The 144,179-nt window shown below is 38.5% G+C and overlaps 8 protein-coding genes and 1 non-coding gene across 12 annotated transcripts in view; 5 read left to right on the forward strand and 4 right to left on the reverse strand.

Moving 5' to 3' along the window:
- Positions 1-8,962, forward strand: part of LOC145770198 (coiled-coil domain-containing protein 66-like) — a 26,788-nt gene extending 17,826 nt beyond the window's left edge. Inside the window, exons 12-20 of the mRNA XM_082581786.1 lie at positions 1,810-1,974; positions 4,008-4,140; positions 4,912-5,079; positions 5,509-5,622; positions 6,611-6,691; positions 7,422-7,568; positions 7,778-7,944; positions 8,134-8,201; positions 8,619-8,962. Coding sequence (XP_082437912.1) covers positions 1,810-1,974; positions 4,008-4,140; positions 4,912-5,079; positions 5,509-5,622; positions 6,611-6,691; positions 7,422-7,568; positions 7,778-7,944; positions 8,134-8,201; positions 8,619-8,807 — 1,232 coding nt within the window. The 3' untranslated portion in view covers positions 8,808-8,962. The remainder of the gene's footprint in view (positions 1-1,809; positions 1,975-4,007; positions 4,141-4,911; positions 5,080-5,508; positions 5,623-6,610; positions 6,692-7,421; positions 7,569-7,777; positions 7,945-8,133; positions 8,202-8,618) is intronic.
- Positions 8,963-11,192: 2,230 nt separating this feature from the next.
- On the forward strand, positions 11,193-31,943 carry LOC145770844 (suppressor of tumorigenicity 7 protein homolog). Its single transcript, XM_082582579.1, has 15 exons — positions 11,193-11,479; positions 11,924-12,006; positions 13,054-13,186; positions 13,654-13,708; positions 15,799-15,914; positions 17,588-17,666; positions 18,000-18,054; positions 18,578-18,677; positions 19,665-19,762; positions 21,252-21,366; positions 21,853-22,028; positions 22,157-22,307; positions 23,346-23,438; positions 30,440-30,588; positions 31,355-31,943. Exons 1-15 carry the CDS (start codon positions 11,284-11,286, stop codon positions 31,445-31,447), a joined length of 1,692 nt encoding a protein of 563 aa, XP_082438705.1. The 5' UTR covers positions 11,193-11,283; the 3' UTR covers positions 31,448-31,943.
- A 3,104-nt stretch (positions 31,944-35,047) lies between these two features.
- Positions 35,048-35,154, forward strand: LOC145771423 (U6 spliceosomal RNA). Its single transcript, XR_014289214.1, has one exon. It is a non-coding gene; the product is annotated as a U6 spliceosomal RNA (small nuclear RNA).
- A 1,726-nt stretch (positions 35,155-36,880) lies between these two features.
- LOC145770468 (uncharacterized) lies at positions 36,881-55,437 on the forward strand. 3 transcript variants are annotated; one of them, XM_082582129.1, is made up of 9 exons: positions 36,881-37,138; positions 44,389-44,505; positions 45,778-46,006; positions 46,468-46,557; positions 47,087-47,196; positions 48,569-48,748; positions 49,224-49,345; positions 53,591-53,683; positions 54,552-55,437. In XM_082582129.1, exons 2-9 carry the CDS (start codon positions 44,477-44,479, stop codon positions 54,950-54,952), a joined length of 1,254 nt encoding a protein of 417 aa, XP_082438255.1. In that variant the 5' UTR covers positions 36,881-37,138; positions 44,389-44,476; the 3' UTR covers positions 54,953-55,437. The 3 variants fall into 3 exon arrangements, with proteins under 3 accessions (XP_082438255.1, XP_082438253.1, XP_082438254.1); XM_082582128.1 differs by lacking the exon at positions 36,881-37,138 and adding an exon at positions 42,063-44,151; XM_082582127.1 differs by lacking the exon at positions 36,881-37,138 and having other exon boundaries at positions 41,136-44,505.
- Positions 55,438-55,543: 106 nt separating this feature from the next.
- Positions 55,544-62,537, reverse strand: LOC145770467 (uncharacterized). 2 transcript variants are annotated; one of them, XM_082582126.1, is made up of 11 exons: positions 61,853-62,537; positions 60,858-60,956; positions 60,140-60,217; positions 59,902-60,008; positions 59,419-59,601; positions 58,661-58,810; positions 58,082-58,240; positions 57,336-57,579; positions 57,033-57,051; positions 56,635-56,741; positions 55,544-56,226 (listed from the first exon to the last, which is right to left on the reverse strand). In XM_082582126.1, exons 1-11 carry the CDS (start codon positions 62,484-62,486, stop codon positions 56,123-56,125), a joined length of 1,884 nt encoding a protein of 627 aa, XP_082438252.1. In that variant the 5' UTR covers positions 62,487-62,537; the 3' UTR covers positions 55,544-56,122. The 2 variants fall into 2 exon arrangements, with proteins under 2 accessions (XP_082438252.1, XP_082438251.1); XM_082582125.1 differs by lacking the exon at positions 57,033-57,051 and having other exon boundaries at positions 56,635-56,766; positions 57,330-57,579.
- A 23-nt stretch (positions 62,538-62,560) lies between these two features.
- Positions 62,561-65,584, reverse strand: LOC145770470 (p21-activated protein kinase-interacting protein 1-like). Its single transcript, XM_082582130.1, has one exon. The coding sequence runs from the start codon at positions 65,460-65,462 to the stop codon at positions 64,236-64,238; it is 1,227 nt and encodes a 408-aa protein (XP_082438256.1). The 5' UTR covers positions 65,463-65,584; the 3' UTR covers positions 62,561-64,235.
- Positions 65,585-78,565: 12,981 nt separating this feature from the next.
- LOC145770149 (chloride channel protein 2-like) lies at positions 78,566-81,941 on the forward strand. The gene has a single exon (XM_082581736.1). The coding sequence runs from the start codon at positions 78,584-78,586 to the stop codon at positions 80,933-80,935; it is 2,352 nt and encodes a 783-aa protein (XP_082437862.1). The 5' UTR covers positions 78,566-78,583; the 3' UTR covers positions 80,936-81,941.
- Positions 81,942-83,336: 1,395 nt separating this feature from the next.
- On the reverse strand, positions 83,337-97,061 carry LOC145770353 (tetraspanin-33-like). Its single transcript, XM_082581971.1, has 6 exons — positions 96,978-97,061; positions 89,846-90,034; positions 89,325-89,495; positions 88,208-88,336; positions 87,932-87,976; positions 83,337-87,457 (listed from the first exon to the last, which is right to left on the reverse strand). Exons 1-6 carry the CDS (start codon positions 97,059-97,061, stop codon positions 87,245-87,247), a joined length of 831 nt encoding a protein of 276 aa, XP_082438097.1. The 3' UTR covers positions 83,337-87,244.
- Positions 97,062-130,398: 33,337 nt separating this feature from the next.
- On the reverse strand, positions 130,399-134,676 carry LOC145770122 (3-oxoacyl-[acyl-carrier-protein] reductase FabG-like). Its single transcript, XM_082581707.1, has 2 exons — positions 134,284-134,676; positions 130,399-131,733 (listed from the first exon to the last, which is right to left on the reverse strand). The coding sequence occupies exons 1-2, from the start codon at positions 134,674-134,676 to the stop codon at positions 130,951-130,953; spliced, it is 1,176 nt and encodes a 391-aa protein (XP_082437833.1). The 3' UTR covers positions 130,399-130,950.
- Between the last annotated feature and the right edge of the window lie 9,503 nt (positions 134,677-144,179).

Genomic DNA, 144,179 nt, shown 5'->3' on the forward strand with positions numbered 1-144,179 from the left:
GATTCACCTTCATACCCTTGGTTTCAAATGCTTCTTTCCATGTCTCAAACTTTCTCTCCATTCCCTCCATACTATTACTTGTCAAGACCAGGTCGTCTGCATACAAAATTTCACTCAGTAAGCCCTCCCTCACTCCTTCAGTTACAACGTCAACCACAATAGCAAATATCAGAGGTGACAAAACTGATCCCTGGTGTACACCAACCTTCACAGAAAACTCTGTTGATATGAGTGCAAACACCAGCACAGCAGTCTTAGACGATAGTGAAAGTGAAAATACATGTACCTCGTCCGAGCAAGCAAAGGCTAGCCGAAGCCAAAAAGGTAGCAGGTGCACAGGCATTTATACCTCATTATATATTACAGTCCCTAAGCTAGTACCTATTGCGACACGCATGAAAATGATCCCAGCTCAGCAGGTTGCATTTAAAGTTTTTATAGAAGAAGTTGGAGGTGACACATCGAAGGTGGTGACATCATATTCTTTAGCGGATTGCACCGGACGAATGGTGGGAAAAAATAGCAAGTTCTGTGAAAGCAAAATGGAATCCACCAAAACTGTTATCCCTCCATTGGGATTCGAAGCTGCAATGCAAACTAACTTATATAAATGAGAAAGAGGAGCGAGTAGTTATAGCAGCTGGCACTATAAAGGAAATGAAAATTCTGAGCATTCCTAGTTATGAACCTCAAACAGACCGTAAAACGGGTGAAATAGTTGCAAAAGTTTCAGCTGATTTGATTAAACAATGGAACTGTTCGAAGTGCGTTGTAAATTTAGTGTTTGATACCACTTCAAGTAACACTGGACATGTATTGGCAGCATGTATCAGCCTGCAGCAGCAGTTGGATTGACCGATTTTATGGTGTGGATGCAGGCACCACATAGGTGAAGTGGTGATCACTCATGTTTTCAATGAGCTAAAAATAGAGACATCAAAATCCCCTCATGTGATGTTGTTTGTAAGACTACGCAAAAACTGGGGAATGATTCCACATTGCTCGGCTGAAAAACTAGCTAGATTGGACCTATGATCTAATTTTAATGAACAAGCGAAAGTATTAGTATTACAGCTTAAAGAAGATGTTCTCAGGTTATGCACAGCGCAGGAGAAGTTTAAACGTGATAACTATATAAAAAATTTATTCATTTATGCTTGGGCTACCTTGATCCAAATAAACCAGTCAATTTCATGAGGCCGGGTGCTTTAAAGGCACGTTGGATGGCCAAGATCATATATATTCTTAAACTAAGCTTACTGGAACACCAGATTATTCAGAGCCTAATTTAGCTACCCAAGACCGTGAATGTTTGTGCATTGCATGATTTTGCAGCCTACCCTGCTATACAGGATGGAACCCAATCATTATGATCTTCTAAATATCAATTAGTATAAAATATTGTTCCGTACACGCATACTATAGTGGCACTAAATTCAGAGTTGTTAACTAGAACGTGACTTTTTGAGTTAAAAGAGGTTAAATTGCACAAGAGTTACCGTTTAATAACATTAGGGCCATGTGGCATACCTAAATGTTCACGAAACTTTATACCATTTTCACACACTGATTTTCTCACCCAGTCTAACAGTTTAGGCAATAGAAGAAATGCGATGTTAGTATTTTTCAAAAATATGGGGCAGCTGATGCACCCTAGTATATATTGTATATTCTTTAAAAACATTTTCCTCCAAGCTTTTACTTTATTACTTCTGTATGAGCTTGAGAATAAAAAGAATTTGAACGTATTTAGTTATTTACTTTAAAAAGTTTTAGAAGCTTTCTCTTTAACAAAAATACCATTCATAGACCAGCAACAGCAACCATCCCCCAGAATGTCGGTGAACTACCAGCAAACTGACCAATCCCCAGTCTCAGTGGTCGCAAACACAGGACAAGGGCCCATCAAGTTGGAGATTTCACTGAACCAGAAGCAATCAGCTTGTGATCTGGTGGCAACAGGCATGCAAACCGGTAAGAACTGGTTACTACCGGTATTGGTGTCTTTCGTGTTGAATGTTGCATCACTGCAGGCCCCACAGAATTAATCTCAGATGCGCTCACTCATCGAGTGGTTTGAAGATTAAGTGGACAGGAAGGCAAGGAAGCCATTATATTGTGTACATGCCATTTATTGTCCTGCTGAAAACACAGCACATGCTCTTGAACGGTGTCGAACTGGCGTTCTTTAGAGCTTCGTACCAAGATCGTGATGTTGTTGTGATAGTTCATGCAGACCTGTAAGACTTATGCTTGCTATTGATGATGTTTATAAAACTGGCAAGAAATTGACGTCGATGTTGTTGCTTTAAACTGACAGATTATTTTTGGAAGGCGAAACTAAGCTCGTTTTTAAATATCTTAATATGTTGTACAATTTTTTTTCATGTGTTCACTTGACGATGATTTGCTTTTAACATTTTTATAGTAGCATCAAATATCTTAACAAGGAATTCATCTGTTTTGCTCATGATTTTATTCAGAAATGAAAAGTGTGAGATCTGTGTGTGTGTTATTTATTCGTCCATTACCTTGCAGGCCTCGAAATTCGTTTTTGTTGACGGCGGACAAACGTGTCCGGTCTGAGCAGCTATCTCGGCGGACAAATTAAGTCTCACGGCGGACACACGAGTTTTAGCGTCGATCGTCATGCTTCATCAGTTTATCTTGATAATTCTTCGCCATTTGAGAAGACCAACGACGTGCGCTTGAAGAGTCAAAGCGCCGTGTGGCTGCTTAATACGCCGCATAACTGATTAACTTCCACCGAACGAGGTCGTCTAGCTTTTTGCGTCACAATGCTCTGGGCACGAGTCGGAAAAATTCTACACTAACGCTACTATTTTCTGCTGAGCAAAGTTTCACTAGGATTTTTTCTTTAGGTTTATTTTTGCGTGTCGTGTGAGCGAAAGTGAATTATTTTCCCTTGACGCTTTCTTTCTTACTGTAATACCAAAACTTAACAAATTTTGCTGCATCTTGCTGTAATAGCCTACTCGTATGATCTAATTTTGTAACCAACCTTGCCTTATCAATATTACTCGGAGATCAAAGCCAGACATTGTGACGTAAGACTTGAACCAAGTTGCGCGTGATTGCTGTTGAAAAACCGTACTCCCAATCTCCCACCGATTCTTAGCGAAGAATTCACCTTTGTTACGCTGATTCGATGTCATCAATCGTTCAAGCAACGTAAAAATCGAAAATTTTCCTGCTTGAATGGAAGCTAAGGATATCATACAGTATTTTCATTTTGTAGATGCGCGCTAGAATGCGCTGGAAATTATATTCTCGCAACAATTGTTCGTGCTATGCAATAACGATTTGAATCGCTAGTCCCTGTGTTATTTCTCGGCGGACAAATATGACCGATCTAGATGGTACTTCTCGCGGACATCACGAGCTGTGACGGCGGACATGTCCGCCGTGTCCGCCGTGAATTTCGAGGCCTGCCTTGATTAGTTTGTTCGGTAAACCTTTAAAACTGCTTTAGCGTTTTCTAATCTTCTTCTGAGCACATCGACACAGTGTGTGGTCGAGGCTACAGCTGTGCGCTTATTTTTATGTTTCTTTGTTTTATCGAACATAAGTTTCGACTTGATTCCCTACCGCATCATTACAGAACGGAAAATTAACACTGATTAAAATACACCAAGTGTATTGTAAGTTGAATATAAAAACACATTTAATCCTCATGCAAAGCGTGTAATACGATGCGATTAAAGATTTTGCCTAAATGTTTTCTCTAAGTACAGTATGTTCCGGAATTTCAGTAGACTCTGCTTGTAGCTGGTTTTACGTATAATTTACGTACCGTATTCAATTGTTGGAAATAAATATTAGGTCCCTACATGCTCCTTACATGATAAGAGTTTCATGTTCAAATTGTCAACGACGTACAGGTTTAGGTTTTTTCATGTATTCTCAATTAGAATTTTAAAGGTCACCATATTATTGAGGCGCTTATTGTTTCAAAAGATCTTAATCCGGCCTTGTATGTTCTACAGATGAAATAGCAACTCGGAAGAAAAAAGGCGGTAACCTAAAGGATACGCTTTTGGATATATTGAGTGACAGTGATGCTGAAACCGAATACATGGCCTTGCCACATCGGAACACGAAGGACAAGACTCGAAAAAAGTAATGTTCTGAGAAAAATATTCTTACATACTTTCCGACGTTTGGTCAAAAGCATTCGGATTTATAAATCAAATAGAAATGTTAATACTAATATCAAGCAAATTACGGGAATAAAAAGTATGTCGGAAGTACTAACAAAAACAAAAGACAGAACAAAATGGAAGCAGTTCATAAGGGAGATCACAGCTGATCAAACATGATAAATCTGTTAAAGAAGAAGAATACTATTGTTAATGAAGTATAGTGACATACATTAACTAAATTCTGTAGTATATTTCTTCATTTGTAAATTAATGAACAAATATGGTAGTAAATAATTTTTCTGTTTGTGTGATAAATGATGTTTAATGTACGTAGATAGTCCAGGGTATTGTTTCAGTTTTCGATTTTTGTTGTGTCCAAGCTTACTCTTGGTGGTTGAAGATTTAGATTAAGTGAACGGGAATGCAAGGAAGCCAATTTCCGTGCTCATCCATTGGCATTCATTTAAGTGCCTTCAAGTGTTCTTCCAAAGACACAGCTATATGCTCTTGAGGTGACGGTGTCGGTGCCACGGTGTCGATCCGGCGCTCTTTCGAACGTCGTACCAGGGTTCTCCCATTGGGCTATGCACTATGCAACCTACAGTTTCCCAATGCAACCGACGTGTTTTACCTGAAAAAAAAACAAAAAAACAATCACAAAAACCTCTGCATTTGAAATTGGAATAAACAGGATCATCTACAATTTCTTGCTACTAGATAAACGCTTTTTGTCATCAATTCTCTGCAGAAAACCACGCCCCTCTGACGACAGCGCAGACAACCATTACAATCGCTACTCCAGGACCACTCGAAAACAAGCTGACAGCGAGGAAACAGACACACGTGTAACCAACGGGCCCAAGCCCAAGTGGGGAGCAGGCCAGAAGAAGAAGAAATACGTAGCAGCTTCCGACAGGTGAAATTCATGTTGCTTTTTTACACGTTACTTTTACTTGTTAATTATGTTTTTATTATAATACTGCATGTCACTTTTTGATTTGTTTTTACAAGAAAGGATTAAAACTGTTTACTTTCACCCAACAACCGGAAGCCCTACCTCGAAACCTAAATCTTAAACGTTGCATTTCACTTTTTTGAGAGATGTTGACTGTTGAGCTTGCATCATAACGTGATGTTCAAACCTTTTAAGTCACTACCAATGAGACCACGCTAAATCAGCGTCGTAATATTGCCACGCTCACTTGTCATTTATGACCGGACGCAGGAGAAATTCCTTTGAAAAGCTGACCAATTGCTCAATTTAAATACATAACCCAGGTAGTCATTTATATATAATTTTGCGTTTTTTGTCATAGAAACAACTTTAGTACAATCTTATGTCCAGATACGTAAATTCAAGACGATGGAAGCAAGATCGTGACAACAGGTTGAGGAAGAGGGAAGAGGAACTCATGACGCAACAAGTTCTCAACCAACCGGATCGTTTGCTTGCCGGAAGGTGCGCTTTGTAAACTTTTGTTGTAATTTAATTTTTTTTTATCACTAATTGCTTTCGTTATATGTTGTTTCTATGTTGGGTTATCGTATGATAAAACATGTATTCACCGACCGAAATTTGTATTTTACCTACGAACATTGTGATGATTTCGTTTTTTTTTCTATCACCGACTGTATTCATTTTATGTTGTTTTTATGTAAAATGGTCGTTTGACAAAATGTCTAATCAAGGACCGAAAAAGTATTTTGTTATTTTTGTTATTTTTCTGAAACCCAGTCTAGCGGAGAGAGAAGATTTTACCAGCACTGTAACTTCTCATCGCCTTAATGGGATAGTAAAGGAAAAACCTGACTTGGCGATTTTCCACGTTCTTTGTGTTTAACATGGCTACCATAAACCGATTTTCCATAAAATTTTTCCCCATTGCGGTCTGATCAGCATTCCGCGCCTGCTTTTGTCAGAGCTTTCAAAAGGAGAATGGGCGTGAGCAGCGAAGCGTGCGTCTGTACAGTCTACGTCACTATAGACTAGCAATCAGCTGATCGCGTAATAGTTGTTACTGCGGGCGATTTAACTGTAGGCTATGTATGTACATCAAAACAGCAGATTTCAACATCAAAACATCAGACAGTTTGCTCAAAACATCAGATCTGATGTTGAAATATCAGAGTTGAAACATCAGAAGTGGTAACGTGGCTTTTGTTATTGCTGTCGATAGTGACGTATTCTCGAGCAGTGTTTGCACTTTTTGGTCATTTTGAAAAAAATAAATAAATAAATGAAACATTGAACTTTGGGCCTTGCCAGTGCCATTGAAAACAATTTTTTTTCGGTAATTTTTTTTGAAATGTATTCTTGAATGTTGAGTTTACGCATTTTAATGCTTAATTCCCGTTTGAAAATTTCATTTACTATGCCTTTAAATCAGAATTTGCTTTGTTTTTCAACCTTTGTCACTTCAAATGAACTTGCTTTTTGTGTTTTGCAGGAAACCGAAATCAGACCCAGACGGTCCTTCATCTTCAAACCTTGAAACGTATCAGCACTACCCACACAATAGAAGAGACAGGTTTGAACAAAAAATATTTTAGTATTACAACTGTTTAAGCACTAAATAAAGTAGAAAGTCATACAAAATTGGCAAATTCAAGTTGATCATAAGTTATAGCTTTTGCCATCATAAGCTTGGCTTCATGGGTATATGATATATGTTCTTATTCAAATAGTATGCCATATTTTTCTGTACTAGGCCTACTTCCTGACTTATTTGACTTATCTTCACTGTTGACTGTTATAGTTGATCAGTAGCGTAGCCAGGAATTTTGAAAGGGGAGGGGTTTTGACCACCCAGCGGCGGGGGGTCTGGCGGGCCTCCCCCAGAAAATTTTGAAAAATTACTTTGAATTTGGTGCATTCTGAGAGCATTTTCAACAAAAATGTGGGTACGAATATTCCTGTAAAATGGTGCTGTCTGGTAGCATAGCAAAAGATAAGATCATGTTTTCTTCGACATTTTTCGGAAATAAAGCTAAGTCTCTGTGTTTTCTTGTTGCTAATTCCTGGCTGAGATGTTTGAATGTTTGGTATTGGCAAAACTCGTATCTTTTAATGCAATTTTATTTAAAACTAGGCAATTTTTTATTAGACTGAAAGCATCATTCTCAATATCGTGACGTCACACGCGTGCCAAAGGGGGGGTTGTAACCCCCAAAACCCCCCCTTGGCTACGCCACTGTAGTTGATTGTTTATTGTTACTTTTTGGTTAAAATTGACCAATTTCGCTGTAAATTTTTGTCAGATCAAAGTCACCAGTTAAAGCTGCAGAAGTGACTTCACGTAACCCAACCAAAAGAGGTCACTCTAGGTCAACCTCTCCACCGGTTCCTGCTGTGATGAATCAACTAAGAGGTGATCGCCATTACGACCGCGTCATGACCCACAACAGGTAATTAGTTGCTCGATGTAATAGCAACGTACCTGAACGTTTCGAAACATTAAATTCAGCAATAAGTCAAATGTTTAACGAATTTAGTGTTATAGGCTTATTCGAAGTGAGCATTGTCGAATAAATTTGGCAAGTTGTGTCGATTGGATAAAAATTGGTCAAACACGTCTAAGCGATGTATAATTTGGTATATTTTTACGTTGGTTTAGACCAGACACCGCCATGTCGGTGACCACGGACCATGCCAAGTACAAATCTTTCAAGCACAGTCCTGACTCCCCCGTTCCTGACACCGACGATTACGTCGAATATATTCGCAGTGACGTCGTTCTTGACCCGAACCGGCCTGAAACAAGGGATGGAGGAAAGAGAGAAGGTGAGATTACATGTCTAACAACATTCTTCAGACGTTAAATCAATGTAAAAAGAACCAGTTTTGCTAGGTACTTGAAATATTTATCAGCCGGTAACAACTAGTCAAAACTGGTTTGCAAGCTAGTCAAAACTGGTTTTGGCATGATTTGTCTTTTTACTACTCCATAAAAAGCTATGTTCGTTCTTACAGAGGTTGTCTATCCAACCGAAAAGAAAGCTCCGGATGCTGCGATAAGTTCTGCACAGGAGCAAAGCAAGGTTAGTGTTTACAATTTACATGTTGTTAATACGATAAACAGAACTTTTCAAAATGAACTAACGCAAAAGATTAGAACCACCCATGCTGCCTGATCACTGAGGAGTGAGGACATGCTGAAATTGTCAAAACGTTTTAAGTCGTTTCGATGGGCGACACGATTGCTTTGATATACTCCTGAAAGGCGCAGCAGGCAGCATCACTAATAAAGTTGGAAATTTTGCATAGATAAAGTTTGTGAAATTCTTCAATCCCTACACAGTATGTAGAGTTCCAAAGACTGTACTGGCTAATTTTAGGACCATACTGTAACCAACTCATATGGTACAGTGTGTAATTAACTTTATCTTCAATACCATCATGTTGCTTGGCCCCAAAGCAGACTGAAACAATATCATTGAACCTAACTCTTTCTACAGGACCCTCTTCTCAACAGCGACATTGTAAGACAGAAAGAGAGACAAGATAAAATCCTGAAAGAGATTTCAATTCTCCGCCAAGGCTTGCTCTTGAAACAACGTGAAGTTGCCAGCTATCCTGTTGCTGTAGCAACGGCTAACATCGGAAAGAATTTACCCGAGCGTACAAATGACATCAATCTTACGTAGCTGTGACGTTGTAATTACGTAATCATAGGTGGTTGTTTTTGTATATTCATAGAGATTATAGAGATATATTTTTGTTGAGCTGTAGGTGTGCTTCTGAAATCCACTCTTTCAAGTTTTGCATTATTTCTACGATTACACCCGCAGAATAAACGGAAAACTTTAAAAATCAATCTTTGTTACAATCTGAATTTTGTTAGGTAATTTATTGCCCACCCAGACCAGAAACCAGTCTATTTTTACACTGATTTTTGGTCTGAAAATTATAATGAAGTTAGCTTTAGTAACGCGGTAGTTTAGGCTACTAGACTAGGAAGTTTGATGGTCGTTTAAAAAAGTAAAAAAGTACCCTAGGCTCAATAAAGTAGTTAAGCTTGTTGCGTTGGTGCTTCAGCGAATTTTGTTGAATCTTCAGGTTGTTCACCAGAATCGTAGTCAAGAGGCTTTCCACCACATGTGTGACATCACGACATAATTATTTGTCTATCCGATTGTCATAACGTCACACACATTACAATAGAGGGGTTTGTGCGACGCTGCTGTAGTTTATCGATTGCCTGCGAAAATCACTTCTCAATTTTGGCAATTAAAGTGGCAAAGTGCAAAATGTTTCGAAGGAGCGATCTTCCTGGCACCAACACAAGGTTGGCTATCCACTATAGAACAGCGAGCATTGCATTTCGCTTACCATACTGGTGTAGCCTCCACGCTAGCCATCAATCTGTCATCTTTTTGCTTTGTTAGTCTAGGACTCTAGGTGGTTGACAAACTGAAGGCGATGTAAACGTTTGACTGGCAAGTAAGTAGGCTAAACGTTTCCATCCAATCTGCGTGCTTTCCGAAGTAGGCTAACGCTATGTTGGTTTTCTTTCTAGCTTGCTTATATAAAAGGTATAAAGAAAAAATAGTCAAATTGTTCGCAAGCATCATCAGCTATTATGGCCTTTTAGTCTAATTTTAGTTCTTATGTTAACTATCAGTATTGTGGCAAAGCCTACATCCAATTGAAAAGAACGGAGAAATAGTGATTTACAAGCGATTGGTAGCGCAGACGGAAGCAAAGTAATGCGGAGCAATACGGCATCACCACGTTGAAATAACCTATTTTCTATCATCATGTTGTGTTGTTGTCGGCTGCATAGCAGAGTTGCGAGAGCGCTGGAACGGCAATCGAAAGGGCGTCGGTTCGACACCGCTCAAGAGCATGTGGCTGTGTCTTTGGCAGGACGCTTAAAGGCATGCCTGAAGGTGGACATGAAGATTGGCTTCCTTGCCTTCCCGTCCACCTAATCTAAATCTTCAACCACCAGGTGCAAGCCTGGATACGACAAACAAAAAAATGTTTTTTTTTTAAATTTATGTTTTATTTAACACTGTATTTTCTGAACCTTTGTTTGCTGTTCTGCAAAGTCGGCCAAAAAAACATTTCTGGTAGTAGTTTCTTTTTCGGTACGGTAACTTAGGTATTTAAGTAGGCTAAGTTAATTTTTAGTTTAGTTTCTATAATTTGCTCTTATTGCAGAGCAATAAATGGACTAAGCGGTCGAGTCTGTTCATATAGTAGTCTAGGCTGCATAAAATCACAGCCAAACTGGCTACATTCTGAAATGAAAAAGGGAGGCAATTGTAGCATAGGCTACGAAGAATCTGGTTCAAAGACAACAGAGATGGTATAACCAAAGAAATGTAACAATTTTAGCTACCAAGAGAGCACTGGAGATTAGGAGCTAGACGCCGACTCCGTCTTCTTATAGTCCAAGACACTCACATATTGTGCTCTGGACTAGCCTACTTAGTGAATGGGGTTGGTGTAATTTTTGATACCATGGTTTGTAGCTTGTTTCTCAGCGCCACATACACAGAAAGAAAAATTTAAAAGTTATTGCCTATTTTAGACTCACAGGCAGATTTTTGTGAAGATCTTTCCCAAAAGTGTGTTGATCTTGACCAAAACATTTACTGTAGGCTACTTACCAATGTAGGCTACTTAGCATGATTGTTCTTGTTGCGATAATTACAATTGATTAATGATAAACAAAGCTCATATCTTTCTGTTGGCCTAAATGAGTTTAAAAAACTCTCTGTTAAGGTTAGATTGACCCACATTGCCGACGACATCTTCAGGTTAGGCTAAATAGTCGTATGAGTTTTCATGATCATCTTTTACTTTTGAAAAAAAATCTCCTTGTTGTTGTAATATTATGCTTATATTTGTACAATATTGTGATATCTTCAAAGTTTATGAAAATGTGACACGTGTAGGACAAATTAAAAATCTTTTCAACGTAGCCTCAACATGCTCCTTATTTTTAACATAAAAAATAATGTGTGAAAGAAAGTGGGAAATCGTACAATCTATGGTTACGATTGAACAGGCAGCAGCACCCATCATTAAGTAAACTGAGGAGAGAACGTTTATTGTAAACTTTGACTTGTTTAAACTGTGCGTAGTGCTATTTCATCATGGTATGGTCGAGGTATGGCTGTTGTTTCTGAATTTTTGGAAGGATTTTTATCAATCGTTTCTTTGCCGTGGAACAGTGTCAAAGATTTCTGTGGAAAAATATCTTTTTTGTGGTCCTGGTATTATCTTTTTGGAATTTGGCTTGTATTGGTCTCATTTTTGGTCTATCTGCTTAGAGTTCCCCTCAAGCTTGCAGAAAACGCAACCGCAAGTAAGTCGTCGTTTTTTTTTCATATTTTAAGGTGTGCTTTCAATAAAACATCTGTTCAGGTTTTTTGAATGATTAGATAGGCTATTGCAAACAAAGTTCCTGGTTCAACAACATTTTTAATTTCATGATCATTATGTTTGCAACTTTGCATACCGTATGTGAAACTTGTAATGTCTGCAATTCATTAGTTTAACGGCTTGGTTAGTGTTACACAGTAATTAAGGCACAATTAAATCGCCTAATTTAAATTGGCCAGTTTATTGAGCAGACACTTGTTTATGTGTTGATCTGTTACGTCATTAATTATCCTTCGTTTAAGTTTTGATTAATTTATGAAGGGAAGCTTGAGCTGTGTTACGTTTATCATTACATTACTTGTCTGTCAGTTTGTCACTTTATGTTTGAATTTTTACCATTATGTTACAACCCAATTATGTTTTTTAGTGAGTGTATTCATCAGCTCTTTAACTCCGAAGTTTTATGTTGCTCTCACGGGCACTTCATCTGTTTTATCTGCCATCATTTTGGTATGTACTGTATTACATTAGTAGCGTACTTTTGCTTTCAATGCACTACATAGAATGTATTCCAATCATTTCCGGTAGCATTTAATGAGCTGCATCTTACCAAAGAAGTTGATAAATTGTTAAAATTCATTTCCAGAGTTAGCCTCAACCCTCAGTTATCTTTTGTAGATTAATTTAAGATTCCTTTTTTTAAACATATTATTTCTTAGTGTACTTTTGTATGAATATTTTATCAGTTTTTTACAGATAACAGAAGGCTGACAAGTGTAAAATATATACTGTAACCTATAGTATGATTTGTAAAAACAGAGTGAAAATGTTCACCCGGCATTTGATAAATAAAGTGACTTACATTTTTCTGGTAGATTAGCTCCTGATGTTAAGGATGATGCCTAGCTTTTATTACCGACATTTCATTAGGCTATCATACTCAGTTGACAAACTCGGTATGATATAAGTTAAAAATTGTCTTCATAGAATTCCTTATCTTTTTATTTCCTACTGTACTGAATTTAAATTTCTTTTATTTTATGTTGCTTGCCAGTTGTTATCTTATTTAGGAAAGGAATTGTGTGTTTTGTGTTTGTATCTTTATAAAATTTAAAGGCTGCCTGTAGCTTTGGTTGCTCAAAAGCTTTCTTAAGGTTGCATAAAACTTCACAGCCAGTGGAGTGTAGATATATATAGTTATTGCTACAGTTTATTCATATATTGCACTGATGAAGTCTTTAAGCTGAAACGATGTGCCACTGTCTGCAGTTATGATTTGCATATTTTAATATTCATTTGTATATATATATATTTTTAGCTATTGATACTATATATATATTTTTTTTATAGTTTACATTTAATGTTAATATGTTTAGTCTTAAATGTTACTTTGTATGTTTGTTTTTACAATAATATTTTAATGTTTTATGATTGAGTTGTACTGTTGGGTGTATTCATAGCTATTTTTATTATTTGCTAAACTATTCTATTATAAGATTACATAGTGAAACAAAATACCTTACAATGCTCTACTTCTAAATCATATGTATCACTAAGGTATTTGAATGGTGGTACTTTCGAAAGTATGGGACCTCATTTATTGAGCAAATATCCGTGAACCACTTGGGCCCACTGCTTGGAGGTGAAGAAACTGAAAGTAGCCCAACCGCAAATAATGACAACAAGCAAAGTAAGCTTAAAAATTAAGTGGTTATATCCATTTTGCAGTTATTTTTCAGCCCTTTCATGGTAAACATTCAATTGTACTGTTTTTGCACACTTGTTACAAGTAAAACTGTGTAGTTGAAATGCTTATTGCTTACCTGTGACTAAAACAGTATTCAGTAAAACAGATCAAAAAAAACTGACTCTTGATTACTTTTAAAAGTTTTTTTATGGAATAGTGCACTTCCTGTATGTTTAAGTTGTTACAAGAAAAAGTGTATAATATATGCTATTTAAAATGCTTACCAAAAAACTGCAAAAAAGGTAAAAAAAAAATTAATTCTTGCTTCGACTCAGTATTAATTGCATCTCTTTTGGCTGCTTCAGTTTAAGTAGCAATTGACACAAGTATGGGAAGATGCATGTTTGCTGTTACTGACATTGAGTATTTGAGACTCAGTTTAGCTTTTGAAATCATTTTTATTTTTCTAGAATGTAAAGTTTGGCGAAATCCCTTGAACCTTCTTCGAGGGGCAGAGTATAACAGGTACTTAGTCTGTTTATAATATTATATGTGTTACTGTTTAGTGTTTACCTTACTCTACATTGGATAGTAAATATCATGATGACTGCATAAAGATCTTAGAAATACTTCTATCATATGTAGGCTATGTTCTCAGTCTTTTCACAGTTTTATTGCATACGAGGCATTCCATTATAATTCAACAAATCCAAATAACCACTAAGTCTTCAATTTTGATGAATAAAGCATATGTTATAGTATGTGAAAAATGCATCTCGGCAAAAAAAAAATTTGAAAATTGGACAAGCGGTTTTCGAGATATCGCGTTCTGAAGTTTTGTGGCTATCACTAGGTGGCGCTGTTGGTGTGCCCAATGTTTTTTGATTTTAGGGTTATATTTGAGGTAGAAAGTCGGTTGAAGTGTCTATTCCACCATTTTTCATGATGCAGAATTCAAAAAGGATGTCAATTTTAGTCTACAAGAATTAGCTAAGGAGTTGTGTGGCATTTAAAAAAAATTGGGGGACCAAATGCCAACCCCCAAATTTCCATGTGGGCAACAAGATATCCCAAAAAATTTTTTTGTTCTTTAAAGTTTCTTGCGTATACTTCATGATAATATACTGTTTATTTATGAGACTTTTGTCCTTTTTTCACAATGCAACCTTTTATCAAAGACTTGCATGAGAAGTTATATGATCTATTAATGCAATATTTGAATGATGCGTGCTTATGATGTCACAATAACAAATTACAGATTTTCCCAAAAAATTTTTTTTCGTTGTGAAAATTGCCCGGGAAAACCAGTCCTTGTTTCAAAATTGCAGTCAAATTTTGTTCTCCCGAGCAATTTTCACAATGAAAAAAAGATTTTTGGGGAAATCTGTAATTTGTTATTGTGACATCATAAGCAAGCATCATTCAAATATTGCATTAATAGATCTTTGATATAAGGTTGCATTGTGCAAAAAGGACAAAAGTCTCATAAAAAAATATTATACTATCAGGAAGTATATGCAAGAAACTTTGAAGAACAGAAATTTTTTTTGGGATATCTCGTTGCCCACATGACAATTTGAGGGTTGGCATTTGGTCCCCCAATTTTTTTAAAATGCCCCATAACTCCTTAGCTAATGCATTTAGACTAAAATTGAGACCATTTTTGAAATCTGCATCATGAAAAATGGTGGAATAGACACTTCAACCAACTTTCTACCCCAACTATAACCCTAAAATCAAAAGACATTGGGAATATCAACAGTGCCACCTAGTGACAACAGCAAAATTTCAAAACGCGATATCTCAAAAACCGCTTGTCCGATTTTCAAAATTTTTTTTTTGCCCAAGTTTGAATTTTTAAAACAACAAAATATATCAAAACCAACACCTTTTGAAACCTAGTGGTTACATTTCTTTCTAAAATTTGTTGAATTATAATGGAATACCTCATACGTAGATAAGTCAATGTTTAAAAATACAGAGTTCATTGAGAAACCTTTTTTTTCAATAAGTCTGTTATCGCAATGTTTATATTTTTCATTAGTCATATTCGTAATGTCAACCATTTATACGTTGCAAAATTACCTTACTTTTGATTCACACATTATGCCACAGTGACACATAAATATGTCCAAAACCATCATGGATGGCTTTGTGTTTACTATGTATCATAACTATTAGTGTTTAAGTAGCACAGCAACAGTTGCAGCTCAAAGCTAGGGCAGCATTCAAGACCATATATTATATGTGTTGTCCAACCAAATTCTAGCTTTCAGGTTTTTTTGCAAATGTGCATGTCGTGCCTGTATAGTACAGCAAACACCTTGTTTTTGCCGATTAATCCCTAATAAAGAAGTAATTTTACAATACACATTGCGGGAGTCTATTCTTCACGTTCTGTTTCTTTACCTCATGATATTTTGTACATATATGATATATATTTGTTGTAGAAGATACTACATATTTTAAAAGGAAATTTAAGCCATGCTATCTTTTCGAATAGGAGATGCTGGTAATATCAAGCTTTGTGTCATGTGCAGTTCGTCAAGGTATATTGATATTTGACAATGCACATTTTTCTTTCATAATATCATTGTGACCCCTCTGATCTTCAGGTATCAGTGGGTAACTGGACAAGAACCACTGACATACTACGACATGAACTTGTCCGCCCAGGACCACCAGACCTTTTTCACTTGCGAGTCTGATCACCTGAGAGCAGCTGATAGCAGTAAGTACAGCATCACATGTACTGTAGTACAGTCTACCTGTACTTGTTCGATGCTTGTAATGCTTGGACGAAGTGTGATTACTAATGAATCATGGTCTCGTCAAATGAGAAACTGATGTGTAGAAGTCGTTAGATTGTGATTTACACTTTTGTAAAGATTTCCAAAACACGTGTGGTATCAATTTAAAGTCTACAAGAATTATGAAAAGCATTGCTCAGTTTCTTAAAGTGGTACTATCTGTGTACTAGAGGTAATAGAAATAAAACTATTTGATAAAACTACCATTCAACGTTTTATAAGCAGAAAAAATTTTCTCGAACCGTTGAAAATTTCATGATCAGATCACCGCTTCAATGCGTGATGGAAATGTACAAACAAATCTTCATCAGGCATTGCAGAGTGCAAAAACAGTGTTGCAGAACGCGTTTTCGAATATTAAATTCTCATCAGTGCAACTACGTTTATGAACGCAATAACAACGGTTAAATTTAAACTTACGGTTACAACGGTTAAAATGAAACTGTTCCTTTCATTCATTGCAGTTATTTTTCACGTACATAACTACGTATATTACAGTTAGTTTTTGGGATAAAAAACCTGAGCGGTAAAAGTGGTAACTGAGTGGACAGTATTTTTGTTGTAATGTTTTTGTTGATATGAACATAATTTGAGAGCAACATTTTGCAACACAAACCACCAAATGACTACTCAAACTCGTTTAATTTAAGATTTTCTTATTAACATTTTATTACACTTACAAGATTTTCAAAACATTTTTTCTTTGTGAAACATGCCTGTTCCAGGCTAAGGCTTTTATGTATAGTTTTTTCCATTTATCGCCTTATTTACTGTAACTGTATTAAACGTTGTTGTGCTTGTAACGTGAAAACATTTACTATTTTAACCAAATATCATACCATAAAATTACTTGAATGGTTTGAAAACTACGGTGCAGATTGCCAACATTTACAATGTTAATTGTGTATCAGTTAAATCAATAATCATGTTGACTTTATTTAAAATATTTCTGTTAAAGCATCTGGAATCCTGACTCTTATGATCACTTTCGGTTTTCTAGAATTATAGCACCATAACGATTTTAAAACTATAGCACCATCACTTTTTCGATTTTCAACCGAGTTCTTATTTACCACCATAACGTGGAGGTATTAGTATAACTTAGCCAGTTCTATCGCTGAAGTTGGTGTGAAAAAGTGTGTTTTAACTTGTAAAGTTTTTGATTGCGAATGTCCACGTTTTTAGTGGAAGTTTCTGTATTTGAGCTTGCACAAGATTGTTGTGAGCCGCAGCAGGAATGCTGTTCATCATTAAACATTGCTTATCAGCGTGCGCGGACATTTTGCCGAAAGGACATTTTGCCGATACTCATTTTGCGAAAGGACAAATTGCCGAAAGGACTAATTGTTTGTGAATGATATTAGTGCGTTATTAGGTTATGATAATACATATAGTAACGCTTCTATAATTTGGGCAATTAGTCCCTTCGGCAAAATGAATTTCGGCAAAATGTCTTTCGGCAAAATGTCTTTCGGCAAAATGTCCTGGTACCGCTTATCAGGAAGCTTTTTTGACAAAACTTTTCTCCCCTTATTTGCTGAGATTTAAAGATCTATGCACCACTGCTCAATAGCTAATTTCTTTCATATTTTAGTCATGCAGCAAGCTTGGAGAGAACGGAATCCCCCAGCGCGCATCAAAGCCGCGCACGACGCGATAGCAGAAGACATAGAGTAAGTAGAAAGAAAATATTCGCTGTAGTGTAGATCCTCATGTGCAGCAGTTAGTTTTCGGGATCTGACAATAGATGGCGACATTTTATCGGGTCTTATGACTCTTATGATGACAATGTTAAAATGAACTCACCAAAGCAAAGACTTTTCGACACAAAATTAAAAAGCGTGTCAGACAAAGACCACATTTGATACTGTGCTTACATAACAGGGCGCATAAAAACGCCGCCGGTGCAAACTCGGTGATATTTTAAAACGATTTCTTTCAATTTTCATCGAATATTTGTGATCGGAATTTTCAAGTCACCCTGTCTGAAGCGCTTTACTTTGTAGTTGTGCCACCGGTTACATATTGCTGGCAGAGGAAGAAGCAACCACTGTGGAAGAGGTATCTGTCCTTTGCCATTTTTACTATCTTTGAAACATGCATTACGTTACATATCGTCTGTTAAACGATTTCCCGTCTCTATCGTCAATTTTGTTTGCGTGACGCAGACTGATATAATTTTTTCTTAAGGTTTAATATTTAAAATTTCCGTAATGACTGTTGGGCTATCTGTTTAATTGTTCATCAAAATAAGACTAACATTTCTTATTCGCCAGTTAAGTTGAGAATGGCTTACAATCGACTGGAGGGCGGAGGCGCTGCGAGCTGCACTTCATGAACCAACTAGTGATCACGTCTTTTTTGCGTTGTGATCGTGTGTTTAGAAAAATAAGACAGTAACTTCGAGATGTTGAAAAAAACGTAGCCTACCCTATTCAACTACACCAGTTACGAACTAGGAAGTGGAATACCTCAAACTAAAATCGATTGGTCACATTGCCATCAATTGATTTAACGGGTGCACACAGTAAATAAATGTAATATACGAACGTATTTACCGACGGTTTGAAAACATTTTCACCAGGCCGACCGACTGTTCAAAACTGCTTTAAAATGCGGAGAGAATCTTTATAAGAAAAGTCAGGTCTTGCAACACCATAGTGCAATGCATGACGCCGAGCATCGTGAGTACAGTGAATGTAATTTTTGCGATATTTCTACGTTTATTACCAGCAATTGAATGATATTGTACATGTTTCTTGTTTCTCAACCAGCAAATCAGTTCTTTGTTCCATTGATGCACCATGTGAAGGCATTGAATTGATTTAAAAACTGATTTGGTGGCTGGACTTCACTGAAATTGACTGCTAAGCCACGAGGATTGAGAATTAGCCGGACTCCTTTTTTCCACTTTTTTGGTGCTGCATAAGAAATAAAAGGTTCATATTTTGACGTTGATTTAACGTCTGACCGCATTGAATCAATGATAAACTGATAAACTTTATGCAAAATATGCAATTGATTACTTCCTTTGCATTATTAACCCACGTCGAGCTGTTGCCATTGATTGCAGTTTATGTTGCATCTTGATTTTGCATCGGTTTATGATTAAATAACGTTATGATTCATATATTCTTTGTGTCAGTGTCGTTCTTGATTCTTACAGCGAATCTGTGGTAAAGAGCAGGTGAAAGGTGCCTACTTGCAAACTGCTGATTTACTAAGTCTGGCGTTCTGCCTGTGTTATGCATGCACTTGATTTCAAATCAAACTAAAAATATCTTTGATTATATTCTTTGCCAATGTGAAATTTGCGCTGAAAAACGTATTGAAGTCTATTTTTAGCACGTTTGTTTTTAATTTGCTTTTTCAGTTTTGAGCAAGCTCTATTTTAATGACTTTCTGCGAGTTATCACACCTTCCTCGGCCACCTGGCATGCCCATTGCCCAGACAATACATCAGTCGCACTCGCTTTTTACATTGATTCATCGTCTACAGACGTTGAATCAATCTAAAAAACAACTGGTTTGTTGTCTGGATATGCTTTAAAAGAAAAGTATCGTATTATCGGAATACGACCATATTGACTTGGCCTAATAAAACCTTGCATCTTTGTCCGCTATGATCCAATCTTCTATTCGATGAATGAAATCCAAGATATTTTTATCAGGTCGAGATACCAATGTACTCGTGTACATCAAGAGACGGTTATCCATGTGCGCCAGAAAGCTTGGAAAAACCAAGGAAGCTGTAAAGATGATGCGAGACGTAAGTTTTTTCGAGACAAGCTGTGCAATTGTGTTACCAATTTCTTTTTCAGCGCATGTGCTAGTGATGTGCGAATTCTGTGTACAATGGCCTAACTTTTTTTCTGCTTAGTAAAAAAGAATCGAAATCTTCTTCATGCCTAGTAAATTTCACTATCTTTGCATGATTAAAGGTGTTTAATGCCGGAATGGTCCGTTTCGGCCAGTCCGATTCGGCGAGTGCCCTATTCGGCGATTTTTTGAAAATCCAACAAACGAAGAGAATTTTGTATTTTATTCCACAATATCGTTTCTTTTGCATTCCGACAAAGAAAAATAAATTAAAATAAAATTTAGCGAAAAATGTTTGAATTATTAAATAAAAATGTTTGCTTACATAAAATTGAGTACTTTTGAATAGTTAAAATGATTAGTTTGGATCAACAAAATATTTTAATTTGAAAAACCTTCGGTTTGTTCCAAGAACCCAGTTAGCCTAACAGTTCATTTTTACATTGTAGTAACAGAATGAAAAGGCTAACCAAATGTGTGGCCTACACCTTGGATTGAAAGGAAATTATCGGGTACCATAGCCTAGTTATCCCGACCAGCAGAAATTTCCGTTTTTCCGTTTTTACATCGTTTTAACGTCGCTAAACGTTGAAATCGTGTAGAGTAATTAACACTTGCAAGAGCAACAAGGGCGATTTAACACAAAAGAAATTCAAAAAGTGACAAGTTTCCCGAAGTTTTTACTTTGAGAGTCTCGCATTCAAAAACCTGGTTGTGATGTCATAAAAGACTCAGAAAAATGAAAATTGCAGGAAACCGGCTCAGTGTAACCATGCGGATTCAGAAAAAGGTAAATAACAATAGAGATATAATAAAATACAGACATACTATTTCTGTTCAAATAAACTTTGTTCAATCAATTTCACTTTCCAAACGTTTTGGAAAAGTTACAAGTGAAATAATTTTATGGCGATTTAAATGCAATTATACTGTATTTTCACCAAAAAGATAGTGATAAAACTGCAAAAAAAAATTGTAGTCAAAAGCAAATTAAGGAGAAAGATTATAGTTGCAACAATTTGTATAAAACATTAAAGCTACAGAAGTAAAGTAGTTTTGATGATACGAATTTTAGTACAAAAAATAAAAAGGTCTGGCAGCACTACTTCTAAAAATATAGTTAGGTAATTTGATGACAAAAATAACTAATATATTCTAAGTTTGCATACAGACGGTGACGTAGGATTCAAAGAACCCAGTTAGCTTAACAGTTCGTATTTACATTGATTCAATGTCTGAATATTAAATAATATTCAATCGTTAGATTTACAGAAGGCGTCGTTGGATTTTCAAAAAATCGCCGAATAGGAAACTCGCCGAAAAAGGCTGTCGCCGAATCGGACTCGTCGAATAGTAGCAGACCCGTTTAATGCAATAGCTTTGTTGTTGACTTGTTAGTTTGTGAACCTAAATTTTAATTAACTTTGGTATCACCACAGCTTATGAAAGAATTTCCTCTTCTAAACGTGTTAAATATTCATGAAAATCTTTTGGAAGCCCTGCTGGAGCTGCAAGCATACCCAGACGCACAGGCGCTGCTCAGCAAATATGACGGTTTGTGCTCCCAATTGCCATTGATAAAATGTATTTTAACGTTAATTAAGCATCACGAAACAACTTCTGTTGCCAATTTTCATTGTCATCTGACAACAATAAGCTGAATATGCTTCAGGTAGTTTATAGTGGTTTGTGACGTAAGCGAATAAGATAATTTAGCTACAGAATTTTCTTTACCTGACAAGTTTTAGTTTCATGTGTTTTCTAACCTCTATAACAGTACTTTGAAACATAAACAATTTCCATTGCGGCTTTGCAGGATCATGTCAAATTTAGAGTCACCATAGACAAGCGACAGCACACGTTTCTTTCACACGTCAATCCAACGTTTAGTAGCTCAGAATTTTCGTCATTGTTGTATGAATTTATCACGTTATTTGAAGCAACTCTGCTTTTCTGCTGGTCCGCAAGCAAAAAACAAGTCTCTTACTTTTTCTTAAATCATCATTTGCCACCTCAAGATTCACTAAACCTCCATTTCAGATATCAGTCTTCCAAAATCCGCCACGATATGCTACACAGCTGCACTGCTCAAAGCACGATTAGTCTGCGATAAGTTCTCGCTAGAGGTCGCTACGAAGCGTGGATTAACAACAGCCGAGATGAGCGCGGTGGACGCCATCCATCGGGCGGTTGAGTTCAACCCTCACGTTCCAAAGGTAATTTTTACTTCAGAAAATTCTTATAAGCACGAAACTGTGACTGTTTTAGCCCGCAATTTTCGGAAACTTTATGCTTTGATTTCCTGTCAATACATACATCAACACGATTCTTTTCACGCTTTCAGTATTTACTTGAGATGAAAAATCTGGTTTTACCTCCTGAGCACATACTAAAGAGGGGAGATTCAGAGGCGATTGCGTATGCTTTCTACCACCTACCTTTGTGGAGGAACGTTGAAGGGGCGCTTGACCTTCTTCACTGCACTTGGGAAGGGAGTGAGTGGCTCTTTGAATATCGCGATATTATTGTGCGTTGTTAGTTTAATGTTGAACTGATGAAAAGCGCTGAATTATCGAGGTAGATACCGTTTGTTTGGTTAAATTTGTTTCATTTTGCTTGTTTGATTACGTTGAATTTGTGATCACACTTTTTGATTTGTTAAAGCTTGGACATATGCTTCCAAATACTTTGATGCAGTATTACTCTATAACACGAGTACATAGAACTATAGCAGACTACGTTCTGCAAAGGCAATTAACTAACTTGAAGTAATCTTAAAATTTCTTGAAACTTGACAACTTATTTTGAGACTTATCAAACTGTATGTTTAGCATACTCTCTTTCTCAACCATTGCAGCATAGCCATGCAAGACAGCCATGTTCCTGTTCAAATATAGTTATTATCATGTTTTATCTTGCGCCCATTTCGACAACATGCAGTGTCCTACACTGCGATTACAGCTGCAACCCAACAGGAAGCAGCAAAGAGACGAATAGTCCCCAATCCAGCTGCTCAAATTATTTTGGCATGCAATTACGTGTCATGCCGAGACACAGCTGTGTGCTCTCGAGCGGTGTCGAATCGACGTCATTTCGTCGCGCAGATGCTTATATGATGTCAAACCTTGATACCTTTTCAACCGTCGTATATAACGTCAGTATGACGTTGGCTATCAACCTGTATAGCGCTTGATGAAGGTTCTGACACCTTCGTCATGTGACATTGAGTTTTGTGACACCTTCGTCATGTGACATTGATGAGTTTTGTGACACCTTCGTCGTGTGGCATTGATGAGTTTTGTCACACCTTCGTCGTGTCGCATTGATGAGTTTTGTGACACCTTCGTCATGTGACATTGATGAGTTTTGTGAAACCTTCGTCATGTGACATTGATGAGTTTTGTGACACATCTTCATGGCCAATTTTATAAAACTGTCAAAGAACTCGGTGAATTCATTGCGTCATGCTTTTCCTTGTTAATTTGTGACGATGTTTGTGTGACCTGTTTTCTCAATTCCATTCTTATCTGCAGCTTTTCGCATGATCCCGTATCCATTGGAAAAGGGGCACTTGTTCTATCCTTATCCAAACTGCACTGAGAACGCGGACAGGGAACTCCTACCAAGTAAATCACTTAATTAAACCAGGGATATCTAAAACAGAGATGCGAAGGCTGTTATTACAGTACGTCTGACAATAGAAGGGCTTCTGCAGCTCCAACTGTTTTTGCATAGGAGTGCAGAGCTTAAACGTTGATGGCCCTGGGCTACTTATTTAACAGGACAAGCTTTTCATATTCGCAGCTAATAATCATATTGACGGTCTGAAAGACCACCGTCACATTAGCTTCAAAGAGGAGCGTACTGCAAAGGCTTTGTTAAAAAAAAGCTTACTGGTAACCTTTCAACTGTGTTTCCAAAAAAGTTTTTTTAAATATACTCTACATAACATTTGCTATCTGTCTTCTGTAGCTGACTGCTCCAGCAACAGTACACAACTTTCTGCAATTTAAAAAAATAGCAGCGTGTTTAACGCGCTATCATTGTAATGTTCAACTACTACCTTCCTAGTGTTGTAAGAAATAGGCAATCGCTGCGAGCCTTCGCGTCTCGCTATTTTAGATATCCCTGCATCAAACCCAATAACTTTGCGATAGACGTATGGAGATGACTGTCTTTGGCAACACATAAATATTTTTTATTTTATTTGTTGCATCAAAAAAGACGGAGCTCTGTAAACCAGAAAATCAAGCAGCGGTTGTCTGACTTCCGGCGTGTGCAGCCTAGTAGAGCACTTTCATTGGCAGCTTTTCAAGCAGTAAAACTTGCTGGACAAAACAGTTTACTTAACCAAAATATTTAACGAATGAAGGTTGGGGTGCATCAAACCCACTTATGAAAAAATTTTCTCATGGCAGTATATTAAAGTTGTACTACCTCTAGAAAGAATCAGTTGTGTAAAATATTACAAAATTTGGATGAACTCTACCGGATCACATCTAACTTGAATAAAAAACGAAAAATGGGGTCATTCCACATCAAAACAGCCAATATGAAGATATCTTGAATATGATACCTCTCGAATTTCTAATTTTTGAATATGAATTTCATTTACAATAGAAGTTATGGGGCTCTGAAAATGGCAAAAATTGCTAAAGTCAAAAACGAAGGTAGTACTCGAAATTCAAATGGCCTGCATGGACACACCCTTGAGATATTGATTTAAAATTTTGGATTCTTTCGTTTGGTGGCCTAAGGCGTAGTATGACACTTTTTAAACAAAATCTGAGAGGTATCATATTCAAGATATCTTCATATTGGCTGTGTTCACGTGGAATGACCCCATTTTTCGCTTTTTCAGGTTCGATTTAGATCCGGCAGAGTTTATCCTAATGTAATATTTTACACAATTGATTTGTTCTAGGGGCAGTGTTTCTCAAACTTTTTTACTCCATCGCCCGCTTTTCGTTACTGAAATAAAATTTCGCCTCCTTAATTATGTCAAGTAAAATAAACATTGATAACACCATGTAACAAAATTTCGCAAAAGTTTTAGTTGCAGAAAAATTTTTATGTATTGTGTTCTGTTACTTCAAACTAATCACCAAAATAGCAAAAAAAAATCTGAAGTGTCCTTACTTTTGATAAAATGTCACTTTTTCTGATTGTTAGTTTTACTCAAAGATTTTCTGTATTAACCAGCATAGTTTTCTGTTAAACGTGTAAGCATGCAAACACAAAGAAATAATATGCAAATATAAACTATATACCGGTATGCATCATGCAAAGATGAAAACACTTCAAAAATCTTCAAAAGTGATCACATGATTTGTGTGACTTGTGTCTAAAAATTGAGAGATCTTCTCGTATTACGGACCATACGTGCCCCCCCCCCCCTCCTTCATGTTGCAAATCCACAACTCTTGATATTTTCTTTTCATATAAGATGAAACCTTTCACCACGTTTTCCGCTTCCACCACTCACCCATACAAGGATCAAAACAATCAAGATGGGAGTGCAGAAAATGCATTTTTATAGCTAAAAAACACACCATTTTTCATATTTATTCATCATGTGCATTGTTTCCAAAAGTTGATAATTATTGCTTCGTTTAGCCTATTACTAAAATTCTGAATTATGTCTTTGTCTGTATTAGGTATGTTAAATTCGTCATGAGAGACTTTTTCTATATCTTGAGACACTACCGTGTCTTATGCAGCTTTTTTACTCGAGGGTTTGAGAAGTGGCAACTCCGCTTCTGAGTGCTATGCGAAACAGGTGCAATAGAACATAATATGGAAGAATATGCAATGTCATGTCGGTTTTTTGTTTTTCTAAACCGTGAACTGTCAACCATATAGAAACAACGGTCTTCTGTATGGTTTCGGGGTTCTCTCCAAACTCTTGAAATAGCAAATACTGTACAGTAGTATCAAATGTCGTCTTCCCCTTAGCCAGCCATCTCAATTGGAGAGATGTGTTCTGCAGATCACATGGGGTGCACAGTAGGGTGGCTCTTATTTGGCAAAAAATGAAAAAAATTTGAATTTTGTGTGGGACACCCTTTGAAAAGGTGAGGTTGTCAGAAAAAATAACTCCTGCAAAAAAATTTTTGACTTTGAAATTGATTTAGAGGTGGCCCTCCCCCCCTAAAGTTTTGCGCCCTCCTCCCAAATACCAAATCTGCATATCTCAAAAACTGTTTGAGCTAAAGATACGGTTTTTGTGTCAAAAGATGCAGAAAGCATGATTTCCTATCTGCTTTCTGAACAGTGATTGCGTCTATCTTGATTAGAAAAGCAGTTATTTAGAAAAAACCTGTTTTCGGTATTCTAGCACAAAACAGTGCTAAACAAGTATTGTGGCCCAAGCTATTCAATAAACAAAGTTCATAAACTAACCTGTAAAACTGGTAAAGTAATAAACGAAATAAGTATTCCTAAACTTTTATGCATTCATGAATAGCTAAAATGCCCGTTTTTTGTCATATTCCTTGAAGAAACTCCTGAGTGTGGAATCTGCTTTCAAGCTTCAGGTGCTATGCATTGCACTTGTTGGAAGGCGAAGGCGATTTATGCAAAAGCTTGGTCTGCATTTATGGTATCTGTCTGAAGAAATGGTTGAACTAGCCTTGTTTGACTCTCGATTGTCTGTGGAAAGTAACAAGGTAATGGTGGCAACCATGTTAAATGAAACAGCAGAACGTCCACCAAGGAGACGAAGCATCAAAGTAGATGCGTTTCTTAGCAATAAGGGTCTAGAACAGTATTGCACCTCTAATTCAAAATGGCTTCAGCTGTTGGGTGAAGATGAAGCAATAATTAGACTTTCAAAGGATCCTGCTCATTGGACTGAAGATGGTGCATTTATTCAAGCTTTACACATGGCGAAGGGACTTTCAGTAGTCAATGACAGAGCAGAGAGAGGAGTTGCTCTCAGTCTAATCCCGGATTTTAACAAACTCTCAACTGAAGATGAGTACCAACTTCAGTTTCTTTTGCAAGTTGTTACTGAACACAGGAAACTGTTGAATCCAAATTCCAACAAGAACAATATTGTCGATTCTTCTTTGTTTAAACCTTCTTTGTTACTCCAGGGGTCAAGGGGCTCTATCTTTTACCACCCTTGGGCAGTGCCGATGTGGTTTAGATGCTTGAGCAGGTGTCGAGTAGCAATTGCATTGATTCGTCATCCAGTTCAAGCAGACCACGCACACCATTTGGCGCAGTTACAGATGGTGTGGTCTGTGGTTTGTTCCTCTATGCCACACTCACAGATTGCGGATGGAGCCATCCCCAATTTGTGCATGTTTGAGCGGAATAGTCTGACTCCAGTAGCCCAGCACGCAGGCGGTTGTGCCACACCCAGGCCTTCCTTGGCAAATTATGCATTCTGGTTGGATGGGGGCTGGTGTCGGAGATAAAACTTTAGAGCCTTGAGGAGTTCTTCTTCCTCTCTGAGCTCTATTTGTTGTCCTCCCAGGTAGCCGCGCTGATGGATTGGTTTTCAGCGGTTTTCATCAGGAGTTGTGCGTCACATACAAATGGGTGTCTCGATTTCAGTTGGCGAGGATGCTCGATTGCTCGCTCACAGACTTGTAGAGACTTGAGTGGAGCAAGTGGTTGGGGTTCGTAATGCCGAGAAAGAGACAGGATGGCTTCTTCGCGACAAAACTCAGCTGGTTGGTTGCCTGCAAGGACAGGGAAATTGTCCGATTGTGTACAATGTGTAGGTCGCAGACATCCTGTCACGATACGCAAGGCAATATGTAAAATATTGTCGATAATATCGCTTCTTGCAGTACTGACCAGAATTACATTTTGAAATGAATATCGTTACCAGTGTTCCCTCTAAGGTGCAAAAATTAAGAAAAAAAAAACGAAATTTTGTAGACGGTTTCGTGGTCACAAAAAAGGTTGTAAAATCAAGATTTGGTCAAATGCGTTTTTTCTAAATAACTGCTTTTCTACTCAAGATAGATGCATTCAATGTTCAGAAAGCAGATAAAAAACCATGTTTTCTGCATCTTTTAACACAAAAACCGTATCTCTAGCTCAAGTGGTTTTCGAGATACGCAGATTTGGTATTTCGAGAGAGGGCGCAGAACTTTAGGGGGGGAGGGCCACCTCTAAATCAACTTCAAATTTAAAAAAAATTTGCAAGAGTTATTTTTTCTGACAACCTCACCATTTGAAAGGGTGTCCCATGCAAAATTCAAAAACTCAATTTTAAGAGCCACCCTAGTGCACAGCTTTAACTTATTGGTCACTAATTTCCATACCAAAATACATTTCATAAGTATAAAAGCTTTGCTTCTAGCTTTGTTTTACTGCACATTTCGCTTGTTAGTCTGATATGGTTACTGATATAGATAGACCACAGACATAGCAAAAAGTTTCAAAAACAATCAGTAGAAAGTTGCATTCACGTGATGATCCAATTTCCAACTTATCTGCAATTTAGGCTAGAGCATTTTACAGAACACAGTAAGAAACAATGAATGATTGAAACATTTTAAGTTCTATATTTTCTGATTACATTGATAGTAAATAAAAACAATTTGAAATTTCTGTACTTGCTCTATTCCGCGACTATGACAAAACAAAGATCATTGTTATGATACAAGCTACAATTATGAAGCTAAAATGATAGCCACTATGACATCACACTTTATCATCCTTATAAGGAATTTAGAATAAGAGCTTGAGAAACAGGGTACTAAAAGTTCAAAAACTTTAAATAAATATTTTTTAAACGACACGTGTGAAAAAAAATTGGCTGAAGCATGTTTTAATCTGCAATATCTTTCAAAAAATACTAAAAACTTGACACACTAATTTTTTGTTACATGGTGTAATAGAGTGATACACAAATTTAGTTTTGGGAATTTAATCAACGAAATTGACAGTAACATGATAATGTTCAATGGGATTGAGATGGACGAACTTGGCTACTTTTACAAAGTTTTGAAATGTTTGGCGACATCTTCGTAAGATAGAGTCGAAGATCACCCCGTTTATGAACTAGCAAGTGATTTATTTGCTTTGAAAGCATCAATGCCACAGCCGAAAACCCTCTTTCAACCATATATGAAGTAGGAAACGACAAAATCCACATTCTAGCTTTTTTCCAGAGAAGCTATTATTTGTCAGCAACCTGGCACCAAAAAAAATCGTATCGATTATTTCTGAATTTCACTCTTGACTCATCATCTGTTTGCATATCAATGAACTGCTCTTGGTTCCACTTCTATGTCTGTGGGTTCTGTAAAAAATGGTTGTACCACCCAGTTTGAAACATGGAGGTCCACGAGATCTGCAAAGCGAAGTTTCATGTCTTTATGAAGCATGTCTAAATGTGAGCAGTATTTTTGCCATTGTTCTTCTGTTATAACATTCTCGCTCAAATTGGGAAACTGATTTAAGACATTTTGACCCAAACTTTGTTTGAATAAAGATAGCTTTGCAATGAATGATGTAATCACGCTTTTGCACTTGATGAGAGTTATCATATCTTCCTGAAGCCTTTTGTTTACTTCGTTTATGACATTGAAAATATCCGCCAAACATGCGATGTCATTCTTTGAGGATATCACATCTTCAGCTAATGTCGCGTCAGTGCTTGATAGGAATTCGATAACTGAAACAAAAAGGGCATAAAAGCGGCTTAAACAAGCATCTTTTGAAGCCATCTTACCGTGGTATGCAATAAAAGACGTTCAATTTGTTCATCATTTTGGCAACAAAGTGAACGAAATAATCTGTCGTTGAAAGCATGCGCTTTTATCTTGTTGACGCATTTTATCACAATATGCAGCGATTCATGCAGTTCAGGACTGAGATCACGGGCAACCAAAATGCTGACGGTGAATTATACAATGTCAGGAATTTATCTTTTCTTCGGTGCAATGAACCCTCGATGCTATCCAACCATTGCCGGAGCATCATCAGTTGCGCTTGCGCATTGTAGAATATTCTTCAGTGGAATCCCCTTCTCTTCGTAGAAGTTTTTTACTGCATTAAAGATGCTTGATGCCCGAATATGTGTAGGAAGACTGAGCGCAAAAATCATTTCATCTTGTTCTCATATTATGAACAAAACGCACATATCCAAGCAGCAGCGATACATTGTCAGTCAAGGTGGATTCATCCATTTGCAGTAAATGGTTAGCGCGTTGGACTGTTATTTGGTGGTTTGATAAATTCACCCCTTTCGAGTGTTTTCGCCCCCCCGATCGCCCCTTTTGATTTTTTCGCTCACTTTGAGAAACGCTGTTCTAGGGGAAGTATAACTTTAACATACTGCCATAAGAAAACCTTTTCATAGGCGAGTTGAAGCACCCTAATGAAGGTGTTTGTGAGTGAAGTGTAGTTAATAGTTATATACAGTAAAGACATATTTGTGCTTTTATGTACTCTACACACACACTAAGACTAAATCGTAGCCACTTGATTCTTTCGCAGTTCATGAGGCAGAATGTTGGATGAGGTGAACTTATCTGTTGTTTGACTTACTTAGCTTTTATAGTATTCACATGGTCAATGATGATACCACAGCACCATACTTCATTGCTGGTGTATTTGGTATGATCATTATCATTAGTCATTGAATACATTTCATTCTTAGGTTTTCACCAATTGTCTGTGTACCCAAAGAAAGAGTGGCCATTTTTTATCATCTTTGTTGCTTGTCTTTTTTCGTTCACTGCTACAATTGCCATCCTAACTCATTACCACCCAGAACTGATGGTAACGTTTGCTAAGAGTCTGTGGGAGGTGAGTCATATTCATTTTTTGGTAGTTGTTTTTGACAGGAGAGAACACATTTTCCAGACAGCAAATATTGATATTTTACACAGTTTTGATACCAGAGACCTTGGACGTCCTGGGACATTTGGGCGTCTAGAGACTTGAAACGATGTAACCTACAAGTTCCAACTTTTTCTCCGAACTACTGTTATTTTCTTGGCTCTAATAGAAAAGGACTTGTATTAGTATTAAGGGGTGTGGGGATTTGTAAAGTCATTAAGGCTCCGATCAAACGAAAATGGTAGATACACAATAGACATGGATATTGGATATGCACCAGTGATGATCTCAAACAAGGGTGAAACTGGAGTGTGGCGTCATCCATTTTCGTTCAATTTGGGGCCTTAATGACTTCTTTTGGTACAAAAATAATGGTTGATAACAGGACAAATTATTCCAATAAGATGATGTTTGTTGGCCCACCTGTTTTCCTTTTATAAAATATGCCTCTTCGAAATGGCCGTTCAGTCTTGGTTTTCTACAATTGTCATGCTTCGACATGATGTATGATGTCACGTTTCTTATTGGCTCTTTTCTGCTTACAAAATCTGATCATTTGTGTCGATTTAACATATGCTAATGTTGATTTAATGAAAAAGGTCGGTTAGTGCTATCGGAGATGTTGCAACTGGTAGTGTCAACTGAAAGCACTTCTCCGTTTTTACTCCAGTCTTTATTCAGCTCGACCAAGAAAGCAAATTTAATGCATAAGATTAAACTACTGTATTTGCAGCTGCTTTGTTGGCTTTTCTCGCCGATGAAATATTTATTGGAGAAGTTCGATTCGATTCTACCGACTTCAATTTGGCACGTCATCACAAGATGAAACACGACGATTTTAGCCCTTGCCTTTCTCAGCTACCACTTTCAAGCATAATTTTTTTGGCACTAATACACAGCCCTAAGTTTCCTTATACTAAGTTAAATTTCTTTAGTTTTATGTTGATTTACCATCCAAAAACGTTAAGTTAATAAAGCAAAATTACTTGCTGTCCTTTTATGTTGTCTCAAGCAATCGTATAAAAAGTAATTTTATTGGTACGGTAGTGGTGGCAAATTTTCTTAAAATATAAAAAAAAAGCATATTTTTCTCTGGTAGGCTTCTATTTTTTAGAGTTAAACTCGAAAAGTTCTTGGATTGACATAAAATTAACCTAATTGATACTACATGCAATCTTTGGTCAGGTTATTTTTTCTTGTGTATACTTGCTGTGTTTCCTGCTCAAAATGTTTTTGATAATGTTTTATTAAATGGAAAACGATATTTTAACTTCCGCTGAGTAGTGGCCAATGCTCCGTAATAAAAGTCAAGTGTTGCTGAGGCTGGTGTAATCTGTGTAACTACGTTCTGATTTAGGAACTTGAAAGAGGACTAATCCTCACATCCGTTGCGATTGACTTTGCCTGTGAGCAATGATAAAACTTACGCTGTTTAATGTTTATACAAGTAGTTGAACAGTTCAGTTTGTTTTTATTTCTGGCCATTAGGCCTACAACGAAAAACAATTGATGCCGAACATAGCAGAAGCCTAGATAAAGGTAGAAGCGACAACACGTGGACATTATAATGTGCTTTATACCAAAACAGGACGATCAGCTTAAAATATGGCACTGTTGCCACATCTAGAATTTTAAAATTTAGAAACAAAGAGCCAGTAAATTTTTTAAAGTATATATGAGTACGGTAGTCTAAGAAGATAAAAACAAGATAAATAAACTTTTGCAATGTTGATCGGCCTTGGGTCGTTATCAAAATTGCTGATGGCCTTGAAAGGAACACTCTTGGCCTGCGTTTAGCTTTTCATAAAGAAAGACATTTCAAAACGCAAGACAAGGTTTGCTTGCAAGACTAACGTCAAAACAAGAACAATTGTTTGTTCAGCAATTTCCTACAAGCTTGGATACGACAAAAAAGTAACAGGTTATCGTACATTCAGGTGTTCTTTCATCAATAACTGCGGCGTTTTTGTCATTTTTATTGTTTGAACATAACTCTGTGCTCATCCGACAATTTCGGCCCTTCTAATCAAAAACGGTGTTTAAATTTTGTTGACAGAGGTAGCCAACAGCTGTCCACGCCTGTTAATCTTAGGTAAACCTAATAGTTCACAATATGAATTTTATTTCCCGTTTTGAGTTTGGTGAAATCGAAAGCACGTCCTGGAATTGGGAAATTTTCGGAAAAAGTGTTATGGTGCACAGCCAATAAACCTTTCAAAAAAACACCATCTAAATTAGGTAAAAAATGTTGTGGTTGTAAAAACATGTTTCAACAGAAAACCACCATGTTTACATGTTGAAGACTCTTCAGAGACAAACCTTATTGTGGTTGGCGAAAGTCTCTAGTAGTCTAGAACAGGGGTCACCAACCTTTTTTGCATGCGGGCCACTTTGGCACTAAGGAAAGCTGTGGCGGGCCGCACTAATAAAATTTTAGGTACCTAGGTTGACTCTTATGCTAGAAAAGAACGCATTTCGTACCCAGTATCCAGCGTTAGGGGAGACTCGGGTAAGTTGGCCCAGCAAAATGAAAAATTGAATTTGTGAGCTAATAACAAAACATATGTTAAAGCGAATGCTATTGAAGAGTAGAGAATTCATCACTCTAGAAGTGGACATATTCTTGCATCAAACAAACATTCTTAGGTATATAATTTTTCAAGTTTTCCAAAAAAAATAAAATGGACCATCTTGCCTTCCTATGCTGGTAATTTGGCCCACCATGGAAGGTAAGTTGGCCACGTGGGCAACATGTCCATCTACGGTATATTAAACAGTGGAAAAGTTCTCTTTCTCCCCAATTTTATTTTCTTTCTAATTATTTCTTAGTTTTATAGAGGCATACATACCGTACATAATTTATTCTATGTAGCCTATGCATTCATGTATGGTTTATAATATACCAGTATAATCTACTATTGGGCTATAATGCTGTATTTTACCTCAGTAAACTTTTTTTTACATGAGTAGCCAACATCAACTAAGCTTTCGAAAATAACAAAGGTTGTAGCAAACATTATGTAGTTGGAACGGCATGCCTTTATTCCTAACTATCTGGTCACCTTAACGATAGGCCTACTGATAGGTAGGACCTTGTTTGCAATAGGCTACAAACTCCATTTTTGCATGGGTACCAATATCGGAACATTTTTTAATGTACCTATCTCCGAAACGAGGTACGTTTTAGACCGTCGCTTGAGAAGCGGTTGATAGGCTACATATTTCCGCGATTGGTTTTCTTGATTACTTACCATTATTCTATTATTACCATATGGGTTAGGAATAAGTTGTCGCAATTTGTGGCATAAAAACGATATTAGGAAGTGTATTATTGTTATTGATTGTTTAAAAGCCGATGTAAAGCCGTGATTTACTTACTTTGGATACTTGATACTTCAATCTTGCAAAAATAAGTCATCGTATTAATTAGTCTATTATTATCATTCTATATAATACCTCATGAAGGCAAGTTGGCCATGGTGGCCAATGTACCCACCCACGAAATGGCCAACTTCCCTGCGTGGCAACCATATTGTAAAAACTAAAATTTATGTCAAACTATCGAGCTTCTAACAATGGTGTTACCGTCAAAGTGAGCCTTAATAACCACTCTAGCGCTGCACTCACTAAATAATAACCTTTCTTATATAGTAAGAAAAAACTCACTCGACATCTAAAAAATTCTAAAATCCAAAAATTTTAAAAATCATAATTTTTCATACAAAAATCGTGCTCACATTGTTTATGCTGCTTGCTAGAGCCTCCCAACCTAGTGATAAGGTAGTTTCAACAGCACTTTCTCAGTATGCGTACGATACGTAACAATAACTATTGCAGTTAAAAAATTATTTAGAGTGGGCCAACTTGCCTATTGGGCCAACTTACCTGAGTCTCCCCTACATGTTGTTCATATTTATGTTAGAATACCGCAGCAACAAAATTAATCGAACAACGCTACTGCCAGGCCAAGCTCCTTTTACAACACTTTTGACTTTTTTAACAATGCCTAATAAACGAGGCCACTTGTTTTGCGCACTTATAGCGAGGCGAGCGGTTTCATCAGAATATTTATCGCCAAGCAAGAGTGGTGTTGTCACTTCGCTTCACAAAAGATATCTTGCAATTAACAATTTCAGTAGGCTAAACAAGGAAATGTTTGACACATCGCAATACAGGCAACAATAGTGACCTGCAAACATATCAGCAAAAAATAGGCTCCAATAACAAGGAAAAAGGCACCATGAAACAAACGCTGTGGAAATCAACGAAAAATCGTAATTCATGAACAGTGTTCCCTCTAAAAAAGCAATGAGTTGGTTTTTCATCCTTTTTGTGAGAGTCTATAAAACCGTCTTTTTTTTATTACAACTGTCACTTGCGGTGCTTATCAGCGTGGCAAGAATTTGTTGATTAACAACATTTTGCTGTACTTGCTTCGGCAGTACATATACTAAAATTGGAACAATACAGAGAAGATTAGCATGGTCCCTGCGCAAGGATGACACGCAAAATCGTGAAGCGTTCTATATTTCTTAAAAAAACAAAACATTTTGCAGTAGGCTACTAAGCTAAATATTTTCATAATGCAATCAGAAAAAGGCTTTAAATTTATATATAATATTTTTCCAATTTATTATAAATTGAGTTGGCACACAGACCTATTTTGCCAACAAAAACTTGCATAAAGAGAACACTGCTCGTGAAACACAATAACGGTGAAACGCACACTAGTGTTTACATGACATTTGCAAACTTAAAATAAGCAAACCTATGCTTACAGACAATTTCGAAAACAGACGTTTTAATCAACCACTGGGACAGTTTGGCTGGACATCGCATTGAAATAACTTTAAGCAACCCCCTCCTAGAACCATAATCTGATTGGTCGGTCGGTGGAATCGTATGCAAAGCGAAAATATGCTTCCCGGAAAGTATTTTTTGCCTTCCTGCTCTTTAACTCCTCAAAAAAAAATTTTTGGTTATACTTGTATGCTGATTAGGGTGGAGTGAAAAAAGTTTTTTGTTTAAATCGAAAAAAACGGGGTTCTTAAATCCCGACAAATGACCTAAAACTTCATTAAAAATTGACTTTAGGGGGTTGCCCCCATTTTCCAGCCGGCAACCCCCCAATTTATGCGGGCGAGGGGGTAAAATTGTCTATCTCGGTAACCACTGGTCGTAGAGTCATGATATATAGCTCAAAAGCTGCCAAAACATCATGTTTCTATCTGTCCTAAGAAGAAAGTTTGCTCTATTTACAATACAAAACGAGTTATAGCCAAAAAACTAAAATATACACACATTTTTGTTAAAATTCAGCATTTTTTCTGACAAATTGTGATCTGTCATAAGTTGTTTGAAAAAAAAATCTGATATGTTGCACAAGATATAGTAACACACTGATAATACCGAAGATTGGGCCCATAATCCAAAAATATTCACAACACAGTCCTTTTAACATCAGTCCAAAACATCATAATGAAGCACTCACATTAAGCATAATGTTAATTGCAGCAGTGCAAAAATATCACAAGTGTTTGGTGATGAACTTGAAAGAACTCATATTCATTTTGCAAAAACAAGTTGCTTTGCCTGGTGTGACATGTTAGCGACATGGCCGAGCGGAACTGCTCGTGGTTTTCAATACTGCAGCGGCAAAGCACGAGTTTGATTACGGCTGAAGGCAGATCGTGTTTGACATATATTTGGGGGGCTGGAGACTCGAAGAGTGGTAAACTCATTTCCCAGTCGCCTCCAAACTTAACGTTTTTTCATAATTTTGTTGATTTGTAATTCCTCAGTTGAAATATTTCAAGTGTGAGCTTTGCTAATCCTAAAAGGCTCTGTTTTTAAAATGACAATTCAGGCTTTCTGATGGCATGATAATCACAAAAAAAAATTGAATAGGTATGTCAATTGGATTAAAACGGCTTATTTAAAATGCATTTTTGTGTCAAATTTTTTCATCAGTTTACGAGACTTAACTTTTTGGCGAATGAGTCCATCTCGTCTTTCAAATCCTTAAACTTGTGCTGATGCTTCTGTTACGAGCTTCACATGTCGTTCCACTGTTTGATTGTGGCATGGATAAAACAAAATCAGAGGCTTCTCGCGGCATTCTTCCAACTCTGCATCGGTTAAGTGCTCAATTGCTGGAGAAAGTTGTTGATAAGGTTCAATATCAACTAACTCGTGGTACCGTAAACCGGGGCTACTTTGAACGCCAGGGTAACTTTGAACATTTTTTTTTATTTTGTTTGTTCATTGTATGTTTACCTAAAAACGTATCTTCGCTTATTTTATTTTTCTGTTTAGCAGTCAATTTGTAAATAGTGTATGGTAAACTATTTATGGAAACCCTTTCTGTTCGAAAAAAAAGAAGATTGCTGCTTTGAGACTAGTTTGCTTTCAACCTCGATTTTGAGGGAAATAATCAGTTTTGGCAAGGTAAGAATACTTCACTGTGTGTTTGAGTGGTTTTAACGCTTTTGGCCAAGACCTTTTTATCAATTGAAGGGTAAGTCATAAGCAAGTTATATCAATATGCACATCGAGTTTTTTTGTAGTAGTTTTGAAAAGCTTGAGTCATATGCTAGATGGGGTTACTTTGAACAGTATTCTGGGGTTACTTTGAACGTCAAAAGTGGATTTCGAAAATGCGGTATTCATCCTTTCGATCCGCAAAAAGTGTTGGAACGGCTTCCAGACTATGATTTGAATGAAAATGGCGATGCCAGTACCGGTACCGACACAGCTCGCAGAGTGTCAGATGCAGTTCTTGGAGTGCTCAGAATGATGTGGATGAGGACAGACCAAAGAAGAGAAGAAAGAAGATCAATACCATTCCAGGGAAAAGCATCACATGTGATGAGATAGCAGAAGCAGGTGAGCACCAGAGCACATACCGGTAACCATTCTTTTATTTCTAGAATCCTCTGTTTTGTTAGTTTTATTGCAAAGGTTAAATAACTTAATTTTATGTACCAGTACTGGTATTGGTGTCTAATATATTTCTGCTATGAAAGCACATCATTAACTTCATTCGATTTCATTGCACTGCTGTTCTGGATAAATATTTTTGCAGGCACATCTAAAAGTGCAACTGCAGTTACCGGTACGGACGGTGAAGATGAATCGGAAGGCGATGAGTCGTATGAGGACGAAAGCATAGAAGATGGTGCTTCAGAGGATGATACGGTTTCTGATGATGATATTGAAGAAAATGAAGCAGAAGAATCTAACAAAAAATATATTGCAATTGGAGAGTACATAATTGTTGAATACGAAGAGCAACAGTTTCCCGGTAAAGTGACAAGTGTTGAGAGCGAAGGAGCGGTGGTATCGACATTGACAAAGTGCAATCGAAATGGATGGAGATGGCCCCAAACCGAAGATGAGATGCTCTATGAGTGGGATGATATTGTCAAAGTACAGCCCAAAGCCATTCCTCTGAATAACAGAAATATTCTTCGATTTCCTGACTTCGAATACATGTGGGGAAAGTAGTTGCAAAACCTACGTTAATATGAACTGTTTTGAGCCATATTCCTTGTCTTCCTGTAGCATAATAATTGCTATTGCCAATTCGTGTACCAGTTTGTGTAAATATGTTCTCTTCAGTGAAATATGTTGTTTATTGTCAATATACTACGGTACCGATATCAAAAAGGCTTTTTAAAAACTTTCAATGTGTTTAAAGTAACCTCATATACAGCCAAATTTGAACAAACGTAAACAATTCACGTCTGTTCAAAGTAACCCCGTGATCGGGGTTACTTTGAACACCGACAATTTTCTAAAAAAAGCGGTTAAGATAGAGATTAAAACTGAATGTTGTTTGTGCTATTTAGAGACCTAGTTGGTCCCCCTAACATATTGCAATTTAGTGCGGATAGGTTAAGAAACCGCTGATGCACTTCATTTTGAAGTCAAAAAGCGTTCAATGTAGCCCCGGTTTACGGTATGCCTTTGCTTCCAAGTCCAACTTTGGAACACAGAACAAACGAATTGGACTGCAGTTCAATGGGTTGGAACTGCTATGACTTTCAATGTCCATAAGTGAATTTGTTTCAGCGGCATGTTTGCGAATTGCAAGCACCTTGGTCACACCCTTATTTCGTATGTCTTCATTATCATCTCCCAGCATTGCAATCAGAATATTTTCGGGCTGTGCGAAATAACCGTTTCTTGTCACCACATTCCAAGCAATTTCCCGAACGTTTTGGTCAGAAAAATTCAAAACTCGTTGAATCAAGTTGAAAAAGTTTATGGATTCATTTGTTATATGGTTGTTTAGCTTGATTTCAAACCAAGTCGGAAAATATACTTCAAGGCAAAAACGAACCAGAATCTCTAGGTTCAAAGGCGGTTCATCCACTGTCACATAATAACGTAAAGTTCTGCATCCCAAAGTTAGCCATCTTGAATGCACAACTGGTCCAACCTCCAAATAAGCCAGATCATCATCAACGTTTCCTTCAATAATTGCCCAGCAAATTTTATAAGCATAGAACTGGTCCGTACTTAAGTCATTCACAACTTCGGGTGGGAGCTTTGGAAAGGCCAAAAGTGGTGGCGAGAGCTCTTTGAATTGAGTAATTGGCCAACAGGATACAGTTCCATGTAGTTTTTTCCAATTGGACCTGCAAATGTGTCTGGGCCACTTGTAGCACCATCGAGACCTGCAAACACATGTCCCAAAGGCAACTCATTAGCTGTAGCCTATGTAGCAGACATACTGTCCATTGAAATGGCTTATTCAGCAACTCTTCCAGGCCTCGAATGCATCCGTTGTGTTTTCCTGTCATTGATACAGTGCCATCAGTACCAACAACTGCCAGTTTATTTTGCAATTCTGTACCTTGTAATGAATTGAATAGATGTTGAGCTATGGTTCTGCCCTTGCCATCTTCAGGTGAAAAGTGGGTGAGGTAATAACTCCCCGGCTCGCCAACTGCAGTATAGTGTTCTTCCAATTGAACAGATCTGTTGTGCTTTTCGTTTGGACCTTGCACAACCGTTTGTGTTGTATCTTTACGTCCATCAAAGTATAGACCATTCACTATACTGAAATTTTGTTGCTCTTCTTGCCGTAGTTCCTCCCTGCATCTTTCACATTCGGTATTATCAGTGTGTTACTATATCTTGTGCAACATATCAGGTTTTTTTTTCAAAAAACTTATGACAGATCACAATTTGTCAGAAAAAATGCTGAATTTTAACAAAAATGTGTGTATATTTTGGTTTTTTGGCTATAACTCGTTTTGTATCGTAAATAGAGCAAACTTTCTTCTTAGGACAGATAGAAACATGATGTTTTGGCAGCTTTTGAGCTATATATCATGACTCTACGACCAGTGGTTACCGAGATAGACAATTTTACCCCCTTGCGCACATAAATTGGGGGGTTGCCGGCTGGAAAATGGGGGCAACCCCTTAAAGTCAATTTTTAATGAAGTTTTAGGTCATTTGTCGGGATTTAAGAACCCCGTTTTTTTCGATTTAAACAAAAAACTTTTTTCACTCCACCCTAATGCTGATACCTTCCGCGGGCCGCAGCGATACAGCGTGGCGGCCGCCAGTTGGTGACCCCTGGTCTAGAACAGGGCTTCTCAAACTTTTTTGTTCTGCGACCCCATTTTGAAAAATATATTTCTATGCGACCCCATTTATGTATTTATTTATTTACATCAGACTCAACATGGTCCATTTTACAATCAAACATAAAATGTAGAAACAAAGCAGATACTCAACTCCGAAGAGCTGAGTTGCATTGTACCACATACAAAGATTGATAGTAACAGTCTGTTGGCATTATTTCATAAATTTATTGATTGGAAAACAAGTTACATCGTGTTACAAACTGGTATAATTTTTTTACGAATGAGAGCTTGAAAAGTTGTGGTATTGTTATCAACGAATGCAGAGGCAGGGCCCACAAAAGGGGGGGACAACCGGTGCATTGCACCGGGGCCCGGTGAGCTCAGGGGGGCCCGACAACATGTCTAAATTCACGCGCTAAAAATTTCAACAACTTTGCATAAAATATTGTTTTTATATTTGTTCCGTGTTTCGATTGGGCCCCCTCATGGGAGTGCCCTTATTTAAAACTACAGAATTTTCAATTATTTCAGTTTAGGGGGGCCCGACAAAATGTTTAAATTTGCATCGGTTCAAATTGTGCAAAGGTTGATTTATCATAAAATATTGTTTTTTATATTACAGTAGTTCCGTGTTTCAATTGGGCCCCCTCTGGAGTAGCCTATGCCCTTTTTTAAAAATACATAATTTTCAATTTTTTTAGTTCAAGGGGGCTCGTCAAAATGTTTAAATTTGCGTGCTGAAGTCGATTTTGTATAAAATATTGTTTTTTATATTAGTTTTGTATTTCGATTGGCCCATCATGGGCATTCTTTTTTAAAAAACTACAGAATTTTCAATTTTTTTAGTTCAGGGGGGCCCGACAAAATGTTTATATTTTAGCGCTAAGGTCTTGTTGATTTGGCCAGGCTAACCATCGAATCAAAACTAGCCAAAACAATTGACTTTGACACATCAGAAATTTTTCCGGTAGAAAGGCTAGAAAAGCTCCTCTAAAAAATATAGGCTTTATGTGAATAGGCTTGTTTCAGAGAGTAGATTTTATGTTATATTTCAGTGTGTGCAGGCCTTGAATTTGCAGTTTTTGTGGAGGTCCAACTGAACTGCCTCCTTTGGCTTGTTAAAAATGCAACACCAAGTCAAATTAAATCATTTGCAGATTTTCATTGTCTATTGTAAACACTTCAAGGCTACTACTGGTAAACAAGCAGTGCTAATGAGCAGGTCAGCACCATCTGCCAGAGAGATACCCTGAGACAACTTCCAAAATGTATAACTGTACATTCTTACTCTACAATTAACAATAGTTAGATCAGATGTGCATTCACTGCTTTGTAATCCTGTTGGAAGTCTAGGTGTAATCATGACAGAGACTAGCGAACATGTCCACCGGCAAGGCCTGCAATCCCTGCATAGTTGAATGTGGTGGATATGTCTGTCAAGGATTTGGAGGGCTGGATGTGTGTTTTATTGTGAATATTTCAGTGTTTATGTTTAATGCAAATATTGCAGTGTGAGTGAATATTTCAGTTTATTTCAATGTTTTAATTTCAGTGTTTGTCTGGGTGCTTTAATGTGAATATTTGGGTGTGTATGTTTTAATCAGCAGTTGATTGATCAGGGTAGGTCACAGTAATTACACAGAAGGTATTCCATGCATGTTTCTGACAAATTGTCAATTTATGACACTTAAGCAAGCAGTGACAGTTATGTGTATTGAAATATTGTTAGAGTTGCTGAGCAAGATGTTCTTACTGTCACTTTTTCAGTACGGTACAAAACTGTTCAAGTGTTTTTTTTTTGGTTACAAATTATCGAAGTAGCTATTTTTACCCACTTGTTGCCATGGTTACAATCCGGTGTTACCAGAGTTAAGATTAAAGTCAGTTAAGATAAAAACGAACTTCTCTGATCTCTGATATACAGTACAATATTTTTGAGTTTTTAGGGTTTGTTGAATCATTTTGCTATATTAATGCAAGCAAGTTTCATAAAAGCAGTGCTGGAAAATAATTTTTGTCCTTGTAGCAGGGCCAAATGGCATAACAGTCTAACAGAAATTGAAAAAAATGTTAGAAGATGAGTGAAAGATTGATATTTGAGTAAAAAATCATAGGTCTTCACTTCTGTTGAAGTACAAGTACTTTTAACTCTAGACAGAATTAGAAGTGTCCTAGTTGCAGTGCAACCTACTTTTTCCAGCACTGCAGAAAGGTGCTGATTTTCAAAAATATGTTTAGTATATCAACAAATATATATAAATTTTTGTTTTTCTTAAGTTTTTCTTTTAGTTTGTTTTCACTATTTATTTCTTAGCAGTCTTTTTTGGCCAGGCCATTCCAATCTTATTCTTGAATTTCAGGAACAGTGTCGATGTTGACTCAAACAGGCATTCTGTAGTTATGCAAGGTGTCTGTAAAGTCTCGATACATAGTATAGTGATAGATGTAGATGTACATTTACATCATTGGTAGATTGAAAATAGAAATATATTCAACTTTGTTTTCTACTGAGTACTGACCACTTGCTGTGGAAATGAAGAGAAAGTGACCTCCAATCCTGCTTAAATGCAATTTTACTTAAACAAGCAAAGAAAACCAAAGGAGTGAAAATAAAAAGCAACAGCCTATTGAGTATTGATCCAGAAATGAACTTGGTATTTCTTAATGTCATGAACCAATAGCAATGCATTCTTCATGTATTTATGAATTTAATGTTGTAAACACCACTACAATACTGCATTCTTTGTGAAATATTGGAGTGTTAAACCTAATGTATTCTTTGTATTATATTTTAAACAGATCTGATATTAAAATAGAAACACTGTTCAGAACACCATGTGTGCATTGGCCTTGTGGATTAACCCGCACCACAAATTTTGCTTGTGATTTGTGAGATCCCGCACCACAAATTTTGCTTGTGATTTGTGAGATCATGCGACATGTCGCGCTGAGGGGGCCCGGCAGCAACATCTGCACCGGGGCCCGGCAGGGCTCTTGGAGGCCCTGTGCAGAGGTGATGCTGCGTCGTCTCTGCAGATTAAACAACATTCTGCAACAATTATTGTATCCAACACGTAAGCGATTATTACTGGATGAAAGATAGTTGCACCATAGTTGACAGGCATAAAAAGGCATACAATAGGAACGAAACAACACATTTTTAACAGCAATCGAACATTTGGAAAACCTTGCTTTTAACATGTTTCCAGCACAATACAACGACCGTAATTGCCGTTTCGTGTCTTCATCATCGGATAGCAAGTCGTTAATTATTACTCCTAAATATTTCACTAGGTCTCAAAGCAGATACGTTTTTCATTTAAATATATGATCGGATTAAAGTCAAGTTTCAACATCTTGGATTTAAATAAAACACCAACAGTTTTGTTGCAATTAAAGTTTTGTTGCATTATGGTGACGTATGTGTTAAAACAAAATAAATTGACTTGACTTGACTATGGGGACATCCACGTTAATGACATTAAAACGGATCATTTTGATCATTATATTTTCTTTTTCTTTCTGACTTATCAATTGTTTTCTTTGTGCTTGCAATTGTTACCGCATGAATCTACGGAACCTAACTACTGATCCATAGTCAATTAATCTTGTAACTGCTTTAAACTTTAGTCTACATTCCTTCAGAAACTAGTTGATAAGCTACTCTGAAATCATAATGCGAGCGGTAAGGTTACTTTTGGTCAGCACATTACAGCAATGATAGCGTAACAATGCATCAATTGTTGCGATTGATTATATTTTATCGTTCGACAGTTCGCACCGACGGTTGCGGTCAATTGACATCATGGCAAGACTACAACCCACCGGCACTAGAATTTCATTACGACCCCAAAATTTCATTACGCGACCCCATTTGGGGTCGCGACCCATAGTTTGAGAAGCCCTGGTCTAGAAGAAAGAAATTTGGGTAAGCATCTGGCAACATTGGAGAGATCAGCTGTATTTTGTTATGGTGTGGCTGTGGTAAAAATACAGAGATACGCAGTTTATGCACCACAGTATACCTACTCGTTAAGACATTGTATGCTGCTTGGTCTTTTGGCATGTTTTCCGTGAATTATGTTTGATATGGAAGAAACGTTATGATATTTTTATGGTAGTGCTTGAGAAAAATGTCATCGTTTTATGAGCAGTCTTCATCCAGGAGGCCTTCCACTTTTCTCCAAAGTAATGGATTTTCTAACAAGTCAAAGTCCAGTCCCCCACTGAAAGATCAAGATCATCAAAAAACAATGAAAGTTAATTCATTCAAGTTTGATCTGTAAGTTTATGTGTTTTTTCTTTTGTATTAAAACCCTTTCTCAGTGGCATCTATGAAAAAGTCTACAAATTTAAAAGGTGCCTGTATAAAGTTTCCAGTGCCTTAAATGTGCTGACACAAGTATGACTCTAAATAGTTGATGATAGCAGCACATTTTTTAGGCACTGCTGTTAAATGTTAGCCTACGCATTATTATAAAGCAATGTCATAATCTCTGGCGCAGTGTATCTAATTTGCTTTTTGAGTCATTTACAAACTCATCATCCAAATCATCTTCTTTTAGAATATTCAGAAACCTCTCTTTCATTTTATACACTAACAATAAACGCTTAGTAAAGTAAAAATATAGCCTGCTTGTCAAACTCAAGATTTTTTTGCTCAAAGTTTACAAACAAAGTAAAACCAAATTATATGTTACAACGATGCAAGTAGCAAAAGGCATAAAAAACGTTACATAGTATGATTAGGACAAGTAGTTACTCAATTGGTGAATTTTAAAACTTATCCATTATCATGAGGTAACAAAAATTCTAAACTGGAGTCTAAGTATAGTCCCATCACTAATGCATCAATCAATGGTTTAGCCTAAACGTAGTCTATTGCTGGAAAAGGGTTAAAATAGTGAAGGTAGTGGAAGGCTTCACATCTTAAAACATGTTTATGCAGAGTGAAAGACATAGGCTACTTCAATAAGCTAGCTAATACAAGGCTGACGGTATAGTTTTTTTGCACTTATTTTAATAATAAAATAGAAGGATTAGGGCTATGCCAATGATAGTTAGTCTTTAGCAAGCATAGTTTATGTGTCAGCTGCATGATCATGTGGTGAGAGCAACTGTGTGACACTCGAAAGATGTCACTTTAACACTGCTTCATAGCACACAGCTGTGTCTTGGCAAGATCCTAAATGACATGCTGAAATATTTGGAAGCAGCCGAATGAAGACGGCATGCCCTTTTCTGGTTCCAGATATTTGCTGTCTTGCATATAATATATATGATTTACTGTATAGTAGTAGCCTATAGTATATTGTTCATATAAACACAAAATATAACAAGATTTTTATTTTATGGTACAATATATATTATTATGTGACAAATTTAGGCTTTTGGAACCTGATCTGATAAAATAAATTGTTATGTTTTATTAATGTGTGCAACTCAACATGATAATTTAACAGTTGTAGAGCCAGATGTCTTATCTACTGAGGTAATATGGCAGACATTCTATCTCACATCATCTTTTGAAATACTAAACTTGTAAATATTTCAGGCAGCTAGAGAAAGCAGCGTCATATCTTCGATATGTTGTGCTGTTTGGAGCCCCACTTGTGATCATAGCACTTTTGTTTCTTGTGGTTGTGTCAATCTATCAGACTCGCCCTTATGTCAATGCCAAGTCTTTTACTCAAACTACATGTTTGGTCGAACATTCAGAAATACATACAGACGTCAGTGCAAGCTGCAGTGCAGGAACAGATGTTTTTAAACCATGTGTAAAGGTATATTAGGATATATTTTCATTTGTGTGGAAAACTGTGATTATTTCAGTATGTCCATGGTTTTACCATTTTATGAAATCTGTTTTAATAGTCTATCATATAGAAAAAAGTTTTTGCATTGAATGTATATATAGTACTGCTATTGCTAATAGCAACAAGATTTTTCCTCAAACTGCCATTGAAAACTATTATGCTAGGATGGATTTGGTTTCACAGAAATATTAAAGTTATTTTTACTGTTTACTTGAATGCTAATTACTTATAGGCGTACTTTCTTTTTCAAAATGCCTCGATGTTTGACTACAATTTTTATTTTACTACAACAATTATTACTAAAGTGATGTTAGCTTTTCCTTTTATAATAAGATTGCTTTAATGTTTTGAAGATGTTTTTACACAACCCAGTTTTTCTTGCCTACATTTGGGATGTTTTGCGTATTAAATTTAGTTATGTATTTCAGGTGTTTGTATCATATGCAACAGGTGGTACTGAAACCTTTAAACGGTCTTTGATCATGGAAAATGAACAGACTTTGATAAATTGCAACCAGGTACTACACAAGAGTCATTGCATTAAAATAATAAGATTTTCTTATTCGAATAATATGGGGTTAAAGATACAATTGCTAAGTTTCTTCAATGAATCGCATCATTGGAAGGTGTTGTTATACTACAGTAATGATAAACACATTGTTGCAAATAGTTTAATGTACCATTTAATGTTGTTGTAGTATTTGAACAACAACATGCATGCGTTAACATTATCTTGTCCATCAAAACATGAATCAAACCCTAGCAATCAATTCCCATTTTTTTCAAATATATACTTACTTTCTTGAACCATTCTGACGGGCTCCAAATCCTCATTCGATCAATGGCTATTGCTTTTATAATCGGTATTGGTTAAGTAAGAGGGTTTGCATTTAATCAGTTGGTGGTGAGAAATTGAACGTGAAACAATTGCTAACTCAGATCACATGATTTTCTGTCACAGTAACTTGTTTTTGCTGCATTTTGTTGTTGTTGTTTTTTGATTTGGTGTCTTTGTGCAGAGCGTAAACTTTTGTTTTTAAATTACAGTGTTCATATACTTTTGGACGGCAAAATTTATTTCGCTCTGATGAAACTCCTTGTAAGAATTGGAGAGAAGATTTAAATATAAGTGAATGTGTAAATGGTTTTTTAAATAGGTGGGTACATACATACAGTAGGTAAGTAGGCTAGGAAACTAGGGATCCACTTCTTTTAGGTGCAGATAGCTAGGTGCTTGCCAAATAGGTGTGTGCGCTGTGGCGTCAGGATATTTAGGTGGGGCGCCTGGTCATTTAGGTGCTTTTTGGTGTGTTGCACCACAGACATACAAGAACGGTACTTTTACTTTAACAGATATTTAAACTTTCACAGAGAAATTCAATTCATGCTTTAATTAAGCTAATGACATTTCCCTATCTTGCTTTTCATATTGACATATTTAATAATTCAATGCGTAAATACAGTGACATACGCAAAGAGCGCGAGAGTTATATTTCACCAACAGATAGCCTAGGCTACTTTAAACCTTCGTCAGACTATAAAATGGTATTAGGCTATTCTTGATCAAAAATGTTTATTTGTATCGAATATCCCCTACCCCAGTAACAAAATCCTGCGTACGTCACTGAACGTAACCTCAATACGCGTGGTTCACTGGGCTGAGTAAGCCAATTACGTCGTCTACGTAAATCGTTATATACGAAACGTCAAGCGTGTTGTATCATATTGTTAGTTTTAAATACAAAATTTATCCAAAAGAGTTGTTGCCTAGCTGTCGCAAACGTTCGCTTTTTGTTTTTATATTGTTAAATGTAGTGTTGTTGCTGAGTTATGTCTGTTTATGGTTTAAAAGAGTTACCTCTCTACCCAAATTGGGTTATACAGTAATTAGGAAATGGGCATTTTTATAATTCGTTTTCGATTCGAAAAGCATTTCGAATACCCTCCCCTTGAGAAAATCCTATGTACGCCACTGTCTGCAGTATTGCCATCAAGCACCTAATGAAATATACTTTACTGGGAAAGCACCAAAATGAATGGGCGCCGCACCAAAATATTCTGACGCCACACTGTGCACACCTATTTGGCAGGCACCTAACTGTCTTCACATAAAAACATGCTCTGGAAACTGGAGAGTCATTTAACAATTGATCTTAGGGTGTACTAAACTCTTTCCGAATTTTTGGTTCTTTATGCATCAACAGTAATTTTTAATTTGGCAATCTTTTAAATTTTAACAGCATGATCTAAATTTGGTCCGGTCCGGAATTATTGAATGCATAGGAGTGGCAGAGAATCGTCCCCCGTTTAATGGGCACACCCACTTTATGAGCCAAAATCGTCCGGTCCCGAGGTGGGCTTAGCGGGGACTACTGTGCTCATTTGCTGAAGAAGTGATTTGTTTTAAAGTCTCTATGTGAATTAACCTTAGGATTTTTTGCTCATATTGACTTGCTTGACATATGCTCATATCAATTGACTTGACTTATATCATCAGCGTCTCCATTCATAACAAGCTTTCTTTTTCAGTTATGGCAAACAGAATGCTTCCTACAATTGCTACTTCAATCCTTTGAACCATAGTCAAGTGATTAGAAATCTTGAACTCGATCTGAATGCAATTTTGCACAGCTATGCTTGGCCTATATCGAGTTGCTTGTTGTATCTTCTCGTCTGTGCTTTCGTCTCATACAGCGACAAGCAAAAGAAGTTAGTCGATATTTTCGTTTTAATGAAACAACTGACCAATTGACCCCGTATAGTCTTTAACATAGTTGAAGGTTCTTCTTGACAACAGAATTACTCTAGTTAACTACGTCAGAGAAGTTGTGAACGTGGTGTGAGGAAACATTCTCGAGAGCAATTCACCATATATTTGACAAGGAAATATAATGCCCACTTTCCTGAAAAGTTGAACAATGAACATGCATTACCAATTGCTATACCTGCGATAATAAAGAATGGGCACATGGCGTGACATCATTCTATAAAAACCTGGTTCTGGAAAGGGTAGAAATATGTACTGTATTTTTTTTAAAACCCTCATAGATTTTCTTTACCCATTGTTTGTAATAAACTCACAAAACAGCAAATAATCTTAAGACTTTCGCTGTAAATTTTCAATTTCAAATTATTATCCTTTGCTTTCCTATCATGTTCGATATCAGAGCTTCTATCTTTGTAGGTTTCGAAGGAAGATTATTTTGAGCAAAATGCGTCGTGAAGTTCGCCTGACTGCGGAGAGAAGAAAGACACAACTCGGCCAAAGTCTGGGCGTGGTGCCAACGAGTGAATGGAAGAACAAAAGTAAGTTAAATGGTTTTTACCGTGACTGAAACAGCCATCCCCCACTTAAACTAGTTGATTTTTTTCCATTGCACTGATATGTATGTTATTGAAAGATAAAAGACGGTCCCATAGTCCGTCAGTTACGAATCCTCTGGAAATCTCATAAGCTCTCATTGTACTGAGAGAAGCAGGGGCGTTGACAGGGGGGTCTAGGTGGTACTTTTGGACCCGGGCCCGGAATATTTAAGGGGCCCGGATTTAAAAGATTTGCCGCGACTTCAAACATTATTAAGATCTTAATATAATCAGATCTAAAGGAATTGCAATCAGAGGTTAAAACAGCCCCTTCAGCCGTCATATAGTAAAGTACCGGCCCTCTTCTGGGCATAGGCGCCGGGTTTGAAAATCGTCGGGGGGGCAAACTTTCTAGCCAACTGATTGCTTACATTCAAAATGCTGATGTTTGTTTGTCAGCATTGATGTTTTTTGCGTCTATATGCCATTGTATATCGCCAAGCTTTATAATGTAGGCTCAGGCCTCGAAATTCACGGCGAATATCGGACATGGCCGCCGTCACAGTATGTGATGTCCGCGGGAAGTACCATCTAGATCGGTCATATTTGTCCGCCGAGAAATAACACAGGAACTAGCGATACAAATCGTCATTGCATAGCACGAACAATTGTTGCTATGATATAATTTCCAGCGCATTCTAGCGCGCATCTAGAAAATGTGAATATTGTATCCCTTAACTTCCATTCAAGGAGGAAAACTTTCGATTTTTACATTGCTTCAACGATTGATGACATTGAATCAGCGTAACAAAGGTGAATCCTTCGCTAAGAATCGATAGGAGTACAGGTACTTCTCTACACTAATCACGCGCAATTTAGTTCAAGTTTACGTCACAATGTCTGGCTTTGATCTCCGAGTAATAGTGATACGGCAAGGTTGGTTACTAAATTAGATTATACGAGTAGGCTATTACAGCAAGATGCAACAAAATTTGGTAAGTTTTGGTATTACAGTAAGAAAGAAAAGACCCAAGAAAAATTCACTTTCGCTCACATGACACGCAAAAATACACCAGCTCGGTGGCTTAGTGGTTAGTGCGCCCGCCTCTGAAGCGGTAGGCATGGGTTCGATACCTTGTCGGGTCATACCAATAACTTTTTAAAAATGGTACTGAATCTAATTTCTGCTTGGCACTGAGCCATGGAGTGGATTCGGGTAATAATGTACTCAGTTGCGCCTCTATACGGCTGCATTGACACTGTCTGCTTTGTAAAGCGCTGTGGAGCAACGCATTCTGCGATGGATACAGCGCTATATAAAAACTAACATTATTATTATTAAAGAAAAAAGCCTGTGAAACTTTGCACAGCAGAAAACAGTAGCGTTAGTGTAGAAATTTTCCGACTCCTGCCCAGAGCATTGTGACGCAATAAACCACACGACCTCGTTCGGTGGAAGTTAATCAGTGTTGTGACGTATTGACCAGCTATACACGGCGCTTTGAATCTTCAAGCGCAAGTCGTTGGTCTGATGAAAGCCTTTCAGAGTGACTTTACTGAATTTTTAAAAAGCCTTCTAAAACCGTATGATAGTTATAGTTCTGAAATGGCGAAGAATTGTCATCAAGATAAAGTGATTAAGCATGACGATCGACGGCTAAAACTGGTGTGTCAGCCGTGAGACTTAATTTGTCCGCCGAGATAGCTGCTCAGACCGGACACGTTTGTCCGCCGTCAAAAAAACGAATTTCGAGGCCTGTAGGCTACTTCGAATTATATGCTGGTCACTTTGAATTTTAGCTCTTAATACGCTTAGATACTAAACTGAGCAAACAGCAACCCATACCTCGTTATTGACACTCCCAAGAAAAAACAAAGCAAAAGAAATCAAGAAAAACGTTTCTCAATCATTGTTACTATGCTTCAACCGCACCATGCTGGCGTTTATCAGCTACCGTACTTTTGTTTCTTTTGTTATCTTAGGAGCAGCGCTCTTGTTGCAACAAGTAGATCTTTTAATTGAGATCGATCCGCAATGAAGGTCAAACTAACGCAAATCTGAACTTAGAAACATTTCATTTAGGATTTTTTTAAATAATTTGCGGGGGGGCAGCCACCCCGAGCTAAATTCACGGGGGGGTGCCGCCCCCCCGAAGTCGGCGCCTATGCTTCTGGGTACCGGGTCCACTTCAGCTCTGTGGTGCTAATATAGCCACTTCAGCCACCAAACAGTAAAATAAGAATTTAGTTTAGTCTAGTACTGTATAGTGATTTCCCTAACCACGAATATTTCTCTAACCACGAATAATATTAACCCAAAACACGAATTTCAAAATATACAAGCTAATGTTTGTTCAAACTCAAAAACTGAAATGGCACAGGTAAGAAGATTGCTATCCCTATTTCTGGACTAAAAATTAGACCAAAACCGCTTTTCAGATTGCATCAATCACCGAGGCCCAAAAACCTTTCCCAAATCAAATTGAAAACTTTCTGACCATCTGCAATAACTTTGCTGTAAATTCTCTTCTGGTGAGCCTAAAATGACCAGTGAAACATCAATGAAATCGGGAAGTAATAATCTAGCGCCATGTGACAAATAAAAGTTCAAAAAAACAATCGCTAAATAGAGATAGTAAGTTTTGCGGTTAGGGTAATTTTAAGTTTGCTCAAGATCTATTAAACAACCATGATTTTGGCATATCAGGTTTGATCTATTCCTCTTAATTTTTTACTTTGAACGGCATGTGTCATACCCATTTTAAGAGCAACATTTATATTCATAACATTGTCGATGAAAGGGGCCCGAAAATAGATTGGTACCGGGCCCGAGAAATCCTGTCAACGGCCCTGGAGAGAAGACAAGCCTTCCGCACTAACGAGAGTGGGGTGACTAGTCCTTTCTCTCGGCCGCCTTTCCTTCAGCAAATACACCCACCCGACTTATTTATTATACTGTAAATTATATATTATCGCGAAGGTGGGAATTACGTTTAACTTAATTATAAACAGATAAAACCAAGCAACCACACGGCATTCAACATAATATATTAAACTGAACATAAACTATAAACTACGAACGTTTTCGGCCATACACATGTTAGCCCTTTTCAAGTAACGAAAACATAACTGATTTTACATCTACATTGAAATAAACAACTGATCTACACAATAAATTGAAAACGAAATGCATAAGAATGAAACGGCAAAGCAAAGGAGAAGGCACATCACATGGCGGTTAATTCCGCGAGGCAAACACGCATCATAATATGATGAATTAAGAAAAGACGTTAAGCAAATAAGAAGCACCTGCGAGTTATTTGTTCGTTACTTGAAAAGGGCTAACATGTGTTTGGCCCAAAACGTTCGTAGTTGATAGTTTATGTTCACTTTAATGTATTATGTTAAACGCCGTGTGGTTGCTTGGTTTTATCTGTTTATGGTTAAAGAAAGTCACCTCTTTACCAAAATTGTATTTAACTTAATTCTAATGCAACTATCTCTTTGTCAACAGTCGTTCAAGTGATTACCATCCAAGTAGTAATGACATGTCAACTGATGTACTTGGCAACAAACTGTCATATTAGCCTACTTCATTCAACATAGTTGTTACTTTTCGCCATGTTGCATCTTTGTGAGAGTCTTCATCTTATCTTGGTTGTCGCAACAGATAACTTTCATCTTGTTTAATAAATATATACAGATTAGCGCTATAACTTTTTGCGTTTGTTCCGTTCAGTCGGGTATATTGTGCGACGTGCGTGCACCAGAACCTTTTAGGAGTGTAGGCTGCACTTGCATATTATCAGAACTTTGTTCTCCAAATTTTGTATGGGCGGCATGGATTGATGAAAATGTAAAACTAACGTTGTTTTTTTATGTTGTTGTAGCCAAATTCGATGGATTGAGTCACTTCACTTTCTTAAGAAATCTGTTTTAAATGCGTTGTAATTGTTTCAAATCTGAATTTTATTCTCAAAAACAAACTAAAAAGACCTGGTTGTAAATTGTTGATTGCTTAACTTGTAGTCACAGCGAATCCTTGGAGCATAATGCAAAGTATCGAATCAACATGTTTTGACTGGCTGTCGGCTGCATAGCCGAGTGGTGAGAGCCACGGAACGGCAATCGAAAGAGAGAGACTGGCACGACTTGCTTGTGTTTCTAAAAATAAGATGTTGTTTTATAGCCTACAATCTTATGATTTGAATATTTCTATGTAAGATTCCATTAGCAACTTTTGTAAAGGTACGGCGAAGAAGAACAGTTTAAGAAGATTCAGTCTAACGATTGAAACCACCGACCACACCATAATGAGCTCTCCTACGATGGCAATAACAGGTTTGTTGCAGATTTTTGCGTTCACGAATGACTTTAGCTATGAATTTATGGAAGATTTTCTGAAAGTTAAAAATCTAACCAGCCTGAATTATTTTCCCATGGCTAGGCCTAATGTGTGCAGCAGAATTTCTGCAAGTAGTCTATATCTGGAATTGTAAAGTTTGGTTTTGAGTCTTTATGCTCGGACTGACAAAGCCTTGTAGATTGGTTATTCCTGGTAGTTTCGCATACATGTAGAGGCTGTTGACGCAGGGCCGGTTACCGAGATTGACAGAGTGAAGTTTTCCAATTGTTGCCAGGGAATTATTCCATCCATACTCCATAGGTGCCGCTGAATTGAGAGCAGTCTTTAGAATGCGTTGCTCAAGCGCACACCTCGAGAGTCGAATTAACGCCGCTTGATCTTGAATCTTCTTTATTCACGAAGTCACGCGCTAACCAACTGGGCAACTTTAATTTGGATAAAATAATTTTGTGCTTACAACTTAAGTATAACCAAAATTTGACAGCTTGCCTAGACTGTGTAGTTGTTTACCTTTGTTTTATATCGTACGGCCAGATTTATTACAATGGTTGCATTTTGTATCAGCAATTTTAAACTAGCCTATTGCTTGCCAAATGATGGGATAGTGCCATTGAGTTATGATAATTTGAGATACTAGGTTTGTAATGTTACGACAGGAGTTCTGCTTATCATGGTTATTTTGAGCATAATACTACTGTGATCTACATTCTACAATATATTGGTCACAGACCACAACAATAGAAACCGTTTTTGTTCCCTATGATTTTCCTGTATCAAAAATATCCCTAATTCACTCGAAGTGCTGATATAAATTTTCAACTGCTTTGCGGTTTTTGATCATAGAAGAAACGGAGGATGAACCGTACGTCGACATGCGCCATCTTGATTTGGCGGTCACCGAGCAAAATATCGACGATCTCGCCACCACGTTCGCTTATTACGCTTCTGCCAGTCCCGGCTTGGACGCGACGCGAAAAAGTTCCCGAAAACGGAGCGAAAACTTGTACTCGACTCTCCCGGTGTCTATGCGGTCTCGTAAGTCGGCTCGATCGGTCAGGGCATGCACCCTGTCCGCCGGGGATTACTTGAATGACGTTTTCGAAAGCGGATATTCCCCAACTACGCCAATCGATGCGGTTTCCATAACGACGAGCACGATGCTCTCAGAACAAGACATCGATGTCCTCTATACTGCGGTTCATAAACGACGTTATGAAACAGCGAAATCGGAAACGACTGTTTGAGCCATCAAATAAGTTGTTTCTTTGTGGTCAATGACTTTTGCTGCATTTTCGTATTTTTCATTTAATGCTGGTGTTTGTATGTGTGCTAGTAGACGTAGAGAACTGTCGTACTTACCTTATGTACAGTACAGTGTAAGGCGCTTATATAATATAATAGCCTACTGCTGTCATCATTTTCATTCATATTGCTGAGCTCACTCGCGGTGGCAAGATATGGTTTACTCAAGTGTTCTCACCACATGATTGTAGAAGAGCTTCACTCGTGAAAACTGTTTTTATGTTGCGATATTTTTCAATGAAATTGTGTATCTATTTTACTGTGATTTCATTCTTCCTATCTGACGCGGTGAAAAAGCTGCCTTTGCTATGTGGAGAGGTGCCGTCTTAAACACATTGTTGTACTGTATTACACTGTCGTTGTGGTACGATGTCGGAGTGTCGCAATAATTGTTTATTGAATGCACATTAAATAGTTGGTACTGTTGTGCTGGCTATTGGCTCAAGTCGCTGGTGAAGTGCGCAGGTATAACTAAGGCTTGCCCTTACTCGAAGCTGCGTGACGAACCTCGTAGAATTGTAGTACAAAACATGGCGAATTCGAAATATAAATTTTGTTCACACAAGTTTTCGTAAGTTTCAAAGCAGACATTTTTGAGTCCATCATATCTGAACCTGAAACCATTAAAAAAAATAGAATAAAACACTTCAAATTTTTGTTGGTAACTGGTAATGATTGCGTAAAATTATTTTTACATCTTCTCCTTTTACAAAAAATGTTATTTTCTATGCTTTGAGACACTTGTTCCAAGCCCATTCAAAGATTGATTGAACAAGTCGCGGCCGCCAAAGAAAGATATTCTAAACCAGTTTATACGACAATTTAGAATTATATCGCCGGGAGTCTGCATAGCATCGATATTTGAAACTTCGCTAGCAAAACCGGGAGCCTTCCGACGCGTCGAGTCTATAATAAAAGTAACAAAAAATAAATTTAGTATGTCAAGTTGTCAACGGCTAAAAAACTCTTCAGTTCTTCTGCAAAGTCTGTATCACTTTCATCGCTTGCCACATTCTGATTGGCTACCATTGTCACGTGACTTTCCTGATTTGGCGGAGCGTCAAAAGAGCGGAGACGTAAATCTTCCTCTTCAACTGATCCATCAGTTGTTATCAGACTGCAATTTCTTCCGCTTCGTCGGCTTCCTCATCTTCATCACTTACAACGTACGTTTTCTTCCTTGTCTCTCCTTCGTCTTCACGCCTCCTTTTGGCTCCTGCGAGCAAGAACAGTGTCGTCATGAGCAAGCAGCTACATCAAGACACAGACGCCAGGCGTTCCAAAGTAAATTTAAATCAGTTGAAAAAAAATCCCTCCGACTCCACAGCTCTGATAAGTACGGAAGTTCTGAGTCTGACACGAAATCAGCGAACTATTTACTACTGGGAGCTACTCAATGATCATACGACGCCGTTTCTACTTTTCTTCACCCCCAACAAGTTATGACTTTGAGTGCTCTCGTTAACATACTTAATGCGACATGATAGTTTTGACACCGACCTGAGAATATCACATGATGATTTGAATAGCTTCTTCGAAGGTTAAAGGAAGTAAACGAGTAGAAACTTCGGCAAACGTGATTTTGTTAAAATGTCACATGATCGCTACGTATGGGGCTACTTACCCATGGTGACGTCATCGTCGTCATCATCATCGTCGGAACTGAGGCGTTTGGCGTTGATGAGCCTTTTCTCGCCTTCGGACTCGGAGTCTGTCGAGTAAATGTGGTTCCTGTCGCGTTTATGACCCGATGAACCTGATAGAACACAATTATTGAAAAAAACATTGCCAACATTGACTTAATATCAACTTGTACCACTAGCTTCGAACTACATGGTGTCAAACAGTTCACTTTGTGCTGGAACAAGGTGCATTATGCAAGAAATAACACAGTCGCAATTTACTTTGAGACCTTTCAGTTCCTCAAATGCAGTAAAGTTGTATTTTACAATATAAAGTTATGAATTGATGATGCTACAGAGTGAAAAAATGTAAGTGTCAATGCAGAAAAACTAGACAAACTCATGATTGGAAAGATGTCCTTGAAGTATGCCCTTGCTGGCAAATAAACAAAATTTATAAAGAATACGAAGTTTGACAAGTGCAGACTGCAGAGTAAAGGTGGTAAACCGATAGAACAGGTTTTGTTTAATTTTGAAACGACTTGAAAAACACAGTACAGCAGAAGTTAGATAACTGAAACAAAAAATTCAATTGCTGGTGCATTTCGTCTTCCAACTTCGCACCCAACGCTCACTGAACGAAATCTTGAACTTACTCTACGCAATACTTCAAAACACATAGCGACGGCTTGCAAACCTGAACCAGTCTTGAAACGATTTTTGATCAAGGACACGCTGACGCCCTCATCATCGTCATCATTGGTCGTCCCGTCGTCATAGCGACTCTCCAAGTAATTCGCCGTCAGTCCTCTCGCGTGGGACTTCTCTCGGATGCGACGCTTTTGGGCCTCCCGACGGACGTGGGCCTTCAGCTCTTCTTCCTCCTCTTTCATGAGAGCCGCCTTTCGCGACTCCGGATCTCTACTGGCAATTGGGAGCACGCGGACCTATAGAAATTGAATAAAATACGTTTATTTTTTTTTTTTTCAGGAAAAGTCTCGTAATGCCACTAACAGGTTTCAACATGTCGTTATATCCTGAGATTCGGTGTCAACTGGCAAGATTCTGTGGAACGATCCCAGAAATGACAAAAGCTTTTCCACCCAGACAGTTTAAACGTTGTACAATCCACGTAACATTATCATAAGTTAGACTTCCGTTTCAACGGCTGCAACAGATCAGCATTATATGGGTTTGGATCGTTTCGTTTATTCTGGGTTACTATTTTTACAGTTTTCAAAGCAAATGTGGACAAACAATTTCAAGAATCCTCTCAACATGACCAAAAAATTTTAGGCCAATGCAGCAGGTCTAAAAATGTTATTCGTGGCTTTAGTTATCACACAAGCACGTAAAATAACGTTTAACACTGAAAAAATACGTTACAATCAAGATGAACTAAGAAGCGCACAAATTGAATAAAACCAAACAACGTTATAAGCGAACAACCTTCTGTTGATTCTGGTTGTGTCGCATAGCCAGCCTGTTAGTCATCTTCTTATGAGTTGCTGACTTTGTGCTGTGAGGTCTGAAGGTTAGTTTAGTTTTAAAAATGGCCTGTCCTTGCAGCCCAGTGCCTTGGCGGATGAATAAATGGTTGTGATCCCCCTGAAAAAATGAGGGTGCATTCACGATTTCTCGTTGGAGAACGATAAGACGAAATCGTAACTGTCAACCACTGTTTTTTAAAGCATAATATTGTTTCATAACAGCTTTGTTTCTAACTGCAGTACTGAGTGCACTAGGTCTCATGTTGTTTACTGAAGACATCGGCACCACCACATTGTTACTTTGTGACTTTCCAGAGAACTTTTCACTCAAAAGAAACAAAAATTTGGCATGTAGGCTGCTCTCAGGACCTGCCCGAATGAAGTGGTGCCTCACACGGACACAATCTTACGTTTTAGACGCAGTTAAAACACAAAGAATACCAATGATATCTCCGCAACGTCTGCTGGCTCTGATTAAGTTTGTTGATGAAAATTGTTGAGTTGCAATAACAGCGATACGTTAAATGAAGTGCAATACCTGCAAAGACATCTGATGGACGTCAAAAATTTCCGATCCGAGGAAGAGCGAGATGCTGCCATCGGACCACTTTACGACTCTCGCGTTTGATTCGGTTAACTCAATGCCATTTTCATCGACGTATTTCTTCCAGCGAATCGTGTTTTCAACCTGGAAAAGAAACAACAAATTATATTTTTGGTTGATTCAAGACTAGAGCGACTTCATCGCCTATGAAAAGCCACAGATAGACCTAGAAAATTGAATTATTCAGCTAAGCTGGCCGGAGATTTTGGATCACATACGAAATCTTTTTTACATGTGCTAGCTGAAGATGCTATTGCTATAGCGAAATCGATTCTAAATAAATTACACTAACAGGTTAGATTGTTGTGCAAATGCCAGCGTTTGATGAATGCAAAATAGCAGAAATCTAAAGCTTTAACTACTCTGCAGACTAAAAATACAAAACTACTATTAATGTAATACTGTAGTCTAAGTCACCTTCCATTGTTTCTACCAGGTTATGCGTATGAAAGCTAGCAAGAACGCAAAGTTTGTTCTTGGGTTCTCACTTCTCAGACTTACTTTTTTACAATTATCGTTTTTGTTTTTAAATAAATGATTTTAATTCTGGGTTGTTTTTAACTTTTAAGCGAGTTTGATACAGCAGAGCAACTCTTTGTTTCTATCCAGGGTTCTCCACGTGGTAAGCAACAACAAAATTGTTCAAGATGGTCAAGACGGCATTGAAAAACCTCATCCAGTCAAACACTCACTTTTAGCTTCAGTCTTGTTCTTCCCTCTTCATCCAATAGCTCATCTTCTTCAATTTCATCTTCATAGACGGCAGGATCAAAGGGTCTTGTCTCTGCACTGATGAAGTTAGGAAACCTCACAAAGTGAATGGATGATCCAAGATCAGTCGTGATCTTTGGGATCTCAACTTCAATCCTGGTCTCCTGTATAGCAAAGAAAGTGCAATATGTTAACTTCTTCCCATCCCACAGTAAATCAGGAGTCAAAAGATACAGGAAGCATTTACTAAAAGCGCTTCAAAACCTTGATGAGCATGAACTCTGGTGTGCTTTATGTTAAATTAGCGAAGTGTTAAAAAGCCAGAATTTGCAACACTTCACCAGAATATGTCTGAAGGCTGTCGAAAACCATACGTTTGATAATAAGAACAGCCAGGTAATCTTAAAGCTTCGTACAACTTGGCAGTTAGGTACCTTTTTTACGCAATCAATACCATATCATACCATTGTCTCTTTTTCGGGTTCTTCTGGAGGAGCTTGATTGCTTTCGTCCTCTTCCTCATCATCAGTGACTAAATGTCGTACAACCTTCTCTTCATCATCGGCTGAATCTTATAATGAATTTGCAAAGTAACAATGTTAAACTTCATTACATAACCTGTCGCATAAAAGGGATATTGCAAAGATAACAGAATTAGAGTTTTTCTTTTTCGTAAAGTTAGGTTTCGGTCAATTCACTCACCAGCAACTGCAGGTTCTTTCTCATCATCTGAAGAAGATATGTCATCTGCATCCCCAAAGAGATTGTCCACCTTGCCCTCTGCAACAGCAAAGGATTCTGTTGTACTGTATGTCACAAAGAGTGATTCTGGTATTTTGCAGCAGCCTCACAAAGGGCTTAAGGTAAATTTATTTAGTTTTATAAGTTTATAATGATAACTGTTCGCATTGGAAGCCATAAGTACAAGCCAACTGTGTACAGTGATAAAAAATAAGTGATGTTTTAACATCAGAGAAGTTAACAAGAGATGATAGTTCATCAGGCAGCAATGCGCAATTGCACATTGTACAATAGTGTTATGCTTTTGCTGCAGGAGTGGTGTGAAAACATAATAACATCACTTTTGCATATAAAAAAATAGAGCTTTAACAAAACTTTCTGGTATTTAACCAAAATTGCCCAGCTCTGCCAATGTAAAAATGGCAATTATTATACAAAAATGGTTCAACTAGCGGCAAGTGTAATTGAATTGAGCACATGGACTTCAAGAACAGCCCTCGATTCAGCGAGACTTGGTTATTGAAATAATTCATATAGTAATCTACAGATTGAATCTTTATAGTCAACCTCAGAGACTACACCTGCACCAGCGGCTTGTAAACTTGCACAGCCATGCAAAATTGTCAACCCTGGTCTTCAAAAGTTCTACGACTGAAAGAATAAATGTTTTTTTACAAACCTTGTCCTTCTTCATCGGAAGATGAAAGATGGAGAGCATTGGGCTGATTCTTCCTTCCGATTTCGCTTTCATCACTGTCGCTTGCTTCACTGTGCTTTGCTGGAGAAAAATTTGGTTCATTAGGCTATGTTCTTGATTTTGTAGTCGCACACATATTTATTGATTTCATTAAAAGGGAAAGGAAATAAATTAGAATTTTATGATGTTGTTATCAAAAATATGTGATAAACCAATTAATTGTAAACCATAAAATCGTGAAGTTAAGCAGACTTAGGGAATGAATGCCACAAACTAACTTGAAAACAGGCAGCTAACAACAACATCAACAAAAGTAGCTGACAATGTTATCAGAGAGCATTAAAAAATTGTAACTTGATTATCCCATTGCAAATAGCGGAATGGCCCGTTTCAGTGAGTCCGATTCGGTGAGTCTGATCCCTTAACGGAGGATTTTTTCAATTTTTTTTCTTAATTATTGGGTACCGTAGCCTAATTATCATTGCCGTTTTAGGGTTAGGGGTTAGAGGTTAGGAACTCACCGAATCGGGCTCACCGAATAGTAGCAGACCCTGCAAATAGTACGGAATGGCCCGATTCGGTGAGTCCGATTTGGTGAGTTCCCTATTCGGTGAGTTTTTTTTTTAAATTATTGCGCGCCGTAGCCTAATTATCATTGCCGTTATAGGGTTAGGGGATAGGGGGTTGGGGGTTTTGGGTTTTTTGGGGAGTTTTGGTTTTTTTTGGGGGTTTGGGTTTTGGGGTTTTAATTAGGCTACGGTACCCGATAATTTTCAAAAAAAATTCAAAAAAATCACCGAATAGGGCTCTCACCGAAAAAGGCTCTCACCGAATTGGACTCACCGAATCGGACTCACCGAATAGTAGCAGACCCCAAATAGTATCACTAAATAAAGCACTAATGTTCAAAAAAAGTTGGTTAAATACTCTACTGCAGCAGTTTTAAATATAGTTGCAAAATTAGAATACAAGATTACCTTCATTCATGTGATCATCATTATCATCAGGGCTTTCATGAACTTCATTTTCGTTTTCTTCACCACTTTCAGCTTCTTGAAGGTCACTTCTAGCTATGTCCGAATCATCATCATCTTCCTGCATCTGTTGAGATTGATCATGATCTTCATCAGATTCTTCAATTTGATGAGAGTCTTCCTGGTCTGAATCTTCTGGAGCGTGCGGGATATCTTCTTCATTGGAATCAGCATACTGCGGCGCATCTTCTTCTTGGTCGTCATCTGATTCCACATCGACGTGGTGGCTTTCCATTTCTGCTAGTTCGGCATCTTCATGATGATTTTCCATTTCTTCTTGTTCTGATTCTGCATCTTCATGGTGACTTTCATCCTCTTCTTCACCAGAATCTGCATATTCCTGCTGATTCTCATGATGTTCTTCACCTTCAGAATCCTCCTTTTCTTGAACATCCGCATCACCATATGAAGCTTCTTCTTCACTGCCACTAGCCCATTTTTGCTCCGACTCATTTCCATCACTATGATCTCCTACAGAGTTAGCTTCCTCATCAGAAGAGGAGGCTGGAGGAGCATCATCATGTTGCTCTTCATCTGAGCTACTGTCATCAGAACCAAACAAATTTTCTTGATTCATAGTGTTTGCTTTCTAACAAAAAAATTTGTCATCAAAACGTTTGTAACACAAATAAACTGCAAAATATGGTTTAAAATTTCACATTAATCATCGGCGTATGAGCAGATCTTCGACATTAATCAACCATAGTAAATGCGAAAACATCAGCTTTACCAGTAATTTACAGTAGGTTACATAAAATTCTACAAAATTGAATTGCAAACATTTGAAATTTTCTCAGTCATTCAACACGAGTCATGAATTGAAGCAGCAAAAGCATGGCTACAGCAGCAATGAAATGCAAGTTACAGCATGATATTTTCTTCATAGAAATTCAAAGGATTTATACAAAGTTGTATAAACATTATACATACCAATAAAAAACATTATTTACTTCACAGTGTAGATTCAAACGATCTGTTATAGCCTGATGCTGCGGGTTCTTTTTGGCAATATCAAATTACACTAGCTTTCGGAACACAGTTCCCTAGTCATGTGCTATGACGAATGGTGTTGAAGTCAGTGAGTGGTTTTTTAAAATGGCTCTTTGTTTTAGCTTGAGGCTCAAGCTAAAGCCTCAAGCCTTAGCTCTTAAGCCTTAGCTAAAAGCCTTAGCTCTAGCCTCAAGCTAAAACAAAGAGCCATTTTAATAAACCACTCGCTGACTTCAACACCATTCGTCATAGCACATGACTAGGGAACTGTGTTCCGAAAGCTAGTGTAATTTGATATTGCCAAAAAGAACCCGCAGCATCAGGCTATAACAGATCGTTTGAATCTACACTGTGAAGTAAGCAACGATCATGCTGCTAAAAGCAAAACTCATTCAACTAAAAAACATTATATCGAGGATGTCTAAATCAAACAAGGGGGACAATTATATTTATAATATATTCACAAAATTTCTTTCCTCATACAAAAATTTCAGTTATATGCACATTACACGGGTCTGCTACTATTCGGTGAGTACGATTCGGTGAGTTCCCAAATTCTAACCCTAAACCGGCAATGATAATTAGGCTACGGTACATGATAATTTAAAAATAAAAATTCAAAAAATCACCGAATAGGGATCGGACTCACCGAAACGGGCCATTCCGACATTACACATGCAAAATTTTGCCTCTGTCATGTTAGTTGAAATACTAATTTGTTAGTGCAATCAGACCAACAATTGTGTGTGGGAGAAGCCCACATACTCAGGTAGTAAACAGTGTCCAGTTTACGCTGCTTCAACAGTTGGCAACATTTGAATTTGTGCAAAACTGGAAAAAAAATTCTAATCGGATGAAAGTCACTGCATGTATGATACAAGACATTTGCAAATACTTCTGTAGCCTACCGGTAGGCTTTTCAATGCATTTACTGATAGCTAAATTACATATTAAGTTTCAAAGAGTGGGTTGGTTTTGGTAATTATAGTTTCAGTAAGCGTTTTAACACAAAAAATACTTAATCAGTGAGAAAAGTTGGATGCAGTCGAAGTTGTTGCATTTGTGGAGAGTGAAAAGAGTGAACCATAATTCTACAGAAGGTTTACATTAGTACAGTACTACAGTAGTCCTCGCTTACTTGGCCCAACTTAGGATCACACAATTTTGGGCTAATTAAGCGGGTGGACCTAATAAGTGGGGAACGATTCTTTGCCACTTCTATACATTCAGTTGTCCAACTTGTCCACGGCAATTCCAGACCAGACCAAATTGGGCTTAAGAAGCGGGGACTACTGTACTATGAAAGGAAACAACAAAGACATTGCAATCAAGTAATTTAGCGTTTTTTAGAAGGCACATTGCTTTTCGCCGATGACCTTTCACGCTTTCTTCCTCGTTTTGGTAAATTTTCTGTTGTTTCATCTGTTGATTTATTAACTATTTTTTCTGACTTTTTTATAGCTTTTTTGGCATTCAGGTTTTCGCTTATATTTCGTTCAGACTTTAATTGTTCCACTCCCTGGCAAACTTTTTCAGCATCGCCTTCCATGCTGTCTGTTTTGTCATCTTCAAGAGGTTTTTGCCACACAGTAACACATGTTAGCCTTGCAGATGCATCAATGGTTAATATACAAGTTGCAGTGTCTTGCGTTTCCTTAGCTTCCAATAATCTGCTTGTGTTAAATTTCCATAATTTAATTTTTTCATCTGAAGAAACAGATACCATCCAAACCTCATTATCACAAACTTCAATCGAGTTTGGTATGAATGGACAAATGCTTTTTACACGGTTTTCATGAGCTTTGTATTTTAAAGCACAAAAACCAGTTGGGATTGTATAGACACAAATATTTCCGATACAATCGCCAACTGCAAGTAAATTGCTTTTTAAGGAAGCTTTGCTTTGAGGAAGACATTGCATGGCTAAAATAGGATGTTTAGTTTCCAATTCTTTACAACATTTTGCTTTGTCTAGCTGATACACTTGAATAAATCTAGTCGATGCGGTGATATAATAACTACCATCTGAAGAAAATGTCACAAATTCAATTCTAGATTTTGTTGTATTTCTAACATAAGCTGATCGACCATTTATCATATTCCATGTTCTGAGAGAGCCATCTTTAAGACTAGTAGACATTCCTAATTTACCAGTAGGATGCATTGCAAATGACAGCACTGCGTCTTTGTGACCACGTAGAGTTTTCAGTACTTTTCCGCCGCCAGCTTCAATATTCCAAACAAATATATTTCCGTCATCACCGCAACTTACCAAGTGTTTTTCATCTGGCAACACTATATCATTTACCGAACCATCATGACCCTGCAAAGTTCCTAGCTGGGAATTGTTCTTCAAGTCGTACAGACAGATACTCTCATCTGAGGAGCCTGATGCCACTATTGAATTATTTGAAGCGATGCATCTAATACATCCAAGTTGGGAATGATCTGAAAAGTGTGTCTCCCACTTCAAAGAAGGTTCTTCTTTTGTACTTTGAGGGTCAGCAATAACTGTGTAACCCAGGACTAGCTGCTCATAACAACCAACAATAATTTTAAACATTTTTCAATCTAAATAACACAATTGTCATATCACAAGTATGCAAAGGTTAATCAAACATGGTATTTTTACCAAGTTTAATGTAAACAAAAAACATAGCTATAGTTACCATGTGTTGTAGTCGCCATTTATCGTATGTTCATATTATGTAACTCGTGACCAGTGGCACTGTACAAGTGTACATTGTATAATCACCTTCAGCGTTTTCTGGTACAGACATTGGAACTGATTACCACCGCACTGCCCGTGGTAATCAATTAACGTTCTGCACCACGTTCCTCAGTTGCATGCCTTGCGTTTCTTTCTTGCTATATAAGCATAGGCGCCTAAGCCGTTGGGGCCAGGCCCCCACGCATATTTCTGCGTTGGAGCAACTTTTTATGCTGCATTGGTACATAAAACAATAGATGAACTAGCAATCGGCAGCAGGAAAACACTTTTAAATGCAAACCGCAACAGCTTTGCGATAAATAATCACTAGAACGAGTAGCGATGCTACAATCCCACCCCCAGACAAAAAAATCTGTCATTTTCACATTGATTTAACGTTTGCAGACGTTAAATCAATGTAAAAATGACTGATTTTGCTGCTTGAGACATAGCAAAAATCTACCATTTTGCGTCGATTCGATGTCATCAAATGTTGAATGCACTCAAAAACAACATAATTTGCTACGTTGACGCAGCGTGCGTTTAGCTTAATGCGCTTGCAAACAGACTCGATGTCGCTTTCGAAAGTCGAAACCTCTGCAGAGAATTGTCGCGGCAGTGAATCGCTTGCTGTGAAAATGAACTTGAAGTCTCGGCCCGAGGTAACCACTAACCAACGGTCCAACGCAACAAGGGCTGGTACAAACCGCATTGCGCACACGCGGCATAATCAACACAACAACGGACTCGCGCAAACTGCATGGCGCACACACGACCGTTGTCATAGAAACCCGATCAAAGGCGGGAAATACACGCATTTTTTGTTTCATCTGCAACACGAAAACGGGCGTATTACAGCCAATTGAAACTTGAAAGCAGGTCAGCGATAAGTTGCGATATTGTAGCGAAAAAAGAGCAATGTCAAGTCGAAAACTTAGGCTAATCAAACGTCTCTCCGTAATTATTTTTCAAGGGCTGTTTACGGATGTCAGAAACTTTTAAATTTATTCAAGGTGATGTGCTGTTCGCTGTTGAATTGATGTAAACATGAATGATTTTACTTTCAACAGGTATATTTTCAAGCGTATGATCAAGTTAGTATTTTCATTCCATTTACAGTATACCTTTTAGTAAACCTTTTCGTCTCTTGTTTCATGCTAATGAATCTAGTTCGTTGCTAAACTTTATGTTGTGCTTAGCTTAAAGAGTCGCAGTCCATCAACCGCTAGCCAACGCAGACGCGTAGCATGTGTTTTGGTCGAGTTTTGTTTATAATAATTAACGGTAGGTCGAACGTAGCGATAACTCCGAGTGTGGCAATAAAAGCAATCCTAGTGTGACGACATACTGTAATTACGTTATCCATCTGCGTGACATTTCGCTGAATTTAGGTTGCTGCTGATGAAACACGCTTTCGCCCCCACGGCTAAAAAAATAGTTAGGCGCCTATGTATATAAGTATATATTGCGTTGCTTTTGTACACTCAGTTAAGTAAGTACAACATGTCAATGGATTTTCACTTACTTGTTTGACTATAATCATTATCACTACATTTTGTATGTCGACAGTGTATTTGTCACTGCGACCATACTTACTTCATTTTTATTATATATGTCTAAAAATACAATCAGACATTTAACTGGGTGCAACCTAATTCGTACCATGAACAATTCGTACAGTCAGTTCGTACCTTGAAAAGATCGAGAGAAAAAATAAAAAAAGCCGAAGTTTCCGCAAGGTTAGGGTATCGGAGTATCGGTTAGGTACCGTATCAGTAGTTAGGGTATCGGTATCCGCAAACAAACAAACAGAAAAGATCGACAGAAAAAAATAGAACATCGCTGATCGCAGTTTCCGTTTTTCCGCAGTGTCCGCAAACATTTAAAAATTTTTGGTTATGATGCTAAGAGTTTGCCGAAGTCGCTGATTGCAGTTTCCGCAAACATTTTAAAAGGGTTAGGCTTAGGGTGTTTCCGCAAACAAACAAACTGAAAAGATCGTGAGAAAAAAATAGAACAAAGTTGAAGTCGCTGATTGCAGTTTCCGCAAACATTTTATAAGGGTTAGGGTTGATCGGAGTTTCTGCAAACATTTTAATAGGGTTAGGGTAGGGATATTAGACTAGTGTCAGTGTCTAGGTATCCCTGGGTTAGGGTTGATCGGAGTTTCCACAAACATTTTAAAATTTCTGGTAATGATCCTAAGAGTTTTGTTTGTTTGCGGAAAATTTAAAAATGTTAGTGGAAACTGCAATCAGCGACTTCAGCTTTTTTAATTTTTTCTCTCGATCTTCTCTAGATACTAACTGACGGTACGAATTGTTCATGGTACGAATTAGGTAGCATCCCATTTGACTGGCATCGTCGGCAGGATCTTTACAGAATTTTTACAGGAGTTTAGAAACATAGAGAAACTGATAGAAGTCCTGCAACGACAAATTGCCAACCAATTTTTCAACACTTGCTGCCACGGTTACAAGCAGGTGTTGCCAGAGTTAGGATTGAAGTTAGGAAGGGTTAAGGTAAGGGTTAGACTTAGGAATAAGATTAGGGTTTTCATTTTGCCCAGGACTAAAAAAAAATTCCAAAATACAAGTTTTTGTTTTCAACAGCATTAAACTTTTTTCAAATTAAGGCAGAATTCCTTATCTGGCAACACCATCGAGGCTATTATTACACTATACAGTGTAAATATAGCCACAGCCTTTTTTATTTAAGAATTTCTGTCAATAAGTTCTTTCTGTCCAACTATTCTACTTTAAAGAGCATCGCATATTCTAGTATCAGTCGTTTCTGTTGGTCTGACAAAGAAACATACCGTATATACCATAATCGTTGCAACGAAGATGTTTGTGAGTCAACTATTCCATTTTGTGCCTAGCTTGCATGTTCCACATTTGATGCAAGACTCACGAAAAATTTGATGGATTCCATCTGAAATAAGAGCATTCTAGACTAAATTGCTGATCTACTTTTATCTCCCTTCCAGGGTTACCAGATGTAAATTTGGCAAGGGGCCAACTGCACGTTCAAAAAGGGCCAAAAAAGAGCCAACTTTTAAAACTAGGGGCCAAAAATAGGGCCAACTCAATTTTCAAGTATAATACTAAGAAGCAATTTCACTGAATTAGCAACACATTCTTAGCAATATAGCCACATATTTCACCTGTAAACAAAATAATTAAAGTAATACCTTAGTAAATAGTTACTGTGTACACAAAAATAAGGAAAATCGACAAACATTATTGTTTGAAATAGGAATCAATCAGCCAGTTTAACGTTATTTCCAGAAGTAGCACAGACATTGCAGCACTGAAACATAACATACCATACAGCATGTAAGATCATGCTTCTGGAGAGACACAACAATAACAAATAAATAATTTACAAAAAGGCATGCAGAGAATCAGAATGTGATCCCAATAAATTCCACCGAGCAAGTTATCTAACAGTTAAATAAATATTTCCTCATTCAATTCACCATCATCCTCCCATGTCTGTGGTAAGTTTTTCCCCAATTACCGTACTATTGTATTTCCTACCGCTCTCATATCCTGCTTTCTACTTCTTTGGCATCCTAGTCTTCCTGGATCAAGTCCAACAAACACAATAATAGTAACACTTTGAAAACGGCCAAACAAGGTCCAAAAAAAAACTAAAGGGCTAAACTAAAATGTAAGGAACCAACTGGTTTTCAAAAAGGGCCAATAAGCTAACCCAAAATTGGAGAGCTAACTGGCTTTCAAAAGGCCAAATTTCTGAAATTGGCCCCAAAAAGGCCAACCTGGCAATCCTTCAACTCACTAGAAAAAGGTCATGCTGATGTCAGACTCGGTCAGAGCCGCGTATGAAAAGAAAACAGGATGAAAAATCAGAAAGTCAAGAGTTGCCAAAACAATACGTTTTGATTTCCATATTGCTGAAGCTTTACAAAAAAATCTAGGTAAGAGTTCTCAGCGTGCTCAAAAAGAGCCAACGGGCCAACCAAAAATTTTGGGGCCAAACAGCTTCAAAAAGAGCCAGATTTCTGAAAGTTGGCCCCAAACAGGCAAACCTGGCAACCTTGCTTCCTTCCCACTGGAGTTTTCCATCAGTGTCTTTGCGACCTCAGGCCAGAGTTGCCAGATTTTTTTCACAAAAAGTAGCAAAATGGATTTGAAAGTAGCCCAATTTCTGCACGATGTTTTTCTTTCAAGGAAAATTGCATTTTGTATGTTGCATAATTTTCCAACATGTCCCATTTGTAAGATATTGCATAGTATATCAGTTCCTACTGTACAATTAAACTTTACAACCTTAAATTACCTAAACAGAAAAAAGATTATATTTACAGTCAGTTATCGGAAAGATCACAAGAACTATCAAATACAAGAGCAGAAATGTATGCAAAATAATGCTTACACCAACAATAAAGATTAACGAGAAGAGTTTAGCGCTGGGTAGTGCTAACCAGAGGAAAACTGGTCACAAAATTAGCTTTAACGTCACTCTATTAGCTTTATTGGTATACGGTACTATAGTATACTATATATACTTTATTATAAAGCTGGTACACAAGCCCTCCCCCATTGGTAACTCATGACATAAACAGGACTTGACCAAACATATAGGGTGAAACTACTTTACCTTTGCTTTACTGTTCACACACTTCAATCCACATGTTTTGGTCAATTCCTCTTTGTCAGGAGTTACCGGGGAGGGGGGACTTTTATACCAGCTCCCTTTATTGTGCTACCATTGTTGCTGACTTAAAATATTGAAAGACTGTCACAGCTAGCCTACATTAGGCTAATAAGATTTGCTAAATTACTACCCACTAGCCTACACCTCTAGCCTTTATCTAATTAAACTATATCTTGTCTAAAGTTTACTAATTCAAACCTAAACCCGACTCTTAACTACAAAAAATAAGTCTATCACAAAATTCACTCTCTAAATCTAACAATAGCAACTACAGTACTTACAAAAACCCCTGGGAAACTTCTGCATTTTAACAAACGTATGTAACCGGATAGAGACTACAATACTCGGCCAACTGGGTAACTCAGCAAGTCGCCCATTGGCTAGGAACAGTACACCTGGTCACGTAGACGTGGTCATCACGCCATTTTTACCAAAAAAAGAGAGAAGAGAAAAACGTAAAAACACTTGAAAGTGAGAGACGTAATCCAAGTCGATTATTCTGTGATTCTTTCCACTTTCATCTTTGTTAGGCATTGGGAATTAAAAAGTAGCCCAAAAAGTCGCAAATGTCAAAAAATCGCAAACCTTCAAATTCAAGTCGCGAAGCGAATTAAAAGTAGCCCAATTCGCGATAAGTAGCCCAATCTGGCAACCCTTCCTCAGGCTTATCTGGCTGGCAGTCTTGCACGCCAGTCACAGCCGAGTGACTGTGAATAATGATCCGGAATAATGATCGGGGGGGGAAGAACAGTCACCTTCACGCGGTCCCCCCTGTAAGTAGCATTATAAAAATGCGAAACGAAGACTGTCAAAACCGAACCTCGACCCGGAGCGCTCAGCACAAGACCCCACGAGAACCGCTCTTTTCAGAGCGCGGCAGTCCCACTGTCGACAAGTAGGGGAAGGTCGGGGCCTATGATCCCCCTTTTTGATTTAGTCCCATAACTCTTTTATTTCTGAATATTTTCACCTCATATTTCATGTCAGCATAACTTGTGATATAACCTGTTGAATCACCAAAGAGAAAATTCGTATCTTGTCAGATTTTTAATGTGGAGCAAAAAATGTAAATTTGTTGAAGTGGCTCATAGGATCCAACGCGTGGGGTCCTATGAGCCACCAATACAATCAAAAGAATAAACGTCTTTACATGAATACATCGATGAATACATTTACATGAATACACAACAACACATTTGCAAGCTAATGGGACGTGATAAGTTGAAAATAGAGGCTTAAGTGATCATGAAACTGGAAGATTTCCATAAATTTTAAATAAAAAGATAATAATTTCTAATAATCCCATTAGGCCTACATTTTTTTATAAGTGACAGGTCATATAGGCCTAGAAAATATGAAACAAATTAAGCATGCCACAACCATGCCATCATTTTTATGATCACAAGCTTACAAAATCGATCCATCGAATAGCCTATAGGCTACTAACAGGCTATTCACACAAGATCAAAATCAGAAAAGTCAATCAAAATTTTTCTAATTCCCTTCACTCTTTTTGTTGACCCAGTAGTGATGGGCGGAGAAAGAACTATGACTACAGAGGAAACTGGAACAGCGATTTACCACGATGAGTTTTTTTTAGCAGTTGTTAGAGGCATTATGGTCAGTTTTGTGAACTAATTTTTGAAATCGCTTATGTACAGATATAGCCTACATTTGTATCTTAAACTGTTAAACAAAAATTGAAAAGTACACATAAACAATTTACTATAATCTTAACTAGCTTAAATATAAAAAATAAATAAACAACTTTCTAACAATAAACTAATTGTGATCTGAATTTCAACCAAGTAGGATCCTATGAGCTGGCCTCATAGGATCAGCACACAAGGTGGCTCATAGGTGCCGACTCTCCATATTGACAAATTCACATGTATTGACTCTAAACTATTAACTTTAATACTGCACTTCTTTCATTATTCCTTTAAAAAGGACACTACTTGTCACCAAATTAAACCATTTGAATATCTGTTGAAAAACTAGGAAGTTATAGTAAAATTTCCGAACCCCTCAAAATTTACTTTTTCAACATAAAAATAAAGAAACCCTCCTTTCGCTTCGAATTCTCACAGGAGATTGTCCTGGCAATTGTGGGTAATGCATTCAAGCATGAAGAAAAGATCTCGACTGAAACAGAGTGGCAAAACTTTTTATTTAAAAAAATAGAGGGGTGGATCATAGGACCCAATATGCTCATAGGCCCCGACCTTCCCCTACCGTCGTCCCACCATCTTACAGCTGAACGCTGAGGGCATCACATCCAGCAAAATTGATGTGATCGAGCAGCTCGCTCATAAGAACCGAGCTCTTGTCATCCTCCTCCAGGAGACCCACTGCACTTCTGCAGACAAGCTAGTAATTCCACACTATTCACTAGCTGGGTCAACCCAAAGCAGGAAACATGGCCTCGCCACGTTCGTCCATGAGAGCTTGAACTGGACGCTTGCAAACTCCTCAGTCAATGAAGAAATAGAATGGGTTTGTGTGAGCATTGAAAATTACAACATCATCAATGTATACAAGCCACCATCCTCACGCCTGAACCCATCATCTATACCCGCATTCCCCTCACCCAGTATCTATGCTGGTGACTTTAACTGCCAGCACACCGACTGGGGTTACAAATACATCAACAGCGACGGAGAAAGCCTGGCTACTTGGGCTGCGAACAACAACCTCGCCCTCCTCTACAACCCAAAAGATCCAGCCAGCTTCTGGTCCGGACGCTGGGGAACGGGCACCAACCCTGACCTGGCCTTTGCAAGCATGGACACAGACAGCTCTCTTCCTGACAGACGTGTGCTGGAGAAGTTCCCACGTTCCCAACACCGACCTTCGCTCATCACTGCTCCTAAGCTTGTCTCTCCCATCCCAAGTGCCCCAGTGAAGCGATGGAACTTTAGAAAGGCCAATTGGAATCGCTACAGCCTCATAACCAATCAAAATGTGGCGGAACTACCATCACCTTCTACCGCCAACGTGGATGAGGCCTACCAAGACTTCTGCCGTGCTATCAAATCCGCAGCTAAACAAGCTATCCCTCGCGGCCGCCGAAAGAACTACACGCCGTGCTGGGATTCAGAGTGCGAAAATTTATACCGCTCTTATGTTCGTGCCTCACCAGGTGCTGCCTCTACCTCAGCCGCAACAAAACTGCTCGATCGGCTAGACTCAAGGAGGCTTGAGAGATGGAAAAACACCGTCAACACTATCGACTTTACACACTCTAGCCGGATAGCATGGAGTACTGTCAATAACCTTACAGGTCGTTCAGCACGCCCCTCCCGCCAATGCCCCGTTACTGCCAATAACATCGCATCAGAACTGGTGAAAAATGGGACCTACAAAATAGGCGATCGCAAGTTCTCCAAACTTGCAAAGAGAGAAACGTCTGATCTCTGGAAAATCCCAACACCAGACGAGGAAAGCATCTCTGATGAGTTTACGTCGGATGAGTTCACCGCTGCCCTACAATCTACTAAGACCCGTAAGGCCCCTGGTCCCGATAACATCTGCCCCGAACTTGTACTCCATGCTGGCACCGCCATGAAGTCTTGGCTGCGAAAATTCCTGTCTTCCTGCTTATGCCAACTCAAGATCCCCAAAATTTGGAGACGAGCCAAAGTAGTCGCGATCCCTAAGCCTCATAAGCCACAAGAGGATCCGAAGAGCTATCGACCTATATCTCTTCTCTGCATCCCTTTTAAAATCTTCGAACGTCTTATCTACACTCGAGTCGAACCAATTATAGACCCACTCTTGCCCCGGGAGCAAGCTGGTTTTCGACATGGAAGATCTACTGTGGACCAAGTCACTCTCTTGACTCAAGACATCGAAGACTGCTTTGAGGCAAAGAAGAAGGCTGGTGCTGTGTTTCTCGACCTCACAGCTGCATACGACACTGTATGGCACCAAGGCCTCACCTGCAAACTGCTCCGCCTGCTCCCGGACAGGCACATGGTCCGCATGATCATGGAGCTCGTTTACAACAGAAGCTTTACTCTCACCACCGGAAGTAGTAAACCAAGCAGGTTACGACGCCTTAAAAATGGCGTCCCTCAGGGATCTGTCCTGGCCCCCCTTCTGTTTAACATCTACACCCACGACTTGCCAATCACGGTATCCGCAAAGTATGCCTATGCCGATGATTTGGCCATTCTACACTTGTCGAATCATTGGGAAACATTAGAAGGGACTCTAAACCAGGACATGTCGACACTTTCGGCATACCTCCAGAGATGGAGACTGAAGCTCAGCGAAACCAAAACAGTGACGACAGCCTTCCACTTAAACAACCGGGAAGCAAAGCGTGAGCTCAAGATCAGCACCAATGGAAAAACCCTGCTCTTCTGCCCAAACCCTAAATATCTAGGGGTAGTCCTGGACAGGTCGCTCACTTACCGTCAACATTTGGAGTCACTACGCAAAAAGATCTCAACACGCACAGCTTTGCTAAGGCGTCTGGCCGGCTCTGGCTGGGGAGCCGGAGTTGATACCCTGCGCATTGCCACCATCGCGCTAGTTCACGCTCCAGCAGAATACTGTGCACCTGTCTGGAGCCGCAGTGCCCACTGCCATCAAATCGACACTGCCATAAACGACGCCCTGCGTATCGTGACAGGATGCCTGCGACCTACACCATCGGAAAATCTCCCTGTCCTTGCAGGCATCCAACCAGCTGAGCTTCGTCGTGAAGAAGCCATCCTGTCTCTCTCTCGTCGAGCTATGAACCCCAACCACTTACTCTACTCAAGTCTCTACGAGTCTGTGAACGAGAAACCTCGGCGACTGAAATCGAGACACCCATTTGTACGTGCCGCACAACTCCTGATGAAAAGTGCTGAAGACCAATCCATCAGTGCGGCAACCTGGGCGGACCACCAATGGAGCTCGGAGTGGAAGAAGAACTCCTCAAGACTCCAAAGTTTCATCTCCGACACCAGCCACCATCCAACCGGAATGCATTTGCCCAGGAAGGCCTGGGTGCGGCTCAACCGCCTTCGTACTGGCGTCGGACTATTTCGCTTTAACATGCACAAATGGGGGATGGCTCCATCCGCGATCTGTGAGTGTGGCATGGAGGAACAAACCGCAGACCACACCATCTGTAACTGCGCCATCTACCATGCGCCAAATGGTGTGCGTGGACTGCGTGAACTGGATGACGAATCAATTCAATGGCTGCTCGACACCTGCCCAAACATTTAAACCGCGTCGCCGCCACTGCCCAAGGGTGGTAAAAGGCAGAGCCCCTCGACCCTTGAAGTGGCGAAGAACAAGGTTCAAACGAAGAAGAAGAAGAAGATGATGCGGAACCTATAAACTAAAGTTGCCAAAATATCATTCACAAAAGTGGCCAATTTAAATACTGAAAAATATTATTATTATTTATTTGCGTCAGACAAAGTTGTTCATATCCAAAACAAAACAAAAAAATAATGCACAAACTGCAAATGCACAAAGGTCACAGAGAGCCACTTTGGATGCCGTCGGTTTAAAAGCTCACTAAATGGGCTATTTACTGTTACAATTTACATACAATGAACGTTGGAAGAATTGAAAGTATTCAGAACGTAAAAAACAATCAGATGACATCAGGTCTGACATAAAGCGATTTGAGAAGTGAATGCAACGGTTTATAAACGAAAACATGATTAACTCCTTCTTCTTGCACTTGTTACTTTGTTGCATTTCTTGATCACGAGCTTCTGAGAGGCATTGCCTAAAAATTTACTATAAAACAAATTCAAACCTAAACATCAATTTTTTTAAATCTTTTTGTTGTCAACAGTGGCGTAGCTAGGGAATGTGCCGCCCCGGGCGGAGTCAGATTTTGCCGCCCCTTCAAGAAAAAGCATGTGAAAATGAAATGCGTTTTTTATCAGATTATAATCAAAATCAAAAATCTTAGTCTGAAGATGCCGCCCCCAGACGTGCCGCCCCCCCCACCTCCCCCCTAGCTACGCCACTGGTTGTCAACAAAATTGATTTTACGTTTAGAACAAAAATATTTTGTTTTTACTTTTCTAGACATCTAGTTTTGATGATTGTGGTTAAATACAAACTGTGTGTCGTAAAAAGTATTACTGGACCACAGCATACGCAAAAAACGTCAAAAATGAAGTAAAATTTACCAAATTTTTTTTATTTTTTAGGGCCTGAGTTTTGGTTGGTCAGAACTATGGTGCTTCCCCCAATTTTTTTTTGTTATCTGCTACAATACTCAAGTCTCAAATACTGATGTTGCATTGGCATGACGCTGGTGACTGACTGGTCTGCAAAAAAAGATTGATACTGATTGTGAAAATAAGTGTTATTAGCTGAATTTTGGCAGCTGATTTCAAATTTGAAGTCACATTTTCTTTATCGCATCAAGTTTTCAAGATTAATGCTTTCAGTATGTTTTCAACAATTCATGTCACTACACTGCTCATGCTAAAAATTAAAAAAAAAGTCAATTACCGACTTTTTTATCAAACCCATGTTGCTACCAAGAGACTGACCTGTTCTTTGAAGCCATCATCAAGCAAAGGGTACCTGATTTCTCAATAAAAACAGATTAGCAATCCGTTTTTCTAGCAGCAAAGTTTTCTTTCAAATAAGCAAACCCATCTCCATCGTAACCCATAGTAGGCTATTCATAAATTTTTCATCAAGACAACCTAAATACAAATTGTATAACTTAGAATAATGGCACTTTTTTGGTAAAATAAAATTGCAAAAAAAGATAATTGACATTTACTTTGGATTGGTACATTTTAACCTCTTGCCTTACGGTACCAATTATTTTTGAGATGGTGATAAAAATACTTTTTTTTGCTGCATTTTTTTATGTAGTTTTATTGGTTATGCTATTGGCTTTCCAGCCCACCTAGCAACGGCAACAACAAAACGATAAATTGTAGATCATTTTATTTTAATTTTACATAATTTACTACATAATTTTTCATTCAGGCACGTTTTAAACCTTTCAAGGTTTTGCCACCTTTTCTCGTTTGTAAACGTGCTGGTAGGTTTATATCGATTTTTGTAGTTAGTATCTTTTTCGTCTCGGACGCGTGAATGATAAAACATAAAATGATTGATTGATTACCGGTAGATGGTATTTTGATTTAAAACTACAATTAAATAGATAAACAAATTCATTCCAACATATGCATACGTCTTTGTCCTAAAAATGACTTACATAAATTGGGAGAATCAATTTTTTATTTTACTTTTGACTGATTTTGAGTTAACTCCGGTTAGTAAGGCAAGTGGCAAATGAATGGAAAAAAATATTTTCTCTTAAGGTGTGAACTAAAAAGCTTGTACAATTGGTAGGTATTGATGTTTTCAATAAGTTAATTAGGCCTCTGTGAATTTACTCTCACAAAAATGAATATGACTGTAACCATAAAGAGAATTCTTTTTTTTTATGATAAAAATGACTGCTGCACTGACATAAAAATGACTGGTATGATTCAATATAACAACAAAATTAATTATACATTAAAACTGTGTTTGTTTTTTATTCAACAAACAAATTTAGGGTATTGTTTTTTAATTGGTTTTCCCAACTGTCAAAAAGCATCAAAGAAAAAGACAATCACTGCAAGAAAATACTGTGCACTAGGTCTAATTTTATTTTACAACCGTGAAATCAGGCATCTAGTGATGCTAATTGCCATGTAAAAATAAATCTGAGTTTATGACTGGTTAGAACTGTTTAAATATAGGAATGATGCCAGATGCATACTTGATTAGCTTTGGGGGGGAATTTTTTTTGTAATGCCACCAGTGTATTAACTACCGTACCATATTTAATCGAGTACAAGATGCAGAACTTTGTACCAAATATTACCCACAAAGACAGGGTGCGACTTATATCATATAATACACAAATATTTTTTAATTTCCTTGTACCATTTCAACAAGCCTGAGTTGGAGTGTGACTTAAATTCTCATCACGCCGTGTAAATAAGCAATAAAAGCAAAGACTGTAATTTTGGCAGTAGCTATAGTTACCATGAAAAGTAGTCATAGCCTTGGAGGCCATTTTCCTAGAACTACTTGCATGCTTCTGTTATTTGGTTTCTTGTGTATGGTTTTTTGATTTAGTTGGATTATGTTTTTCAAATGATAACATTTTACAAACACTGCAAGTTTTAGTTAAAGTACTTAGTATTTGCGTTTTCAGTGGGTTACATTAAGTCATAGGTATTTTAAAAACCTTGTTTATCATTATGGCAAGGCATTCATCCCTTTCACATCCTGAAAATCAGGCTACGCATATGGACTATGAAGCAACTGTGATGTATGGAAAGTACAGCAAAGAGCTGGGAGAATTTGCAAAAGTCCAAAGTAATCGTATTAGACTTGAAAAAGAAATATTTGAAAGAGGCAAGCCTTCTGTTAAGTATGACACTTCCATTTCCAGCCGTTGTCACCAGTATTGGTTATCATTTAAAGAGTACATTTACCAACATATTGGAGCAGAGTGGGTGTTTTTATTTTTGCTGGGAATCATTATGGCTTTATTGAGCTTTGCAATGGATTACACAATTCAGAAATGCCAAACAGCTCATTTTTGGCTTTACACTGAATTACAATCGTATGTTGTTTTTCAGTACCTGGCATGGGTTTTTTTCCCGCTTGTATTTATTGCCTTTTCTGTTGGTTTTGTTTACTTAGTTTCTCCACAAGCCATTGGCTCAGGAATACCTGAAATGAAAACAATCTTGAGAGGTGTTGTTCTACATGAATATTTGACATTTCGTGTTTTAGTAGCAAAGATGATTGGTCTCACTTCTTCTTTAGGCAGTAGATTGCCAATAGGAAAAGAAGGTCCGTTTGTTCATATTGCCAGTATAGTTGCAACACTGCTCAATAAATTCTTAATAAATTTTGCCAATACAGCAGAAAATGAATCTCGAAACTATGAAATGTTAGCTGCTGCTTGTGCAGTAGGTGTTGCTTGCAACTTTGCTGCTCCAATTGGCGGTGTGTTATTTAGCATTGAGGTCACAGCTACGTATTTTGCAGTAAGAAACTACTGGAGAGGCTTTTTCAGTGCTGTGTGTGGTGCACTTGCATTTAGATTGTTGGCTGTCTGGAATTCTGAAGAGGAAACTATCACTGCTTTATTTAAGACAAATTTTCCTGTGCAATTTCCCTATGATCTCCAAGAACTTTTAGCATTCATTGGAATTGGCGTTTCTTGTGGCTTCGCGGGAGCATTGTTTGTTTATATTCATCGTCAAATTGTTGAGTTCATACGTGGACATAAAAAAGTTTCAGCATTTCTTCAGCGTAATCGGTTCATCTATCCAACTATTGTTTCTTTAGTCATTAGTTCCTTAACTTTTCCTCCTGGACTTGGACAGTTTATGGCTGGTGAGCTTACTCTAAAAAATGCTTTGGAAACATTGTTTGACAATAAAACTTGGGCAAGTCTTGATTATAGTGATGAATCACAAGATTTTATCAGAGTTCCCTCAGCATGGGATCATCCGTCGCTAAACATATTTACTACCCTTTCTATATTTATTGTTTTTCATTTCTTTATGACAGCAATTGCGATAACTCTTCCTGTCCCTTCTGGTGTTTTTATGCCTGTATTTTTAATAGGAGCTGCTTTTGGTCGACTGGTTGGTGAGAGTGTTGCTGTTTTATACCCAGATGGTATTTACAGTGGTGACGGAGAGCAGATTTACAGAATAGTTCCCGGTGGCTATGCTGTTGTTGGTGCAGCTAGCTTGTCTGGTGCTGTAACTCATACAATATCCACATCTGTCATTGTTTTTGAGTTAACTGGGCAAATTTCGCACATTCTTCCGGTCATGATTGCAGTGTTGATCTCAAATGCTATCGCTCAGTGGCTTCAACCCTCCATCTATGACAGCATCATTTTAATTAAGGGTCTTCCTTACTTACCCGATGTCACCTCAAGCAAACGAAAGTTGTACAATGTGTTTGTGCAAGATTTTATGGTACGCAATGTGAAGTTTATCTCATACACTTCAACTTACAAAGATCTAGAAAAACTCCTGTCTGATTGCAGCCTGAAAACTTTTCCTCTTGTTGATTCTGCAGAATCCATGATACTGATTGGCTCAATACAAAGGTATGTACTGGAAAATCTACTGGAAGCCAAGTTGGTTCAAATGAGATTAGCGCAGGAAGCCCAGACATCTCAAGATACAGATGTTAAAGATGGAGTTAGGCCAACACTTCGGCGATCCCGTTCTGTTGGAGATAATCTTCAATCCACGACGAATGACCATCAGCCAGCTTTCATTTCTATGCAGCCGTCGACATCAAACAGAAGTTCTCTTTTTGATCGAATCAATTTTGATAATTGCCAGGTTGATCCGGCTCCGTTCCAACTCGTTGAACAAACTTCTTTGCACAAAGTTCATTCTATCTTCTCACTGCTTGGTCTCGGACATGCGTATGTCACTAGTGTTGGCAGGTTAGTCGGAGTCGTCTCTTTAAAAGAGCTGCGACGCGCCATTCAAGGTACAACGGTCAACAATGCGCGTACAATACCGCGACGAACAAACATGTTATACAACACTGCAACCCAAGAACTCACAGCACTGAGAGTTGATGCTGATTCACACAATGGCAGTGACATTGATTAGTTCTTCGAACAGTATTTACTTCATATATGTGTTTTTCCTATGCATTTTTATCATGCTCTACTTTTCAACGTTGCTGTTTTTGTATTATTACAGTCCGTTTGGTTATAATTTATAAAAAAAAATGGGTAGTCACCTGACTATGCGTATTCATTCAACCTTTTGAGGATTTTGCCACATTTTTTTTGCTATATGAAGCAGTAGAAAAGTTAGTGTCTCTCGGCACTCAACTTTCACAAGAATTGACAGCGATGGACACGTGTTTCGCCCATGCCCGCTGTTCTAGAGTGAGCACTCAGCCCTGTGTTGACGTTCTTTTCACATAAATCGTTTTCTTTTTACATAGACATTATAGACAAGTTAATGAAATCGTTATTGACCAGTGGTTTATACCACGTTGATATTTGTTGGGAAACTAACTCTTGTCGTGTTGCACTGTAACCTAATGAGGGTGCTTGCACTATCTTCCAGCCATTGTGTATTCAACGTTATTCAGAAAAAGGTGATGTTTTTGAATCAACTGTATTATTTTGTTGAATGTTTTTTGAGAACGCAACTGACATAATTCTGGTTATTCGAGAACAGTAGTCTGTTCTACCTTTATTCCCCGTTCAGTTTGTCCGATCTCTAGTTTTCTTTTTTTGTGCTGTATTTATTGATAAATTCTACCTTCAAGGTGGTAAATTATTACTTTACTGCTTTTGTGGTGTTTGAAAAACGCACTTTCAGGCCAGATGATCAACATCATTATTATTGTTATTTAACTTATAAGTACGATGTTGAAATTTGTTAATTTACATATAGCGTGGAAGCATCAGCTGATATTTTGTGTGTTTTTAAACCTTACTAAACTTTGTACAGTATCTTGTACGGCACCTACATTTTGTTTCCATCTTGCTTCAGTTTATCTTGTACCATGATAGCGATAGATAGATACATAACAGGTACGCACGGTGTGAAACAACAATGTTAAACACCAGGTGGTGCGAATGCGGACATGACCAAACAAATCAGCACCTGCGCAAAACTTGTTCGCGTTCAACGATAGAACAAGTGTTTGCTGTGTGATAGTTAAAGAAGATAACATAGCAATGGCTTAGAAAAAGGTAGGCTACTACTAGGCCTACTTGCCTTGTGTCTCCAATATCTCTCGTGCAAAGTATTGTTGATCAAATAGAAGTTAGCGAAATGGAAACAGTTTGGCAGGTGATTTTAATGGACATACCACTGTGACTGCAGTTTCTTTTGTAACAGTGAACGAATGCAGAGTAACGAAAAGCATTTTCATATTGATCGGAACGTCAAAAAACAAAACCATACGCAATGAGCAGTCGGAAATTAAGACCTCAATTCAAACACGTTATTTGTGAAGAGGGTTAGTGCAGGTGCCGCAACTTTCGTGGACATGGTTGGTTTTGAATCTTCATCCTTGGACTGACAAAGCATTGATACGTTATTCTTTGGTAGTTTCGCATACTTGTAGAGGCTTTTGAGAATGCCTTTTTTTCTAAAACTGCAAATACGTTAAAAAAATGTGATAATTCCAGCATTCTTTTCTGATCATAGGACCGGAATTGTTACCAGACACACAGAATAGAACAAAATGGGAAGAGGCAAAGCTGATCAACCTATAAAAAAAGTTCAAACACACTGGTGCTGTGTCGCAGGAAGATCTATCGAAGTTGCTTTTCATCATTCCCAAGACGAGTCATTTCATTACTCGGCGGTTCCTATATGTAGACTGATCGACGTTACCGTAGCTCAAGCTAGCATATCATAAACTTGGAAAATAATTGAGTGCAAGCTTTAGGGAAGGGCTTCCCAAACTTTTTTGCTCGCGACCCCTTTTAATCTCCTAAAATTTTCCGCGACCATCCACGTTTAAAATAATAAACAAAATATAACTTAAGCATTAAATTATCTTTCTAATGAGGTAGGCTACGGTATAAAAGATCAATAGACGATTTCGAATTTTTGGCCTATGGGACCTGCTGCCATTATGGAAAATTGGCCAAAACTCACTATTTCCAAAAAGGAATCATGACACATGAGGCTATCGTAAAGTTTCTTGCCCAGAGAAACAACAGCAAGTGCGGGTGGCTGGAGTCGAATATGCAGGCTCTCGACTGCGAGCCCAACGCGCTAACCACTCGACCACTGCTGCCGATACATCAATTATCTCTTGTGAATGTGGTGCTGAGGTACAGACCACACCTTCATTCATCAATGGTTACACTATCTTGAAACCACCTCACAGAGTGAAGGGTCCGAGTGTATTGGTTAATGAAACCAAATACTGACTGCTCTTTAGAAGCCTTGCAGTGCAGGATATCCGGTGGTAAACTGGACTACCACCTTCAGGCCTCTTAATTCAATATGTATCTATGTTATGACAACTGAGATAAAAACGTAACGTATTTGTTTATTGCAAGATAAACACAAAACGCAGAGAAAAACTATGCAACAACTAACAATCCATAGAAAGATCACGATATAAAACCAAGGCAATAGGAACATTATCCCTTCATTGGCTACAGAACTCAAGTGCAAGCGAATACAAAAGTGAAGATGTGATTCACACAAGCAGACATAATGTGGTTGTGATGCGGAAATCATATCATATGAATTTTGGAAATGATTGTAGATCTATGTTACATTCAGCGTATATGAATAATGAATATAGTGCAACACAAAGTAAACGGAACATAATAAAGAGCACCGTTGCTGATAATTAGGAAATCGTGCATCTTTACTTCAGGCAAAAGAAATATGTAGGGTTAACTAAATCAGCAGGCATCCTCGTTGAACAATGCACGCCGAAATCAAAGGCAAGGATGGATCCAGGGGGGGTGCGCACCCCCCAAAAAATTTCAAACTGCTATTATATTACTTTATATTTTGATAGATCATAGCATTTTATATCAGCATGTAACGAATTGATGCCGTGTAGATAATGGAATGTGTACCAATGGAAGTAATCATGTGTTTTGTACTGCTCATGTGTTTAAACTTTACAATATTTCCCAAAATTTCATCACGTTCTTGAGTTTTGTTATACCATAAGTGTTTTTTATTCATGCTTGTTTTTAAGACTTGATTTTTCATGCACACTTTTCCGTTTTCAGGTCTTTATTAATATTAAACAAAAACATCTGTAATTCTGTATTAACAACATGAATGCTTATCACTCAGTATGCTAAATACAGCCGAGACACATTTTGACAGATGACAGTGCCACACTGATGGACCTCCTTGAATGAAAATAGATTTCAGCAGCACCCCCCCAAAATTAGAGGCTGGATCCATCCCTGATCAAAGGTGACCAGCAAACCATTCCCTAACTATTTTAACCATCTTTTAACAGCGTCTTTCTGAATGTCCATATCTTTAGTGCTACACAGGCAACAAGCAGAAACGTTTGAAAAATGCTCGAACTGCCTTCAAGCAATGATTCAAATCGTTTAAAAATGAGCTAGAATTTGTGTCCAAATAGAAATGTAGTGTAGAATCAGTGCAATCAGAGGACTGTGACCTATGTCCCTTATTATTTTATGAAAGTTTCTAGTAGCAACAATTGATACATGAGAAAACGTTTGGCATCTTGGTTCCAGTTCTGGATTGTTAAATTCTACTGTTTAATTAAAATAACATTTTAGGTTACAATTTACATGTTAACAGCCCAAAGTTACTTAAAATTACGAAGACACCTCAAAGCATAATAGGCATACTGGTACTGTACAAAACAAAGTGTTGTCGCTCTTGGATGGATATTGGATAAACAAAGCGCAATAAAACACCTTATTGTTGTAGAACTGTGGATTTTCCAGCAGATGTCAGAACATCGTTTTTTGAAGACAATCATTCAACATTATTTTTAAATAAAAAGGGTAAGTCAAGAAACACAAAAATTATAGCCTGTTTTATACGGAATGGCCCGTTTCGGTGAGTCCGATTCGGAGAGTTCCCTATTCGGAGACAGCCTTTTTCGGAGAGTTCCCTATTCGGAGATTTTTTGAAAATTATCGGGAACCGTAGCCTAATTATCATTGCCGCTTTTACATCGTTTTAACGTCGCTAAACGTTCTAATCGTGCAGAAAAAATAGAAATAAAATGTTTGAACAATTAAATGAAAATTCGTCGGTACCGTAGCCTAATTATCATTGCCGCTTTTACATCGTTTTAACGTCGCTAAACGTTGAAATCGTGCAGAAAAAAATAGTCGAAGCTTTAGATGAGTGGGGTTTAGACCTAACCATTGAGATCTTAAGACTAAAAAGCGATTTAAATTTATTTTTGAACTATTAATGTTTGCTCAGATAAAATTGACATGTATCCTGCGTCGCCTTCTGCATGCAAACTTAGAATATATTAGAATCCTCAACTATTACAAAATTCTAAATCCAACGGCGCCTTCTGTTTATTTACAGTAGAGAATTTTGTATTTTATTCCACAATATCGTTTCTTTTATACTTGAAATTCTCGAAGCTTTAGATGAGTGGGGTTTAGACCTAACCACTGAGATCTTAAATCATATTTATGACACCGGAAAGACCCTAGTGATTTGGTACGTTCCATATTCATAACTTTACCAAAGAAAACCGGAGCAACAGAATGCTCACTCCACAGAGCAATTAGCCTTGTGAATCACCTCACAAACATCTTACTCCGAATCATGATGATGAGATTGAGACCAAAACTACAATCGGAAATTTCAACACAGTTTTTATTTGTTCCAGACAAAGGGACCACAAAAAGGAATTTTTACATTAAAAATGATAACAGGGAGATATATGTCCGATTCTTCTGTTTATTTAGAGAATTTTGTATTTTATTCCACAATACCTATCGTTTCTTTTGCATTCTTGCATTTTATCCAGTGTTTACCTTTGAGTGCCTTCCCAGACGGCAAAATCCGTCATTTTTACATTGATTCAACGTCTGCAGACGTTCGAATCAATGTAAAAATGACGAATTTTGTTGTCTGGGTTCGTTCAAAACATGTGTTTTACATCAAAACAACAGTTTTCATGATTAACAATAGGGGTTAAGAGATAAAGTCTCAGCGAAAACGTGTCAACTAAAAAAAGACAGTTGCCAAATTGCGTTTGGCATAAAAGATGAAGTTAAAACCTAAGTGGCAGTTTAGAGTAAACCTGGGTTTCGGCGTTACATGACCTGGAATTCCTTTGGTTAGTTCCTTCGTTAGACCCTCAGTTGATGTTACTTGATCATGGCAGAGGAATCAATTAGTACGCAACGCAAAGGTGAGGTTTTTCTACATGATGGCTACATGTTTCAACTAGAAAGATATACTGCAGACAGGCCTAAGAAATATATACTGGCGTTGTTCTCGACGTGATGAGAAATGCAAGGCTCGCATCCACACTTGGGCGGCAACAAATCAGGTAATAATGTGTGTTGTGATGTAAACGTTTTAACGTTCGCGTTTTGTCGCTTCTACCTTTGCTATGTTGACGTGTATTGTTTTTGATATGATGGTCACAAATAAAAACAATTCAACTGAACTGACATGACGAATTTTCATTTAATTGTTCAAACATTTTATTTCTATTTTGTCTGCACGATTTAAACGTTTAGCGACGTTAAAACGATGTAAAAGCGGCAATGATAATTAGGCTACGGTTCCCGATAATTTTCAAAAAAAAAATGTCAAAAAATCTCCGAATAGGGAACTCTCCGAAAAAGGCTGTCTCCGAATAGGGAACTCTCCGAATCGGTCTCACCGAATAGTAGCAGACCCGTTTTATAAGCACCAAAATTACTACAATGCCATCAAACAACTACCAACTATTCTATCAAAAACTATACTTTCGGCTAATTAATATAGCAAGTGGTGGCGCAACAAACCGAATCTAACAGGAGCTTTTATATATGGTCAAGTTGACAAAACTAGAAGTTCTCTGAAACAAGCCTAGGTATTGGTGGAGAAGGTAAATGCACTTTTGTGCAAGTTTTACAATTTAAGGACCATAGAAAATGTAAATAAACTCTAGAAATACTCTATAAGTAACAAGAGATGCATAAAAGTAATGCATATTACGTACAGCACGCAAGCTCAATCCATGGTAGGCTACATTCTCCAGGCTGCGTCGGGCATAAAATCTACCCTGGAAAGCACTCCACTGACAAACACATGTTAAAAGTGGAGTATGACAACACGCTTAGTAGCGCTAAAAGTCATTGGTTAGTACAACGACAACGTATGTGGCACAACTTTCGCAACTTTGCTAGAAAGTTTACGTCAGTTTATAGCAATATTTGCATGGTGCAGACCTGTATTGAGTGTAGCTTACGTGTCGTTAGGTATCTGTCCACTAAGTTTCATATAATGCAATTGATCTTTGATTTGAAGTGCAAGGATTCTTGAAATATAAATTCCTATGATCTGTGGTACGGCAAGGGCAACTGCCAGGCATGCCAAAACAAAAATATGGTCGTGTATCCACAGAGTCAGCGTATATATGCATCCATTGGTGTATACAACCTCTTGAGCATCCAGCACCTGGGCACAAGCATGGAAACATTTGACATACTGTTTCAACCATTCACTGAAACATTGTAAAATGATGTTACACCAAGACATGTGTTAGGTCTCAGAGTTTTGACCACAAGAATACCATTCTAGTGTTAAAGCAAGACATTTCATTGAGCATATATCGAGTTCCATCATTAATCATATTCGATATGTTTGTGAACATTTACCACCACTTTATGAGATGTACCATATTTGTATGGAGCGATCAAAAAGTATCCACCCCTCAGGAAGGCAACACAAGCAAATTATCATTACGAAATATTTGTTTCACCACATTATTTTCTGAAACAAATATACATAATTAACGAACATTGTAGGGATGTTCTTGTCGTTGATGACCTTTGAAGCGAAGAACTTAAAAACTATTGACAATCTGTGGAACAACGATGCTCTACATTCGGAATATGGAGTATATAAAGACAAACAACACAGTTTACTTACATCCAACTTTAAGACTCCGATCCCGCAAAAGGTGTTGACAACTCTCTGAAACGCAAAAACGGTGAAAAATACAAATTTTTAGAAATTTGAAATAAATTTACAGCTGAAGGCTCCGAGAAAAATAATATACAATTATCGTTACGACTAATAATAATATTACTATGAGCTCCTTCAAGCTGCCCCCAAATCCGATATTCACAGTCCATTGCAGCTGCAGATATGCCACGAGCTGGCATGGTCAAGGTTTATTAAATCATATTCAATTCAAGAACTTACACCGGATTTATCATCAACACAACAAGAGAAAGGAACAGAACACCTCTCCATGCTGGGGTTGGTTGACGAACAGTTAAAATAAATGTTGTTTGTCCAATCATGATATTCCTTTGCACCACAGCATTCAAACTGCAACGGTGAAAAACACTTGAGTCAGGATGTCATACCATACATACGAGGTTTGTTCAAAAAGTATCCGACAAGGGATATAATATGACCCTGTTAACGACCTATTTTTGAAGGGGGCATGGCCCATTTGGCCTCCCTGTGTACGCCACTGGTTGTATGCACAGAGATTAGGCCGTTGCGTTTTGAGGTCAATTTTTAAAAAATACATGTACAAGTAATAGGTTTGGCTAGGTGGGAAATCACATAAAACCACCCAAAAAAATTTTTGAGCAAAAAATATCAATGTTTAGGGGTCCCTCCGTCTCCCCGAAAATGTCCGAGCCCCATTTTTCCTTAAAATTGCATAACTTCTAAACCGCTTGAGGTAGAAACTTCGTTTTTGGCTCTAAAGACTCAGAAGTCACATGTTCCTATCTGCTCTAAGAGGAATGTGTTCTTTGTTTACTTATATATAGTATACACAACACCTTTCAACACAATTTACTCTGCAACTAAACATTTGTTTTTAAAATATGCATTGATTAGGCAGTTACTATGATTTTCAAAGTCTCAAATGCCCTGAAAATCATTTTTTGGCTCATAACTATTTTTCTCAACACTTTAAAGAACACATTCCTCTTAGAGCAGATAGGAACATGTGACTTCTGAGTCTTTTGAGCCAAAAACGAAGTTTCTACCTCAAGCGGTTTAGAAGTTATGCAACTTTAAGGAAAAATGGGGCTCGGACATTTTCGGGGAGGCGGAGGGACCCCTAAACATTGATATTTGCTGCTCAAAAATTTTTTTGGGTGGTTTTATGTGATTTCCCACCTAGCCAAACCTATTACTTGTACATGTATTTTTTAAAAATTGACCTCAAAACGCAACGGCCTAACCGAGATGCTCTTTCATTGCTCTAACGTACATAATGCAGTTGCTGTTAAGTTGGGCTAGCAGCAATACGACTGCAATGTAGAAAGCACCAATGACCATATATTTTGATGCTTACCTTTTGTTGTCCCCAATCCACAACATTTTGCCTGTCTAAATCATCTCTGTATGTTTTGATCATCACTTGAAAATAATCTTCTACAACTTTCTCCACTTTATTAGAAAGCAACAACATGAGAAAACCTGATGCAACTTGAATTAAGAGTGATATAGTAAGTATCGTGGAAAACTGTAATGAAACATTGGAGCAATAAAAGTAAAAATATCAAAAAAATATTAGAAAACACAATATACCAAAGCTGTCAAACTTTATATCAGTATTTTAAATTAAAAGAATATGCACACCTTAGTTTTATAGAATATATTATATATTGTACTCTTACTAAGCAAAATGCCATTTACAATTTGTAAATTTTAAACTATTTTAAACATGCTAGTCAAACAAGGGCATAATATATACAATCTACATAATTAATAATTATAAAACACTCTTTTCTTGCAAGTACCAAATAACATTTATCCACCTTAAAACAAAATCATGAAATATACATATATTATATGTAAAACAGAAACACTTACAAACTGCAGCATACATATATTTTCTCGTAGTGCTCCAACGCATGCGAAAAATGTCAGAAAAAATAGACCACTTCCAAAACATAAGATGATAATGGCAGGATCAGTAATCAAATTCGCAAAATCCTTGATAATTAGGTCCTTTTCCACACATGCATATGCACCAATCAATGTCAAGCCCAAGCCAACAAGCTAAAACATAACAACTGGTAACGAATATATACTGATTGTAATATGATATAATACTATTTGTTTACAAACGTTTTTTTTTTAATTTAAAACTAGGAACAACAATTTTAGTTAATCAGAAATAAAACTCAGTCTCGGCACCTCTAAATACCCATTTTCAGGCATTGTTGCCTTTTGGGCATTGTCAAGCATTTTCGGGCATTGTTAGGGTTGCCAGTTTAAATTATACCAGTTTTGCAAAATACAGTTTTGGCTACGATTTACGGTGAGGAGTAAGATTATGGTCCGACAACCATGTCAAATGCCTGTAAACAAAGCCTGGTAATTTTTAAGGGTTGCCAGATTCATAAGTTTTGTCCGCCAGCTGGGCTAGTTTGGCTTCCCAGTTAAGGGAAATTATTGGCAGCTGCAGGTTTTGATATTGATTCCTTTGTTTTTCTATTATTTTGAATCAACTTCAATAGAATATATACCGTACTATATTTAGTGAAAAACACCTTGCAACACTGACAATGAGTATTTATAGGTACAACTCAGTCTTAGACTTAGTCACTTCGTCTTGGTTGATGAAATTGTCGCAGAATTTATTTCAGATTAAAAAAATGAAGCCACTACATTCAATATCTTTCTTTATCTGCAAATGTTAAAAACAAGGTTTGTTTCACATCTTTCAGGATGGGGCATAAGTAGATACCACATTTCTTTTCCAGTTTTATTTTTAAAGCAGTTCCTGATCTAGGTGACTTTGCGGCTCAGTTGTAAAAGACTGAAACTGACCATCTGATTCACACAAGTCTGTTTAGCTTTAATAGAATATATACCAGGGGTGCAACCTATTCCGTCCCGCGAAATGATCGAGAAAAAATACACCAGAGCCGAAGTTGCTGATTGGAGTTGCCACCAACTTTTCAAAATTTTTCCTTTGAAAAGATCAAGAGAAAAAATACAGAAGCGACAAAGACGCTGATTGGAGTTGCCGAAACAGTTGACACTTTAAGTATCTTGAAATAATATAATATAGTTGATCATAGGCGCCAACTTTTATTTTTGCACGGGGTGGCGGATAACACAATATGGCAACCTAAAAACTTTCAAACTGCATGCTTTTGTTTGATTTTTACTAAGCGTGTTTCGTATATGCAATTGTCTTTTCACACCTGATTTGTAGCGCAATAATTTATAAAGCAACTTTAAAACAAAGCACAGGAGGTATGTCGTGAATTTTATTGTTACGTTGCTGCTCTGATACTTAACATTTGGCAAAAGTATTTTTGCAAACAGCAGCTCTGTCAATCCAACTGGTCAACGGTGAAGCTTCAGCTTGATAAACATTTAAAATTAGGACGTGGTTCAATCGCTGTTGCATCGCCGTCATGGTAGATCGCAAGTAGGTTTTTATGCGCCTGAGTCCACTAAACAATCACTCCGCCGCGCAGGTGGTGGAAGGCAACGATAAGTATATTTTCACAATGCAGACCACGTTTGGAAGCATTAATGAAATTGTTTCATTGCTTGCAAATAGATCAAGCAGATCATAAGATCTTAGCTTGTGACAAAAACTGTAATCATTTTCTTCGCAATACTGTATTGGTTTACCTCTTGCTTTACGTTGACTTGAAGCGAAAACCAATAATCAAAAAAAGATTTAAGTGTCCGTTGAAATTACATTTATTTGCAGTAAGTAATGTAACCTAAACGGGGTAGCTGCCACCCCGCCAACAGCGTAACCCCGTAAGTCGGCGCCAGTGTAGTTGATAAACTGAACCTCTCTTTCAGGTTAGGGTTATCGAATTAAGAATAGGGTTAGTTACACTTATTTTGTGGTGGCACATAAAAATTCAATGATTAATTCAAGGGGAAATTTTAAAATGTTTGCAGAAACTCCTATTAACGACATCGGCTTTGTTCTATTTTTCTTCTCAATTTTTTTAGGGGATGAAATCGTTGGATGAAATGTTCAGGGGACGGAAAAGGTTGCATCCGCATACCAGGCTACATAAACACATAGCTGTGTCTTGGTAAAAATTTTTAATGATACACCAGAAAGTAAATTATGCAAATATCCTGTTGACGTAATTTAAATGTACAATATCAGGTTCAAACAACAGCCTTGACAAACGCTAGCCTAGTCTTTTGATGAGGGTTGCTGTAAGTGACAGTAGAAATCCAGTTTTTATTAGCCCATGATTTTGCATTGTATTTGTGTTTGTCATAAAAACACTTGATTGTTTGGATTGGTAAGAAAAAGAGGAAAGCTTTCACTTCACAGTGAGCAGGGGCGCCGGAAGCGGGGGGGGGGGGGCGGATGCCCCCTGCCCTCAATTTTTCTGTGGATGGGGGGATATGATGCCCTTTTAAGGTCATGTAAGCTACTGCACATTTTGCAATACGATATAACAATTTCAGCTATTAGACTGTAGCCTAATTATAATCTTTCATTTTCCCCTCAAACTAATATTCACGACACGAAATTCTGTATCACACTAGGTAATTACTAATTAAATAAAATAAACTCAAACGTTTTCGACACGTACGTGTGTCCTCATCAGGAATTAAATCTGCAATACATAAAATGAAAAATCGTAAGATAAATTTGACTATGCACTGTAACTGTAACGACACTCTGGACTGAAAGCACAAACTGAACAAATGATACGAGAATGATTGCGAGTAAATTATGCGGTGGGAAACAGATCACGTGAGGTGTAGACTACAGGCATTGGACAAAACAATTAGAACACACACAAAAGGAACGATGAGCCACAGGCGAATAACTGCCGGTTGAGAGATGGATTGTTACGTTTGATTCTTAAGGCTTCCATGATCTTAGTCTGAAAATCAGATCTGCCTCGAGAGATGATTTTAAATTGGGCGATCGAGACATTGTCAGTGCACGTTTCACAAGAGCCGATGTGCTCTTTAATTGCACTTTTAGTTGTTAGGTTTGGGTTTAAGTGCTCCCCGGCCCTTGTCAACAAATGTCTGGTTGACATACCAATGTATGTCTGGTTTGCGTCACGCAAACAACTAAATTTACACACAACATTTGAAGAAAGAGCAAAGGGGGTAGGCGACTTCAATTGAAAATATTGGTGCACTTTAAATGTTTTATACACAGGATGAATGTCACATGAAAATTTCTTTTTTATAAGTTTAGCTAGGTTTTTCGCAAAAATTGTTGAATCTTTTCCTAGGTAGGGTATATTAATGAAATAACTAAAATCTACTTCTTCAGGCGTGTCTTTTGGTTCATCAGCCATGAAGGTGTTTAAGACTTTATTGAAAAAGTGAAAAGGATATCCATTTAAATAAAACATGTTTTTTAATTTCTTGATTTCTTTCTGAAACAACTGATCATCAGAACACACCAAACGAGCACGAGATAACAGACACAAGATTAAACCAGATTTCCATTTCCTAGGGCATAGAGCGTTATAATTTAAAAGCAAGCCAGTGTTGGTAGGTTTTTGCCAAATCCAGGTGTCAAAAGAATTGCCTTTAATTTCAATTTCAACATCTAAAAAAGCGATGGTATCATTGGATTTTTCAAGTGTAAATTTGATATTTTTATGTTGCGAATTTAAAAGGTTCAAAAATTTTGAGCACGCTTCATCATCATCAAAAATGGCGAAAATATCATCAACATAACGTAAATACAGTTTGGGATAAAAATCACGATAAAATTCAAATATTTTGGTTTCGGTGTGTGCCAAGAAAAAGTTTGCCAGTGTTGGGCCCAATGGGGAACCCATGGTGACGCCATCTATCTGTTGAAACAAACTATTGTTGTACAGGAACATGCCTTCTGTGGCTAAATGTAATAATTTTATGAAGTATTTTTTCGCAATGGGCGGTCGATTTGGTTGGTTTTCACTAAAAATATGGTCAGCAATTATAGTAATAGTTTCTTTCAGAGGCACGTTAGTGAACAGAGACACAACATCAAAACTCACCATGCGACTATTGGGTGGACACTTAAAATCTTTTAACTTTTCCATAAATTGATTAGTTGAATTAAGCATGTAGTTCTTGGGTATGTACGGTTTTATAATTTTGTCTAAAAATTTAGCCAATTTGTATTCCGGAGTGCCAATCATGGAAACGACTGGTCTCGCGGGATTGCCTGGCTTGTGCACTTTTATTAATCCATATAATTTGCCAGGACAGCTTCCAGTTGGAATAAGAGATTTTACCACGTCTTGATTAAATTCTTTTAAATATTTTCGAATGTAGTATTGAATTGACCTTTCTTTGGAAATAATTGGGTGCACTTTTTTATTGTCGTCAATTTTAATAAATTTTGTACTGTCATTAACGATTTTGTCCAGTTTTTCAAAATAATCTTCAGTGTTCAGTATTGCTGTGCCTTTACCTTTGTCAAACTTGCATACCTTAATGTTCTGGTTTTTTGAGAGGTCACTCAAGGTACGGTGAAGCGCTTTGTTTCTTTGTGTAGAGCACATGCGGTTGGCATCAGACATAAAGCGTCGGACGAGAAACTTGACCTGGTCTTTTGTGTCGTCATCGATTGGTGTATCTGTCTTTCGCTTTATTGATGCCACCAGCTGCTCTACATTGCATTTTACTTCGTCTTGTTTTACTTTTTTTGGCAGGATGTGGTGGTCTAAGCCGTAACGTAGGGCATCCTCTTCTTCTAGGCTTAAGGCTTTTCTGCTTAGATTGATAATGCAGTTTGGGCTTTTTTGTCTTTGTTGTCTCCATAAATTTGTGAGTTTCTTGTGATGTTTTTGAAGGGTTTGTGTCGCCATCTGCTTGTAGTGGTCAGTAAGCAAAGAGATCAGACAAGTTCTTTCCAGAAAAGAGAGAAGTGGAAGAGTTTGTTTTTTCACATCTTGGTAACGCTTTTCAGCAGTACCCAGATCTTTATTAACTTCTTTCAACTTTTTTCTGAGGACAAGGTGGAAAATGTTGACAGATTTCTTGTACACCGTTAGATTAGGTAATTTACATCTCAAAAATTCAGGGCATATGTTCAGATTGATGCAAGTTTCGAAATATCGTCTGTCCAGTCGCAGTTTTGAAACTTTCTTTCCCGATTTTTCTAGTTTTCTGAGTTGACTGACCAAAATTCCTCTCTTGTTACTGATGGAATGATAAAGCTTTGGTAGAGAGTTTGCTTTGTTGAACCATAGAGTGACAAAACTCTATGGTTCAACAAAGCAAACTCTCTACCAAAGCTTTATAATTACTAATTAGTAGGGCGATTTTTTGTTACTTAAAAAACTCAAAAAAGTAACTTTAATTTTGCAAAAAAGTAACTTTATTCAACAAAAACAAGAAAGCGAAAAAATGGCAGCAATTCAACAAAAAAAGTATCTAAATTAGTTTCAATTTGTACTCAAATCATAATTACACATTCAAATTGCACATATATATGTAATGCTTTATGTAGCGCCCTGCGTTTCACCTTAGGTCTTTTTAACTTTTCTTAAACGCCTGTTACCGCCTTGAAATTATCGTTCTGTTGCATTATGTAATGTTACCCAGTAAGTCAAGGAATTCATGTAGTTTGGCAAGTGTGCTTTGGGCTTCCTGAAGTATGATTAAGAATCTGCTTGCCTCTTAAGAAATCGTATGCCAATCAGCTAAACGCATTCTTGCAACCGGCACCTTTCAATCACATATGCGTAATTTTTCGTCTCTTTAACATTCTGGCTTACAGATGCTTCATTCCTCAGCGACTATGTATATCGCGTTTTGGCCAACCACTCGACAGAGAGAGAATTTTACTTTTGGTGTAAGGAGTACGTCAGAGTACTGTGTAATTTTTGGTGCAGCTCACTATAATATGATTTTGGTACAGTAGTGATATTAATTCTGGCTCCGTCAGTCAACGTTCAGTGTGCAGTTTCCTGGGTTGGACTTATGATTTGGATTACGTTCTGTTGTGGAAAGACGATTGCAATCTTTTAAGTTATGTGGTGACAATAAAATCATACTTGTAATAAAGTACAGACTTCGTTCTCGGATCATTTCTGCCACATTGTTGTGCCCGAAATGTCGCTGTAGACTAGTATTACAGCTAGGTATGGGCGGATAAGTTAAGTTACCCGTTGTCCGCTACACTTTACATTCTTTGGCAGGAAGTTTCTGTCAATCAAATACATTAGCTGTTGCAGGGAAAACAAGTGGTTAAATATACAGTAGTTAACACAATTTGTTTCATCGAAAAAAATTACTTCACGTTTACGAGTTTTTGGGAATAAGCTACACGCGACACGAACAAGCATGGGCTCTTGCAAACCTAAAATCTGTATCATAGTAGAAGATCTTATTAAAAGTCTTGGCATTATATAGAATGTAAATTCATCTCTCCAGTAGCAATGAAAGATAAATAAATAGGGGAATTAGGCAAAAAAGTATGCAAAATAAAGTGACGGTCTAAGAAATGAAAAGTAACCTAAAAGCACAAAAAGTGACTTTTGGTAACTTTATAACTTCTTAAATATTGACCCCACAACCATGAAATTTTGGTTCTACATTTCGTTTGTTAATACTTGGTAGCCTACAACTAAAAAACAGTAACTTTAGTGACAAAACATCGCCCTACTAATTAGCCTGCATCATTATAACATACCGGTAGCATGGTGCCCTCCCGTGCCAATGTTCTATGTTTACTGGACACTTGTATCATTAGTCGATGATGAGCTGATGGATAAGCATTATTGCTATATCTTATAACTTAAAAAAAAATTGGCCTTTCAGCAACAAAAGTGATCTTTTTCCATAATTCTGCCCCCCCCCCCCCCCTCCCAGTGAAAAACCGTTCCGGCGCCCCTGACAGTGAGTTACCGGTACCACAGGCTGGAAGCCTGAAAGTAATGATTTTTAAAATAGTTTACCAAAATAGCTTATGAAATGGAAAACCACGCAACTGCTAACATCAGCAAAGTACATAAAAACTTGCCAACTAACACAAACTTACCCAATATAATGCGCTTATGAAAAATAATATATATTGAAGAACTGGATTGACTTCAGGAAGCCGGACATTCTTACGATACCACATCTCCACCGACAGGATTAAACTGCATAAGTGATATAACTAGAATTCCACCTTGTTAAAATAGGCAAACAAAACAAACTAGCTTATCAAAACAAAACAGTGAACAAAAACAAAGTACAGTACAGACTACAGACAGTTGTTTCTTGAATTGCATTGAAACTAGAATAAAAAGAGAGGTTGCCAGATGGTCATATGGTTGGCATACTAACAGCTGACCAATGTCATGCAATCAAAGGGAGTTGTCGGCTGCATAGTGCATAGCCGAGTGGTGAGAGCCCTGGAACGGTATTCAAAAGGGTGCCGGTTCGACACCGCTCAAGAGCATGCGGCTGTGGCTTTGGCAGAACACTTAAAGGCATGCCTAAAAGTGGACATTAAGATTGGCTTCCTTGCCTTTGGTCACAGCGGTAAACCATAACTTCTTCGTGGGAAAATTGTAACTTAAAGTTCCCGGATCCTTTCGTCTGCATATAATGACCGAAGAAACACACACTTGAACTTCTTTTCAAAAAGTGTATTTCTGTAAAAATTAGCCCACGGCTACCGAAAACGAGGGGGTGCAACGCGTACACCACTGAAAACTGTCACTACAGAACAGATTACTTGGATAAAAGACGGAACTTTTGTCCAGCTAGCAAGCACTAAGCCAACAGTTAAATGTGCGGCCAACTTTCAAACAATCATTTTACGAATGACCAGAATAGATATCAATATCTCAAATTCACGTAGAAAGTAACTGTGACGCAATAATGAAAGACAATTATGAAGTCATTCAACAGGTGTTTAAGCTGATGTAATATTTCCTGTTTAAACAGGCCCAAACAGGTCCAAACAGGTCTTATGAACGATGGTGCAATTTTGGCACATGCTTTAGGAATTTCCATGACGTAATATTCAGTAGACTTGAACGGTTTTATATGACGTTTGATTTGTACAGAGATTGGCCGTAACATAGCGGCCCCTAGTTATGACAGTCTAACATGGCATAACTAAAAAAGAATTGAAGGACAATCGTGAGCCAATGAATAAAACACATGATACACAAATTGTTTGAATCATTCTCGTTTAAGTTAATACGTAACTACAAAGGGCATGCAAAGAATGAACAGCAATAAGAATAAACACGACGATACATGAAATTGGTACCATAGGTACACGCAAAAATGACGCTATATACAATGGTTGCGATAATAACCGACTGTTCTGGGCTCAGACAAGTGTCGGCCACCGCAGACAAAACCAAGCTCAAACCCTAACACTTAGGTGTTCTTTACGGGGGCGAGGCACGAAATATCCCTCAACACGTAGTCTACTTTCACTTTCCCCGTACTCTCATCATAGTTGCAGACGGCAACTTTGGCTCTACGAACCACAGGCTTCCCTTTCCTAATTTGTGGAACTACCTCATGCACCCTCCCAAGTTGATACTTCCCACGTTTACCAATGTCTTGGAGAGAACCTACCACTACAAGTTGACCAGGCTCCAAATTCTCGGCCATTTTTAGCCATTTTTTCCGGCCCTGAAGACCTGGCAAGTAAAAATCGATCCATTTATTCCAAAACTGCTGAGAAAGTGACAAATTGAACCGATAATCCCTTCTTAATTGGTCACGATCATGTGGTTGCCCAACAGCACAGTATGGGTCTAAGTATGGGGTCAAAAGTGAGGCAGGGGTGATGACAGTAAAATCCCTAGGGTCGTCACTCAAAGGTACCAAAGGGCGTTCGTTCACGATCCGAACGGCACTGCCTGTGTACGTAAGCAGTTCAATAAAATTGGGCTTACGAATTGAAGAGTCCAAAATGTGAAAAAAGTATTTGGTCACATCAGCCATGAAACCAAATCTTTCAAGCCGAAATCTAGCCAAGACATCTGCCAGAGGGTTTAACAAGTCAGACAATTCAGGACAAGAAGACATTACCTCATTTACACAAGTTCCTCGGAATTCAGATTGTTTTAAAGCCTTCTTCTTTAAATCAGCAGCTCTATCTGACGCCAACACAAAATTGTTAGGTAAATCAATAACTTCCTTCAACGGAACAGGTATCTCAAATCGACCATCTTTCAACTCAATATTCGGTTCGACAAGTTCTCTAGCCAAAATATCATTGCGAGACAATTCACAGGTTTCATTTTGCAAAGTCAAATCCTGAATGACTTTATTCAGGTCTGCTATTTCCATATCACGAGACTCAATTTTACGCTGAAAGCCAGAGATGACATCCGACTCTGAAGACGTCTGCACTCTGCACACTTTAGCAACGCTTTCAACTAAGGGTGACTTACCACCACAAGCCAACCAACCGAGAGGAGTGAGTAAAGCATGCGGTTCACTGCGATTTTCACCAACACGTTCTTCTTTTGCCCACATCAAATAAGCGTTGTCGTTTCCAATCAGTACATCTACAGTACTACAATCATTCAAATGAAACATATTCACGTCATGAAAATGACGGAAACTACTTAAATCCTGCTTATGTGATAAAGTCTTAACATCGTCAGCCCAAGCTGGGTTAACCACCGAAGTTATATCACAAAACAGTTCATTCGTCTCTAACGACTGAATGTTGAGTTTAACAAGTTCAGCACAAGTAGGTTTCTGACCAGCCAGAGTATCCATTTTAAACGACGCTTTATCATACGGTTTAAGACCAAGTTCGCACACCAAGTCACTCGAAACAAAGGTCAACTGCGAACCAGGATCATGCTGACAATACACCAACTTCGATTTGCCAGTCATTGGATTCAAAACACGAGCAGCAGTAACGCGGTTAAAGGCTGCTTTAACATTTCCAATCTTAACATTACGCACACGAACTCTGGCACCAGCCTCATCTTTACCGACCAAATCCAGAGAATCACGTGACGTCACATAAAAATCATGCAGAAGAAAATAGTGTTTCCTATCGTTGGTAGGTCCACACTTACGACAGTTATTTGCATGATTACAGTCTCTAACCATATGCTGGCGCAAACAATTCAAGCATTTGCCAGCTTTCACAATGACATCTCTCCGATCTTTAGGTGTCAAGCGCAAAAATTCTTTACAATTAGACAAAAAATGATATTCAACTTGACCACGTGACGAACAACAAAAACATGCCGGTATGTCACTACGTCTGGCCACACCGCCGCGCGGTGCGCCAACAGCAGTCGAGTACTGCGAACTCCCTGAAATCACATTATCATGGGGTTTTACCGACGTCTGCCTAACCGGACATGAAGGCAATTTTCCTTTGCCAAACTTTTTAAAATGCTGCGACTCACCAGAATCGCCCATTAGCATAATGCTAAAATCAGTCGACTTGCGCGTTTCCTCCCGTACTACAAAATCAAACAAACTCTGAAAGGTAGGTTCCTCAGTGCTACCATACTGATCACCTAAAAAGTCAAGATAACGCTGCTTAGCGTCAAACGGGAGTCGCTTAGCCAAATCCAAAACAAAACGTCCTTCTAATTTATCACGCTGACCATAAGCTTTCGCGTAAAGCAAACACTGCGACAATTCATCTTTAAACTCTTTCAAATCACTGGAAGAGATAGAAGTCAATTTGCTACCATAGCGATACTTTCTAATTTCTGGTTCTGCGAAAAGACCTCCACGAACCCCAAAACGTTGGGACAAGCGAGCTAACGACATTTCTATCCTGTCTTCCTCTGACAAGCCAGGAGTGTCAGAAACCAAATTAGCAATCGTTTGTGCAGCTGTTCTAACACAAGCTGCTTGCAACAAAGTCAAACGAGTTCCCTTAAAGGGCGAAGCTGCCATCAAGGCCATAACACGATTTTTAAAGAAGACAAATGGCATATTATTACCATCGTAACCAATCAAGGCCGCCTTATCGAAGAACGTCCTACTATTTTGGTATTCAAAAAAGCAATCCTGCTGTTGAGAACTCGATTTAGCGGGAGAAGACAAGCTATATCCCTTAATGGGCTGAGTGGGCTCAGTCACATGCACAGCCCGATCACGATCCTCACATACGTTAAAATCAGGAGACACGATACGCCTCTCACAACCACCCAAATTACGTGTAGCTGGGCGATCAAAAACTAGCGGCGCTGAAAACTGTGAAGGGGGCAAAGCATTACTGCTAATGGCGGCCCCGTGACCTGTACGCTCTGGGGGAGGAGTTCGGTTGTAATTTGCAGACCTTGGCTCTACAGCCTTCGGAAGATCCTTAGCCGCGGCCCCGAGACCTCCTGAAACAGCTGGAAAACATGTGGATTGTACAGGTCCACTTACGGATTGAACAGGCGTGTGGAAAAGGTTAGGTAAATTAAACTGCGATTGATGTTCACTTCTGGAATGCCTAGAAGAGCCCTTCCTAGAGCTACGCCGGGAGCCCAACTCAGAACGATATTCAGCTAAAACTACCTCTTTACGTTGTTCAGCCCTCAACTGAGCGTCTTTGAGTGCGAACTCAGCAGCTCTGGCTTCGGCCTGAGCTCTCGCGGCAGCCTCAGCTCGTACGGCCTCAGCTCTCGCGGCGGCCTCAACTCGTATGGCTTCAGTTCTCGCGGCGGCCTCAGCAGCTCTCGCTTCGGCCTCAGCTCTCACGGCGGCCTCAGCAGCTCTTGCTTCGGCCTCGGCTTGTATCTGGAGCTCCTCTCGTCTTAACTGTAGGTTAATTTGTGCAACTATCCGTGACGAGCTCTCAGACATCCTAGTGCTTACATTTGAGGCGCTATCCTCAGGATGTATGTCAGCATCCAACCTATCTGACAACTCACTTTCTTTTTGTTCGAAGTTATTTTTTAACGAATTAAATTCGGGATCTACCCTATCACGAAGTTCTGCCAAGATTGCAGAGTTAACAATTTTACTCAAAAGAGCATGGAAATGCCGTAATTCCTCTTCTAAAGTAGATAACTTAGATCTAAAAATTAACAGTTCCTGCTTATCACTCAAAGAACCTAGGGCTACAGAAAGTTTCCCAATTTGAGTCAAAATATCCCGTCTAAGATGCCGGGCTTCTCGAACTGATTTAGCCTCATCGTTAATGGGCCCCTCCCCAGAATGGCCTGCCCGACCGCAAAGAACATCATCAGGCTTAAACTCAGTCGAGTCGACGGCGGTCGAGTCCCTGTCGCCACCGAGTGTAGACATATTAAATGTTAGGGCTAAATTTAACAATTAAAAAATTAAGTTACACAAACACACAAATTACAGTAGTTATAAAAAACTTAACTGCAAAGACCGTAAAAAATACAAAAAAGAATTTAAATGCACGATACCGTATACCTGTACGAGTATGTGAAGTCCAAACGTCCACAAAACTTGCTTGGATTCTTCCACTTGAATCTTCAAGCACAGATGGATTGCCTTTAATCTTCTTTCTTGCCAATAAATGTCAAAGTTATTTTTCTTCTGTACCAAACTGAGAAGAAATGTCTTTACTTTTCTTTACTTCTTTAGACTACCAACCAATAAGATCTTCTTTTATTATTTCTTTGCTTCTAAGTGCTTCTTAGCCTACCAACTAACCAACTTCGTCTTTTATTTTTTTTATGCTTCTAGTGCTTCTTGGCCTACCAGCTAACAAGAACTCGTCTTTTATTTTTTTATGCTTCTAGTGCTTCTGTGCCAAACACTAGACAGAGAATCGTCTTTTATTTTTTATGCTTCTAGTGCTTCTTGGCCTACCAGATAACAAGAACTCGTCTTTTATTTTTTATGGTCACAGCGGTAAACCATAACTTCTTCGTGGGAAAATTGTAACTTAAAGTTCCCGGATCCTTTCGTCTGCATATAATGACCGAAGAAACACACACTTGAACTTCTTTTCAAAAAGTGTATTTCTGTAAAAATTAGCCCACGGCTACCGAAAACGAGGGGGTGCAACGCGTACACCACTGAAAACTGTCACTACAGAACAGATTACTTGGATAAAAGACGGAACTTTTGTCCAGCTAGCAAGCACTAAGCCAACAGTTAAATGTGCGGCCAACTTTCAAACAATCATTTTACGAATGACCAGAATAGATATCAATATCTCAAATTCACGTAGAAAGTAACTGTGACGCAATAATGAAAGACAATTATGAAGTCATTCAACAGGTGTTTAAGCTGATGTAATATTTCCTGTTTAAACAGGCCCAAACAGGTCCAAACAGGTCTTATGAACGATGGTGCAATTTTGGCACATGCTTTAGGAATTTCCATGACGTAATATTCAGTAGACTTGAACGGTTTTATATGACGTTTGATTTGTACAGAGATTGGCCGTAACAGCCTTCCCGTCCACTTAATCTAAATCTTCGACCACCAGGTGTAAGCCTGGATACGACAAAAAAAGGGGAGTTTTCAAATGTTTGCTAAAGAATACTCTGAGTCTGAGTGAAGACGGAGAGGGCGTTGTCAACTCAAACTGTGCTGTTGAGACGCGTTCGATGTCGCGATATATTAATCAGTATTATTGATATCAGATCAGTTTATAACCCGATGTTACTTGTCTTCCAATCGATGGATTTTTGAACTATGGTAATGCGAACAAATTGTTAGGCCTACTGTTATACTCGCCATTTAATTATGTCTAAAAGTACAACACCTACTATCAATCTTTGTGTTTGGTACATTACGACTCAGCTCTTTGGAGTTGAGTGTTGAATATGAATCGAGGCAGGGATGAATCGAGGTAGGTTATGAAGTGAAAATTCTATAGATGAAGGTTTGCACCTCATGCAAATTTTCAAAGTTCTAGCCTGCTGAAAAGCTACACCTCACTAGGCTATCCAAACTTTCAAGAAATAGTTTATTGAAATCCTCTGATGGTCGTGAATAATATAAGTTATATATATATTTTTTTTAAATGGTAGGTGTAGCGCCAGAGAGCTCTGTCGTCTCTGACGTCACACGTACACGTCACTAGAATTTTCCAGAAGACTCCGCCTTGAGCGCATAACTGCACGTCTCGGGAATTCAATTCAGCAATCGGAAATTCAACTTCTGTAATCAACGTCACTATGCCGAAGTCCTACCTTGGTTCATCGTTATGTAGAATTGCAGTCGTGTTGCGTTGTGTGATCATATGTAAAACTCGCAATCTCACACTAGTACCTTCTTAAAGAAGTTAAGCTCATGATTTTAAATCAATCAGTCGTTTGCTATGTGAAAATCAATCAGTCGTTTGCTATGTGAAAATCAATCAGTCGTTTGCTATGTGAAAATCAATCAGTCGTTTGCTATGTGAAAATCAATCAGTCGTTTGCTATGTAAAAATCAATCAGTCGTTTGCTATGTGAAATTTAGTCTTTTGTAGAGTCCTACAACATGTAAAAATCAGAGTGTGTTAAGTTTTTACTATGTGAAAATCAATAGTTTGTTGAGTTTTTGTTCAATATGAAAAGTCGGTTCTTTCAATATGGAAATCAGTTGAATGCAATATCAAAAGTCAGAACTTAAAACCAGTATCAAGAAATCAGTCTTGGTAATTCTAAAGCAATATATCAGTTTCGTTGTTGCTATTGTTTTCTATTTTTGGCACTGCCAGGATGACGTTTGGATCAGTTTATTGTTAATGTAGCAGCGACAACATTTCGTATCCAGTTGTTGGTGGTGGAGCTTTAATATTCCGGTGTTTTCCTTTACTTTCTGTGTTGCTGGATCGAAGATTAAAAACTATAAACAATTACGTTGTGAGCAAGCATTGATCTTCTGAGTTGAGTTAGTAAACAATACAGCAGCGTAATCGACCTCGTGTCCTATCATTCCTCGCCGACTTTGCCCAGGAATGTTGCCATCCCACTGATGGCTGTGTATGGGTGGACATGCTGAAAGCAGCGTCCGCTACATATTTCTGGTGACCCCGACGTGATTTTTGCTAACTGTGAGCTGTAACGACGCGATCTTACTGTGAATTAATTACTTGACTTAACTGTGAATTGACTGAATGTGAACTGATCGCTGGATGCGCTAGATTATTCTGGATTATATCACGGATTATAACAAGCCTGCCTTTCATCGGACGCTCCTTCAACGACGACGCCGTGGAACTCAAGTTAAGTGACACTAATTAATGATGATTGAATATGCTTTTTACATTATCGTAGTAGCCGTAAGCTTTTTAATCTCCCTCGCCGTTGTCGTCCTTGGTCGTTGCCTCACTCGTGGCTTGCGATCGGGGCGTCTTGACAGCAGCGATGACGATGTGTTTCGCCCCCGTCTGGACTGTGGTGCATGTAGGTATTTTAGGCTTTGTTACACGTTCGCTGTTTAGTTCTCCGTCCTGGGTACGACGTAAAACTGCATCCCTCCATCCCATCTTTCATCAGTTAGGTGCCGTTCTTGCATAAAGTTATCGTATTAATTACAGCAGTCTCCGTCCTGGGCATGACGTAAAACTGCATCCATCCAGCCGTCCTGGGTACGACGTAAAACTGCATCCATCTATCCATCCATCCCGTCTTTCCGTAGTTAGCGTAGCCACCGTTTTTGCATACAGTTATCGAATCATTACAGTAGCTCTTAACCACCTCTTAGTCCTGGGTAAAACTTGAAACTGCATACATTTCCTCAGTTAATCACTATCTCTCGTTTAGTAGTTCCCTGCTCTGTAGTTGTCTTTAGGAGCTGCGCTTCTCCCATCTAAGCGTGCGACGCAGCACATTTCCTGTATATGTTACTTGTTATAATCCTTGTCTGTTCACCGTTGTTTTGTTCACGTATCGCCTCGTTGTTCACCCTTGTAGCCACTGTTAGGAACTTGCTTGTTAAGGTGGTGTAATAGATATAAGTTGACATGCTGCTTGCAAATAGCTTGCCCGTTGCCTTCTGCCTTTTTGGCCTTGTCCTGCCACTGCTATCGTTGCTTAGTTATCATAGATGTAAGCCGACATGTTGCTTGCGGCTAGCTTGCCCGTCGCTTTCTGCTCTATAGGCATTGTCCTGCTCTTGTTGCCCAGCAGTCATAGATATAAGCCGACATGTTGCTTGCGACTAGCTTGCCCGTCGCTTTCTGCCCTATTGGCCTTGTTTCGTCACAGCTACTCGCATTCATCTGTCCACTGCTTCCTGCCCTGTTGGACCGGTTCTCCGCGCAGTCGCTTCGCATAGCTATTATGCTTTCAGTGTATCTATCGTTTGGTCCCTGTACCTGCAGCACTGCATACACACATTTAATGCTTCCACAGTGCTCACCTGCTGTAATCGCTGTGTTTAGATTGTACCCTTGTTGTAGTTGTAATTGTAACCTAATTGTAACCTTGTAGTTGTAATTGTAACCTCGTTGTAGTCGTAACCTTGTTGTCGTAGTTGTAACCTTGTTGTAATTGTAACCTGTATGTAATTATTGTATTCATGATTGTTATCGCCCTCACTAACCGCATTTTTGTTGCACAGAATAGTCTTGTCACAAGCCGGATGTCCGCCGCACGAGACCTCTGCTTCAACCAATCGAGAGCCGACCAGCCGCTCCCCGGAACCAGAGGAACTGTTAGCGCTCGCGCCGTGCGGAGGGGATCCGACCCCGTCTTGTTGTTCACCGTGTGTCTATGTTATAATACGCATCTTGTGCCTCGCCTGTTTCATTTCATGCTGCAAACATCTCATCAGAAGTCAAACGGCTACCCCGTTTTCCTTCTTGCGGGGGTGTCTGTAGCGCCAGAGAGCTCTGTCGTCTCTGACGTCACACGTACACGTCACTAGAATTTTCCAGAAGACTCCGCCTTGAGCGCATAACTGCACGTCTCGGGAATTCAATTCAGCAATCGGGAATTCAACTTCTGTAATCAACGTCACTATGCCGAATTCCTACCTTGGTTCATCGTTATGTAGAATTGCAGTCGTGTTGCGTTGTGTGATCATATGTAAAACTCGCAATCTCACACTAGTACCTTCTTAAAGAAGTTAAGCTCATAATTTTAAACCAATCAGTCGTTTGCTATGTGAAAATCAATCAGTCGTTTGCTATGTGAAAATCAATCAGTCGTTTGCTATGTGAAAATCAATCAGTCGTTTGCTATGTAAAAATCAATCAGTCGTTTGCTATGTGAAATTTAGTCTTTTGTAGAGTCCTACAACATGTAAAAATCAGAGTGTGTTAAGTTTTTACTATGTGAAGATCAATAGTTTGTTGAGTTTTTGTTCAATATGAAAAGTCGGTTCTTTCAATATGGAAATCAGTTGAATGCAATATCAAAAGTCAGAACTTAAAACCAGTATCAAGAAATCAGTCTTGGTAATTCTAAAGCAATATATCAGTTTCGTTGTTGCTATTGTTTTCTATTTTTGGCACTGCCAGGATGACGTTTGGATCAGTTTATTGTTAATGTAGCAGCGACAACATTTCGTATCCAGTTGTTGGTGGTGGAGCTTTAATATTCCGGTATTTTCCTTTACTTTCTGTGTTGCTGGATCGAAGATTAAAAACTATAAACAATTACGTTGTGAGCAAGCATTGATCTTCTGAGTTGAGTTAGTAAACAATACAGCAGCGTAATCGACCTCGTGTCCTATCATTCTTTGCCGACTTTGCCCAGGAATGTTGCCATCCCACTGATGGCTGTGTATGGGTGGACATGCTGAAAGCAGCGTCCGCTACAGTAGGTCAACTTGAATTTTAAGTTAAGCCAAAACTTCTATCCTGATCCAATTCTAATTAATTTGGTTACATACAAAGTGTGCAACTTGATAAAAAGAAATTAATGCTCCTAACAATGCCTAAAAAGTGACCAAAACAAATATTTTTCAAAATATTCTGTGGGGCAGTCCTAGGGCTACCATACGTCTGTTCCAGCCAATTGTTCATCAAATCAAACGTCATATAAAACCGTTATGGTCTACTTAACCTAGCTGGCATCTTACGTCATGGAAATTGCTAGATAATGTCCAAATATTGCACCATCGTTGCATTATCACCTTTAAACACCTGTTTGAATTGCTTCACAATTCCTTTCATTATTGCGTCACGTAACTGCGTACGTGAGTTTGAGATATTGAAATGTATTCTGAATTTCTGACCATTTGTAAAATTGTTACTTGGAAGTTGGTCGCAAATTTAACTGTTTTGCTTATTGCTCCCTAGCTGGACAAAGTTTCCGTCTTTTATCTAAGTAGTTTGGATTGTGGTGACAGGTTTTTAGTGGTGTACCGCGTTGCACTCCATTTTCGATAGCCGCGGGCTAATTTTACAGAAATACACTTTTTGAATAGACGTTTCTAAAGAGTGTTTCTTTCGGTCATTACATACAGACGAACGGATCCGGAAATCTTATGTTACAATTTTCCCACGAAGAGATTATGGTGTAGCCTACCGCTGTGACCAACGTCCTCTTTTAAGAGCATTTGCCCTCTTTTTTCAAGAAAAATGAACTGTCCTCCGAGGACACTAAAAAATGCTCAAATGTCTTCTTTTTTGACAGTTTGAGTTTTCTTGCTTACATTTTCAACGGGATTAATCAACGGGATTTTCAACAATTAACCCACATTTTCAACGATAGGCCTATTGCTTGACGTTTCAGCGACAGCTTGTATAAATGTATAGGCTATTTGTTTTCTAAACAGTTTGTATAGACTACCAAGGTAACATGCTGATTTATAAATTCTACAAGAAATTGGCGCATTTTTATGGAACTGTTGTTGAACGTTCATTGCCTGGTTCACTGTAAGATATTAAACGACATTTAAAGGCCAAGCTCACACTTTAACAAAAAAAATATTCTTTTACCTACCGGTACATACGTTTTACATTGATACAACGCTTATAGACATTTTTGATTACCAACTCAGTTTGGTTCGTTTGTTACTTGAAACAAATGTCTATAGGCTAAGTGCAATGTGTAGCCTATAACACCTCACCTCCAGCAGAAGAAATCGTGACATGGATAGGCCTACAGCTTTGCAAGGAAAGGAACAGCTTTTTAGTTCACGCCGTTTTTAGCATCTTATCGGTTATATGCAGCCTACTGTTTTAATCATATTTCTTGCTCGTAATTTAACAATTTCGTTAAGGCTGACCATTCCTTGATGAAAAAAGTTACGGCTTGGCTACCTGGAGATCGTGCCTGATTTGGCACATTTTTTGTGATCATGGTTGTTTGACTGAAACTGTCTAAAAATTTGGTATTTTTTCGCTTTTTGCTGACTCTTAATATAAAATAATTTGTTGTCTTTAGGCAGCACTAAAAATATGTCCGCCCCGATAGCTCAGTTGGTTAGCGCGTAACTTCTGGGATGAAGAAGCTTCAAGACCAAGCGCCGCTGGTTCAACTCTCGGGGTGTGCGTTTGAGCAACGCACGTAAAGGATTGCTCTCCATTCAGCGGCATCTAGTGGATGGAATAATTCCTCGGCAACAAGACTTCAACAATCGGAAACTTCACTCTGTCAATCTTGGTAACCGGCCTGCGTCAGTGATTCAAAGCCTCTACAGTCTGCAAGTATGCGACACTACCAGGATTAAACTCTGCAAGAAGCTTTCCCAGTCCGAAGATAAAAATTCAATCAATGAGAAAAAATAAGTTAAACGTTCAGTCAATCTGTTTTCTTGTTTTTTTACTGTAACTTTTTCTGCGTAGGCCTATGCAGTAATGATCTAAAATGATGTAAACGATTCTTCAAGCGTAAAATTCTACTTGCTGGCGAAACGTGTCCTCTTTTTAGGCGATGAAAATATGGTAGGCCTAGGCAGTCCCCACACCTCCTTTCCGTTTTTTAATTTTTCTTTTTAAAACTCTTGTCCTTCCCCAACCTTTTTCTAGATCCGCTACCGGTACTACATTGTCGGTACAGCCTATTCACTTTTGTTCTTTCAAATCTTAAAAGTTGTTTATACTCTTTGTTATGGTGAATGTGAATTTTTCCCCACATTGAAAGAGTTTACTGCTCTAAATGCTTTCTCGTCCTAGTTTTAAGAGCAACCACTAAACATAGGGGTCCACTATAGTAGATTTCGGGAGGGCAAGATGATGCTCACACGGCCCTGCTCATAGCCTATAGTTTTTGGTAGGGCCTACTACAATTTTTTTGATTATCACTAACTGTTATCAAAATTTTGTTATAATTTTCAGGTTTTGAGTAACAACAAGCTACCGTATTATAAAAGTCTGGTTGACTGCAATTCGGTATGGTAATTTATGAAAAGAACTTATTAAAGCGGAGCAAGAAAACAACTAGCTTAAAGAAGAAAAATAGTTGAGACATCCAAAAACTCTCAGCAGTTAAGTTCATTGCTAACTCAACAAGAAACATAACAACATATAAGTTAGGCCTAGCCTAAGAAAGGGTTTAGTAACAGCCGAGCAAATAGCTTAGTTTTATTGGACTGTGTTTTCTAGCGGATCCAAAGAGGGCACTTCGTCACATTGCCTTCCCAAATCTAGAGATAGCATGTAGATGTAATTCGTCTCCATTTTTTGCTCATTTGCTCATGTTGCTCGCTCAGGCTCGTTTTATTTTGTGCTTACGTTTTATTTTGTGTCTGTGTTTTATTTTGGCTCGTTTTATTTTGTGTTTCCAACATAGACTCCTGTTCCAGACGGTTGTTCGCCTGGTCAAACGTCATGTAGAAACCGTTCAAGTCTACTGAATATTACGTCATGGAAGTGGCTAGAAAATGTGACAAAATTGCACCAGCGTTCATAAGAATTGTGTCAAACCTGTTTGGGCTTGTTTGGGCCTGTTTAAACAGGAAATATTACATCAGCTTTAAACACCTGTTGGAATGACTTCATAATTGTCTTTCATTATTGCGTCACAGTACTGCATACGTGAATTTGAGATATTGCTATCTATTCTGGTCATTCGTAAAATGTTTGAAAGTTGGCCGCACATTTAACTGTTGGCTTAGTGCTTGCTAGCTGGACAAAAGTTCCGTCTTTTATCCAAGTAATTTGTATTGTAGTGACAGTTTTTAGGTGTACGGCGTTGCACCAGTCATTTCGATAGCCGCGGGCTAATTTTACTGGAATACACTTTGAATAGACGTTTCGAAAGTGTGTTTATTTTTGGGTCATTGCATGCAGACGAACGGATTTGGAAATCTTACGTTACAATTTTCCCACGAAGAGATTATGGTTTACCGCTGTGACCATAAAAAAATAAAAGACGATTCTCTGTCTAGTGTGTGGCACAGAAGCACTTAGAAGCATAAAAAATAAAAGACGAAGTTTGTTAGTTGGTAGGCTAAGAAGCACTTAGAAGCAAAGAAATAATAAAAGAAGATCTTATTGGTTGGTAGTCTAAAGAAGTAAAGAAAAGTAAAGACATTTCTTCTCAGTTTGGTACAGAAGAAAAATAACTTTGACATTTATTGGCAAGAAAGAAGATTAAAGGCAATCCATCTGTGCTTGAAGATTCAAGTGGAAGAATCCAAGCAAGTTTTGTGGACGTTTGGACTTCACATACTCGTACAGCTACGGTATCGTGCATTTAAATTCTTTTTTGTATTTTTTACGGTCTTTGCAGTTAAGTTTTTTATAACTACTGTAATTTGTGTGTTTGTGTAACTTAATTTTTTAATTGTTAAATTTAGCCCTAACATTTAATATGTCTACACTCGGTGGCGACAAGGACTCGACCGCCGTAGACTCGACTGAGTTTAAGCCTGATGATGTTCTTTGCGGTCGGGCAGGCCATTCTGGGGAGGGACCCAATAACGATGAGGCTAAGTCAGTTCGAGAGGCCCGGCATCTTAGACGGGATATTTTGACTCAAATTGGGAAACTTTCTGTAGCCCTAGGTTCTTTGAGTGATAAGCAGGAACTGTTAATTTTTCGATCTAAGTTATCTACTTTAGAAGAGGAATTACGGCATTTCCATGCTCTTTTGACTACAATCTTTAACTCTGCAATCTTGGCAGAACTTCGTGATAGGGTAGATCCCGAATTTAACTCATTAAAAAATAACTTGGCCGAGTGGTAACTTGGCCGAGTGGTAACAACGCGCTAACCACCGGCAGCCATGGCCGAGTGGTTAGCGCGTTGGGCTCGCAGTCGAGAGCCTGCATGTTCGACTCCAGCCACCCGCACTTGCTGTTGTTTCTCTGGGCAAGAAACTTTACGATAATTGCCTCTACCTAGTGATCGATTTCGAGTAATGGGTAGTACCAAATTTAAGTCATAAGTAAAGTAGACAACCGGAAACAGACATTGCTGTCGGCTGCAGCGTGGGTCAGGTGTATGTCGGAAGGCGTACACCGATGCATAGCGCTCAAGTCCGCTTTCCCGCAATGCAGGAAAAAGATAAACAAACAAACAAACAAACAAATTTCGAACAAAAAGAAAGTGAGTACTCCGAAATGTTGGATGCTGACATACATCCTGAGGATAGCGCCTCAAATGTAAGCACTAGGATGTCTAAGAGTTCGTCTCGTATAGTTGCACAAATTAACCTACAGCTAAGACGAGAAGAGCTCCAGATCCAAGCTGAGGCCGAAGCAAGAGCTGCTGAGGCCATCGCGAGAGCTGAGGCCATACGAGCTGAGGCTGCCGTGAGAGCTGCTGAGGCTGTACGAGCAGAGGCCGCCGCGAGAGCTGAGGCCGAAGCGAGAGCAGCTGAGGCCGCCGCGAAAGCTGAAGCTAGAGCTGCTGAGTTCGCACTCAAAGACGCTCAGTTGAGGGCCGAACAATGTAAAGAGGTAGTTTTAGCTGAATATCGTTCTGAGTTGGGCTCCCGGCGTAGCTCTAGGAAGGGCTCTTCTAGGCATTCCAGAAGTGAACATCAATCACAGTTTAATTTACCTAACCTTTTCCAGACGCCTGTTCGATCTGTAAGTGGACCTGTACAATCCACATGTTTTCCAGCTGTTTCAGGAGGTCTCGGGGCCGCGGCTAAGGGTCTTCCGAAGGCTGTAGAGCCAAGGTCTGCAAATTACAACCGAACTCCTCCCCCAGAGCGTACAGGTCACGGGGCCGCCATTAGCAGTAATGCTTTGCCCCCTTCACAGTTTTCTGCGCCGCTAGTTTTTGATCGCCCAGCTACACGTAATTTGGGTGGTTGTGAGAGGCGTATCGTGTCTCCTGATTTTAACGTGTTTGAGGATCGTGATCGGGCTGTGCATGTGACTGAGCCCACTCAGCCCCTTAAGGGATATAGCTTGTCTTCTCCCGCTAAATCGAGTTCTCAACAGCAGGATTGCTTTTTTGAATACCAAAATAGTAGGACGTTCTTCGATAAGGCGGCCTTGATTGGTTACGATGGTAATAATATGCCATTTGTCTTCTTTAAAAATCGTTTTATGGCCTTGATGGCAGCTTCGCCCTTTAAGGGAACTCGTTTGACTTTGTTGCAAGCAGCTTGTGTTAGAACAGCTGCACAAACGATTGCTAATTTGGTTTCTGACACTCCTGGCTTGTCAGAGGAAGACAGGATAGAAATGTCGTTAGCTCGCTTGTCCCAACGTTTTGGAGTTCGTGGAGGTCTTTTCGCAGAACCAGAAATTAGAAAGTATCGCTATGGTAGCAAATTGACTTCGACCTCTTCCAGTGATTTGAAAGAGTTTAAAGATGAATTGTCGCAGTGTTTGCTTTACGCGAAAGCTTATGGTCAGCGTGATAAATTAGAAGGACGTTTTGTTTTGGATTTGGCTAAGCGACTCCCGTTTGACGCTAAGCAGCGTTATCTTGACTTTTTAGGTGATCAGTATGGTAGCACTGAGGAACCTACCTTTCAGAGTTTGTTTGATTTTGTAGTACGGGAGGAAACGCGCAAGTCGACTGATTTTAGCATTATGCTAATGGGCGATTCTGGTGAGTCGCAGCATTTTAAAAAGTTTGGCAAAGGAAAATTGCCTTCATGTCCGGTTAGGCAGACGTCTGTAAAACCCCATGATAATGTCATGTCAGGAAGTTCGCAGTACTCGACTGCTGTTGGCGCACCGCGCGGTGGTGAGGCTAGACGAAAAGACCTGCCGGCATGTATTTGTTGTTCGTCACGTGGTCAAGTTGAATATCATTTTTTGTCTAATTGTAAAGAATTTTTGCGCTTGACACCTAAAGATCGGAGAGATGTCATTGTGAAAGCTGGCAAATGCTTGAACTGTTTGCGCCAGCATATGGTTAAGGACTGTAATCATGCAAACAACTGTCGTCAGTGTGGGCCTAACAACGATAGGAAACACTATTTTCTTCTGCATGATTTTTATGTGACGTCACGTGATTCTCTGGATTCGGTCGGTAAAGATGATGCTGGTGCCAGAGTTCCTGTGCGTAATGTTAAGATTGGAAATGTTAAAGCAGCCTTTAACCGCGTTACTGCTGCTCGTGTTTTGAATCCAATGACTGGCAAATCGAAGTTGGTGTATTGTCAGCATGATCCTGGTTCGCAGTTGACCTTTGTTTCGAGTGACTTGGTGTGCGAACTTGGTCTTAAACCGTATGATAAAGCGTCGTTTAAAATAGATACTCTGGCTGGTCAGAAACCTACTTGTGCTGACCTTGTTAAACTCAACATCCAGTCGTTAGAGACTGATGAACTGTTTTGTGATTAACCTCGGTGGTTCACCCAGCTTGGGCTGACGATGTTAAAACTTTACCTCATAAACAAGATTTAAGTGGTTTCCGTCATTTTCATGACGTGAATATGTTTCATTTGAATGATTGTAGTACTGTAGATGTACTGATTGGAAACGACAACGCTTATTTGATGTGGGCAAAAGAAGAACGTGTTGGTGAAAATCGCAGTGAACCGCATGCTTTACTCACTCCTCTCGGTTGGTTGGCTTGTGGTGGTAAGTCACCCTTAGATGAAAGCGTTGCTAAAGTGTGCACTGTGCAGAGTGCAGACGTCTTCAGAGTCGGATGTCATCTCTGGCTTTCAGCGTAAAATTCAGTCTCGTGATATGGAAATAGCAGACCTGAATAAAGTCATTCAGGATTTGACTTTGCAAAATGAAACCTGTGAATTGTCTCGCAATGATAATTTGGCTAGAGAACTTGTCGAACCGAATATTGAGTTGAAAGATGGTCGATTTGAGATACCTGTTCCGTTGAAGGAAGATATTGATCTACCTAACAATTTTGTTTTGGCGTCAGATAGAGCTGCTGCTTTAAGGAAGAAGGCTTTAAAACAATCTGAATTTCGAGGAACTTGTGTTAATGATGTAATGTTTTCGTGTCCTGATTTCTTAAACCCTCTGGCAGATGTCTTGGCTAGATTTAGGCTTGAGAGATTTGGTTTCGTGGCCGATATGATCAAATACTACTTTCACATTTTGGACTCTTCATTACGTAAGCCCAATTTCATTGAACTGCTTACGTATACAGGCAGTGCCGTTCAGATCGTGAACGAACGCCCTTTGGTACCTTTGAGTGACGACCCTAGGGATTTTACTGTCATCACCCCTGCCTCACTTTTGACCCCATACTTAGACCCATACTGTGCTGTTGGGCAACCACATGATCGTGACCAATTAAGAAGGGATTATCGGTTCAATTTGTCACTTTCTCATCAGTTTTGGAGTAAATGGATCGATTTTTACTTGCCAGGTCTTCAGGGCCGGAAAAAATGGCTAAAAATGGCCGAGAATTTGGAGCCTGGTCAACTTGTAGTGGTAGGTTCTCTCCAGGACATTGGTAAACGTGGGAAGTATCAACTTGGGAGGGTGCATGAGGTAGTTCCACAAATTAGGAAAGGGAAGCCTGTGGTTCGTAGAGCTAAAGTTGCCGTCTGCAACTATGATGAGAGTACGGGGAAAGTGAAAGTAGACTGTGTGTTGAGGGATATTTCGTGCCTCGCCCCCGTAAAGAACACCTAAGTGTTAGGGTTTGAGCCTGGTTTTGTCTGCGGTGGCCGACACTTGTCTGAGCCCAGAACAGTCGGTTATTATCGCAACCATGGTATATAGCGTCATTTTTTGCGTGTACCTAATACCTATGGTACCAATTTCATGTATCGTCGTGTTTATTCTTATTGCTGTTCATTCTTTGCAAGCCCTTTGTATTTGCGTATTAACTTAAACGTGAGTGATTCAAACAATTTGTGTATCATGTGTTTTTATTCATTGGCTCACAATTGTCGTCAATTCTTTTTTAGTTATGCCATGTCAGACTGTCATAACTAGGGGCCGCTATGTTCCAGACGGTTGTTCGCCTGGTCAAACGTCATGTAGAAACCGTTCAAGTCTACTGAATATTACGTCATGGAAGTTGCTAGAAAATGTGACAAAATTGCACCAGCGTTCATAAGAATTGTGTCAAACTTGTTTGGGCTTGTTTGGGCCTGTTTAAACAGGAATTATTACATCAGCTTTAAACACCTGTTGGAATGACTTCATAATTGTCTTTCATTATTGCGTCACAGTACCGCATACGTGAATTTGAGATATTGCTATCTATTCTGGTCATTCGTAAAATGATTGTTTGAAAGTTGGCCGCACATTTAACTGTTGGCTTAGTGCTTGCTAGCTGGACAAAAGTTCCGTCTTTTATCCAAGTAATTTGTATTGTAGTGACAGTTTTTAGGTGTACGGCGTTGCACCAGTCATTTCGATAGCCGCGGGCTAATTTTACTGGAATACACTTTGAATAGACGTTTCGAAAGTGTGTTTATTTTTGGGTCATTGCATGCAGACGAACGGATTTGGAAATCTTACGTTACAATTTTCCCACGAAGAGATTATGGTTTACCGCTGTGACCAACTCCTTAAGTAAAGGACTGGAACTTCCCATGCTCGGGGTTTGGAACTTGAGTCCGAATGATTAACTTGAGTCCTGGCTTAAATGACTTCTAGAGAAGCTAGAAACACAATCTTGGATTCTATATTAGGGTTTTTGAGGATGGCGAGTTCAATAGTGTTACTTTCAACAATACCTGAGGTCATTTTCAAGGTCAAAATATCATATTTTAAGGTCAAATTACAGAATTTTGTTCATTTTTGCCCATTTTTGTGTCTAAATCGTAAAGTAAAACTGTTTCAAAGAAGTCTGTGACGAAATATGATATTGTGCACCTACTGCATCTATTGTGTAAGATATTTTCTCTACACTGCGTAAGTTCTTTGAAGTTCTTTTTATTTATTTTCGGAAATATTTTGGTGATTTCATATGCCCTAGCAAAACATTGCGGTTCCAAGCCTTTGTGACGTAACAATTTATTGAAATCAAAGCTGTAATTTGCATGGCAAGACTGAAATGCGTTGCCGGTTTCATTTTGCTGAGTTGTTATCCTTTGTAGATGCATCTTTAGCTAGTAGTATAATGCTGCTTGTACTACTTTAGCTAACATTCAATTGAAAGCTTATGTCCTCAATGTAAGTGACAAAGAAAAGCCTTTGGGATGTCTCAGGGGGCAAGAAAAGCTTTCCAACTAGTGATAGACATTGTCTATTATAGTGTCATCTTGTTATGTATTGTCAATTTGTGTATTATATTGTAATCATTGACTCTTTTAGATAATAGCCATAGTGTTAAGAAATACATATGATGTTTATGTAATAGCATATTTCGTCACAGACTTCTTTCAAACAGTTTTGCTTTACGATTTAAACGCAAAATTGGGCAAAAATGACCAAAATTCTGTAATTTGACCTTAAAATATAATATTTTGACCTTGAAAATGACCTCAAACGGTGTTGAAAATAACACTATTCAACTCGCCATCCTCAAAAACCCAAATGTGAAATCCAAGATAGTGTTTCTAGCTTCTCTAGAAGTCATTTAAGCCAGGACTCAAGTTAATCATTCAGACTCAAGTTAAAAACCCCGAGATCGTCAGTTTCCAGTCCTTTACTTAAGGAGTCCATGGTTTCCAAGCAATTTGGTGCCTACCAATGAAGTGACGCTCCATTGCAAAATTTGTCAAAAAAGTTTATTAACAACTGCTCCGTTTATGGCTAGTGAAACATGGCAGAAAGGATAATGCATAACCAACAACACTTCAGCAACAAGCAAAAACTTTACTCTGTCAATCTTAGTTACCGGGCAGCAGCCTATGATTCAAAGCCTCTACAGCAGTAGTTCTCAACCTGTGACTTCCAGGTAGTAGCCTAGTAGGCTATATGTTATGCATTACTTTTATTGGAGCTAAGTTATAAAAATTAAAAATGTTCAGTTTAATCACCAACACGTCGGTTTGATGGTTTGAGACCTCATCAAACAAATCCCTGCTACAAGTAAAGATAAATCTACACCTGAGCCTGTCGTGACATTCAAGAAGTATTTTCTACAAACAAGGAGTTGCTGGAACATATTGTTTCTGACAAAAAATTATAGCATGTGATGCGTCACGGCTCGTACAAATGCAAACTTTGTTCAAATACGTTTGTTTCGTTCCGTACAATTTTTTAATGTTTTGGTTGTCCTGGTTTTGGGGTCCACGATGGCAACCTTGGCTATAGGCTATAGTCAGGGTTGCCATCGACATGGACTCAAAAATAAGGACAACCAAAAAATTAGATTAGCATTTAAAAAACGTTTTTGAACATACTTTGTATTTATACGAGCCGTGCAATATCACATTCCATACTTTTTGCCAGAAACAATCTACTCCAGCAACTCCTTGTTATTAGAAATTGCTTCAAATAGTCTGTTCCTTTCCTTGGTCCACTGCGCCGAAACAAGAGAGAACACTCTTTTCACAAACACATTGCTGACCGGAAAGGAAAAAATGATGCTAACCGGCCTGTAGAGCAGCGGAAAAGAGTTGTTTCCGGTAAAGATCTTCATCCACTTGACCTTAGGTTCATCCTTGCTGAATACATTATCTGAAATCTGCTTGAGCAGAGCGTTAACATCCGAGACCTCATCGAACAGCTCATCTTTCATTGCCATTAGTGGATCAACTTGCTTCGCCAACCCCTTGACTTAATTCCTCTTAGGCCTACTCGATTGCTTGATTTTTCAGCACACAAAAGGGTCCCATTGGATGCTTCTCAAATCGATACCACTTGTTGATATATTCCAAAGTAATGATGTAGAACTCCTGGAAGCTCGCTTTGAGAACCTTAGCATGCTCTTCATCGACTGTTCTTCGTAATTCGTCTGTTGGAGCTCCGAATAACTCTGAACACAGGCGTTGCAATATTTTGATCGTGAAAGATTCAATTATCTCTGACAGTTCTAGAAACAATGCAGTTGACTTGCAGGAGTAACAGTGGTTTATTGAAGAGCAAGAAAGCGCTGTGGAGGAATGATACGATGATCAGTGACTCTTCTGATTTAAAGAAATCCTCCAACATTCTTTTAAGCGAAAGAAAATGCGCTTTGAGTGGTTCCCAGAGATCGATCATTCGCTCGCGTACAGCATCAAGTGTGGTCTATCGAGTCGGCGTGTGTGTTGGTAGAGTCGAGTAGTTGCTATTAAGCTCCTTACAGAAATGCTTGAGCCTCATCGTTTTACCAGTTTTGCATTTGAAGTGGCTACCAATCTTCAGTACGATTGTTTCTATGTCAAGTGTGAGGCGCTGTGATCCCTTCTCTGCTGCATTATGCAAAATATGAGCAGGGCAGCCGACTGGGATCAGATGCAATGTGTGCTCTTTAAGACGAGAGAAGACGTTGTTTTTTCCGCTATGCTGTGATCCTCCAAATTTCACTGGTGCGTTATCGGCACAAAAGGATGACAGCTGTTAGTGTTTCATGTCTAGGCCATTCTCTTGAATAGAGGAGAGAATAAAGTTCGTGATCTGTGCCGAGGTCTCGCCTGGCATCGATCGCAGGTCAAGAAGACGCACTCGCACTCCAACTTTGGAGTTGAAGAATCTGATGACTAGAAGAAACTAAGTAGACTAATTTCAGAATATTATGCAACACCGGATACCAGAAGAAAACGATCGAAGTTCTGTAATTGTTGAAAATAAGACAAAATAAGGACGCAAGTCGAAAATAAGGACATTTCTTAGAAATAAGGACATTTAAGTTTTCTAAGACATGGCCCTTCAAAATAAGGACAAATCTTAAAATTAAGGACGGTATGGCAACCCTGGCTATAGTTAGCCTACGTAGTACATAGGCCAGGGATGGCGAACCACTGACCCGCGGGTCACGAAGTGACCCATCACAGATTTTCAGTGACCCACTTGTCTTTTTTAAAATAATGAAATTTAAACAAATATTTCAGCAAAGAATGAATGTTTCACTAAATATTTGTAATAAGGCCCCACCCTATTTTAATCTAGTACCGTACCGCATTGCCATATAGCAGTCTGACACAACTTAATTTGTGGTAATGTTTTACAGCGATTTGTTGAATTGTTGGAAGAAGTACAACTTTTATAACTGAAAAAAATCAAAAATATCCAGAGTTAAGCAAAAGTACGTGGTTGAATGATTTAGATTTTTTTCGCTCATTTCACAATGCATTACAATAAGTTAATACTAAATTGCAAGGCTGCGGAAATATTGTATTATCCATGTTTGGGCACATTAAAGCATTTGAGAAAAAACTCTCTATTTTTTCTGTAGACCTTGAACAAGGTCAGCTGAAATATTTTCTTCAGTTGTTGAAGCACTTTACGAGCACCAATTTAACTTATGAACAAAAGCAAACTGCACTCAACAAGTATGTTTTACTGACGAAAGAGGCCAAAAACGTAATGTCAGAAAGGTTTACCCAGTTCCGAAAGCTAGATACTACATTGCAGTTCATTCTTTTCCCGTATGCAATTCAATTTGAAAATCTTGAACTATCAAACTTCAAATGGCTTCGTCTATACAACTTGGAAATGGAAATGATAGACTTTTCAGAAAGTGCAGTTTGGAAAACAAAATTTGTAGACTTAAATCATCTCCTACAAAAAATTGAAATGAAAACGGATATGGATGGTTGTGACTTTCCTGCTGTTGAAAACCATGCTGAAAATATAATTCTTACAGAGTGGAACTCCCTGCCAAATTCGTTTGAAACTATGAAAAGATTTGTGGTAGCTCTCTTAACGTTGTTTGGTTCTTCATATTCGTGCGAATTTTTATTTTTGCACATGAAATTTATACAATCAAGCACACGGAATCGTCTCAGCTCAGATATGAGTGCTGCATACGTGAAGCTAAAAGCTACGGATTACTAACCAAGGATAATAAGACTTGCAGAGAAGATGCAGCAGCAAGTTTCGCATTAACATGTAATTAAATGTATGACCCACTTTTGCTTTTTCAAGGATTAAGGTCTCTTTTGTGACCCATGCACTAAAAAAGGTTCGCCATCCCTGACATAGGCTATGTTTTTTTAAGAACTCGTTTTATTTCATTTTCATCTCATAGGCTATTTTTCTAAAGGTGTTGCGACCGTTCCAACTTTTTAACTTGGTCTTAGTTCCGTCCCAAGCACGTTTTAACATCCGCGTTTGGGCACTTTGGGCTTGTGGGAACACCATGTGGGTAATTTATGGGTCACAAATGAGTTAACACAAGTCCAGTTTTTCATGATTTTAATTTATTGCCCCAAACCGAGCTTCATCTCATAATTTCAACTTCTTATTATTTTTTTTTAGTTTGAAAAATAAAGTAGAAAATACGAGTACCTAAGTTACTAATGTGGGTTGAATTAGGGCAGCCCAGTTGTAAAATCACCTAAACAAGGGTGGTAAGTGGGTTGCACTATTGGCTATAACCCTAATAAACTAAATAGCACGCTTAACCTGGGCTATAGAGGAGAGTGGGGTTGGTTGAATCGGGTGTTAGTTGAATCCGGAGCTGGTTGAATCACTCCGCTTTTACTCAACAACTGCTGAACCGAATTTCGTGTCTGTTTAGGCTTTGTTAGATAGCCATTTCCTTAAATGCTGAGAGAGACAATTAATTATTTTGTAGTTTTCTGCGTATTTGAAAGCATACCTATATTTTAGGTCTATTTGTAACAATTTTGTTTGGCGATAGCCAAACAAGTTTTAGACAAGTAGCCAACTTGATTTTTTTCACAGCACAATAACCATGTTCAGATGAAAATGTCTGCCTTGTGTGAAAAATTTCGTCCTACAAATATTTTTACTGAGTTGGGGTATTTCAATGTTGGCTGGTTGAATCACCTGATTCAACCATCCTCATTTTAAACTAACCCAGTAGTGACAACTGTATGCAGTAGTTGAATTGTCTATCCAAGTAATAAAAATACTGTAACTTACTGAATATTTTCTTCAACAATTAAGTCCTGTAGTATTGTTAACCGTAGGCTACCTGTTACTGGCGTAGACCCTATGGTCTCGCCCTCTGCTAATTCAGCAATTTCACATAGAAGCAGTGACGCTAGAAACCTGAGATTTCTTGATTTTTACTTTTTTTTCTTGCCCCAACTTTTAATCCCGATTATGTTAGTATCGGATAATTGTGAAGTTCACAATAAATCTTTTGTCACAGCCAGTTGTGAAATGCAATAAATTTGCTGATATTCAATAGCTTGGTTTACAGTTTTACTATTAGCGTACGGTTTCATTTTGTGTTTGTCGGTGTAGCGGACGCTGCCTTCAGCATATCCACCCATACACAGCCATCAGTGGGATGGCAACATTCCTGGGCAAAGTCGGCAAAGAATGATAGGACACGAGGTCGATTACGCTGCTGTATTGCTTACTAACTCAACTCAGAAGATCAATGCTTGCTCACAACGTAATTGTTTATAGTTTTTAATCTTCGATCCAGCAACACAGAAAGAAAAGGAAAACACCGGAATATTAAAGCTCCACCACCAACAACTGGATACGAAATATTGTCGCTGCTACATTAACAATAAACTGATCCAAACGTCATCCTGGCAGTGCCAAAAGTAGAAAACAGTAGCAACAACGAAACTGATATATTGCTTTAGAATTACCAAGACTGATTTCTTGATACTGGTTTTAAGTTCTGACTTTTGATATTGCATTCAACTGATTTCCATATCGAAAGAACCGACTTTTCATATTGAACAAAAACCCAACAAACTATTGATTTTCACATAGCAAAAACTTAACACACTCTGATTTTTACATGTTGTAGAACTTTACAAAAGACTAAATTTCACATAGCAAACGACTGATTGATTTTCACATAGCAAACGACTGATTGATTTAAAATCATGAGCTTAACTTCTTTAAGAAGGTACTAGTGTGAGATTGCGAGTTTTACATATGATCACACAACGCAACACGACTGCAATTCTACATAACGATGAACCAAGGTAGGAATTCGGCATAGTGACGTTGATTACAGAAGTTGAATTCCCGATTGCTGAATTGAATTCCCGAGACGTGCAGTTATGCGCTCAAGGCGGAGTCTTCTGGAAAATTCTAGTGACGTGTACGTGTGACGTCAGAGACGACAGAGCTCTCTGGCGCTACATCGGCGGCGCTAAAATTCCATTCTAACCCAGGCAGCAAAATCCGTCATTTTTACATTGATTCAATGTCGATTTTGCTGTCTGGGTAGGGAGTCGCGATCAGACGCGATATGAGTCATTCTTTGCTGGCAGACAATAATTAGGAAGGTAATTTGTTATTTGCGCAAATTGCTTTGTAGTGCAAAAAGTACATGAAATGCTGTTTGCACAGAAACGGAAAAAAAATTGATGAAATTTTGTGTTCAACGCAAGAAGACTATCAAAATAAAATGTGAACTGAGAAATTTGACCAAGAAATGGCGAAAATAGGTCAAAAACCGAATCTTTATCACCTTTTCTACCTAAAATACACACTCACGAATATATTTTGCAAAATACATTGATTGAAGTGATAGATAAGGCTTTTGACCAACGGCATACTTTTTCCTGTTGTTATTTGATATAAGCCGACGGAGTAATTAGCAATAAGAGAGACGTAGACCTGATGGTCTCGGCCAGTAGCCTAACTCTTGCCGCCAAAAGGAAGCAGTAACAGATATGGTTACAGTAGGGACAGTAGAATATCGGGATGCGCAACTACATCCGCTTTTGGCTTATCCGCAACACTAGATGGTCACAGCGGTAAACCATAATCTCTTCTTGGGAAAATTTTAACATAAAGTTCCCTAATCCGTTCGTCTGTATATAATGACCGAAGAAACACACACTTGAACTTCTTTTCAAACAGTGTATTCCTGTAAAATTAGCCCGAGGCTACCGAAAACGAGGGGGTGCAACGCCTACACCACTTAAACTGTCACTACACAACAGATTACTTGGATAAAAGACGGAACCTTTGTCCAGCTAGCAAGCACTAAGCCAACAGTTAAATGAGCGGCCAACTTTCAAGCAATCATTTTACGAATGAATCAGAAAAGATATCAATATCTCAAATTCACGTAGAAAGTAACTGTGACGCAATAGTGAAATCAATTGTCACGCAATTCAAAACAGGTGTCCAAAGCTAGTGAACCAATGCATTCATGTTTAAACAGGCCCAAACAGGTTTGAAACAAGTCTATGAACAATGGTGCAATTTCGGCACACTTTCCAGCAACTTCCATGACGTAATATTCAGTAGACTTGAACGGTTTTATATGACGTTTGATTTGTACAGAGATTGGCCGTAACATAGCGGCCCCTAGTTATGACAGTCTAACATGGCATAACTAAAAAATAATTGAAGGACAATCGTGAGCCAATGAATAAAACACACGATACACAAATTTTTTGAATCACTCACGTTTAAGTTAATACGCAAATACAAAGGGCATGCAAAGAATGAACAGCAATAAGAATAAACACGACGATACATGAAATTGGTACCATAGGTACACGCTAAATGACGCTATATACAATAGTTGCGATAATAACCGACTGTTCCGGGCTCAGACAAGGGTCGGCCACCGCAGACAAAACCAGGCTCAAACCCTAACACTTAGGTGTTCTTTACGGGGGCGAGGCACGAAATATCCCTCAACACGTAGTCTACTTTCACTTTCCCCGTACTCTCATCATAGTTGCAGACGGCAACTTTGGCTCTACGAACCACAGGCTTCCCTTTCCTAATTTGTGGAACTACCTCATGCACCCTCCCAAGTTGATACTTCCCACGTTTACCAATGTCTTGGAGAGAACCTACCACTACAAGTTGACCAGGCTCCAAATTCTCGGCCATTTTTAGCCATTTTTTCCGGCCCTGAAGACCTGGCAAGTAAAAATCGATCCATTTATTCCAAAACTGCTGAGAAAGTGACAAATTGAACCGATAATCCCTTCTTAATTGGTCACGATCATGTGGTTGCCCAACAGCACAGTATGGGTCTAAGTATGGGGTCAAAAGTGAGGCAGGGGTGATGACAGTAAAATCCCTAGGGTCGTCACTCAAAGGTACCAAAGGGCGTTCGTTCACGATCCGAACGGCACTGCCTGTGTACGTAAGCAGTTCAATAAAACTGGGCTTACGTATTGAAGAGTCCAAAATGTGAAAAAAGTATTTGGTCACATCAGCCATGAAACCAAATCTTTCAAGCCGAAATCTAGCCAAGACATCTGCCAGAGGGTTTAACAAGTCGGACAAGTCAGGGCAAGAAGACATTACATCATTTACACAAGTTCCTCGAAATTCAGATTGTTTTAAAGCCTTCTTCCTTAAAGCAGCAGCTCTATCTGACGCCAACACAAAATTGTTAAGTAAATCAATATCTTCCTTCAACGGAACAGGTATCTCAAATCGACCATCTTTCAACTCAATATTCGGTTCGACAAGTTCTCTAGCCAAAATGTCATTGCGAGACAATTCACAGGTTTCATTTTGCAAAGTCAAATCCTGAATGGCTTTATTCAGGTCTGCTATTTCCATATCGCGAGACTCAATTTTACGCTGAAAGCCAGAGATGACATCCGACTCTGAAGACGTCTGCACTCTGCACACTTTAGCAACGCTTTCAACTAAGGGTGACTTACCACCACAAGCCAACCAACCGAGAGGAGTGAGCAAAGCATGCGGTTCACTACGATTGTCACCAACACGCTCTTCTTTTGCACACATCAAATAAGCGTTGTCGTTGCCAATCAGTACATCTACAGTACTACAATCATTCAAATGAAACATATTCACGTCATGAAAATGACGGAAACTACTTAAATCTTGTTTATGGGGTAAAGTTTTAACATCGTCAGCCCAAGCTGGGTTAACCACCGAGGTTATATCACAAAACAGTTCATCAGTCTCTAACGACTGGATGTTGAGTTTAACAAGGTCAGCACAAGTAGGTTTCTGACCAGCCAGAGTATCCATTTTAAACGACGCTTTATCATACGGTTTAAGGCCAAGTTCGCACACCAAGTCACTCGAAACAAAGGTCAACTGCGAACCAGGATCATGCTGACAATACACCAACTTCGATTTGCCAGTCATTGGATTCAAAACACGAGCAGCAGTAACGCGGTTAAAGGCTGCTTTAACATTTCCAATCTTAACATTACGCACAGGAACTCTGGCACCAGCATCATCTTTACCGACCGAATCCAGAGAATCACGTGACGTCACATAAAAATCATGCAGAAGAAAATAGTGTTTCCTATCGTTGTTAGGCCCACACTGACGACAGTTGTTTGCATGATTACAGTCCTTAACCATATGCTGGCGCAAACAGTTCAAGCATTTTCCAGCTTTCACAATGACATCTCTCCGACCTTTAGGTGTCAAGCGCAAAAATTCTTTACAATTAGACAAAAAATGATATTCAACTTGACCACGTGACGAACAACAAAAACATGCCGGTATGTCACTACGTCTGGCCACACCGCCGCGCGGTGCGCCAACAGCAGTCGAGTACTGCGAACTCCCTGAAATCACATTATCATGGGGTTTTACCGACGTCTGCCTAACCGGACATGAAGGCAATTTTCCTTTGCCAAACTTTTTAAAATGCTGCGACTCACCCGAATCGCCCATTAGCATAATGCTAAAATCAGTCGACTTGCGCGTTTCCTCCCGTACTACAAAATCAAACAAACTCTGAAAGGTAGGTTCCTCAGTGCTACCATACTGATCACCTAAAAAGTCAAGATAACGCTGCTTAGCGTCAAACGGGAGTCGCTTAGCCAAATCCAAAACAAAACGTCCTTCTAATTTATCACGCTGACCATAAGCTTTCGCGTAAAGCAAACACTGCGACAATTCATCTTTAAACTCTTTCAAATCACTGGAAGAGATAGAAGTCAATTTGCTACCATAGCGATACTTTCTAATTTCTGGTTCTGCGAAAAGACCTCCACGAACTCCAAAACGTTGGGACAAGCGAGCTAACGACATTTCTATCCTGTCTTCCTCTGACAAGCCAGGAGTGTCAGAAACCAAATTAGCAATCGTTTGTGCAGCTGTTCTAACACAAGCTGCTTGCAACAAAGTCAAACGAGTTCCCTTAAAGGGCGAAGCTGCCATCAAGGCCATAACACGATTTTTAAAGAAGACAAATGGCATATTATTACCATCGTAACCAATCAAGGCCGCCTTATCGAAGAACGTCCTACTATTTTGGTATTCAAAAAAGCAATCCTGCTGTTGAGAACTCGATTTAGCGGGAGAAGACAAGCTATATCCCTTAAGGGGCTGAGTGGGCTCAGTCACATGCACAGCCCGATCACGATCCTCACACACGTTAAAATCAGGAGACACGATACGCCTCTCACAACCACCCAAATTACGTGTAGCTGGGCGATCAAAAACTAGCGGCGCAGAAAACTGTGAAGGGGGCAAAGCATTACTGCTAATGGCGGCCCCGTGACCTGTACGCTCTGGGGGAGGAGTTCGGTTGTAATTTGCAGACCTTGGCTCTACAGCCTTCGGAAGACCCTTAGCCGCGGCCCCGAGACCTCCTGAAACAGCTGGAAAACATGTGGATTGTACAGGTCCACTTACAGATTGAACAGGCGTCTGGAAAAGGTTAGGTAAATTAAACTGCGATTGATGTTCACTTCTGGAATGCCTAGAAGAGCCCTTCCTAGAGCTACGCCGGGAGCCCAACTCAGAACGATATTCAGCTAAAGCTACCTCCTTACGTTGTTCAGCCCTCAACTGTGCGTCTTTGAGTGCGAACTCAGCAGCTCTCGCTTCGGCTTTCGCGGCAGCCTCAGCTCGAATGGCCTCAGTTCTCGCGGCGGCCTCAGCAGCTCTCGCTTCGGCCTCAACTCGTATGGTCTCAGCTCTCGCTATGGCCTCGGCTTTGATCTGGAGCTCCTCTCGTCTTAGCTGTAGGTTAATTTGTGCAACTATCCGTGACGAGCTCTCAGACATCCTAGTGCTTACATTTGAGGCGCTATCCTCAGGATGTATGTCAGCATCCAACCTATCTGACAACTCACTTTCTTTTTGTTCGAAGTTATTTTTTAACGAGTTAAATTCGGGATCTACCCTATCACGAAGTTCTGCTAAGATTGCAGAGTTAAAAATTTTACTCAAGAGAGCATGGAAATGCCGTAATTCCTCTTCTAAAGTAGATAAGTTAGATCGAAAAATTAACAGTTCCTGCTTATCACTCAAAGAACCTAGGGCCATAGAAAGTTTCCCAATTTGAGTCAAAATATCCCGTCTAAGATGTCGGGCCTCTCGAACTGACTTAGCCTCATCGTTAATGGGTCCCTCCCCAGAATGGCCTGCCCGACCGCAAAGAACATCATCAGGCTTAAACTCAGTCGAGTCGACGGCGGTCGAGTCCCTGTCACCACCGAGTGTAGACATATTAAATGTTAGGGCTAAATTTAACAATTAAAAATTTAAGTTACACAAACACACAAATTACAGTAGTTATAAAAAACTTAACTGCAAAGACCGTAAAAAATACAAAAAAGAATTTAAATGCACGATACCGTAGCTGCACGAGTATGAAGTCCAAAAGTCCACAAAACTTGCTTGGATTCTTCCACTTGAATCTTCAAGCACAGATGGATTGCCTTTAATCTTCTTTCTTGCCAATGAATGTCAAAGTTATTTTTCTTCAGTACCAAACTGAGAAGAAATGTCTTTACTTTTTAGCTTAAAGTTCTTCAGTTGCCTACCGAGAAGAAATGTCTTTAATTTTCTTTGCTTCTTTAGACTACCAACCAATAAGATCTTCTTTTATTACTTCTTTGCTTCTAAGTGCTTCTTGGCCTACCAACTACAAACTTCGTCTTTTATTTTTTTATGCTTCTAAGTGCTTCTTGGCCTACCAGCTAACAAATTCGTTTTTTATTTTTTATGGTCACAGCGGTAAACCATAATCTCTTCTTGGGAAAATTTTAACATAAAGTTCCCTAATCCGTTCGTCTGTATATAATGACCGAAGAAACACACACTTGAACTTCTTTTCAAACAGTGTATTCCTCTAAAATTAGCCCGAGGCTACCGAAAACGAGGGGGTGCAACGCCTACACCACTTAAACTGTCACTACACAACAGATTACTTGGATAAAAGACGGAACCTTTGTCCAGCTAGCAAGCACTAAGCCAACAGTTAAATGAGCGGCCAACTTTCAAGCAATCATTTTACGAATGAATCAGAAAAGATATCAATATCTCAAATTCACGTAGAAAGTAACTGTGACGCAATAGTGAAATCAATTGTCACGCAATTCAAAACAGGTGTCCAAAGCTAGTGAACCAATGCATTCATGTTTAAACAGGCCCAAACAGGTTTGAAACAAGTCTATGAACAATGGTGCAATTTCGGCACACTTTCCAGCAACTTCCATGACGTAATATTCAGTAGACTTGAACGGTTTTATATGACGTTTGATTTGTACAGAGATTGGCCGTAACACTAGAAGGGTTACAATTTTTTCTGATTTACAAAATAAAGTACATTTTATAGGTTATATAAGAAGAATGAAGTTGGTTTAATAATTTAAGGTTTTTAGTTGAAAACAAGCGAGCAACAAAGCGTGAAAAAATGTCAAATTGGAAATTGACCCTTTTAATGATGGCGGAACAACGGAGTTGCGCGTCCCGTAATCTACCGTCCCTAGGTTAAAGAAAAAAAAAAGTTTAAATGAAATATTGTTAGAAATACTCTAAAGAAGCTAATGGTTAAGTAGGCCTTAAGACCAAGATCCGCTCATATAAGCTATAGCTATAAAAAAAAAGAAATTATCTTCCTTTTGTAGGCTATCACCCGGGGAGTTAATTTAATCGTTGTCTTGAGATAGATTTCTTTAGCAGCCCAGATTAGCCTATAGTTATATAGCGCCCTTTTTTAGATCCACCATCGGCTAGTGCTCTTTTTAGATCCACAAAAAAAATTGGCTGAAAATCTATAATCACTTTCTAATTTAGTGTTGTCTGGTAGCTACTACGCGAAGATGTTTCACTGCTGAGGACAGACTTTGTGATTTTATTGTACACTCTTCAAGTTGCGTCTACGCTGCATAGACTTACGGTGGTTGAAAGTGTGAAGGTTAAGTAAAACGCAGGAAAGTCAACCATCGAGTTCAATTGTTGTATGACATTATGTTGCCAAGGCATCTCCACATGCTCTCCATAAGCATCGAAATGGCGTCCTGCTGTAGGCCTACTTCGTGCAAGTATTTCTACCTATCGACTGTTGCAGCAGGTAGCCTAAACGTTCGAACAAGTTGATAGCCTACATTTAAGAAAGAAAAGCACAAGCGGAAAGGAAGAAAAGTAGGCCTATGGTTTACGAAAACGAGAGAATAAATAATGGTCTTGGCTATCATTAGAAAATGATCGTTTTTTTATCGTATTCGCAAACCACGCTTATTTTTTCTGACAGCTTTTGCTTTTCTTTCTTAAATCTATGGACATGTTCGAGCTATTTCCGCTACAGCAGGTTTTCAGCACCAGGGAGAAAGCTTTCCAGACCTTAGCCCACTTGCGACGATGTGCCTTGAAGACAAAGAATTTATCTCATCCCAAAGCAACGTAAGTGACTGGGAATTAAGTTGATAATAATTTATTGCATTACAATATTTAGCTAGGATTATACCTAACGATTTCATACAACTAAAAGTAGCCTAGCCTTCATTTTATGCTTTAGCCAACTGTAGAGCATATAGGATAGGCTACAGTAAAACATAACAGCCACTATAGAATTCACTACAGAATTACTTAGAAACAAACGGAGCTAGCATTTTGCGCAATTCTGACTATGAAAAAATTGTGAGTCCTCGTCAAAGCCCACTTAAAACCCTTCCACAGTCTACGTTCAAACAAACTCCAGTGATCATTTTTGCTGCATCAGAAGATAAAAACAGAACAGCATCAGCTATGTCATTTACTTGAATATTTTGTTGACTAAGAGGTTGCTTGGAAGCAAACACTTCAAAAAACTCATCCAGGCCAACTTTCAGTTTAACCTTGTCCCATAATGGCGTTCGCACCGCACTCGGATTAACTGCATTGACTCGAATTCCTTTTGCAGAAAGTTCCAATGCTGACGTTTTAGTAAAGTGATCAAGACTTGCTTTTGTCATACAATAAATTATATAATTTGGGATGTATCTTTGACTTCCTATGCTTGAAATGTTTATGATGTTTCCTTTACTTTTTTCAAGAAATGGTATGCACAGTTGGGTCATAAAAAATGGAGCTCTGAGATTGATGTTAAACATTCTATTAAAATCATGAAATGTTGCGAATTCTGTGCTACCGGCATAAAATAATCCGGCACTGTTGATCAATACATTAAGACATTCAAAGCGTTCCATTGTTTTTTTGACAATCTTTTCCATTCCGTCTTTACTCATCAAATCTGCAACAATCTGGGTAACACTTTTTGCTCCGAGACTTTTGCATTCCTCTGCAACTTTTGAGAGACCCTCTCGATCTATAGAAGCAAGACTTAAGGAAGCTCCTTTTTTGGCAAACGCTCTTGATATTTCAGCTCCGATGCCACCTGAACCACCAACAACCAGGACAGTAAGATTAGAATTTTCCGTCATCAGGCCTATACACTATATGTTATATAAAGCAAAGGTTAAAGGAATTGGCTCAAACACTGCAAGCAAAAGAAACTGTTTAAAGCAGCTAAGCAGTCTGTCGTATTGTGAAGGCAAATGTCAAATCAAAGTGGATTTGATTAAACGCTTGACAATACACTGACAGCATGTTAAAAAAAAACGAGATTAATAGACTTCTTTATTAGACACTGCTAACCAACCTAGAACTACCCATTTCGTTACAGACATCATTGGGCTTACTACTGCCAAACTTACAGAAGTCTTTCAAAAACTTCTATTTTATTTGTTCTAAGACTAAGTAGTAAATCTAAGTAGGCTAGTCCGCTAGTAACTTGTAGTAGCTGGCCCATGGTGGGTTATACTTATATATGTTGCTCAGCATCCAAACTTCGAAGCATAGTAGCATATTTAATATGCTTGTCCTGCAAGCAAATAGGCCTATACTTGATTGGTAGGCTATAAAACTGTAGAAAAAATAGCTTGGTTCCATTTTAGCTACACTTTCTATACACCTATCTATGAAATGTATTTGCTTAAGGCGATAGTACGTGCACGTGCTGGGGCCTTAGGCCTATTGTTTTTAGCAAACAAACTTGTGTAATAGCCTAAATGTAGACAAAAACAAAGAATATCAAAAATCGATGTATTCAGATGAACAGAGCAGCGCCATGCTTAGCAGGTTTGCATTGCTTCTTGTGTTGATTTGTAACTTATATGTGAAAAAGCGAATGAAAGTAAGCTACAATTGTTTTGATGATAGCAGTTGGTTTTGTATAGGCGATTGCAAAATTATAAAAAAAAATGCAAGGATTCCGCCATGGAATTTTGTGAAAAGTTTATTGGGAGTCACTGTTCTAATCGAAATTATGCCACCGAGTTCGGTTTCTAGTCTTGGAAAAGGAGCAAACAATATTTAGAATTTACAGTAGTCCCTGCTTATTAAATTCATCCTGGTTAATAAGCTCACGCGCCTATTAAGCCTAATTTGGTCCGGCCCGGAGTTACTGAATGCATAGAAGTGGCAGAGAATTGTCTTCCACTTAATAGAACCACTCGCCTAATAAGCCCATAATCTTCTAGTCCCAAGGTGGGCTTAATAAGCGGGAACAACTTCTACGAAAGAGCTATAGGCTACTGTAGAGTGTAGACTACTATCTGGACAATGGCGTGAGTGACAATTTCTTTTTATTTTCACACTTAACTTTTAAAACTTCCTGTTTCATTGAACTAAAAAATTAAACCTCAATCTCTTGAAAAGTTGAATCTGCTTCAATAAACGTTGACAGAATTTGCACCTCTGAAGATTAAAAAACAACCTTCACTGAGCTAAAACAGACTCCAAGAGTTTGACAAAGTTCGCACCTCTGAAAATTAAAAACAGCTTTCACTGAGCTAAAACAGGCTCCAAATTTCCAGCTATCAGATCTCACAGTTTGCAAATCGCTTAACCGTGGAATAAGCTATTTGACGATAGAGTTGTTCATGCGATTTTGTATGTTTGCTCGTGTGTACTGTGTTTGCTGAACAAACTTACATTGCACGTGCGAGTAGGCTATATAGGTTATTGTTACTGTAAAGGATTTCTCTCTTGACTTTGGAAGGTTACGTCTGGGTTACGTGTGTGTGCGCTATGTGAAACCGAGACAAATATGCAATCGCAAACTACAATTGCCTCAGTTCTCAGCAGAGCTGTACGGAGTCAGGTTTCTGGGCTCTTGCTTTACTCCGACTCCGAGGCTGCGATTCCACATTTACTCTTGTTGCAAATATTTTGGAAATATTGACTCCAAACGCAAAACATAAACCACAATACAGGTTTTTTATAGCCTAGTAGGCTACGTATAATACTTATAGCCTACCTTCCCTATCCCAAATTATCATGAAAAGAAAAGCATATAAAACCATAGAAGTAGCCTACACAAAAACAAACTGCTCCAAGAGTAGCGTAGGCCTATAGTGTAAATATTTATCTGCTGTGTTAAAAGTATCAACCGGAAAAAAATCAGACTCTGGTCACTCTGCCTTCAATTTGGCTCCTGTTTTTGCTAAGAAATTCAGACTTTGCACAAAGATAAAACGATCATTTTTATCTTTGTGCAAGAAGTCAACCCCAAATTTCACACTGACTTTTGAATAAATACATTTAGTTACGCGTACTATATACTGTACAACTTATTCTGTGCTATTTCATACAGTTATTTGAAAGGCAGAAACCTCATAAAATTGATCCAGTTTTGCCAGGGTGCCGCAAACTATTTATCTCTTTGATAGGGTGCCGCAAGGTTAAAAAGGTTGGGAACCACTGTAGCCTATGTGTTATAATCTAATACACCAATCGTACATTCCAGCTACGCTGCAAAGCTATGCTAAGTTCTAAATATTGTTACAGTTTCAATCAGGAATCCCTGGTCTCACATAGAGTTGATGTAGTAGCTAGGCCTATTGATTGATTTGAAGCGTTTGTTACAACAAGTCATTTTCCGGTTATATTTTAAGCCAAACAAAATCCAAACAACTCTTGTTGACGCTTTATTGTCCAGTTACACTCCGTCCAGCGTCCACGGTCAAACAAACGCCAGTGATCATTCTTGCTGCATCAGAAGATAAAAAAAGAACAGCATCCGCTATGTCGTTCAATTCAATCATTCGCTGACCAAGAGGGTGCTTCACAGCCACTGTTTTAAAAAACTCATCCAGTCCAATTCCCATTTCAATGTTGTCATATAGAGGTGTCCGCACAAGACTCGGATTTATAGAGTTGACTCGAATGTTTTTGGCTGATAGTTCCAATGCAGAGGTTTTAGTAAAGTGATCAAGACTAGCCTTAGTCATGGCATAAGCTATGAAACGTGGATAATGAAGTTTACTTGATATGCTTGAAATATTTATGATGTTTCCTTTAGTTTTTTCAAGAAATGGTATGCACAATTGAGTCATGAAAAATGGAGCTCTGAGATTGATATTAAACAATTTGTTGTAATCTTCAAATGTTGTTGATTCTGTGTTACCAATAAAGAACAATCCAGCACTATTCACCAACATATTGAGTGTTTCATAGTGTCCCATTGTTTCTTTGACAATCTTTTCCATTTCGTCTTTACTCGTCAAATCTGCAACAATCGTGATGACACTTTTAGCTCCAAGACTTTTGCATTCCTCTGCAACTTTTGAGAGACCCTCTCGATCTATAGAAGCAAGACTTAAGGAAGCTCCTTTTTTGGCAAAAGTCCTTGATATTTCAGCCCCGATTCCACCTGAACCACCAACAACTAGAACGGTAAGATTAGATTTTTGTGCCATTCCTATGTATAAATTAAAGTAATGATTTAAATTCTGTAAAAATAATGTGATTGATTGTCAAGGTAGACTCTTTGACAATGAATTGATAAATTATAGTAGCCTGTAAGTGTAAGTGTATATCGGTGACTTCAGGAAGTTTTTCTTTTTTTGCGCATGTAGTTCGTCAAAGAAGTCAATCTCCATAAAGTATATCAAAATAATTTATCCTCTATCAAAGGTTATAAATTTTGCCATTTTTTGATCATTCTCACATGACGAAGAATATCTGTTGACATGTTTTAATTTGAAATGCTCATAACATAATAAGCATTTTCTTAAACTTAAACTTTGAACACAATTCATTCGTTCAGCTAAAACTGAAATAACAAATTAACATGTATACAGTAAGCAGGGTTAAAAATCCCTGACAGTAGGCTATATACTAAAGTAGCCCATCCCTAATTCTAAATGTATACTATTCCCAATTTTAAACGTATTGAAGCAATGAATCTGTCACTTGCCATTGCTCACCTGCAAGCGTTGCAGGCTGCTAATCCACAGACAGTTATGTTACTTCTTTGATTCTCTTCCTTTCTTTGAGTTGTTGCTGTTAGTAAGCTACTTTGTTTTTATATATATTTTATTGTTTTGTTTTTTTCACTTCAACGTTTTAGTCGCTGTAGGCTACACGACTTTCTGCTTTTATACAATGCACTGTATGTGATGCATTACTAAAATAAACGTGATTGATTGCTATGAAACGGAAGTGGTAGACTTTTCTATAGATAGGCAGGGCCGGTGCGTCTTTTAGGCAAACTAGGCAGTCGCCTAGGAGACAGTCTTCAAGGGGGCGCAAAACTGTATTTTTCTTTAATTTTTTAAACTGATATGAAGATATTTTTTATTAAAAAGATGCCTTTGCGTTTCGAACATTGCCGCATGAACTGCAGGCCTATAGCCTACTTTTTGAAACAATAAATAAAAAAGTGGCTCTGATGCTTTGAAACGGCATGTTTGACCAGCTCATTGGAAGTACGGGCTTGCATTTGCAAAGCGGTGGCATGAGCTTAGAAATTGTTGCAGGTTTTGCAAAACATTAGAACAATCACGCAGGCACATTGACGCCAATGAGTTGAGCTGTGGACAAACAGCAGGCTAACAACTACAAAATTCCCTAAATTTATGCACCTGAAGATGCGCTATCATTCATAGTGCATAGCCGAGTGGTGAGAACACTGGAACGGCAATTAAAAGTGCGCGGTTCGACACCGCTCAAAAGCATGCAGCTGTGTCTTTGGCAGGACACTTAAAGGCATGCCTGAAGGTGGACACGAAGATTGGCTTCCTTGCCTTCCCGTCCACTTAATTTAAATCTTCAACCACCGGGTGTAAGCCTGGATACGACAAACAACAACATTCATCGTGCTATAAAACTTTGAGATAATATACCAAATGCTTTATTTGCAAATTCCATTAACGCTTCCAGCATCCGTGACAAGCGCTGAGCGAACCTTTTCCAAGTCTAAACTCATCAAAACGATTGTACGCTCTACTGGGGTTTAGGATAGGCTTACCTAGTCAGCAAATCAGTACTTTTTTACTCTGATTTAACGTCTATAAAGGTTAAATCAATGCTAGAAGGGAACTGATTTGCTGTCTGGATGAGGAATTACAGTAGCTACGCTGAGAGCCACTGAGAAAGCAAGTCGGGCTCGGTACCTAGCCTGATTCTGGGCTTTCTCTGACAAAAGTAACGCATCTCTAAAGAGAGGTTATTATTGAGATGGTTACGGTATAGATATTGAAATTGAAGTTAAAGTTATTGAATACGCGTAGGTGAGAGTTGATGCTATTGGAAGTTGTGATCGAGATTAGAGTTGTATGAGAAATTGTGAGTGAAGTAGGCTACGTTGCAGTAGAGTATAAAAGTTACAGGTCTTGGAATCTATTGTTTTTCACAGCTTTTTTTTATTATTTGTTGGAAGTGCTGAACCATTCGTTAAAGTCCTTCCAGAATTTTCATTTATCATCTCATTAGCAGGGCCTCCGAGAGAATCAGGACTGGTCGGGAGACAATACGAAAAATGGGCCGAAAAAAAGCAATTTTCAGCAATGGTAATAGCAACGAATTTTTATCATGCGTTGCACCATATGTCTTAAGCTGAACTTGGCCTACTTTCCTCAGCTTGAAATTGAATTCCTTTAAACTTTAGATTTTAATAAATGTTTTGATATGAAAAAAAACATATTTCTATATGAAATCAACAAAGATCACTCAAGTACACTTGCGACAAAATTGCCGTTGTTGCTTACTATTTTATCTAGAAAAACTTGTAGGCCTAGAGTCGTATGGTGTGCACAATTGCACATCTCATATGCGGTCCTGTTGGCGCTTCAACCAGTGTTTAAAAATATCGCCACATGCATGTAGCCTACTGCTCCATATCCTCCATTGATTTTGGTGGCTGGGCGATCCTTGATCAGGTGATCGACGTCCTGAATGTTGGATTCGTAGTGTTGGCATCCAGAGCTACTGAGAGTACCCCACCTAGGCCTATGTAGTGTTTGGGAAGTGCAAGCATGCTTGCTGATGATCCTGTTAGCTGCTACCTATTGTTGTGTGGAATCCTGAAAGAGCCGTTGTTGGGTTGATGATAATGGTCTCCTTCCCATGACAAAGCTGCGTGCCAGTAGGCTATTGGTTCCATTCAGATGCGAATCAAAATTGCTGTAGTTCGTAACTTTAGCATAGACGGAGAAAAAATTGTATGCACACAGTAAGCCTACAGGCAATGGAAATAACTCAACAAAGCATTTAATGCATTCCGGACCTTTTGCAATGCAAAGTTATGGATCACAGTTCACAGCATCAAATAATAAAGGTTTTGCATAGTCTGCTTTGATGCACAATAGGTTATGCATAGGCTGTTCGATAGGTTTTGAGTCATGGTGGAGCGTAAACAATTCTTTACCAATTTCTATGTGCTAACACCACGTTTTTAACTCGCAGCCGTTCGAGATAGGCCTACCGGTTTACATAAACAATTCTCCAAGCAACCAAAATATTTTAGAAAATTGTTTCGAAAGTTGCAATGAATGATTTTTTTGAGTAGAGATCATGAGGTGGTGCGTTCCGGTTTACAGCGCAAGTTTGCTGTCCAGCTTTCTTTTAAAAGTACAGTAGAATTCGCAGGCTTGTCCATGGGACATTTTTTCTGTCCCATCCCATAGCAATTCATGCCTGTCCCGTCCCATCCCATGGAATTCCCATCAAAATACAATTCAATAAATGTTATTAAATTTATGGAAATTTAAGTCTAATGTGTACTAGATAGGACTAAATGTACAAAAAGAGATACAAAATGACAAAATTTATTGACTTTGTTAACTTTAAAGTTCAGAAAAGTTGTCTATCTATGACAATTCATTATCATTGGCACTCATATTCCGAGTCACTGTGCTCATTCAGCAAATTTTCAATTTTCTGCTCTTCCACTTCAACTGCTTCTGATAGTGATGATTTAGTTAGTTCGGATAGTTTCTCAACCATTTTCTTGTTACAAGCAAATCTGCTATACACAGAGTTTATAACAACAGCAGGTAACATCCGCTTTCGTAACTTACTCAACAACAATCCTGCTGCACTAAATAAGACATATAAAATTAAGACATTGGATTCATGATGTCTTTCAAACCTCATTTTTTGCAAAACAGCTCAAACAATTATCAGCTAAGTAAAGCTCAGATTGCAAGAAAAGCTATAAAACCTATGGCAAATTTGCAAAATTTTCCTGGGGGAGCATGCCCCCACACCCCCTTACATTGGCTATAACCCTCCCTACATTGCATGCCTACGAAAATCAACCAGGATACGCCACTACTTATGTCTACAACCTCCAAAACCTCGAACTGTCTGTCAGACTGCAGCACCTTACACCAGGCCACATGGCTTTCGGACTTGAGTGTTGTATGATTGTGAAGTAAACTATGAAAGCAATTCAAGCATAACATATCGTATTAATTTTAAAGTTTTGCAAGAAGAATTTCTGACAATCTGTCTAAAATATTTTTAAATAAAAATGCCTAGCTACTGTTCCATGGGAAATGCAATTCGTGCTGTCCCATCCCATGGGACATTTCCCATGGGATTCCCGTGGGAATCCCATTCCCATGGACAAGCCTGAGAATTCGCCTATAACGGCACCTCTAGGGGATTGCAAAAACTGACATTATAGCCGAATTGACGTTATAGACGAACTACCGCAAACTATTCCAAAACTGTCTTTTGATTAAAGAAAGAGGTGTATAATCTAGTCAGGTTTACTGTGTACCACCAAACTGACAAAAGTCACGCAGAAAATACAGTAAACAAAGAAATTGTTTAAAAAAAGTAACCTACAGCGAAAGGTACAAGAAATTTGCGCAATACAGCTCGTTACATACAGTAGTAGAGAAGTTCATTGTTTATTAGCAAAAAAGGTATTGATCTTCAGCTGTTTCGGTTTTGACACACGTGATAGTTCTTCACGCGGGAAAAAAGTTAATTCAGTTTAAAATCCTTGCTGCGAACGACGTAGCAAAATAAAGGGAAGACATTTTGCAAGCAGCAGCGCTATCTGGATTAAAAGACTGACCGTTCGTGGTGAAGGTGATGGCTTAAAGTGACGTTATAAACGAACAAAAGACGTGTGGGGACTAATAAAGGGTGCTGTTACATGCGAATTGACGTTATAGGCGATGCTGTTGTAGCCGAACTACAATGTACGTAAAAGATAGGAATTCTGCTGGGACCGAGCGAAATGTGACGTAATAGGCAAATTGACGTTATAAACGAAGCCGTTATAGGCGAATTCTACTGTACCAACTCATCCAAAATGTCATTATTGTGGGGTACAAATTGCCTAAATTTGTTCTACATGTCCCAACTGCACACCATGAACTCTAACTAGATTTTCGCAGTGACATCCATAAGCAGAAAATAGGCAGGAAGGTTTTATTTCCTTTAATCTTGCATGAACATCTCTTTCCCCTTCCAGACATGTTAGATCCATTACAGTGACATTCGGTGGCTTAAACCATGGACTTCTAAATAGTAGCATCTGGACTAGAAACGCAGTGACCAACAAAAGGCCAAACAGTTGGTACAACAGTTGACCAACAGTGGACCAACAGGGTTAGTTACTTGGCTGTTGGCCCACTGTTGGCCAACTGTTGTACCAACTGTTTGGCCTTTTGTTGGTCACTGCGTTTCCCGTCCAGATCCTACTATTTAGAAGTCCATGCTTAAACCGTTGGGAAAGCAACTTGGAAATATGCTGCAGCAAGATAATAGGCACGAAGGGCGTAACCGTCGGGCAAAGCCTGAAGGCGTGTTGCCGAAGGCAACATTTCCAGCGGGGGGTCTGAGGGGCCTTCCCCACAAATTATTGAAAAACACTTCCAATTTGGTACGCTCTGAGAGCATTTCCAAAACAAATCAAAAATAAAAATCTGTCAAATTGTGCTTTGCCTATGTCGTGATCATACATCCATTTAATGTTTAGAAGTCATGAACAATCTTAATTTTAACGTTGCAGGACCAAAATCCAGTGTTAGACATGGAATAATAGTTGTCTAAATATGTAATTCGTCATGAATGTTCATTCTCAGATATTCAGTAAGGCCTACACTACAAAAACTAACACTTAGGCCTAAAAATTACAACCGCAAGCAATTTGAACAAAAAGCTGGATAAGTTTGCCTCCTGCGTATAGAAGCTTAACGAATTAAATATTGCATCCGCACCTGAACGTTCATTGGCGAAGTAACGTTATATAAACGCTGTAAAAAGGGCAAAGGCATGACTATGAAAGCTTGTAGGTTAAATTACAGTCGTGGCCAAAAGTTTAAGACCAAACTTGATTTATGACGTTTTTTGTATTACGTCATAATACTGCATCAGATACTGTTTAAATTGCATCATCTTTTTTCTGGGTCGACATCTGATGTAATCAGTCATTATGTAGCAAATATCAATTGAACATTAGCCGGTAGAGATCACTTTTCTGTATTACTTATCTGCCCAAAATGGGTAAAATGTGCTTCCTTTCGAAGGTTCAGCGATATCAAATTGTTGTTCTCCGCAGGGAAGGCTACACAGAACATCAAATTGGTGAGCAGCTTGGATTTAGAAAAACTTTTGTGCATCAGGCAATTGTGAAATTTAAGAAATCAGGAACTTATGCTGATGCAAAACGCAGTGGTTGTCCTTGAAAAACAACTCCTAGATTTGACATCTTCATGAAAAGGCAAGTGGTGACGTCTCCAACATGTTCAGCCAAACAAATCAGGGTCGATTTGAATGAAGCCGGTATTCCAGTCAGCAGGAGGACTGTTAGCCGTCGTTTAGTTGTAGAATTTGGCCTGAATTCACGAAAACCAGCAAGAAAATCGAGTATTATGCCAGCGATGAAGAAGAAGGGTCTCCTGTTTGCATTTCAGCACAAAGACTAGACTTCTGCCCAATGGTTTAAAGTTTAATTTTCGGACGAATCAAGTGTCCGACAGTTTGGTGCAAGAAAAAGAAATGTCCGTCGACCCTCAGGAACACAACTTGATGAAAAGTATACCCGGCAAACGATGAAACATCCACCAGGTGTGATGATATGGGGAGCCATTTCGACCAATGATACAGCCAAACTCATTTTTCTAAAACCAGGAACCACGATAAACGGCCAGAAATACTTGAACTCAATGAAAGAGAAGCTACAACTGCACAATAATGCACATGTCGGTACACGAGTGTACAATTGTGGTGCAAGATGAAGCCCTATGCCATCGTTTAAAGACAGTAACAGAGTTTTTTAGGGCTAAAAAAATTACTCTTCTGCAGTGGCCGGGGAACAGTCCCAATATTAAACCTATCGAAAACTTTTGTACTTTTCTCAAGAATAATGTTGTTGAAAAATATCCCTCGAGTATTTCTTCCTACTTGAAGCAATCAAATTAGTCTGGATCCGTAAAATTCCTGAAGAACTTTGCAAAAATTTAATCGAAAGTATGCCCAGATGAATCAAGGCCGTCATCAAAGCGAAAGGAGGACACACCAAATATTAAAAGTTTGAGATTTTGATGCAAAATACAATACAAATGCTTATGACTTTGCCTACAAACAGTTAGCAAGAAATAAGTGAAAAAACGACAAGAAATTGGACGGAGAACTGATTTTCTCGAAATTTGCGGTTTGGTCTTAAACTTTTGGCCACGACTGTACATGGCGAGGAGACATCAAAAAACAGCAACAAGCTTTTTGGCATTATGATGCTGTGCTGTGCAGCGTGACGAGAGACCATTCTGACGAGTTAGTCTAGCCGCTCTAGCGAATGTACGCATTGACATCACTGGGTAAGCAACTCTACCATACCATAACCATAACACATCTGATTGGCTAAGCAGCTGGTGATGTTTTGCAAAACGAGTGAGGATTGAATAAAACGAAAGTGTTTTTTTACATTTTTGAACCTGGGAAAAGCAACTTTGATAGTTTTACCGTCTGACGGCTGAAGTGGCTGTTTTATATTAAGATATTGTAATGTTTGAAGTCGCGGTAAATCTTTTAAATCCGGGCTCCTTAAATATTCCGGGCCCTGGTCCAAAAGTATCACCTAGACCTCCCCTGTCAACGCCTCTGCATAAAACGTCCGACAAGAAACGGTTCACAAGTCACACTCACAGCTTCAATTGCACTATAAAACTAGTCTATGGAAAATTACAAATATAATCATTTGGATCTGCTATACAGTAAATACACTCGAGACTCAATCTTGCACTGGCCTACCTACGTCCAAATACTCAATCTGATCTGATCATCATTCTGAATCTGACTATAAAAAGTTATTTATAATTTTTTTATTTTTTTTTATTTTTTTATTATTACACAACAATAACAACACAGATAACAAACACAAAGATATTGTACTCATCAGCACATCAGCAAGATGCATGCAAGTTCTAGCTCACAAACTATCTATGTCATGTGGTTCCATTTCAATTGGTGTTTTTTCAAATTCTTAGACTTTACGGCGATCACTCGCTCTGATTGCTGAGTTTCTTTTACCGTTTGAATAAACTAGGAAATTGTCGGGTTAGCTTCGGCATATTTGCATCGATAAACAACATATCGTGCGCATAAAAGTAAACAATTCAACAAATTAGCATTCACAGTTCCAAACAGAATCAACTGGTCATTAGCCATAACAGGGTATCTCAGTTTTGCTGATATCCAAGAAAAAACATCTTCCCAATAATTCTTTACAACATGACATTCACAAAGCGCCACGTTTGTTACGTTGCGTCACCCAACGGAAATGCGAATTTTTAAAAATATCAAAAAGGAAATTGCAACATGTTTCAATTCGTCTTTTTTTAACAATTTCTGCAACCTTTAATTCATCTGGAAAAACAGAGCTATTAAGATAAATACTTATTAGTTTAGAAAATAATTACTTTGAAAACATGACTAAATTTCTACTGATGTTAAAGTGGCCTGGATTTTTGACTGGCCTGTAGGCACGTGCCTACTTTGCATAATGGTTAATCCAGCACTGCCTATAGTCCACTATGGACTTACTTGCGACATACACAATGCGAAAACCACAAAATTTGCAAATGGAAGATGGAATAGAAAATGGAAAAAAAAGTTGAAATGGAATGGAAATAGGATGGAAAAAAAGTCTTCCATTCCATCCCATACTATGTACATTGTTTATATCATATTATCCCATACTATGCACATTGCACAGTATATGTGTTACAATCTAATACACCAAACGTAGGCTACATGCCAGCTTAAAATAGGCTGCAAAGCTATAGGCCTACTAAGTTCTAAGTTAAATATTGTTATAGTTTTAATTAATAGAGTTGATGTAATAGCTATGTAACAATTTACTGATGTAACAATTTACTGAAATCATCGCCCCTTGGGATTGCCTACAGAAACAACATTCCATGATTTCATCGAAAATATTGTGTTCGATTTGTTGCTTCTTTATTATAATTTGGGAATTTCAAAACATGTAAAAATTTATCTTAAATAAGCGCACTTGTGCCCGAAATATTATCAGACAGTTTGTAGCCAACGTTGGGCAAAAGTTCTGTTCATCTGTGAACTTGGGTTGTTTTGT

The sequence above is a fragment of the Aplidium turbinatum genome, chromosome 5 (genome assembly GCF_918807975.1).
Source record: "Aplidium turbinatum chromosome 5, kaAplTurb1.1, whole genome shotgun sequence".
NCBI classification, from domain to species: Eukaryota; Metazoa; Chordata; class Ascidiacea; order Aplousobranchia; family Polyclinidae; genus Aplidium; species Aplidium turbinatum.

What these genes read in the sequence shown, in the direction of transcription:
- LOC145770467 (XM_082582125.1), bottom strand. Translation starts at nt 62,486, where the DNA reads ATGAATCAAGAAAATTTGTTTGGTTCTGATGACAGTAGCTCAGATGAA. An exon ending in GAACAAGACTGAAGCTAAAA is followed by an intron (nt 58,811 to 59,418) that starts GTGAGTGTTTGA and finishes TTTCTTTTCCAG; the next exon opens with GTTGAAAACACGATTCGCTG. An exon ending in TCCATCAGATGTCTTTGCAG is followed by an intron (nt 58,241 to 58,660) that starts GTATTGCACTTC and finishes TCATTTTTTCAG; the next exon opens with GGGGATCACAACCATTTATT.
- LOC145770468 (XM_082582127.1), top strand. Translation starts at nt 44,357, where the DNA reads ATGTCATCGTTTTATGAGCAGTCTTCATCCAGGAGGCCTTCCACTTTT. An exon ending in AATTCATTCAAGTTTGATCT is followed by an intron (nt 44,506 to 45,777) that starts GTAAGTTTATGT and finishes TAAATATTTCAG; the next exon opens with GCAGCTAGAGAAAGCAGCGT. An exon ending in GTAAATGGTTTTTTAAATAG is followed by an intron (nt 47,197 to 48,568) that starts GTGGGTACATAC and finishes TTTCTTTTTCAG; the next exon opens with TTATGGCAAACAGAATGCTT.
- LOC145770353 (XM_082581971.1), bottom strand. Translation starts at nt 97,061, where the DNA reads ATGTGGTATCGTAAGAATGTCCGGCTTCCTGAAGTCAATCCAGTTCTT. An exon ending in TGGATTGGGGACAACAAAAG is followed by an intron (nt 88,337 to 89,324) that starts GTAAGCATCAAA and finishes TCACCGTTGCAG; the next exon opens with TTTGAATGCTGTGGTGCAAA. An exon ending in GTGTTGATGATAAATCCGGT is followed by an intron (nt 87,977 to 88,207) that starts GTAAGTTCTTGA and finishes TTTGCGTTTCAG; the next exon opens with AGAGTTGTCAACACCTTTTG.
- LOC145770122 (XM_082581707.1), bottom strand. Translation starts at nt 134,676, where the DNA reads ATGACTCAATTGTGCATACCATTTCTTGAAAAAACTAAAGGAAACATC. An exon ending in CCGTGGACGCTGGACGGAGT is followed by an intron (nt 131,734 to 134,283) that starts GTAACTGGACAA and finishes TATAACATATAG; the next exon opens with TGTATAGGCCTGATGACGGA.
- LOC145770470 (XM_082582130.1), bottom strand. Translation starts at nt 65,462, where the DNA reads ATGTTTAAAATTATTGTTGGTTGTTATGAGCAGCTAGTCCTGGGTTAC.
- LOC145770149 (XM_082581736.1), top strand. Translation starts at nt 78,584, where the DNA reads ATGGACTATGAAGCAACTGTGATGTATGGAAAGTACAGCAAAGAGCTG.
- LOC145770844 (XM_082582579.1), top strand. Translation starts at nt 11,284, where the DNA reads ATGGCTGTTGTTTCTGAATTTTTGGAAGGATTTTTATCAATCGTTTCT. An exon ending in CCTGAGAGCAGCTGATAGCA is followed by an intron (nt 15,915 to 17,587) that starts GTAAGTACAGCA and finishes TTCATATTTTAG; the next exon opens with TCATGCAGCAAGCTTGGAGA. An exon ending in TCACTGCACTTGGGAAGGGA is followed by an intron (nt 22,308 to 23,345) that starts GTGAGTGGCTCT and finishes TCTTATCTGCAG; the next exon opens with CTTTTCGCATGATCCCGTAT.